The sequence below is a fragment of the Gigantopelta aegis genome, chromosome 9 (genome assembly GCF_016097555.1).
Source record: "Gigantopelta aegis isolate Gae_Host chromosome 9, Gae_host_genome, whole genome shotgun sequence".
NCBI classification, from domain to species: Eukaryota; Metazoa; Mollusca; class Gastropoda; order Neomphalida; family Peltospiridae; genus Gigantopelta; species Gigantopelta aegis.
This window is the reverse complement of record NC_054707.1, coordinates 68,438,095-68,557,936: the sequence shown is the minus strand read 5'-3', so window position 1 is coordinate 68,557,936 and position 119,842 is coordinate 68,438,095. Positions and strand designations below refer to the sequence as shown.

At 35.8% G+C, this 119,842-nt stretch overlaps 2 protein-coding genes across 2 annotated transcripts; both read right to left on the bottom strand.

The window, feature by feature from the left end:
- Positions 1–4,071: 4,071 nt before the first annotated feature.
- Positions 4,072–68,383, bottom strand: LOC121382240 (tyrosine-protein phosphatase non-receptor type 7-like). The gene is made up of 15 exons (XM_041511766.1): positions 68,295–68,383; positions 67,871–68,157; positions 37,082–37,204; positions 33,072–33,236; positions 31,650–31,757; positions 29,511–29,722; positions 23,033–23,119; positions 20,418–20,517; positions 18,364–18,442; positions 17,671–17,747; positions 14,976–15,113; positions 14,363–14,476; positions 11,389–11,555; positions 7,247–7,360; positions 4,072–6,641 (listed from the first exon to the last, which is right to left on the bottom strand). The coding sequence occupies exons 1-15, from the start codon at positions 68,362–68,364 to the stop codon at positions 6,515–6,517; spliced, it is 1,968 nt and encodes a 655-aa protein (XP_041367700.1). The 5' UTR covers positions 68,365–68,383; the 3' UTR covers positions 4,072–6,514.
- Positions 68,384–74,983: 6,600 nt separating this feature from the next.
- On the bottom strand, positions 74,984–117,018 carry LOC121380337 (CD81 antigen-like). Its single transcript, XM_041509118.1, has 7 exons — positions 116,887–117,018; positions 98,038–98,238; positions 95,021–95,095; positions 93,495–93,605; positions 91,529–91,741; positions 84,497–84,580; positions 74,984–83,665 (listed from the first exon to the last, which is right to left on the bottom strand). The coding sequence occupies exons 1-7, from the start codon at positions 116,941–116,943 to the stop codon at positions 83,507–83,509; spliced, it is 900 nt and encodes a 299-aa protein (XP_041365052.1). The 5' UTR covers positions 116,944–117,018; the 3' UTR covers positions 74,984–83,506.
- Positions 117,019–119,842: the final 2,824 nt, after the last annotated feature.

Below are 119,842 nucleotides of genomic sequence, written 5' to 3'. Positions count from 1 at the left end.
GTATTGCTTCCTTTGATGCACCAGAAACATGAGCAAATCTGTTTTCACATCAACAGACTGTTTGTTTAAACTCATTTAACTAACATGCCTATATCCAATAAAGGTTCAGGCACATTCATCCCACACCCAGTATCTGGCAGGGCTAGTGAATGAGCATGAGACAGACGCATATTTAAAGTAAAGGGAAAATTTTCAATAATTAATAAAAGGAATGGAACCTTCACCAGACTAGGAAATCTTGTGTTTTTAATGGAGTTTTTATTTATTTAAAACAAATTTATATTTGTTATAAATGATGTCCCTCAAACCTTAATTAGTTATGAAGAATTGGAAACTATATCCCCTATGTATCATTTTGTGTAAATTCTTAATAAAGGACTTTCAAATTAGACGGATTATTCAAAACTAATGAACTGTCAAATAGACCACAGATTACCTTTATTCCATTTTTACAATCTCTAGAAAAAAAAAATAACAGTAAAATTTAAAAGTCAAATTAATAAGAGTGCAATTAAAAGAAAGCCCATCTATTTTAGTATGGGTTGTCTATATGTTGTAGTAACCCATCATCTATATTTAGCAGTTGTTGTCGGCCTACAGGTACTTAACAAAGCAATATAATATTCTTTTGATCGATTGCTTGGCATTCATGTCGTGGATGTTGCCATCTCATCTGTGATCTTAAAACAATATCAGTAACTAGTCTTAGAATTTTAGAATAAATCTTTCAACAGAAAATATTTCTGGTATTTGTTCTTTTGCAGACATTGTTTGTAACAGTCATCTCAAGAAAATCAATCAACGAGGCTTGCTAAAATTCGTAAAATTAGCAACTTATTTAAACATGTCAGAAAAACCATTTCCAAAAGCACCTGACTATGGAAACTTTTAATTTTATACAAATGTATACTTTAGCTGTGCATTTCTGTAAACTTTTAAACGTTTATTACTGATTTAAAAAAAATTTTTTATAAAATGGATAAGTTCAGAATAAAAGGCACTGGAGCTGTAAGAAATTAAAGACTTTAAACATCACAATTTATCATACACTACATATCTCACGTACGTGTATGTGCACAATTTCATTAGGTACATACTTCCACAACCTGATAGAATAACAACAATAATGACGCAACACGATACAAGAATAATGTGATACAATACATATGTCTGTTCACTCAAAAGGACGTTATACACAGGTAAATCAACATGTATTTATTACACTTTCTTAGACAGAGAGCATAACACTGGAAAGGTCTTAAAATAGATGCAGCCAGGTTTAAAAAAACACACAATAAAGCAAATAATCAACAACTGACATACCTTTAATTTAAAACTTTTTTTACTTTATATTTAACCCTACAAAAGCAATATCAAATTAACAAGATGACAAATGAATACCTGATTAGACTACATTACACAGGGGTCGAAATTGGCTGAAATTCCTGCCAGATATTTGGTCCGATAAGATATAAATTCTCCCAGTGCTAATCACCTGTCGGACCAAACATGATCAACACAAACTATTGTGGAATATGAACATAAAATAATTGCTGGTTGACTGTGGCAACAGGCAAACATATATCCTGGCCCGTGGTGATGTTGACAATTGTCGAGGCGGCATTATTTAGACCCCTGTTATAGTTACAGTATGTAGGTGACAGGATAGTTAATCATCTTGGTAAATGGACAAGAATAAATGTTTACACTGCAGACAAATTTCGTGATAGACAGTGGAGGTTCTACAAAATGGAAATGTAACACGTGTTAAACAAACATGTAGATTCACAGATGGTAAATACAGTAGAATACAGGGTGGTCCTAGGAGTTGTATTGGAATGTCTAGCTGGGAAAATTAATGGCATTGTGAATCTATCTGTTGGTTTGTTTGTTATACTGTTATGTACAGTATGTGCAGAAAATAGATGTTAATGCATGGTAAATATAGAATGGTGCAGAGAAGTGTATTCCACTAAAGAAAGAAAATGCCAACCTGTGGTAAAACATGTTTTTCCATCCAGGGAAAATGTACATGAACAAAGATAACAGTTTGTAAAACACAACCATATATGATAATGGTAACATAATATACATTCAAAACTCATGATCATGTAATGCACAAACACCAAAATCAACAAAAATTAATATCATTGCCATGGAAATTAAAACAATATTTTGATCCCATGTATGTACATCTTAACACCAACAAAAACGGGTTCAATGAGCTATTTGGTGAAATGTATAGGATACACAGTACTACTAAAAGTGACATAATGACAGAACAAAAATATGCTGCACACAGTTTAAGCAGGTTTAAAGCAAGGAAACTACTGGCATCATTTCTTAGTAGCAAGGGGACCATCATATGCAGTTAGCTCTAGACAACCTGGTTATGTCCACTAAAGGAAACTACTGGCATCATTTCTTAGTAGCAAGGGGACCATCATATGCAGTTAGCTATAGAAAACCTGGTTATGTCCACTAAAGGAAACTACTGGCATCATTTCTTAGTAGCAAGGGGACCATCATATGCAGTTAGCTATAGAAAACCTGGTTATGTCCACTAAAAGAAACTACTGGCATCATTTCTTAGTAGCAAGGGGACCATCATATGCAGTTAGCTATAGAAAACCTGGTTATGTCCACTAAAGGAAACTACTGGCATCATTTCTTAGTAGCAAGGGGACCATCATATGCAGTTAGCTATAGACAACCTGGTTATGTCCCACTAAAGTAGCAAACCTCACTGGCTGGTTATGTCATAAAGGAAACTACTGGCATCATTTCTTAGTAGCAAGGGGACCATCATATGCAGTTAGCTCTAGACAACCTGGTTATGTCCACTAAAGGAAACTACTGGCATCATTTCTTAGTAGCAAGGGGACCATCATATGCAGTTAGTTATAGACAACCTGGTTATGTCCACTTACTAAAAACACCATCAAGACAGAACTTTTCACAGTGCTAGCAATGGAATCAATGTTCTGATTTTACAGTGTATTGGGTTAGCACTATTGAAAATGGCATTATACAGCTTAAAAAAAAAAAAAAAAAGTATGAGCACTATTAAAATTAGCATTACCAGTATATAACTTGAAACAAACACAAGTGACTCAAATGTTAACTGTATTTCTTAACTACATTAACATCTTATGAAACTATTTTTCCATATCACTGACCACAGTAAAACAGAATTAACTATAGTCCGTCCCACGGAGATAGCATTTCATTTTTTTTCATACCATGTATTTTACTACAAGTTATTTATTTCCGAGCCGACTGATTTGTAAATTGTACACACAAATTGTATTTCTTTGTTATTTCTAAAATACTTTTACTTTTCTTCTTACGACAAACCAAACTGAAATTATTTACAAGAAACATTTTAATAGAATGATAGGACATTATGACTGAATGACATCAATAGTTATTTCACTGTTTCTACAATATCTATTAATCTATTAAATACCCTATTGTTGAACATATAATCCAGTAAATCAGGATCAGGAACTGTATTAACGTGGTCATATAACCCAATGTTTTCAAGCACGCCCATCTCGGGCTTACCTTCTGACATCATCAGTGACCAAGTCTGGGACAGGAAGGAGAGGCTACGTTTGAGGTGGGTGGAATTTGGAATAAATTTAGAACTTAGGTCAAAGATCTAAAGCCAAAAAATGTGTTATATTCACTGATCCCTTTCAGTCATATTCTTGTACTAAAAATATGGAAATGTTTATCTTCAATAACAGACCTGTCAATGTTGAAAACTTCCAGCCTCATATTTACACAAACCGAAATTTAATCTTTCCACATTTGCTCACAACCTGTGTGTGCACAACCTCTGAATTCATTATATTTCCATCCTGGAGGGACAACAAACCTGTCACAAGCCAAATTCAACACTGTCATATAAAGTTGAAGGTTGTTTTGATTAATGACACCATTAGAGCACATTGATTTATTACTCATGGCTAATGGATGTTAAACATTTGGCTTTTTTGTCAAATAGTCTTAGAAAAGAAACCCACTACATTTTTTCATTAGTAGCAAAGGATCTTTTATATGCACCATCCCAGACAGGATAGCATATACCACAGCCTTTGTTACCCATGTTGTGGAGCACTGGTTGGAACGAGAAATAGCACAATAGGCCCACCTATCCCATACCGACTGCGCATCAAGCTAATGTGATAGGACAGTACATGACAGAAGTACCACTTCCACTGCTAGTAAATTATCTTTAACACTGTGCACATGAGCTAAACTTAACAGTGATATTATGACAGCACACACCACTTATCCTGCTAATTGATTATCCAACGTGATCATAATTTTTATTATATTATCCTACATATTAATGTCAACACAAAAATTACCTAGCAGTTTTGGCAGAAAAATATAAACACATATTATGATTTAGATTTATCTTGAAAAAGTACATGGAAATGAACTTGAATTCAGTATACTATTGTAAGATATACATGTAGAGATTAAGAACTGTGACGTAGTAAGATAGCAAGTAATAAAACACATACATTATTTACACAAGATGTCATTTCAGTTCAATGTGTTGGGACTAGACTAGCCAGTCCAACAGATTTCTTTAATACATATATTTTTTAAAAACTTCAATGACATTGTTATAATGTAGATAGTTTAGCATTCCTTTTGTTTTAAGTCCATTTTGGTTTTTTGAGTACAAACATGCAAATATTACCAATTGAAAACAAAAATCTTGATTATAATACTGCAGCAAGAAGTTATCCCTAATTGTTTACTGTTGCTCAGTTTAAAACCAATGTTAAAAAATAATGTAAACAATTTTGCTGCTGCATGGTTACATTTCTTACATTACAATGACTTTTGCTTTGCTCAACAAATTACACAAAAATTGTATAATAAATAACGATAATAATCATATTGCACATGTAAACATTAAAATTAAAATGTGTGACCATACAAGTATTGTAGAAAACAGTGTCATACAAAAAATATACATTTCACATCATCTTGCCAAGATTATAGTTTACCACCCAAGAATACACTGTCTTCAACAAGAATGTTTTCTACTCTCTCTTAGTGTACTGATAATACAATACCTCTAAATAGATGTTTAATATTAATCATATTACACATATAAGTATAATTTATCATGATCCCCCCCCCCCCAATTACTGTTAGATCGTATTCTAGTCTGTGATATTTCAATAAGTCAATCAATAAGCTACAAAGATTGGATTTTTTTTTAAAGATACCTAATCTTCATGATTCCAGATTCTCATTAAACATTAAAACACATGGTATACAAGATGAAACCTGCTGTCACCACATACCATACGCTCTTTGATTAACTGTCAGGGTTTTTTAATATATACATTTTGCCAAGAGTCAGACTGGTTACAAAGAACAGCCTTCAACATTCGAACAGTGGTGAACTGCTGGAATTTAAAAAAGTGCATTCTGTCAACTGATAAATTGATTGTATTACCTAGTGTACCTCAGGCAGATGGTTTACCCACTAAGCTACACATCAAGTCATATTTAGAAAAGATGACAAGACTGGCAGGTTAAGCTAATTAAACAATTATTTAACACTAGTATCCTGAGATCAAGTGATACTATGATGAAAATGTTCACAATTTATAACAAGGAATGTTTGCTTCACAACTCGCCAGCACAATCATATCTTTTATTCAGCAAGTTGTCATTTGTCATGTATTAATTACAGACACACCAATTTCACCTTTACCTCAGTGAAATAAAATGCATGCTGTATAAGCTTCTTTAATGTCATTATTGTTCAAGAGAATATATCTTAATTTTGTGTGAGAATTCATAACAATTTCAACTGTTCTTTTTATTTTATCCAGTATTTAAGCATTCTTACCATTAGTGTATCCAATAATATCTCTGTACTAGATAAAAACAAAATATATTATCTTAAATGCTGGTTAAACAATTCTCAATAAATTAATTTTTCTCGATTCTGAAAAGTATTTCAAGAACGTTTTATTCTTTTATTAAATTACCATTACATAATACAATTTACCTACCCAATGCACCAAACTGTGAAAATAAGTCCAGCTAACGATTGTCTCCATAGAAGGCAGGTGTGACCTCAAATGCGTATTAAGTGACATTCGGTAGAACAGTTCAACACATACACAATGAAACATGTGATGTCTTTGGTCCAATAAGTTCTCTTTTTTAAAAATGAAATTCCCCTAACACTCAATTAAGCTAATACCACTACTCAAGTTCAGGAAATTGCTCAACAAAGTCAGAACCTGCACACTGTTGTAGCTCAGCTTCCATAAAAATAATATTTTAAAATTAACATTATTATAGCTGCCTCGTTCCCACACACCAGTAGGTGTAGGCTATTACATTTCGAGCCATGTTGTAAATATTCCATTCCACTCTTCTTTTGCCATTCTGATGTTTAATCAGTTCCACCACAGGTCCTGTCCAGCTCCTGGAGATCTCCACTTTGTCAGAACGTCCGATGAGCCTAGTCTGTTAGGTATGCATCATCGAGCTGACTTTCTGTGGGGTAAACTTCCTCAAGCTCTCGTTCATACTCGCACAGTATCTGGTGAATGAACTCGTACTGTTCATGTGTCTGTATCATACCACCCCTGAAATATAAACACAGCACACTAATCATACCATTTCTAAACAAAAACTTAAAACAACACTGATCAAGTGACACTGTAAATACAATCATTCTTATATATAGATTATTATATGAGCAAGTTTCGTAAAATCAGTACAACACACACGTGAGTGTAATAATTATTATTGTTGTTTTCTTTATAAATAACAAGACCCAAATGAAAATATTTCAGCCACAACTAGAAGGAGACGTTGAAATGACATCATATTTCAAATGCACAGCTGAGTTGGGACTTGAGAAGCAATGTCGTGTTATGACGTCGCTTCTCAAAATTACATTATTACACTTCTTATTATATGTGTGCTTTGTATGATTATTATTAACTTGGTTATGTTGAACCATATGAATAATAAAAGCCAATACTTTGTTTCAGGATTGACAGAGAGCGATATAAATATCATTTGTCAACCTACCTGTCTAACCTCAAGATAAACACAATGCCTAGAACATTACTTACTTGCTAACCGTATGTTACATACAATGCCTAGCATATCACTTATCTGTAAAAACCTTATTCTAAACACTATTCCTAGCACACCTACAAGGCAAAACATTACCATCATTTACCTGTCTAACCTCATGCTACACACAATGCCTAGAACATCCACTGAATGTTCTTCTCTCAGCTGTCTCACACCAATGGAGGCCCCGACGAAGCAGCCTGTTCGCCCAATACCAGCACTGAAATAAAGAACAGGCATGACTTTAAATGTGAAAATTGAAAATGTGCGTAACCTATTTACAAGTTATGCCAAAATATTTCAGGTAACTCACTTCATTTTGCACCACCCATTAAACGACCCTGTAAATAATGTCCTAAATTTAATATATCAACAACAAATCAATTATCAAAACTAGACTTATGTAAATCACACTCGAAAAACATGATTGTTCGCACTATTTTCAGAGGCCTGAATATGCCTGGTCTGAGACACACAGAAACCTACTTCAACACCAGGATTGTTAGAGTGTTATTTGGAATCATTTCTAGGACAGAATGGCTCTCAAATGTCTAATAATTTATTGTCCCAACAAGTGTTTTTTTACTCTGTAGCTACCACAAATTCAAGTACATATACAGTCAACTCCACTTATTTGCACATCGGTTTATAGCATAATTCGGTTAATCGACTATTTTCACCCAACACGGAACCATTTGCCCTTATAACACTACAAAACATCCGGTTAATTGCACAGACTACAGGCTATATATCGGTTATTTGCACATAAAAATAACGATTTAAAAAAAAAAATTGTGCTGAATTTATGTCACAAATTACTGAGAAAGTCAATCAAACTTTGGCAAAACAACTCAAATAAATCTGTTTTGTTTGAGCTCACTGTGTGGTAAGCCGACTGTAATCGGTGTTTACAAAGTCGACGTGTGGCATGCAAATGAGATGGTGTGCACGTTACTACTGGTGAATCACAATACCCGACTACAAGATTTAAGAATGACATAATTAAGTTGAATAACCTAACACCTAATGTTTTGTTTGCAATATATTGCTGTTAATCAGAGGCCATCTCAATAACATGTAACTCTCCGACTATTATTTTTAGAAGTACCGCCTGTGCGCTTGTACGCATGCGCACTCAACTATTGAGGTCCTATTCGATTGACGTGTTCAGGGCAATCATTGTTCTGTATCAATTACGTTATGTCGAGAAGCCTTGTTAGTAATTAAAAGATTACAGATCAATCGTCCTAGGCGGTGATGTTTTTAATAAATGTGACCGAGAAAGGGTTGTTGTTCACTTATTCATTAGATGCAGTGTACGCTATGTCTGTTAAACGCAAAAGAAACGATTTATCACTTGCTGATAAATACGAAGCTGTTAAACTTTTAGATCAAAAAATTTCACAAGCAGAAATAGCCAAAAAAATGGGCTGTTCCCAGTCACAGGTATGCAGAATTGCTGGTAAACGAGAGGATATTCGCACACGATACGAGTGTAATAAAACAAACCCCGAACGAAAACGGCTACGATCTGGCAAAGCAGAGGATGTGGAGGGCGCCTTGTCAGAATGGTTCGATAGTGCCAGGTCCAGAGATATCCCTGTGTCCGGTCCCATTCTCGCAGAAAAAGCAAAGGATTTGGCGAAACATCTCCATAAAGAAGACTTTAACCCCACCAACGGATGGCTTAGTAGATGGAAAGAAAGACATAACATCGTCTACAAACGACTGCATGGAGAAAAGAAAGACGCAGACCTGGTAGCAGCAGACAAGTGGACACAGACCGTTCTCCCAGATATACTAAAGACATACGAAGCAGACGACATCTACAACGCTGACGAAACTGGACTGTACTACCGAGCATTACCTGACGGAACATTAACTGTAAAATCGGAGACAGTGAGTGGGAGCAAAAAGGCAATGGACAGGGTGACAGCAATGATAGCCTGCAACATGTCGGGAACTGACAAACGAAAACTTCTCGTCATTGGAAAGAGCAAACAGACGAGGTGTTTCAGAGGGAAAAAGAGTCTTCCAGTGAAGTACGAAAATAGCCAGAATGCCTGGATGACGTCGGCTATCTTCAACAAGTGGTTGGAGGATTTCAACAAAGATATGCGCCTTCAGCGACGACATGTGGTGTTACTAGTTGACAACTGTCCTGCCCATCCACCAAATGAAAAGCTGGGAAACGTAAAGCTGATGTTTTTGCCGCCGAGAACTACGTCTGTAATCCAGCCATGTGATCAGGGGATCATCAGAAACCTAAAAGGCCACTATAGAAGTCAGGTTGTTCACAAGATAATTGACGACATCGACGCCGATGACGAACTGAGCGCGAATGACATTGCTAAAAAGTTAACTTTGTTAGATGCCATCCATATGCTGAGAAAAGCCTGGAACAACGTCACGTCATCTACAATTGTAAACTGTTTTCGAAAAGGTGGCTTTTTCAAGCCAGATGTTCAGCAACCTGTAGAAAGTGACAACTCTGATGACACCAACTTCGCTGCACCGACTGGACTAACTAACAAGGCATTTCAACAATTCATCTCCCACGACGACACACTGGACTGCCATCAACCACAGACTGACGAATAAATCTGTGCAGCGTTCACACAACAGGATTCAACATCAACAACGGTAAACGAATCAGATGACAGCGACAACGACGATCACGACTACCTACTGCCCGTCACCAACGGTGAGGTGAAGACAATACTCGGCAGAGTGAGGCGCTTTTTAGAAGAGAATGGGTGTGAGGACTTTGACAGGTTGTACCAGTCAGAAGATTTGTGTGAAACAACATCGGCTGCAAACCGCCGTCAGTGAAAAATGACAGAGTTCATTAACTGGATTCCTTGACATTTCAAATGACACGGACATTGATGTAAATAAAATGTTATATGATTATGTTTGTTTTCTAAAATTAAATGCTACATGTGTATGTATTAAGTTTTTAACAGAATAAATGTCCATACTGATTTTATTTATTATTTGTTGTACTTAGTATTAATTGTACATATGTAATATGATGGGTTGGAATTTTACTAGGGTGAGCAAAGGGGTGGATGGGGGGCGAAACATGCTTCCCGGAAAATGTAGCAGAAACAAATTTACTGGTGGGGGAGGTCGTCAAAACAAACATAACAAAGACCGTCAGTCAATTGTGTTAGAACGGTCATGCATGCAATGCAGACTGCTGGAACTGATAACGACTCACTAGCCGAGCTTAACTTTAATTGCTTAACAATAGCAAAGGGGATCACAAATAATACCAAAGCTTGCCATATCTTTTGGGATGGAAAGAACACCATATCAGCAAATTCATACAAGTTCACGTAATTCTATGGTAAGGCGCATTCGGTCAATCAACAGCCCGGTAATTCCGGAAACTGACGTCATTTTGTAAACACGTGTACCGATGAAACGTGAACTTTTTGATGGTTCTGTTGTTTCAAGTTTATCTCATTAACTACATGGCTAATACACTTTGTTTACACTAGTGGATGGTCAGTATTTTTTTTTAATACACAAAGTTTGTTTTTAGAAAACGACGCCCAGTGACAGGCGTTGTTTTTTTGGGTTTTTTTAAAAATGATTTCTGGTCTGGCAGATTAAAACAAAAACGTCATGCTTATTATATATATTGATAGATATATATTTTTTTAAATTTATATATATCCAACTGCATGTGACATGTGTTAACTATAATAGTTCCGGTATGAAGTACCGCATTGTGCTAGACTGTCTCCCATGCCACTTTGTAGTTGGATGGCTGTTACAAAGTGAAAGTCGGTACTCTATCGGTTAATCGACTAACCCGGTTAATTGCACAAAATCGAGCAGCACCGAGGGTATGCAAATAAGCGGGTTTGACTGTATTTACTTTTATTTTCAGTTTCTATCTTTCTTATCTTTGAATAACATTATGCATGTAAATTGTAATATGTTTTAATATAAACATGTAGAAAATATTCTTTGGTATAGAAAAGAGCCTTGCTTGTTTCTTAGATTAAATAATGTTATAAGGATTATTCAATGACTAATTCTCATTAAATCTTTAAGTTAATTGCTACAGTAAAGCCATAAATGAAGGACTATGTCATAAGAACCCATCAAACCATCTACTGTAATTACTGTACATAATTTTAACTTTAATACAATTGATCCTTTTGAAAGTGGGAATGCCTACAATGAATACTGTTTTGTCACATCACAGAACCATTCTGCAAGTTCTGTACTAACCTGCAGTGGACTATGACTGGACCCTTTGGTGTGACACCATTATTTTTGTATCTGCGCAGATCAACCTCTTTGATAAGTTCTACCAGAACTCGAGGATTGTCCGGAGGTTTGTGGTCCGGCCATGATGTGTACCAGAAGTGAAGAATGCCGAGACATTCACCATGGCACTGAAACATAGAAACATATATATTTTTATGCTGAAAAAGAAATATCCCAGTACTGTGTTTTTCAGAGAAGTAAAACACAGAAATCAGCATGGATTTTATAGAACAGAAATAAAGAAACAATGTGGATTCTAGAATGCTGAAACACAGTAACATTAACCATAGCTTTCAACATAACATTCTAGAGAAATTAAACTTCTATACAGATTCTACTTCTAGAATGCTGATTCATAAACATAAATTCTACTTAAATAAAACAGAGAAACATGAACATGGACTCAAAAGAATTGAATCACCTTAAATTTTATTTTTAAAAGTTTGTTTGGTTTAACAACACCATTAGAGCACATTGATTAATTAATCATCAGCTACTGGATGTCAAACATTTGCTAATTCTGACACAGTCATCAGAGAAAACCCACTATATTTTTACATTAGTAGCAATGGATCTTTTATATGCACTTTCCCACAGACAGGAAAACACAAACATTTGTCCAGTTGTGGTGCACTTAAGTGCATAACAGGGCTCGAACTTAAGAATTTATCACCCACGGCATTTAAAAAAACAATTGCCGTCGGTGAAAGGGTCCACCGACGGCAATTTTGAGTATGCCGACAGCATTTTTTTAAAACTGAAAGGTTATTTTTCTGTATGTACATGTAGTCGTATTTCTAAAATGTATGTCAATAAACTTCAATAAACAAGAATTTATTACAAATGGAATCATGAACTACTAGCATAAGCTAACTTTTAACGGAACCTGGTGTTTTTGAAACAAAGTTGCCCAAGATTTGGGTGAATATGACATGAAAATTGTTCTATATGGATGACATTAAATTGTATACAGTGTTCTCGCTGGGTGAGAATTAAAGGATGGTGGACACGTGTCACCCCCCCCGCCCCACCCCACCCTGTCATTTAAAAAAACACCCCCCCCCCCCCCCCCCCCCCCCCAAAAAAAGAAAGAAAAAAAAGAGGAAACATTTGGTTATCATATATCATTGTGTGTTGGTGAACTTTCTGCAAATACCTATCCCTTATTTTGCCCCTCAGTATCTTGTACTGAAAAGTTGGTACGATGTACAAACTGCCTTATCTTTTATGCTCTATTAGTTAAAACATAGTTCAGTTAAAACGCAGTGTCAGTCTGACATTCGTTATTGTAAAGGCGGAGTATATATTAGTTGGCACCCATGATAAATAATTTTAATAATGAACACTACCACTTCCGTTGTTTTTATAAGCAGTAATACCCCACCTCCCCCCCCAAAAGGATTAAAATAATAATAATAATAATAATAATAATAATAAAATAAACGTTTCTAATGTTTAATTAAAAAAATTACTGAATAAACAAATGATAATAAGTAAAAATCATCAGTTACGACCAATTAAATCTGCAATTGAGAATAAAATATCAGACATGAATTAGTGGACACAAAAGACAGAATGACCGTTCCGATCACGTAACAAATTAGGTGCCAAATAAGTGGCTTTTCAGTCGGAGATTGCCGAAACGATAAGAATAAAATGTTTTCATTGCTAAAATAAAATATAACTTTTATTGTATGTATCAAACATAAAAATGGATACTGGTATGGAACACAACAGACGCTGTTAAAAATAGTGTTAAATTACGTTACGGTCACTGTCGTTAGCTACTGAAGTTTCTTGTCAGTTGCATTTTCGTACACAATGCACCTTGTTTCCTTTGATGTCCAGTGTGCAGATTGATCGATGTTTTTCAGTGTGAAACAAAGTGTGCATTTTGAAATTGCGGAGCTGGGTGCTGTAAATTATAACAGGATGCCGAAAAATAAAGAGGGCGCAGAAAAACAAATGGGGCTGCCAAACGTGAAAAGGGGCTGAATAACACGAAATCAAGGAGGCAAAATGCAGTGAGAACGTATATTATAGGCCTACAACAATAATACAGGGTACGCGCATGACTTGTTCCATCAAGTGGTACAAACCCATGAACTCCAACCAGGACCCAAACGCCTGTGTTAAATACTGTCAGATAACATCCATACACGTTTATATATAATGCCGTCGGTGAGGAGATTTACCGATGGCAGTAATTTTTATCCGGCGGCACAAAAGTGCCATCGGTGACGCCTCCAACCAACGACAGTTTATATGTCACCGACGGCAATTGTTGTCGTTGCCGCCATTAAGTTCGAGCCCTGCATAAGGTAGTAATGCCTTTAAGTTGATCTTAGTGCTAAGATCACTTTGTGGAACAGGGCCCTGGACAAACAGCCCAGATAACTGTCTGCCATGACAGCATCTCAAACTTTACAGGGACAGACCCTAGTTTCAACCCGTGAAAATTAACACTACCTTTAGTTAATCTACAAATCTGTAACATATTTGGATAAAGTTACAATCGAGTGAAATATGAGTCTGTGACTTTGAAATGGTAAAATACCCTGTAAAATAGACTAAAACTCAACTCCATAACTGTTACTTCTCAGACGCACGTGCGTTTTTAAAAATATGAGAAATGTATTTTGTGATATTAAAAACACCATGATGACCAAAAACACTTCCAATGTACGAAAATGGATAAGCTAAACAATAAAATCTAAGTAAAGTATGATTTCAGTTATCAAAAACGGCTCTTAATAGTAACAAAATGTGTCTTTGTGTTTAAAAACTAGGGTATGTCCCTTTGGTATGTATATGAGCATGAAAATCAAGTTTAAAAATGAATAAGTAAATAATGACAATATTAATAATAATATATGGACAGTAATCATATAGTACCTTATTTATAGATGCTGGTCTCTTAACACAGTTTACTTACTCGGAGTGTCAGATGACGTAGAATGTATCCATTTTTCTCAATAATTTTTTCAACAAACACTTCAATATCACCAAATATACCGTAACGCTCTGGAAGGTAGTTTTCACATTTGGGCTAAAAACAAAACAATAATGAAGTACAGTATTATTATGAAAGTAAACAATAAACAATGAATGCTCAACACCTCCTGTACAACATAGCAGATATTAGATGTCAGTCTGTTTCTATGGATACAAATGTTTGGAAAATGCATCAATATATTAATTTTGTCATAGTATCGATAGATGATGTCATATTGTTTTAAAGTTATATTAAAAGAAGAAAAAAATAATGTTAATTTTAATATTAGCACAAGGGTAAGATAGTAAAAAAAAAATACATCTCGAACCATCTGAAAATGTTTCTGTTCATATTTATAACAGCAATATTCTGTTAAAAGTATCATTGGTGTATGAGCTAAACTGTTATCTCAAGAAGATGGTTTTATGTGAACAGGTTATGTCCCAGTTACCGCCATGATGATATGGATATAAAATATATTTTTAAAATACCGTCATCTCAACTGCATCTTAGTCACTAAAAAAAATCAGCAATATATTCTAGAGAAATTTACCTTATTTTTCTCCTTTAATTTGGTAATCATCACAATAATGGGTGACTTTTCGTACCACACGAGACGCCAGAAGTCAACAATAGTGTGTGACATTGGGCCCTGTGTGGCAATATACGCATTCGGTTCCCCTTCATAGCCCTGAAAAACAAAAACAAACTTTAAGAGCCCCAAGTAGAAACTGACATCCTGTACTTGTACAATCATCAAACACGTCATTCGGTACTTGATACTTCGGGCTCGCGCTGTCGGTAGCCAAATTAGCCATTGGCTAATTTTTACAAAAAATGGCTAATAAAATTTGCAAGTGGCTAAAATTTTGGCTAATCCCTTTTCTATTTTCTGATGTGAACAAACAGTTACATAATCTATCCGACACCTCAAACATACCAATAATATTCCAATAATAATACCAACTATTCAATTAGCGTAATAGCGATCTCGTGACCAGTAATGAGAAACGGTGTCATCCAGAATACAGTGGAGGCCTAATGATGTCTGCTTATTTTAATAATCATGGTTATTAATTTTAACGGCATGCATTCAACATGTATGAAATTAACGTCTGGAAGATCTGTAACTTGTTATTTTAACTTTGTAAAGTCTTTGAACCAAAGTAATAAAAACAGACCGACAATGCGTGTCAATTTGAATATCCATGCCAGTTCTGGGCCGAAAGACATGTAGGCTATCCCAAGGGCCGAGTTCAGCCAGACCGAGCAAAAACAAATCATTCACTAGACTGGTTTGTGTGCTTCACGTTAAACCAAATGGACACGACGGACACCAATCAAATAGTTCGCGAACGTTAGGAAGAATGTTCGTTGGCTGAACTGCTCTCGGCGCGAATATATGTCACGCTTCAGAGTCAGCTAACACCCACGTTTCAAGAGACATTGTTGCGGACATTAAACAATACAATTACACAGAAGTAAATCTTGACGTAAATTTGTAGAAAAACAATAGTTGTTCGCATCAATGAATACCTAACTGCAGTTTCGTTTATTTCTTTGTTAATTTCGTACCCATGGTCGAGAGCGCGCATGCAGATCACGATCGCGGGAAATGAACATGCAGTATATATATATATATATACTGTGAAGTCAGCATTCTTAGCCTAGGTATTTTACAAGCAGAAGTCACAAGCATTTAACACGACGCTGAAATCAACAGCAACAACATTGTGCAAATTATGAAATTGTTAGGGGTGGGGAATTGATGGGTTACTTTGAAAAAAACAAGTAAAAAAGAAAAAGAAAAAGCAATTCAAACTAACAAAAAAGATTGCTATTTAAAGAAATAATGAGATCTATATTTTAAAAAAGCTCTCAAATTTTTATTTGGGGAAAAAAGAAAGAAAAAACAACACCCTCCATAAACATCCACCCACCCCCATATTTCTGTATGTCTGTTAATTTAATGTCATAGGCCTTAGAAGTGGGGGTGGGTGTACGGGGTACTGGCTTCCAACTGAAGATAATGCATTACCACCACCCCCCTGCTGAAAAATCGAAGTAATATATTAACTGCCCCTACCCCCATTACTGTCTTTGATTTTGATCAGGTAATACGGTTTTGTGGTATTCAGATTTATTCCAGTTTGTACACAATTAGCTGAAAAAGATGCATTTTCATATTCATATACAAATACTCTATACAGTACTGCGTAAAACAATTTTGGCTAAGGCATTTTCAATATGGCTAATAAAAATTCCATTTGGCTAATATTGTGGCTACAGGTATTTTTGATCCAGGGTGAGCCCCGATACTTATCATTTTTCATAAAAGGGGATTATAATGAACATATTCTACTTATTGTATTTGCATTAATTTAAGATGTCAGTGTATCACTTTAACAGTCATCTGTCAATAATGGAAATACTTTACTTACTCAGTTGTAAGTTGCACCAATATAGGATGTCTATAGTGTGTATACTACCAAATAAAATCCCATAGACGACATTAGTAACATATGTGGATAAAACTCCTACCTGCAGTGTATCAATCGACATAAACACTACCACCCCTCACCCTTAAAGTGAATCAGAAAAAACTGGGGGTCAAGCTGCTCATTTCTGAAATAACGGGTAGGGTCATGACTACCTTAGTTCTGCACCAAATTTGAGTACTTTTTTTAACAGGTCCCCAATACATGTTCCAAGCACAAGGCTACTTGACACGGTGGTACTAGATGAAATAAAATTGCATTCCTTTTTTGCCCAGATGAAACTTTTTTTTTTTACAACCAATCACAGGACTTCTCTATCAAAAGTTCGGTGCGCCTCAAACTTTGACCCAGCTAGAAGTTATTTGGTTTAGTACTACCTATAATGGGCATGGTCTACTTACTCGAAAAAAATTTGCATTTATATAGGATGACAGTTAAAGTTTGTTGTGTTTAATGACACCACTAGAGCACATTGATTTATTAATCATCGGCTACTGGATGTCAAACATTTGGTAATTTTGACATAGTCTTAGGGAGGAAACCCAGTACATTTTTCCATTAGCTGCAAGGGATATTTTATGTGAAACCCCACAGACAGGATAGCACATACCACAGTCTTTAATATACCAGTTGTGGTGCACTGGCTGAATGAGAAATGGTGCAATGGGCCTACTGATTATGATCCTAGATTGACCAAGCATCAAGTGAGCACTTTCCCACTCTCTATTAACAAGTACATGATCTACTTACTCGAATATAATTTGCATTAATATATGATGACAGTGGATCACTTTCTTCATCAGGCAAGATGACTCGGGAATGTTCATCTGAAACACAACCATCATAATTACTGAACTATGACAACAATAATAGCAATAATTTATACCAACATTTTGTTAACTTTAAAAAAAATATTTTTTATTAACAATTTAATAAAAAACAGACAACCTGAAAAATAAAGTGAGATTTGTACAAATAAATGGCCGCTAACTTGAAATAAAAAATCAATCAGGGATCAATTGTTGATTGTGACAGTTAATTCGATAATAAATTTGATCATTTTACCAACAATGAAAATCAACAAATATTGGGATATGAATAGTAGTTTGTTTAAAAAAAATAAAATAAAAATTCTGGTCAGAAAACCACCGTTACTGAGAATAATGAACATAAATCTTGGACAGCTGGCCACAAATGCCTAATTTTAATCAACATTAACTAATCTAAAAGATCATAAAAATTAGAAAAACTCACAAAAATAATACTTACTGAATCAAATATGAACTTTATTTTATGTATTTATTGAACATTTAAGTGAATATATATATGTGAGTAAAAATATAAACTTGTACCCACTCAATGTGGTTTTTGTCCAAAGTTAAAACAGTAGTCAAAATGTTAATTTGTATTGAGGTTTTGTTAATGATATGGCTATTAACCTACTTGGAATAATGGTCTTGTATCTGTTTTTCATTCCTGACCCTGCGACGGACACCTTTTCTGGATGGTTCATTGGGATCTCCTGTTAAAAGAAAGTATATTATAACCAAGTTACTGCTGTGTAACAAATCATCTGGACGTATTACCTCTTCAACCCATCCATTATAAACTTTTATAAACTTGGGTTCTTTTATACCATATACTCAATTCTGACTGGATGACATCATTTAAAAACTGAATGTTATCTCTTGATCAAATACAAATACAGAAAATGTTATCATTATGGGAAAACAAAATATCATTATGGAAAATTGATCAAGTCAAGCATGAAAGAAACTGATTTATGTTTTTAACTATATGAGTGAAGTTGTGACTGCTGTACCTTGATAAATTCACAAAAACGAGGAACAGTCACTAAGAGTTACTTTTTATGTATGTCATTTTTGTAGGTAAGAGTGGGCATAATTATAGTGTTTTTAACTGGGTGGCAGAGTAGTCATTCTGGTAGCCACTCAAAAACATTGTTGACAGAGCTAGCTCTGGCAGTTGCCAAATTCGTCAATTGCGAATTTTGAAAACAACTGGCAAATTATTTTTTTAATTTGGCAAAAGAATTTCAAGTATTAATTGATATTTAATTACAAAAATACATGTAACTGTTTATCTATAAAATTTGGAAGTTTAATATATAATTTGGCGAAGTTTTCTGTTGATCCAGAGCTAGCCCTGATTGGACAGAGTTGCTCTTGCACTGTCTGTGTGGACTGTGCTGGTTGCGATAGAAGCTTCCTAGTCAAGTCATCATTAAAATATAAACTGGATCCTTCTAGGTGTTTCTTTATCTAATCACATTCTAGATTACCCTATAATCAGTGGGCATACTGTTACCAAACACATCTGTGCCTGCATAATGCATACACAAGAAGAGACCTTAAAAGTGGTCTCAAAGTTACACGACAGCTTTCCACCAAAATTGTTTACTAGTTTTCTTTGAAATGCAAACATTGTATTTTCAACAATGACCTCATAAAAAATTAAAATCAAATAATGTAAGAATTTTTAGAGGATGATAGATGGTTGTTAAGGAGCACATTCCATAATGTTATGCTAGGTGGATGTTGCCAACATGTTTGTTGTCTTTGTGCAATTCATCCGTCTCAAGACAGACCTATCTATTGCAGTTAACTTGCCAGATTTGTCAATAGGTCAATTTTATAAAATTTGCTACATTATAAGACAGGAATTTAGTTGTACTGAACATAACCGTTTACATGATATTATATTATATTACAATTTCGATATTCCATGAGTTATTATGCAAAGATTGTAGGGAATCAATTAATTTCTAGTTATTTATCACAAATAAACACAACAACAGCAAAAAAATGGCACTTAAGAATATGATACTGCACCTTTAATACAGCCCCAAAATATCTATAACAGATGTGTGACACAACAGAAACAAAGAAAATATTCTAAAAATCTGACTGTAAAACTGTCTAAATCCTCTAAAGGAACTGAACTGGCCTAGAGGCATAGTGTTCAAGTCACTGGCCTTCAGGTTGGTAGGTACTGGGTTAAAATCCCAATAACACCTCCAACTCTTGATATTTTTAACATATCTTTAGGTATGTGTAAGGTCACTATATAAAACTTGTCTCTTACTAACTAACTAACTATTAGCCCACTATCCTGAACAGAAAGCCAGAAGCAGAGGTATGAGTCCAGAACAGCATGTTTAAACCGTAACTGGATACATGTATGAAAATCATGGGGGGGGGGGGGGGGGGAGGGGGAGAGAGAGAGAGAGAGAGAGAGAGAGGAAGAAGAGGTATTAAAAAAAATTAAACCATCCATATGAGCAGCCTTGAATGGAGAAATAGGAATGAATGAATGAATGAATGTTTAACGACACCCCAGCACGAAAAATACATTGGCTATTGGGCGTCAAACTATGGTAAATGCAAAAACAATTGTTTTATGATCAACAGCAATATAAAAATTCAACAGTTGTAAAAATAGGAAGCAGAGTGTACAAGCAGAGAACAGAACAATACCCAGAATTCTTCGTATAATGTAATCGGCATCTTTACTGCATTACGAAGATCCCTTCGGCTCAGTCGATTGCCCGCAGATAGAAGAAACTCCAACCCAGAACTGTAAATTCATTCAACAATACAATGTCAATTAATATAGATGATCTCTGCAAGACTTTACCATATACAAGTGCAGCTTGTTTGTAATATTAAAATGACACCCTATCTCACAGGAGATATGTGCCATTACAGCTTCCATTAAAAGTAGGATCACTTTGGTGTCTACTGATATATACTCTCCCAAATTTTTTTGCTTACACTGGAAAGTTGTATTTAATGGATCAATGGAAAACAGCAGAATGTTTACGTTACACACATTCACAGTTGACAGTTGTCGATGACATGACATTTTAAAAGTTAAAGTTCAAGGTCATAACAGTATGCAGTCAATATCTTGTCTGTCCAGAACTGCCCGACATCTCCTTCCTATGGAAGCAATAAGATTACGAATTACACCTTACGGAATGGTGGCCCACTCTGCCTGTAGCATCTGTGTTAACTGTGAAAGATTACGTATGTTTGTTGTGAATGTTGTTGTTGTTGTGTAGGTATGCTATTGTTAGTCAAGCTGTAAGTGGTCTTGCATCGTTTTGGAATACAACGTTGGTGTTATTCATAACTGGAACATGTTGCTGCAAAATTTCATATCGATATCTCTGTGCCGTTAAGTTGCCTTGGACGTGAAACAGTTTGGTTTGGCCAGTATGTGAAATTGCTGCCACATCATCACACTACCACCATCGAATCTCCACGCCCTGTATGCAGTTTGCAGCACAACGTTCACGATGACATCTGTATACTTGACATCTTCCATCAGCACAACGAAGCAAAAAACAAGACTCGTCACTAAACTATACACTTCTCCATCACAGTTGAGGCCATACTCTGTGGACTTGACACCACTGACATCATAGTCGACGATGTTGTGCAGTCAAAATGACACCTCTTACAGACCATCTGGCTCAAATACCTGCCTCACATAGTCGGTTCCGCACCGTCTGAGCCAATATCCAATGCAAACATGATATTGCGGAAGCATTAGAGGTTGCCGTGGTGTTCCTTTGCTATAGATGAATTACCAGTATGTAGCAATTCATGACTGGTACAGCATTATACATATGTATGATTGTCATATATATTGATAAAATCAAGCATTGTGTGTTTCTTTTTTGGGAGAGTATATATTCACAATGGGTTTATCCTTCTAAATTCTATATTTTATTATTCTTGATTAATATTTCTCTAAGATTTTTTGGGATGGGATTAAGCTCAGTCAGTTGAGTGCTCGCTTGAGGTGCTTGCATCGCAGGATCGAACTACCTCAGTGGATCCGTTCAACTGGTTGGGTTTTTTCCATGTTCCAACCAGTGCACTACAATTGGTCAAAGGCCGCGGTATGTGCATGTCTGTCTGTGGGAAAGTGCATATAAAAGACCCCTTGCTGCATTAAGAAAATGTAGCGGGTTTCCTCTATTGACTACAAGTCAGAATTACCAAATGTTTGACATCCAATTAATAAATAATTAATAAATCAATATGCTCTAGTGGTGTTTACTAAGAGTTTTGATATCCATTTTATAACATGCAAGTACAGGCATTGAAATAAGTACAGAAGGGTCGTTCAGGTTACCAAGAGGTTACAAATGTCACACGAAACTTGATAAGCTCTTTGTTCTCAAAACATAAACAATTGGGGGTTTTTTTATAACAAAAACACAACTTAAATTTTTGATCAGTCGTGTGTTGTTTAAATATAAATTACACATACAAGTGTGAGTGCAACAAGAACAGTGAAATGAATTAATAACAGTATCAGCTTGTTTGTGAAGGCATTATAATCGGAACAATAAACTTCATAAATGTGTCGTGACCTATAGGTTACCAGTCCCGTAATTTATGGTAGCCTGTGCATGGGTTCCCACACACTTCACCAGTGCTTAGTTCAATGCCTGCATGTATGTAGAATGAACCAATCAATGAAATATAATTTCATTCTCCATGTAGCAGATGACTTCTTGACTATAGATCAGTATTGCTGTTTTATTTATATTGTGACCAAGGTTTTTTCAAATATAAAATGCACATAATAGAACAAGTTTCTTATTTCTAAAACAAGTTTCTGAAAATATTGACAAAAAGCATGTTTAGTGGAAGGTGAGATGGGGTGTAGATACCCAACACATAAAAGTCATAATAACAAGAAAGATTAATTATACTAATCATGGATCACTCTGTGTTAAACATTCTGACCAGCAACTGTTGCTATTCATTTGAAAACAACCACTATATTTACCTCTTTTTTTCTGTATATTAATAGTTTCCCATTAAAAAAAAGCATTTAATGGAAAAAAGAAGACAATGCCTATTATACACAACAACAAAAACAAATAACACAGAAATTTTTATTTTAGCAAAGTCCAAAAAGTTGTAAATAATACACACTATCAAAAAGTCAACATTCTATTAAAAAATGGTTTTAAGGCTATAACATAATAAGCACCTAATTGAAATGTCAAAATTCCAGACTATGTATAAGTGTATAGACTAAAGTAATGAATATCCATGTTCCAACTTACGTTTCTTTCGGTGGAGTTCCAGTCCAGCAGAGTGTGTCTGGAGAAGGATTTAGGTCAATGGTCAGTGAAGCATTGGACCCGCGTCTGCTACACAACACAACCGAAACAAACAACAGGAATTAAACAACATTCAACACGCTCCATAAGTTTACAATAAGCTACTATCTTTTTTAAAAGGTGTGTCATGAAACTATTCCTTCGATAAACATAACTACATTACATGTTACATCTAAAATGTGCACAATGTAACTATGGAAACAGGACTACAACAGACTTAATAGATTTTTTGAATCAATTCATATTAGAGGGTGTCAAGATTGTATAGAGGGTCCCCTGACTTTATTTTGGGTTTCTTATGCATACCCCAGCCCATACAAATGTTATTAAAACCAAAATATAATAGTGAAACTAACAGTCTGTGCTTAACATATTGTCAAAAAAAACCAACACAATTACTTTTTGACAGAAACTCAAAAGTGGTGGCACAACCCTGCCAATAGAGTTTTAGATTTATTTATCAGAACTCACACTCATTGTACCTCATACATTTGACATGTCTCTAGGTCATGTGAATTCCAGATTGCATGGGCACTGTCTGCGACTTTACATGCAGAAGACCACTTGTAAATTTCTCATTTGTTCCATTATCAAATTTCATGCAGTAAATTTACATGTGATTAACAGTGAAGCAAGATATCCTGACTATTGAAAATCATATTCCCTTGAAACAATTTCACTTTTACTTCCATATTTTTTAACCAAAATTCGGTAAACACCATCTTTGATTACGCCATATGTCTACAAAAAAGCCTTAATCAACCAGTTACAAAACATGTGCTGGGAAAAAAAGCTGAAATTATTTTACGTGTTTTTGAGATTTAAAATTTTGTATGCCATATTATGCCATATAAAAAAACCCAGACACCTTCTAAAACAAGTATGGAGAAAACTTGAGTGTTTTTTCTTTTATAGATACATTACCTGTCCTCAAACAAGTGCACCTCCCCCCCACGCAAGTGGTCTGGTCCGAACATCCCAACAGCCAATGGGATGGCCTAAATTCTTCTACTGCATACTGCTCTCTAGTTCCGGTCACATGACTGTAACTTCCTTCTTTTTCCCTGAGCGCATTGCACGGAGAACAGGAAGCGGGGAGGCCCGGGCGGGATGAATCTTGAGGACAGGTAATGTATCTATAAAAGAGAAAACACTCAAGTTTTCTCCATTTCTATAGACATTACCTGTCCTCAAACAAGTGCAGCATTCAACAGATGGTGGTGGGTGCCGAGATCCGTAGATGCTTGTGATAACTCCCCAACCGGAAAGAGGCTGACTAGTGGAAGAATAAGGCCAACCTTGGTAAGCCCTCCTCCTAGGGATGCCCGTCACAGACCAATGCAGGTGATGTTAGTAACAACAACCAGAATGGTAGCATCCGTCAGCAGTGGCAGGTACGGCTCCTAGAACACATGGACCAGGAGGCGGAAGCCAAATCTCATGCTGGTTCTGACAGGGTGGGAAGACGTAGCCACCAGGGATGCAGGTGTTAGGTAACCCTCACGTATTGAAGTGTTATAGTTTTTCAATAACAAGCGACAACCTAATGAGGTGCATCCGTCAGAACATTGAACAGAACAAGCCCCCCGAGTGTTTTCTGTCTAGTACACCAAAGAACTGTTAGTTCAATAACGACAACAAATAACCACATGCAGTGCAGGGTAAAGGTTATCGAGACAAAAGTTCCGGCACCAGTGCGTGAACTGTGCAAAAGAACAAAAGTCTAAGCAATCCTCACCTGTCGATTCGGTGGACATCTCGGTATGCAGCCCAGAATCAGACAGACATCAACGGCGACAAGGACGGCTTGTATTCAACAGAGTCTGTGCAGCAACAACCGGACCCAGATGATGGAACCCCTCAACGTCTTCTGTGGAGACATCCCTCAGATAATAGTTGGCGAAGATGGAGTCCATAGCCCAGAAACAGCCAGTGATGATGTGTTGAATGGATGTGTTGCAGTGCAGGGACATCGTGGCAGCTAAGGCACGGAGTTCATGCGGATTGGAAGCAGACGGAGCAGGTAAACCCTCCTTCTGATAGACGGTCAGGATAGAAGACCGGATCCAGGTGGCCACCGTGTTCTTGGTAATATCCCTCAACCGACTCTGGTTACAGGAGAGGAAAAGTCTTTTGCGATGTTGTCGAAAAGATCTGGTCCTCTCGATGTACTGGTGCAGGGCTCTAACAGGGCACAACGCCAAGTCCTCAACGTCCGCCGGACCAACGATAGAGGAGAGGGCCTGCACAACATACGAGCGAGGCGCTTGGTCTGGTAACTGATTCTTTGCAACAAAGTTCATGAGTAACCCCAAGTTGACTGCACGCCGATCTCGGTGAAAACGTACCAAGTCTACATCAAGAGCATGAAGTTCTGAGACACGGGCAGCCGTGGCGAAACCGAGTAAAAACACCGTCTTCCGCGTCAAATCTTGCAGGGAAGAGGACTCGATCGGCTCATAAGGTGCGGTCGATAACGCTCGTAACACCAGATTCAGGTCCCATCTTGGTGGCCGAAACCAGTGTACTTGATCTTCAAGGCGAAACCCTTTGATCATCTTATGGATCAGATGATCCCAGTCTGGCAGCGGTAAAGGATGTGGATCGGCAAGACGTATTAGATCTGGATACCACATCCTGGATGGCCACATCGGAGCAATGAGTAACAGGCGACAATGGTACAGCTGAAACCTCTGCAGCACCCTTGGAAGGAGGATTGGTGGAGGAAAAGCGTACACGTCCATCTGTTCCCAGCTGATGGGTGGCTATGAAGGCCTGCATAGAGACACCGTCTAAGACGTTCGATCGGAGCTGCCACCACTGCAGGCTGGAGCATAGATTGTCCGGGAGTGAGATGATCAAGTCCAGATTGTTGAAACGAACAAACGGGTTGAGAAACATCTGCAAGCGCTGCAACTGGAGACGACCTCTGAGTGTCAAATCCTGGGCGGAAGTGAGGAGACCCAGGAGACTGCCAATCGCGGAAGGTCATTGGAGCGGTGAGGGCTATGGCAATCATGGTCTGGATCTTCTCCCAACGGTCTAAAGGAACTTGAACGAGGCCCAGGTCGGGTCGAAGCCAAGCGCCTATGAACTGTAGAGACTGCGTGGGAGCCAGTCGAGATTTCTCGATGTTGATAATCCAACCCAGCTGCTTGAGAAAGTCCATGATGAAGGCAACATGTGCAGTCAGCCCTGTCTTGCTGTGACACCTCATCAGGCAATCGTCGAGGTATGGGTAAAAGGATATACCTCTGCGATGCAGGAAGTGTGACATCGGAGTCGTGATTCTGGTGAACAGCCATGGCGCTATGGATATCCCAAAGGGCAGAACTGTCCATTCGTAATGCCGACCCTGTAGCACAAACCGCAGGTAGTGATGGAAATCGGCATGCATTGGAACGTGCAGGTAGGCGTCCTTGAGATCTAGCGAGGCAAGCCAATCCCCCGGCCTGATCACGGCTACGACATCTCGCAACGTTAACATCTTGAAGGTCGGAGGAGTAGACAGGTAGTGGTCGTTGAAGACCGCCAAGTTGTGAATCATTCGCAGGTCCGGAGAATCTTTCTTTGGTACGAGAAAGATGTCTGAGTAAAAGCCGGGTGTTAAGTGTGCTTCCGAAATGCTGTGAACGGCTCCCTTCTCCACCAGCTTGTTGACGGACTCCTGTAAAACCTTGACTTGCGCGACGGAATGCCGCGGTTCTCGAGGTGAAGTGGTCAATGGAGGGATGGCAGACAATTGCAGACGATACCCTGTCTTCAAGATCGACGTGACAAACGGATCTTGGCAAAGTGTCTGCCAGTTTCGCCAATAACGGCGAAGTCGACTTCCGACCATGGATCTTCCGACCGGTGTGGTACACACCGGAAGCGTCAAAACCGAATCGTTGTTCTGGTTCAAAATCAGGGGCGGGCGTAGGTTGAAGCAATCTGAGCAGTCCACGATCTGTTGGCTGGCGTCAACGTCGACCAGGCTTCCACTGGGTCCGAGCTGGCGGACCGGATGGTCGTCTGACCGGAAACCATCGAGAAGGTTGACCTCGAAAGGAACCTTTCCAGTGCTTAGATGGTGGTTGTGGTGTGAATGTAGACTTTCGCTTCGTGGATTCCAACGTCGAAATAAGTTGCAACGCTTTGACAGTTGCTGTCGACTGTTGGTCCTTATCATTGGCCTTCACCACCTCAGAAACCTTGCCTGCAAACAGCTTCGTTGCGGACCACGGTTGAGCTAACAGCTCCTTCTTATGCTGGAAATCCAAAGTGGATTTTTTCAGATAAGCCTGGCGACGGTATTGCATCAACATCGAGGACATCGAAGTCACCGAAGACATCAGGAAAGCTAGCATCTGCGCCGATTGCTGAAACAGCGTGTAGCACCGTGCATCTTTTGCCTGGGTGGCCATCGCAGCAAGGAAAACGTCCAAGTAAGATAACACAAACAAGCAACGTCTCTGGGCAGTATCCATGGCTTGTACTTGTTTGTCCGTCAAATCCACGGTTGACGACTTCCTAAGACGGTGAACATCTTCATCCAAAGACGGAGCTCCATCTGTAAAGGGCATGTCAAACACCGGATACATACGGTGACCCCAAGACGGGAAGGCGACGAAAGACGCTGTGTCTTTAAAAGTGCGGTCTAAATCTGTCGCCACCTTGGATACGAGTGTACCGGCTGCCAAGGAACGGATCACCACATCTTCCGGAGGGACATCAGTCACTATCATCGGTGTCGGTCCCTTCTTGGACGGCGTTGGTGGATGTGGCAAGGACGGCAACATGTCATAGACGGCCGCCAAGCAATCCCTCATATTCATATGGTCAGGAGAGTCAGGCTCATCAATGATGGAAACCGCTGTAGGCGCTGCATCTCCAAAGTCTCGAAGCACTCGAGCACAGGCTAATCGATCCGCCGAAACAGAAGTCACTGGTGAACCGGACCGTGGACGGTCCCATTGAGAACCCTCTGAAGCCTCAATAGAAGGTCTGCACTGCCGATCCACGGAACCCGTAGGAAGCCGTACAGGTCGTGGGGAACGGCTACGGGCCCGGCTCCGGTCCCGGCTCCGCTGCACCGAAGATGACTTCCCCGCTGAAGATCGGTGATCCTTGGAGGCCGTGGAACGTCTAACTGATTGAGTCGGCTTGTCAGAGGGCTGCGTAAGAACCGCAGGCCTGTCATCTGAAGTCTTGCGTCCTGGAGCCGCACCCCCCGAAGAGGGGACTTGAACCGGACCTGACCCCAAACCTGCCGGTTCTGGTAAGGCCGCCATCGACGCCATGGTCTCTTTCAGCATAGTGGGTAGCATTGAACGTAATACATCTGCTACGGAGTCCACAATTGACGGCGAAGATTCCACTTTCTTGGCTCTCGCCGACACCACCTTCAAGTAAGCCGCGAACTCGACAGTAGACAGGCCCGAACACAGGTCGCATCTCGAAGAGAGGCTACAAGGAACACGGCAACCCGGACATAAATCATGAGGGTCGCCGCCTGCAGTGAACTTTTTACAGCGTAAACACGCTTGTACCTGTCGCTGAACATTAACATCCGACATGATAATAAGTTTTCAATCTGTGAAAGAGAAAGAAAAAGAATCCATGACACAAACACAAAGCCGGTCAACAAAGACGCCATTTTGCAAATGGCGTCCGACACGACAACCGGCAATATAACAACATTTCATGTAATTAACACTTGGCAAGTCAAACGAAATACGCGAAAAAAACATACGAAAGCTAACGAATTAAGGTGAAAAACATTCCACCCAACACAAAGCCAGTCAATACAGACTCCATTTTGCAAATGGCGTCCAACACGACAACCGGCAATATAACAACATTTCATGTAATTAAACGCTTGGAAAGTCAAGCGAAATACGCGAAAAGAAACATACGAAAGCTAACGAAAATTAAGGTGAAAAACATTTCACCCAAACACGAATACAAAACCAAAGGTCTTATAAAAAAGTTGACTCCAAACAGAGCCAAGCAAAAGGACGTCCAGACCCTTTAGCGAAGAGAAAAAGAAGGAAGTTACAGTCATGTGACCGGAACTAGAGAGCAGTATGCAGTAGAAGAATTTAGGCCATCCCATTGGCTGTTGGGATGTTCGGACCAGACCACTTGCGTGGGGGGGGGGGGGGGGGGAGGTGCACTTGTTTGAGGACAGGTAATGTCTATAGAAAACTATTTGTCATCAGTGTTAAAAATGACTGTATGACACATATTTGAAACTATTTAGTTTGTGCTAGGCCAATAAATAATCTTTTTGGAAATCATACATTTTCAAGAGAGCTATAAGCCCTTGCCTGCCTCATATACATATAAATACAAATATTAAAAATGATGTGCTTGGATCTTGACACTACCTCTCAAGAATAAAAATATTAAAAATGATGTGCTTGGATCTTGACACTACCTCTCAAGAAGACCTTTAGCCTTGACCCTCGTCGGCTGAGTCTGGACGACCGGCATGGAGCTCTGAGCGATGAACACCGGACTGCTGTCTGGTTGTACAGTCAGCGGGTCCATCATCTCAGGTTTTAGCGTGGGATAAAATATCTGCTGATTTGTGATCTCATCTTCTTCCTTAGCCATTTTCTCTTCCATGCGACAACAGCACAGATATAACTACAATGATCGAACAAACATCTATGAACAATCTAAAATACAGTTATAAAAAATAAAACACTTATAGAGATTATTATATGAGCTTGTGTATCATACTGATTTTACGAAATGAGTGTCAGAATTATTTTGTATTGCCCGAGCAAGAGTGAGGGCAATACATAAATCCTGACACGACTCGTAAAATCAGTATGACACACACGTGAGTGTGATAATTTCTTTATTATGCATATTATTGTTGTAATTTTTTTATGAATAACAAAGACCTTCTCAAAATGTTTGAACCACAACTAGAAGACGACGACGAAATGACGTCATATTTCACATGTACAGTCTGGGCTAGGACTGGGGAAGCAATGTCATGTTATGACGTTGCTTCCCAAAATTACGTCATTACATATTATGTGAGCTTCCTATGATTATTATTAACCTGATTATGTTGAACCATGTGGATAATAATACATTATATCATATTACATTAAGGCTACTACATGCCAAATCGTGCAATATCCAGGTACTCCAATATGTCACCTCTTGAATTTGGTTCCATATCTTCTAGAAGATACACAAATCTCAAACCTGCTACCCTAATTTTGGACTTGGCTTATCTCTATTTGTTACAAAAGTGATGAGCCTCCAATTTTGGATTATGAGAAACTTAATTACTTATTTATAGCTTGAATTGTTTACTGCATGTAGAATGTCATTACAATGTTTGTGATACTTAAAGACAAAAGCAAATTAAAAAGAACAGTATTATGGAATAACCTTCAAAAATATGGGAGTTACTCAGTTAGATAAAAAAGAAAAAAAAGAGGTTATTGAAATCAATACAGTATACCACTGGACAAAAGATGCATTTCAGCTTACACACAAGGTCAATAATTTTGTACCATATAGTTTGAGTCATACCAAAGTTCAAGCTGTTTATGAATTTGACATAAAAAGTTTAAACTATTTGTTAATGCATGAAAAACAAACACAAAAAAAAAATCTGCAAAGAAAAACATCATGAATCTGGTTTGATGTCATACTGCAAAAGATTTACATGCATTGATTTACTGTACAGAATTTGTGTATCAATAATGGTTTCTTCACACATTTTATAGATTTCTGAATAAAAATAATAACTGGCTAATACATAGAGGTTATTACCAGAGTGTTTTTCGGTATCGTCAATATCATATATTAGGAATAAAAATTGTATTATGCGAGCCTCTGGCGAGCATAATACAATTTTTATTCCTAATATATGATACTGACGATACCGAAATACATGAGGGTAATAATCTCTTTATCATATAAGCTCAAGCTTAATACATGTTTTTGTAAACTGTACACGCAACTTTAATTCCAGTCCGCCATTACTAGATATTCAAATGACGTAAGAATATGTGGCACGGTGTATTTTTTAATGGAAATGACGTCAAACTCGAATGAGGTCATTTAGGATGTCCTTACATCAAAATAAAGTTATGCCTAACGTTTTTTGTTTTCTGAATGCTGGACAGCTTTCAGTGTCAAATTGCCATTGAAATGTTTTTATTTGATGACTATGAATGCATATGTCAATCATGGAGTGCCACCCAAGTACGTTTGCTTAAATGTCAATAAACCTAGTGCCGAGACCTCGACTAATTTACATCTAATTTGCAAAGTTATCAAATTATTAAAGTATGTGATCTGAAAAATATCACATACTTTGATTGCACTGAAAATGTAAGATACTATATGATAAATTAGGATATCAGCTTTATTAACTTCACCACAGTGTTTTCTTTATTCTTACCGTCACAGGATAAAGCCAATAATCCTATGTCATTAACTCATTACTCTCAAATTAACATATGTATCACACAATATTAAATGTAGTCTTTGAACCATCTGGTTAATAATAAAAATCAATACAAATGAGCTAATCACAACTTACAATCAATATCAACAATAATAGAACAACTAGACAGATTGCTGCAGTCACATAGGGGAAAAACGGCTGTGTCCACAATGGAATAGTGTAGGTTTTTATGTAGATTCCATGCTGGAACAGAAAATATACATACTGTTAATATAATAGGTTCTGAATTAGTCCTGAATCATCTGCAGTAAGTCTTGTAAATTGTCAACAAGTTTAGCTGCACACACAAGACAGCATGCTTGCTTAGAGGAAGGAAATGGTTTATTTAACAATGCACTCAACACATTTTATTTACGGTTATATGGTGTCGGATATATGGTTACGGATCACACAGATATTGAGGGAGAAAACCTGCTGTTGCCACTTCATTGGCTACTCTTTCAATTAGCAGCAAGGGATCGTTTATATCCACCATCATACAGACAGGATAATAAATACCACAGCCTTTGATATACCAGTTGTGGTGCACTGGCTGGAGCGAGAAATAGCTCAATGAGCCCACAGATGGGGCATGCTTGTTTAGAGACATGGGTCTATTCTGAGCAGTGAGCTTCATTATATAATTATTATGTTAATCTGGGTCTGTTTCAATGCAGTCCCACAGATGACCACGAGGTGAGCTTAGGTGGAAGGTAACAAAATATAATTTACAGAATGATCAATACATCATTGAAACATAATCTGTTAAGAACTATGCACGTGAATTTAAAATCAAAATTCACTTTAAAGTGGCAAGAGAGCTATTTGTTATAGTCAACAATAGACAAAAATAGTATTTTTAATCAGTTATATATGGAAAAGGAAAATATGTATATTGGTGGCAATCTATAGTCCGTCCCATCCTCCTATAAAAATGTATTTTTTTGGGTAATTAATTTCAATTTTGTTTGACATAAGAAGAAAAGTAAAAGTGTTTTGGAAATAATCACACAAAAAAACTATTTTTGTGTCCAATTTAGAAAACAATTGACTCAGAAATAAATAACTTGTAGTAAATTCCATAGTATAAAAAAGGCGTCCTGTGGGACAGACTATAGATGTTTGTTTCTTTCTAGTCTCATCATTCTCAGAAATATATCTTTACAGACTATGTAGCTACAACTAGGAGCAGTAGACTTGGTGACACAATTTTACTTATGCCCCTACACTGCCCAAGCCCCCAAGACCTCTTAGCCCAATCACACTACTGTCATTTTATCAACAGTACAACTCTACCACTAACTCATTCATCTTTTTTTTATAATCTGATGATCCATATCCAAAAATAAAATAAAATAAATAAATGCAGCAGATGTATCTGGGGCCTAATTCACAAAGGTCTCTTAGGCTCTGCTAGACAACAAAGTAGCCTCTTTGCAAGTCTTTTAGCACTGCACTGCAAGATCGCAAAGTTACGAGAGTTTAGTGAATTAGGCCCATGTTTTCAAACATACGTACATCTACCATGATGTTTGTGACGTTAAGCTCTGGTGCCTGCAGCTGCACTGACTTGAGGAGTTGCGGTTGCAGTACATCCCGAGCTGGGATCAGGTCCGAAGCGTGGATGATGCTACCAGTCATTCCACTCTTCAGGAAGTACAAGCCAATCACATTACCAGCAAGCTGCAAAATAATGTACACACATATATTAGTATATCGCACACATATTAGTGTAATATTACATGTAGATATGGTATTACAATGAAACCTCTCAAAACCGGATCCTTTGTAAACCAGAATTCCCTCAACACCAGACGTTTTTTATGGTCGCTTTTTAAATATCTGTACATAAGAGAACATCTCTAAACCGAATACCTCTTAAAACTTTTTACTTAGTCCTGACAGTGTCTGGTTTAGAGGAGTTTCACTGTATATAGATATGATACAGATATATGAAGGAGGCAAGAGGCAAAATTCTCTTTTCATGAATATTTAACCCGACCTTTAGCTTATCACAATAACCCTTATTACAGTGGACTGGTCCGAACAAATCTTCAGTCACTGTTTTGAAAAATGCTCCATTAAACATAGCTCACACTGGAAATAATTGTGTTAGCCAATTGTCTAATTGTAAACAAACTTTTATTAGTTAAATACTGAATGTGGTAGTCACATTCTACATGTATTAAAATTAGCAGAACTTTGGCTAATTTGGCTAAGTACTGGTAGGTGAGCCCTGTTCAATCTACCTGCACCCATGAACAGCAGTAAGAAATCTTTTATATGTTATACACACATGTACGACCACATACATGTATATCACACATTTTAAAATGCCAGCTATAAAGCACTGGCTGTAAGGAGAAAATAACACAAGACACACAATCAATGATGTGTATTTTTCTGTTAAATATTCATTCATTCTGTTCACCAAGACGGGGTTCTGATCCACACAATCACATCCTGCACACCATGAAGATATAGAGGATAAGAAATGAGTTACCAGTTATTATCAAATGTATGTTCTGAGGGAAACATTTTCAGTTAAAATTATTTCACGAGGGACATAACTTTCATAATAACTGGTACAGTTTGTTATTCTATTTATTATCCCAGCTATTTTTTTCTCTAAAAGCCTTTATTTTCGACACACATGCATGTACATGACGTAGAAACGATGTCAACCCCTTTACACACTGTTCTGGTTATTGCAATAGCTTTGTATTTTAATCACCATCACAGATATGTTTCAAAAACAAAAGTTCTCTTTATTCTGCCACAAAATTAATTGCATTAAAATGACATTTTGTTATAAATTTAACCACAAAAACAGAGAGCCATAAACGCACTCTTTATGACGTCATTTTGTGTGTTTGCCAAATCATGATGACATCATTTTTTTTTATTTTTTTTTTTATTGTCCCAGATCACAAACATAGCAGTGTCAGGGATGAGAGCCCCAAATCACTGCTGTACATATAATAAATATATAACACATATATCCATACACAAACAGATACGTACACACGTACCCGGATGTCCTCTGATACATACACATATGTACATACATAGATTCACACATACATACACATACATATATGCAAAAAGGCATCAATGTAAGTGAGTACAAGAGTAGTAAATATACATACATGTAACTGGTTTAATCTGGGATATTATAAAGAGAAGAGAAAGGATAAAAAAGAGGAGAAAGAAGTAGAAGACGAGATAAGGTTATACGTGAGGTGTATGTTTATTTTTGCTTGTTTTCCGCTATCTCCAAACAAGCCATAGACAAGAACAAATTTAAGTTAATATCATATATTTCATTTAATCGTTATCCTTAAATAAATTGGCCCATTGAGCCCATGGTTTATTAAACATTTCGTATTTGCAATTTTGATATAAAATATATCTTTCTATTTCAAACTTTTGCTTCAACAGATTTTTAACAACTTTGATTTCTAAATATTTTTTTTGTATCTTAGTTCCATAAACATAATATTTTATGTTAATAATTAACCAGTTAAGGAAGTTAGATTTTTTGTTATTAATAATACCAAAGATAACATTATAAATATTGAAATTAATTATAATACCAGTCTGAGTCAATATCCAGTGTTGAACTGCAACCCATAAGTTGTGAACTTTATTGCATTCGAAAAGTAGATGTGGTGTGGTTTCTGGATGGTTGTTACAAAAGCTACACATGTTTGATTCAACATAGTGAATAATATATAAGAAAGTGTTCGTAGCTAAGATTCGGTGAACTAGTCTATATTGAAACCATATTAATGTTGAATCCTGAGTGCTCTGAAAAGGAAGTACATAATATTCTGCCCATTCACTTGATGAAAAGATAAAACCTTGATTTGTGTATTTAGCTTGCGATTTTGGAGTTATGGATTTAGAGTTTAATAAGTTGTACATATCCTTACATCCTCTTTGTCTTTTTAATAAAAGATTACGTTTAAATGGAAGAATTGGGTTATTAACCATTTTAAATTTATCATTCAAATCATCTAAACTATATATGTATGTTTTTACTGCATATCCTTACATCCTCTTTGTCTTTTTAATAAAAGATTAAGTTTAAATGGAAGAACTGGGTTATTAACCATTTTAAATTTATCTTTCAAATCATCTAAACTATATATGTACGTTTTTACTGCATTTGTTAACGAAGCATAGCTAATGAAATTGGTGGATATATTGTAAAACATTTTATGAACTGATCATATTTTAAAATATCACCTTTTTCGTCAATAAGGTCGTTTATAAAAACAATTCCTTTTTCAAAATAATTTTTATATAGAAATGGCTTACAATCAATGAGTATTCTATCATTCAGCCAAATATTAATACATAAAATATCATCTACGGTTTGAGGATTAAGTTCTTTCTGTTTTTAGCCAGCTAAGTAGGGTATCTCTCCAAAATCTATTTGCAATATTTTTATAATTTTTTTGTTAAATAATAGTCTCCGTATTTTAATATCTCCTTTGTTGTTATACCAGTAACCAAATTAAATAGGTTTACCCATTGTGAATTACTTATAAATAATCTTTGTAGCCATGAGCATTTCAAGGCAGTCATAAAATTGTTTAAGTTTATAATTTTAAGACCTCCAGCTTTATAGTTTTGAGTTATTAAATCACGTTTTAATTTTTCAGGCTTATTCTGCCATATAAATTTTAAAAATAATGTATTTAAGTTTTATAAGATCGTTTCTCCAGGATTAGGTAATGATATTAAAAGATGTGTTATTTTAGGTATTATTAAAGTTTTAAGAACAACTATTTTTCCTAAAACTGTTAGTTTTCTAATAGACCACAATTTCATGAAGTTTTGCATTTCTTTTATTTTAGATTCATAATTAACTGCAGTAATATTTTCCAAATTTACTGAAAAATTAATACCAAGTAAATTGAATTGTGTTGCGCCCCAGTCCAATTTCCATCTTGTATAGTGGTAAATGATGACATCATATTTAATATTAACAAGGCCATTGGTTTGTAAGTGTCAAATTGTCCAATAGTATTGTACGTTACACCAATGCAGAATATTTTTCACTGAGAAACTATGGAAAATATTTTCCCTGTTATGAGTGACCACTGGTGTAATAAAACATGTTATTACAATCTCACATGATAAAGGTGTGTATAGATGTATGCTTAGATCCAAGAAAAAAAGTAAACTCTCAAGGGAATATATATATTGTTTTAATGTACCGGGGTATTTTATACAAAATTATTTGGAGGTAAAATCTAGTTTCAGTCACTACAAACATTAAGACAAAACACTTTCAAAATATTAAAACACACAGATATTCTAAGCACTTTCAAAATATCAAAACACACAAAGATATTCCAAATAAGAAATGTAATTCATATGTATTACTAATTGTTAAAAAGGCTCCAATAGCTGAAAATGTGTTAAAATGGCAGCAAGACTCCAGACATTTTGTTTAAGAAAATCTTATATAGAACCATCACTTAATAAACATGAAAGATGTTAATTTTAAAACTCACACTTATTTTGTCAACTCTGATGTTCCTCACTGGCCACTTCAGGACATATGCAAAGGCATTTCTTAACTCACTCACTACATCATCTATCGAGCGGTTTGGAGCCTTCATGGAAATTCCTAGAGTCTGAAATGAAAATGTTTTATATAAGATACAGTTCATAAATAATGTTTTAATCACATATTTAATTAACCTCCATTAAAAAAAAACTTCATTTCCATGACTGAGTTGAAGAAAGTTAATATAATTTTTATGTAAAACTAATATCTTTCAGTTTAACTTCAAAAACATAAAAGTAAACTACATAAATGTTATATACATACATTTATCCTATAACTTACCCATGATATCCATGTCATAAATCCATGTGATAATGTACTTTATTAACCCGGTTAATAATGGTATGCAAATTTGCAAGGTCTCTAGGTAATGTGTTGCTGTGGATGGGTCATTTGCTTACAAGCCAACAAGACCTGTGTACCTGAGCGTAACGTTTTCAAAGATTTGTTTAAAATGTGTGATGTCAAACTAATCTGTGTTAATCGTGATGACGTCATATTATCAATGGCGACAACTTTAGTACTTTGATTTACTAAAGAATTAATTAAAATGTTATTTTTGAAGTGTTATAGGATAAATAGAATTACCAATTAACATAGACTCGGTTGATATTTTCCATATTGAAAAATACTCGTGACGAATTCTCTATGTACAATGTATGTATACCTAATTGTGTCGAGCAAGGTAACTTCTAGTGACTACAATTTGTGAATGCCTGTGGGTCCTTTGAATATGAAACCAGTCGATAATTTGATATAGAAATAGATTAACGATGTGCCACCCAGACACTTTCATGTTTGTACACATTACATTAGTTATGGTGTCGTAATGGAAAATGTTGACCATATCTCTGAATTAAGACATGTCAAAGTCAGTGCTACATTATTGTATCTAACATTACTTAATAAAATATAAATATGTGTAAATTTATTTAATTTAAAGATACACATGTGTTTATAGATATAATAAAAGATAAAAGAGTGATTTCTGCATTTAGATTTCTTTTGGTATTTTGATTTCAAACCTGAGAATAAAAGCCTAAAATACCGGTACTGATTGTGGTATGGTGTTGAACATACGAGTCTACATGCAGCAACACACATGCGACTGTGTTAACACAAGTTTTCCGATATGTGCATCAGTATACTGTAGTCAGGTGTGCTAAATAAATACTTAAAAGACCTACATGTAGCTATACTTTATGTATAATATAGATCACCTTAATGGTGACCTAATTAAAACACATTAACTACTTATCGTAATTGGTTTCTAGATGCGGTACTCCTGTTATCACTAAAGCTCAATTATCATAAAAGTAGTTAATATTGGTACTGGTTGATTTGCACGTGTACCTACTTTTCTTTTGCTTCATACTAATTGATCCAACAGACCACTTAACATACACTGTGTGTACACATAACTCCAGTATAACAAAATAGTTCTTAGATCAAAAGTGAACAAGATTCAACTATATATATGGACGAGACATTACAAAATTTGCTAACCGGCCTCGGTCGTGTCATGGTTAAGCCATCGAACATAAGGCTGGTAGGTACTGGGTTCATTGCCCGATACCGGCTCCTTCCCAGTGCAAGTTTTAACAACTCAGTGGGTAGATGTAAGACCACTACACCCTCTTCTCTCTCACTAACCAACTAACAACTAACCCACCGTCCTGGACAGACAGCCCTATAGCTGAGGTGTGTGTGCCCAGGAGAGCATGCTTGAACCTTAATTGGATATAATCACAAAAATAAGTTGAAGTGAATGAAAATGTTTGCTTCAGACAATCCATTTCAAGAAACTAGGGCAGGAGGTACATGAATTGTCAACTACATAGAATAAACAGTTTTGTAGACATCTGTAATCACCCACAAAATATTTTTGAATGTACATTGATAGCAATTAAATTATCATACTTTCAACAACAATTTTTTTTTATTAGGAGCGGGGTTTAGCTCAGTCAGTTGAATGCTCGCTTGAGGTGCTTGTGTGGCAGGATCGAACCACCTTGGTGGATCCATTCAACTGATTGGGTTTTTTCTCATTTCTGTGCTTTCCAGTCTGTGGGAAAGTGCATATAAAAAATCCCTTGCTGCATTAGAAAAAATGTAGCGGGTTTCCTCTGATGACTACGAGTCAGAATTATCAAATGTTTGACATCCAATAACCGATGATTAATTAATCAATGTGCTCCAGTTAAACAAAACAAACTTCTTCTTCAAAACATTAATTTTTGCTTTGTAAACAAATTATTTTCTTGTGGAATATCACCAATATTTATGAAATATTTTGTACCAGTTGGTAAAACATTTCATTTGATAATCACAGTGTTTGTTGGGTGGGTTTTTTGTTTGTTTGTTGTTGTTTTGGGGGTTGTTTTTTGTTTGTTGGGGGGGGGGGGGGGGTTACTTAATAGAACTAAAGCATGTTTTTTTTTACTATAGCATTTAATTTTTAAATCATCACATTTTTAAAAAATATAAAATAGGTTGTACCAGTTGGTAAATCACTCAATTTGATTACAGATTATTTTACTAGTAAATTATTTAATTTGAATAAAGGTATTTTTACTGCTAAATTATTTAATTTGAATTATCATCCAGTTTTATTAAGCAATATTTTGTAACACTTCATAAATCAATTACCTACCTGGATTACCGTACAAAATATATATTTTCTACTGGTAAGTACTGTACATGCATATATATGTATATCACTGAATTTGATTACAAGCTACTTTCTGTTAAATAATTCAATATATTTGGTACTAGCTAAGCTGGTAAACCGCTAAATATTCATAATTACAAATTATTTTCTATTAGTTAATTACAAACATTTTTAACTGCTGGAGATTCCTTTCACTACAACACAAAAATCAATAACTAATTTTGCAGCCAAAACTTTACTATGTTATTGTTGGAAACAGACTGAGACAGAATGGGTTTATAATTTCACACACCACATACAGGTACATGTAGTTACAAGATTCTATCAGGCTGTTTGCAAGAAACTAATTTGAGGGAACGTAATAAAAACCAAACAGACCATAAGTGCCAATACCAGGCGGTTAAGGATTTGAAATGTTTTGAGATTGGACTGCATTTCATGCAATTTGACAAATTTTAAGCAGCAGTTATCTTACTGTCATCTATTGAATGATTGTAAAATATACTATTAATTTTTAAGATTTTAGGGGACATAATTTTACCTCTTTATTCTCTGGTAGAAACTGTCTACACAAAACGTATGTGCAAACTTGCAAATTATTGTACATAAAATTGGGTTTAGTACAGCAAATCACAAAATTTCAGTTGTAATATTTAATTCATGTTAAAATTTGTCACATTCAACTTTAATTTATATTAGCAAATATAACCAAAAAGGTTTATTAAAAAATTACATAAACACAACTCTTTAAAAAGCCTTTAGTTTATTTGGATAACTAAAATTTGAATTTGACTACAAATTTTTTAATGAAATTAAAAAAATTGTTAATGATGTTTGCTATCCATTAAAACCTGATTATGTATTACAGTGTATATCAATATTAAATTATTTCATGAAAATTAATCATATGGTTTTCTTGAGAAAATGTCAGACTGGTAAACACTGTGATATATGTTATGTTGTGAGAAGGACATATAATACAGACAGGATTAAGGATGCATGAAGGATTGACACGGATACACTCACAGACTGATAACAAAGTCTGTAATCCTCTTGTCACCGTCTGTTCAACAGAAGTGCGCAGAGTTAAAAACATAATGTCAACAAGTGCTCAAAGCAAACCAAGCCGATAAAGTACAAAGCTGATACTAGTATAATGTCAACAGCAGACATTTCCCGATACACAACACAAGAAATTGGTGAAAACAAAAATATGTCTGGAAAGAGCAACTACATGAAAGCTTTACAATATTTCATATATATATTTTAAAAAAAAACATTGTACAGTGTATATTACTAGATCTTTTTAAGACTATTAAGCAGGTTTCTTAAGACAGATGCCTGCTTAATATAGGTGACTATTTTTGTGCATGTTTATCTACAAGTATAATAATAAAATTATACAATATTGATTACCATCCCTCTCTCCCTCCAATCTACCACACTAATGGTGGTTTGAGTTAAGCAAAACCATTATATTTTTTAAGGATGTGCCTGTGCACCCACGCAGCCAGCTGATTAGACTAATTGGAGGAGTCGTCGTAGTCAGCCTGCAGCTGAAATCTATGTCGCGTGTTTCACGTCATCAGTGCTTGCTTCGTGTCTGACATTGTCTCAACCCATTCACGAGACCAAGCCCACGGCAAAGGTGCTTCACGAAAACAAATGACGTACATGTATGCACGACATCGGTCTTGCTGATCATACAGGCTGGCTGTAGCCAGTTTATATACTTATCAAAGCTATTAATGTTTAGTGCGGCGGCAGTAACATTATCATGTTCTCATGTTAATCAATATGTACATTAGGTTGAAATCATCATCATCATCATCATCACCACTAACCAGAGCTTATTACTGTAAGAAACATTCCATCCCTTGTCGGATGCATACACAAGGTCATATCTTAAAAAAAATAAAAATAATAAACACCTGTTTGCTCTAACATAACACATAATTTGCTGGTTTGGTTTAGTATACTAGTATATTTCTCAAACAGGCCTTGTGTTTTAAGGCAGACAATTGTCCGCGTCTGCTACAGCCCACATAAAGTGCCCACCAGGTGGGCTACAAACTTCCTGCCTGTTCCAAAACAACGTTTTAAATTTGCCTACTTAGCTACATGAGAAGACAGCACTTTCATGACTTCACCAGTGTTATACATGTAGTTAGACATTCTGTAAACATTATATTCATGTGCTCTCAAACTTATTTCAACTGTTACAAAGTTTTCATTTCTTGTATTTTTTCCAACAACATTTTATTGTAATAAAATATTATAAGCATTACATGTATATCATGTAGTGAAAATCTTTTTAAAGGCTAAGCTTGTTGACCAATCTCAACTGTTAAATATTAACCAAAATACATATTTGTCAAATCACAATGTTAAAATCAAAGTATTTAGGGCTTTTTTAAAAATCCTTAACCTACCTAAAAGTTAACAAGAGCACTGTAGTATTTTATAAAATTAACGTTCTCTATTTATCCATCCTGAACTTACTTATTTTAAATTTATACTCAAGATAAAAGATCTAAGTGTAATTTCAACATGCAGAAGAAGTTATAGCATAAAATAAGAAATATCAAATGAACAGGTTTTAAAATACAGAAACAACCACTAAAATTAGCAATGCCGTGGAAAGTACTGTGTAATTTTTAATTCCCAACAGCACTTTTTTGCTTTGGATTCTTTTATTACATTTTTTTTTCCCCATGGCAGGCAAGATTTTTGTATTTTTGTTTGTTTTTGTTTTTTGTGGGGTTGCCGTGGAAATTTTCTTAATTGCAGGTTGCAGAAAACTGAGTCAACATACTTCTAAGGAGGCCCACCAAAAATAAATTGTCCTGTCAGCTAAAAAGCTGATTTAGGTGGGCTGTTTTTAACCCACCTGCATATTTTAAATCACAAGGCCTGGTTATATAAATCAAGGGATGGTCTGGTTAGGGTGATCACAGCAGCCACATTGCGGCTACAAGTATGATAAAAGTAGCTACACTGTGGCTATGAGGGTTACGGCTGTAGCTAGTTGATTAGAAATTTTTGCATAATTAATGCAATAATATCAAAATTATAATGTGCTGCCATTCGGTATAAGCAGTGGGGTTTTTTTTACGATCTATGAGTATACAAGAGTAGGCCTACTGGTAAAGTACATGATATGCCCATCAAAAGTAAGTCGCTGTGACCTAGTTATGGTACGGAACACACCACCATCCAAAGTTGTACCTGCATGCAAGGTTTGATGATCCTTTATGAAATGAAATGATAAGGAATATACGGCCTGGACAGGAATTTCCTTTAATATGCAGTAATGTGTGAAAAGTACCTAGTTATGGTATGCAACATACTGCCATCCTAAGTTGCACTTGCATGTTAGGTTTGATGATCCTATATAATTGATATAAAAAGATACATGTATGTTCCGGAAACAAAATGGAGATAGGGACATACAGACAATGCAATACCATAATACAACTCGTCAAAGACATGCATATATAAAAATGTAAATCACATAGAAAATCAATGTCACTTAACCTTCAAAACAGCAGCCTGTTATGTTGCAATGCGGAAATACCATTCAAATTCAAACTGACAATAATATCACATGTTAATCTGTCAGTCAGCCTATTATGGATTTTTTAATAATATAATATTACTTCTTTTCTACTTCTGAATGAAATTATTTGGTTTTAATTTCTATGGGCATATACATGTAACTTAAAGGATTATCTTTAAATTTTCCACAAAAAAATTAATACATAACTTTGAGACTTGCTCTTCACCCTCAAAATAAAGTACACATTTGTTTTGTCAAATACAGAGTTTTTTGCTTGAAATATTATTCTATATGTGCATCTGTGTGTGTAATCCCATCTCCCAATGTTTACTGAAGCTCAGCTGTTGTGAAAAGGCTTTTTTATGCCATCACATACAATGTATAGAAATACCATACAATCTGAATATTCATAATCGTCATATAAAGCCCAGATAACGCAGTGAACATAGTTTTCCCCTTTTTTTCCCCTAGGAATATTACTGTTAAATAGATTAATGCATATTATTGCACCATGATCTGACCTACTGCATACATGTAAACATTTTGACATTTTCTTTGCATGCCTACATGTACAGGGAAAGGTTAAGCATTAATCACCTTTGATCGCCTGTACTATTTCAAAAGCAGGGCATAACATTTGAATTTTTCAGACAACCGATACGTTGTTCATGTTGTTTTAGTGTTTACACGAACCATTTGCTTCAGTAGTTCAGATAAAAATGAAAAGGTTAATGGCCAACGATAATTAATCAAACGAGAATCTAAGATGAGTGGTTTTCGTAGCTTTTCTCCATCAAATTTCCTATCATAAATACGAAAATACATGTATACTGTTTGTGTACTAGGACCAACTTAAAAGCTGCCAGGCAAAAATAAAAATTAAGTTTGTTTGTCCTAACCGACCAACCCACGAAAATCGATCCTGTGTCAAAATCATTTTTGACCTCTTTTGGGGAAGATTTTTTTTTAATTTTAAAAAAATATTTAACCAATTTCAATTTAGGCTTAAACTAGTATAATATTGATCAGTAGATGATATTTGTCAAACATTTTAAAATCTCTATATAATTTAACTAAAATTTATTAAGGTCAGTTTCGATTCATTGGAAATTAGAAATTCTGTAAAATGCTATTCATATTAACAAGAACATGATTTTCTCACAACGGTGACATGTGATCTAACACACTGCGGTGCATGTTCATAATACATGGCACATGCTCTTGTGACAGGCAAAATGGGTTTTAAACTAAATCAATCAGTCACAAAGTTAATATTAGCAGTGGTTTTGTCCTACACTAGGTACAGTTGCTAGAATTTGTTATTAATAGACCTGATTCAGTCAGAAAGAAGCTATACAAGTGTTGAAGTCTGCAAAGAATTCATAATCAGCCGACTTATTACTTGGATAACAATTGTCGTTTATAAATACATTGTATTGATATGCTTTAGAAAACCGAATGCTTATGTTCACTAAAACAGGTTCACCCTTGATACATCTAGGTCAGGGATTTCCCACTGTACAGAGTTTTCAAAAAACATTGAGATATTGGCCAACAACACACGTTTGTTTGGATTTTCTGACAAGCGATTACAGCCTTTGCAAGAACGATCTGTCATTTATGTTGATATTGGTTTTGCATAACAGACGAGCGACAAAACCGTGCGTGCCAAATTTTATGCACTGCAAACATCAGTAAATTTATTCATGAAATTGTATCTGTTTAGTTGTCACTATATGTACATGTACATATTTGATTAATTATTTACTAATACCCTCACTACATTTTGAAATGATTATGAATGGAAATATACATGATATTACCTACAAGACTTCATTAAAAATACATGTCGCCACTGTAGCTCATTCAGCACTGGTCTGCATGAACAGGAAATATTCAAATGAGTCCACTAAGTAGTATCGATCTGGTAATCCATGATACCTCATGTGGAAACCTCATCACTGCATGAGGTACATCTTACTTCACTCAGAAGACGACTGGCATATTCATACATAGGTCTGATATTAAATGTCACTATTTTAATATTCATTTGCGCAACACCAACAATGCTTTTCCAACATCATTCTCATTGTGCAAGTACCACATCATAAATACATCTACCCTGTACATGTATATTTTATGACCGGTGCATTATTGCAACAGAAATAGCTGTCAATAGCTTCATCACCTGTTTGGTTTTGTTTACAAATTGCACAAATATTACACAAATACAGCTTTTGCATGTAGGTCAGTATAAATTATAATATAATAACTGGTATACGTAATACATTCACACGTCATGTTACTTCAAATATTAGATATTCAGACAAAACAAACACATTTGTCTCTAGGGAATCCATGCCTCGGAGGATTCTATCCCAGAATGTTAACTTGTACATACATGCAACCAATTAGTGCACCACATTGTAGGTATAAGCTACATGCACAATAGTGATATACACATTCATGAGCTCACAGAAAGGTTTTAGTAGATTTAAAAAAAAAAAAAAAAAAAAAACAATTTCATAAACAAGCCTCGGTGATACAGTGGTTAAGCCATCAGACTTAAGGTTGGTACATAGATCTCAGTACTGGCTCCCATATCGAGTGAGTTCCTACAGCTCAATAGGATTGTGAAATGCAACTAAACATCAGACCTGTCAACCCTCCCGGATTCTGCGGCAGACTCCCGGTATTTGATCAAGTCTCCCGCGGGAAAAACGTTTCTCCTGGGAAATCATTATTTTCTAAGCATACAAAAAATTCAAGCTACCGTGGCTGTGTATTGACATTCAGTGTTGCCATATGTAAAACTATCCAATTTAGTCCTAATAATACCTCTGACTCGTAAAATGTCTTCCCACTGGATTACATAACAAAAGTTCTATGGCTGGAAGTGCCAGAGTAGACAGCGAACGCATGCATCAATACACACGATGTCAAAAATCACGTGTCAAAGAAAGACGACAGAAAGACCAATTAGCTGTATAAACAATACTTGTATCAATTAGATTTGTAGGTTTGTGCAGTAAAATGTTAGTAACAAGAGTATACTTCAAGGGATTATTTTCCTACGATTAATAGATCTTGTGTTTGACATAACGTTACTCACGGAAATAGGTAAAATTCCGGTATATTTTACACGGTGTCAGTAATGAGCTTTTACGTATGATTAGTAGAAATACAATGTTTATTGCATGGTTATGGTGATTTTAAATAAGTACCACACCACTGTACCTTATTGTAGTAAAAACTGAATATTAATTTATAAGATTTAGGCCTATATAAATTTGTCTTGGGTCTACTTTTCACGAAACACAAATAAGTGTAATACCGTAAATGTACTAATTAATGTTTAAATTTGTTAGTGTTAAGATTTTTGGATAAAAGAGTTATTTTTAAAAATATGTATTAAATTATAATAATATTTTAAAATAATTAAAACAAAATTTAATATATATACTCTTCAAAAAAAGAAACGCAAAAGGGTACAAATGGGTTATAACTCCGATTTTATGTTTCCTACCGGTTCATGCTTTGTGAATATAAGGTCATTGCATGTCCCAAACACATTCCCACGGTTACATTCGATAAAACGCAGCTACTGTACAATAAAGTTCCAAAATGTGAATATTCGTAAAAATGCAGCCACGTGCAAACCATGTCACCACTGCACGTGCGTTGTCTGCACGTGCAACATGAACACCGACAGTATAAAAGTGCAGGGTGTTCGCTTGCCTGGCCTCTGTATCTGGCCGACAGTTGACAATCCAGGACATGCCACGTCTCAGTGAACCGCAGAGAAACAATGCCATCGGCCGACTAGACGCAGGCGAATCCAGAACGGCCGTTGCCAGGGCATTCCATGTGTCCCCAAGCACCATCTCCAGACTGTGGGACCGTTACCAGCAACATGAATCAACACGTGACCTCCCTAGATCCGGTCGACCACGGGTCACTACCCCCGGGCAGGACCGCTACATCCGGGTACGCCACCTTCGGGAACGATTGACTACTGCCACCTCCACAGCCGCAGCAATACCAGGTTTGCGCAGGATATCCGACCAGACCGTACGGAACCGCCTACGTGAGGTAGGAATTCGTGCCAGACGTCCAGTTCGAGGTGTCATCTTAACACCACAACACCGTCGACTCCGACTGCAGTGGTGCCAGATTCATCGACAATGGCCTCAACTGCGATGGAGACAGGTGTGGTTCAGTGACGAGTCCTGATTTCTGCTCCGACGTCATGATGGAAGATGTCGCGTGTATAGGCGTCGTGGTGAACATTATGCGGCAAACTGCGTGCAGGAAGTGGACAGATTCGGCGGGGGTAGTGTCATGGTGTGGGCAGCCATCTCACACACTGGCAGAACTGACCTGGTCCACGTGCAGGGCAACCTGAATGCACAGGGCTACATTGACCAGATCCTCCGGCCACACATCGTTCCAGTTATGGCCAACGCCAACGCAGTGTTCCAACATGACAACGCCAGGCCTCACACAGCACGTCTCACAACGGCTTTCCTACAGAACAACAACATTAATGTCCTTCCTTGGCCATTTGTATCACCGGATTTGAACCCAATTGAGCATCTATGGGACGAGTTGGACCGACGCCTCCGACAGCGACAACCACAGCCCCAGACCCTGCCCGAGCTGGCAGCAGCCTTGCAGGCCGAGTGGGCCACCATCCCCCGGGACGTCATCCGTACTCTGGTTGCTTCAATGGGCAGGCGGTGCCAGGCAGTTGTCAACACACGCGGAGGCCACACCCGGTATTGACTCCAGATGACTTTGACCTTGGTGGTGTGTCCTATCACTTACTCACAATGGACTAGAGTGAATTGTGAACAATCCTGCAACATTTGGTAATTATCGGACTCGCCATTCAATAATTAAATCAATTCTCCAAATGTTACGACAATGTGGTTTTGCGTTTCTTCTTTTGAAGAGTATATATATAATTTTTTATTTTTTTATTATTATTATTTTTTTAATGCCAATAACTAAGGTTGACAAGTATACATGACATTATGTAGTGTTCATATAACTTATTGTAATACTTTTTAAAAAGTTGTGTTAAATTGTGTGCAGTTAAAAAATCAGTTTTTTGACAAAATCTCCTGCTTTTTCAACACACACCTCCTGCTTTCTCTTGACTAAAGGTTGACAGGTCTGCTAAACATACTGATCTCTCATTAACCACTAACAATTAAAAATTACATCAGAAATTTTATGATATGAAAGATGACATCAAAACAAATTTCAGTTGTACCAAACATATATTTAAATACAAATTTGTACAAACCTATAAAAAAAAAGAAAAAAAAAAGAAGTTTTTTCAAAGTAAAAATGAAAAAAAGGTTTGTTTAACAAAACCCTTGAAAATATAAATGTTTCATAACACCTTAGCACTGTGGTTATTTGGTATCATTTTGACACTCTGTGTCACCTCACACCTCTAGTCCATTCCAACTGAAAAGCAGCAATGCGATTCTTTTTTTACAATGTTGTTTCTCACATGCAAAAAAGCACATACATTCAGTGTTTCTGCCAGAAAGAAATGTTTGGGTATGGTGCTATGGAACTGAATGCAACAGGGAATATGGGAGACCTTCCCCAGAAAGAAAATGGGTTAAAGGAAACATGCCACATGACCTATATTTGGCACCAACCATGTAAAATTAATTATAAATTGAATCACCTAAAAAAAAAAAAAAAAAAATTAAAATTAATTACTTAAAATTGCCCTGTAAAACCCAGATATGAGCTCTTAGTGGAAATTGCCGATCTTTAATGAGCAGGGCGATCACGTTGTCCGTGGCATCAGTCACGCGTCACTTGATCTGAAGCCTTACACTTAAGTATTAGTCGGTACCACTCACAAAGAATCTAAGACTTGCAGAGCTTACCAAAAAAAATTAGTGTTCATTCGCAAAACATTTTGCCATATCAATTTGAGCCATTGGTAAATGAAGAAAGACACATATTTACTTACAACAGTCATACTGAAGAAGAAACAGATAGTGAGCCAGAGGGTGGAGAAATCGATGGTACCAGACCAGACCAGTCGACCTATTTACAGCCCGCAGCCCAAAAGTAACCCAGAGACAAAAACAGAATCCGGATGTTGTTGTTGTTTGTTTTGGTTTTGTTTGTTTTTTTAAAGATTTATTGCCCCCAGAACATAGGCAGTGAACAGGTTGGGGAGCCGTGGTCACTGCCTTACGAAGTACATATTTAAACAATAGTATCTTTAGTAGAAACAAAATATGCTATTTAAATATGTTAATGCTTTCTATATTTATAAGACGGAAAGGGCGAAAGAGAGAGAGAGAGAGAGAGAGAGAGAGAGAGAGAGAGAGAGAGGGAGGGAGGGAGGGAGGGAGGGAGGGAGGGAGGGAGGGAGGGAAAGAAAGAAATGTTTTATTTAACGACGCACTCAAAACATTTTATTTACGGTTATATGGCATCAGACCACACAGAGTTTGAGAGGAAACCTGCTGTCACCACTACATGGGCTACTCTTTCCGATTAGCAGCAAGGGATCTTTTATTTGTGCTTCCCATAGGCAGGATAGCACAAACCATGGCCTTTGTTGAACCAGTTATGGATCACTGGTCGGTGCAAGTGGTTTACATCTACCTATTGAGCCTTGCGGAGCACTCACTCAGGTTTTGGAGTCGGTATCTGGATTAAAAATCCCATGCCTCGACTGGGATCCGAACCCAGTACCTACCAGCCTGTAGACCAATGGCCTAACCATGATGCCACCGAGGCCAGTACAGGGATGGAGGGTGCAACAACAGTAGATAAGTGTAAAGAAGTTGTGGGGATATTGAGAGAGTATTATATAGAGAATGACATTTTAATTAGTACTTTATTTCCATGTGAACTTCCAAAGCATTATTTTTAATTAAAACTTTCTTTCAAAGAGTGTTTAATAGGGTGTCCATTGCTTATGAAATGCTTCATAGTTGCAGTTTTTGTAATAAATATATTTTTCTATTTCAAAATTATTTTGTAGAATATTTTTCACGGCATTGACATGTAAATTTCTTTTTTGTATTTTCATACTGTAAATATAATATTTTATGTTGATAATCAGCCAATTTACAAAATTACCTTTTTCGTTGTTGATCATAACTATGTCTCTGCTTAGAGTAATATTAATTTCAGTTTCATTTCTTATCCATTCTTCTATTGCTTCCCACAGAGAATGTACCAAACTACATTCAAATAATAGGTGTTGTATGGTTTCAGGTGATTTGTTAGTTGTAAGAATTCTGTGTATGGTTTTATACTGAAACCAAGATAACGTTGTGCTTTTGACAGATCTAAAGGGTAGAATGTAATATTTTTTCCAGTCATATATATCATAGATATATCCTTCTTTAGAATATTTTATTTGTGATTTTGGAATGGTGGTTTGAGCGTTCAGTAAATCATATATATGTTTGCAACCTTTCTGATCTTTGAACAAAACCTTTAAGTTATATGGAAGAACAGGATTTTGTAATGCTATAAAAACGTCACCCAGATGTTAATGCTGATGTGTATATTGGTCATATTTAGCACAAAGATACAACCTCGGTATGATGTATTTAAATGTAAAAAAATAAATGTAGGAAAAATATTTTTTAAAGAAAAAAAAAATAATAATTCATGTAACGAAATCTGTATTTACCGTCAGCAGAAGGAAACATCTCAATTAAGTCATTAAATATCGCAAATACAAATATATATACACGTATATATATATATTTTTTTTTTTTGTAACCCACTTTTTTGTTACATATTTAAATACATAACGCTTAGGTGTATGTTTGTGCCAGATGTGAACAATATATGCCTCTGCATTAACATACGGGTTCTGTTTTGGTCTTCAGGACGTTTTCGTGACGTACTCTGCCCGAAAATGAAAAACGTTATTTAAATGTATTTTTGATTCTACACTTTTTTCATACTGAGATGTTTCCTCATGCCAAATCCCAGGTTTGTACATGCCATATTTAATGACTTAATTGACGTTTCCTTCTTCGGACAGTGAATACAGATTTCGTTATGTACAGTACAAACAATTTTTTTCTCTTTATAAAATATTTTTCCTACATTTATTTTTTTAACATATCATGCTGAGGTGTATCTTTGTGCCAGATATGAACAATGTACACCTCGACATTAACATCCAGGTTCTGTTTTTGTCTCCGGGTAACTTTCGGGCTCCAGGCTTTAAATAGGCTGACCCCAAAGTACTATGTGGCGGTGGTTTTCAATCTTTTCTTTTTGCAATAAAATACCCACGGCTTTCTTCGGATACAATTCTTTGGAAAACAGAGAAGAAAAAAAATCCAGACGTTTATTTTTACACCCAAAGGAAGCGCAGTACAGCATTGTTGGGCTCTGAAAAGATCATAAGCCCCCTACTCCATATATATAACAGTTAAAAGCAATGGAAGAGTACAGCGTGACTGATGTCACTTCCGTTTTTTTCAGAAAGCTCACCGATAAATATGCATAAATCGTACTTTGATACCGAATGGTGTAATTTCTACATTTTTAAGACAATTACACATATTTTATTGTTATAAACTTATTTGTATATTATTTTTATATCATTTTGCTTTTAAAATGAGCTATAATATGGTCTCGTGACATGTTTCCTTTAAGTTAGGGTTAAGAAAATCATACAGTAATGATAAGAGTAATTAATTTTTTCAAAAAGGTTAACTTTGAAAAAATATATATTAAACTTATGGCGCCATACCCATTTTACCCTCTGGCAGAAACCCTGACATTTGTACCATGGTCTTTGGTAGCCTATCAGTCCTGGAATACTACCTGGAATAGGGTAAATCATTTGGTTCCACTGAGGAAGATCGATTGTTTGACCAATTGAAGCTACATACAATCCTTAATGACAACTCTGAATATCTTAAATTACAGCCAATAGCTGGAACCTGTAGTTACACCTTTAGAGAATAAAGGACAAAAGACAGAATCTTCTAGAACTCTTCACCATGTACACAGAGACACTAAGCACTCCCTGAAATATTAAAAGATACTAATCCAAACTTTGATAAAAATGCAAGTTTTATTAATTATTCTCAGAAAGGCCTTCCATCTAGAGGATGCTGATTTTTTAAGGCTATGTAGGCTACCTAAACACACCAATTTTAGCTTTAACCATTCTGCGATTAGCAGACTTAAGAAAACTTTGACAGATACATGATGTAACCCCAAAAGTATATTTCAAATGGAATCTTTGACAGGTATCTAACCCACGAGTAGGGCGTCTAGCTGTCCAGTGTAACTGTCCAAAATCAGACACAATAACTCGGAATGCCATCACGAAGAGTCATATCCTTTCTTAAGAGATCAACACAATTTGGCATGGTGTACATGTATGGCATGTCATTGGAATATCACAATGTGGAAGAAGATCATTGGTTGGATGAAATCCAATTCTTGCTGCACATCATAAATGCGGGTGTGGAGGCAAAGAAAGACAGTGTATACACCCCAAAGATGTCATTAATATTTAATTTAAATGTTCATCAGGTATAGAATTACAAAAAAAAAAATACATGATTCCTGGGTGACAGAATGTTAGTTTTTTTATACATAATTTGTGCATGTTAATAACCTTGTGATTTGGTTTTGATATACATCTGTACAGAGATACCTTTACTTTAAAAAGGGAGTTTGTAGCCATTTTAAACGGTTTTCAGTAAATAAGATATTTTTACATTAAAATTTACTTACCGTATATGCAAAAATGTTCGTGAATAAAATATACTGCGAAAATCGCAAACATGTTGACAGCACTGCGAATTTGTTACGCGCAAACTTATTTCCAATTTGGTATAATTTTCATGGATACAAAAGACAAGCAGTCAGAGGTACCTGTTAAATTTATACCGAGTTTCATATGCACTTTGTCTTTACCGCCAAATTATCCACAAGGTCACGTGGTTCTGTAAACCTGCATGTCATGTGGATTTGATCTTAGTGACACAAGTAATCTTAGTTTTGTTTGTTTTCTTTGTAACTGTGAATGGAAGTCTGTGGGTACCATTAATAATTAAAAGTTATTTCTTCTGATATTTGTGTTTTTTAATTTTCTGTATCGCATGTGCATGTTCCATCGATAACATGTCTTATCAGACATACATACAACATTGACGTCTTGCTGACAGCATGGTATCATGTCCAGGTGTGTGCGTGAAATTGTCATTGAAAAGAGTTTGGCAAATGAAATATGGGTAATTTTGATTTTATTATCGGGGGACACAGTCGCGAAAGTAACCCGATAGCGAATTATTTTATTCTAAAAATATTTGCATATATACGCTACATTTTTTTGCCTAGAATATGAATATCTCTATAACCAATGCATTTCTGGAACTTGTAATACTTTGTAGTATCTCAATTTATAGATTTTTGTCAAAAATAAAATGTACACATGTACAAATTTATTATTTCTTCTAACTAAAGATCATTCCAAATGTATTTATAATTTTCCCTATAATACTTTATATATTTAAAACACGTTAAGGGTAAGTAGGTTTTTTGAAAATCAGGAAAAGGCAAGATATATGTTTATTTTTTTGAGGGAACAAATGAAAGTCTTGCTATAGGGCTAAGGGCTCAAAATTCAGGATAGTTCCTTTAATTCTGACTACTGCAGGCAAGATATCTCGCCCAACATCACGCCAATCGACATACCGGTACTGTACACTGTATACAGTACATTCTCAGGGCTCTTGCTGTCGTTTGCTAAAGTCACCAATTGCGAAAAATAAAAAAAATAAAAAAGAATTTTCGGTTTGGCGAAAAAATTTGTGAAAGATTTTTTTCCATCTCGATTTTTAGAACCAAACATTTTCAACCAGTTTTGTTTAGTTGATCCGCCTCACGGTGTGAATAAGTGCTATCTGCATGTCCACATGGCCAGTCTACTATTCAGTAGTGTACTGCCAGCTGCTTGTCGTAAAGCTAGAAAACTCTATTAAATAAAATGAAATACTGTTTAAGACATGTGGCATTTTTTATATTAAATGTTTGATTACTAGTGACAAGTTTTACTTTTTATTAGTCATGTTTTGTCGTACCGGTTAATGTTGTTAATATGGGTCATGTGGTTAAGTTTATTTCCACGAAGTGGGTGCATTGATGAGCAATACATATATTGTTTCTCTCTTATATACAATCATTATTAGTTAAAACTTTCTATGTTTACAGATTATATTTCAAACATATTAAATGGTGAAATTATAATTCATTTGTGCTATATCTACTGATATAATACTAGCGCCGACATGATACATCCCTCCGCCCCTTACACAGAATTAGAAAACTCTCGAAACCAGCATGATAATGAAAGAGCCTTTTTTCCCACTTGTGAAAGACTGTCGCACGCCAGTGTTTTGATAGCAATAACATAGACGTTTCCTTTGTCTTTATTTTGGGTGACTGGCTATAATCTTGAGTTGGACACCATGATAATTATGAACAGTATTCACTTATAAATCATACGCACTGGCGTAGGAAATGGAGGGCACTTTTCAGATATTTTGCTTTATATTTGCTTTATAATAGTGTAAAAGTGTGTAAATATAAAAGGAGGGTAGTTACAAAACGAGGTCATGGGGTAGGGTATGATCAAGAGTTACGCACTTTAATTTTTTTTTCTTCTTCATAAATTAAAACAGCCAGTCTGGCCATTTTGTTTCTTAAAAATATGATTTTTAAAATTATATATACAATAATACATCTATTTATTACCAAAGAGATTAAAAATACATGCCTATAGGCCTGTGGCATTGGAACAATATCTGGAGGGGTAGCACAGTGTCTGGTGGGACTAGAGTTTTATCTTTATATAAAGCAGAAAAGATAAAGATAACTAAAATAAGAACAGGTAAATCTAATGTTTATAAATTTATAAAGTTGGTAAAATTAATGCCTGTGACAGGAAAAGAAGGAAGTTGTTAGAAGACAATTGTTAAATAACTTTAGAGGGGTGAGTCTTGTCATCATTACAAAACATAATGGGGGCAGGGTTACAAACAATAAGAGTCAGATCTTACGTTATGTAATTGTTGAACAACTCCATAATTGGACATTTGGGCAATTCCACGGTAACGGAATTACGAGTTGGAGAGATATTTCAGGCATTAAACTCAGCTAGTCCACATAAGAAAAATTATCATAATGATGTAACTATGTAATACACTAGTACTGCACTAGTGCTTGTCATGGACAGAACTGAGACTCTCTACTGCAAGGTGTAGTGCATGAGTACTTAATTAAAGTTTGGTAACGGAATTACGTAAAAACGGACACCATTTTTACGGGCACCGCAAAACATCAACAAACTCTGTGAAGTATGATGAAATAATTATTTATCTTCATGATGGAATGATGACCTAATGACTTGTGATTAACAAAATAGAAATTATATTACAAATTATCTTTTCATAATTTTAAAGTACAACATTGAATGCCGGTAACGGAATTACACAGTTCGTAACGGAATTACCGCTCTGAATTTACTGTTGAAAAACCATATTTATTTACTTTAAATTTGATTTGCAAATATGTTGCATAATTTTATAAGTTAAATAATAATTCAGTATACTTGTTTTAAGCATTCATATTAATATTTCAAATGATAACTAGTTTCAATATCGGTAACATGTACACGTGCATGTATATTATGAGTGGAGATTTAAACTAGCACTAAACTGTGTACATATTACATAGTAAATGTTTAAAATGTTTGACAGCAATTGAAAAAAATTATTGAACAGTGACATTGTTAATAACAAAGAGAATTACACCAGGTCAAAGGAACACAGGCCAATTAAAATTATATAGACTGACCGTCAAACATCTAGATTGTATTACGATAAGTGAAAGATATTATGCCTAATAATAAAATTCCTCATCTATCTGAGGTTATGGTAACATACATGACAACATTCAAAACACCAGTATTTTCTTCTTTGGCCAACCAAACATGCCATCTTCAGACCTGTCAACCCTCCCGGATTCCGCGGGAGTCTCCCGGTATTTGATCAAATCTCCTTTCTCCTGTGCGGGAGACAGTTTCTCCTGTTAAATGACATTTTTGTAAGCATAAAAAAAAATCGATCCTCTTTTGTCAAAATAACAGAAGGGAAGTAACTCTGCCTTTTTTTTTCATTCGGAAAAAGTCGACTACTTTCGGTTTCCGAGAATGTAACAGGCCGAATTGCCCCGACTGTTTAACCTTTGCCGAAGTGAGAATTGTGGGATAGCCTATTTATATTGTTAAAAAAGCACATGGAGTTTATAAAATGATGTGTTATTATAATGTTTGTTGTCATCGTAATGGCTACGAAGCGTGTTGCCGCTAATTAAACAGGCTGTGTATTGACATTCAGTGTTGCCATATAAAAAAAAAAAAACTATCCAATTTAGTTCTAATAACACCTCTGAATTGTAAAATGTCTTTCCACTGGATTACATAATGCAACTATGACAAATCTGAACTGCCAGACTCCCGAGTTGACAGCGATACACACGATGCATGTTAAAATCACATGTCACAGCAAGACAACGAAAAGACCAATTAGCTGTATAAACATACTTGTGTCAGTTAATTTTGTATGTTTGTGCGGTAAAATGTTGGTTATAAGGGTACACTTCAAGAAATTATTTTTGTACAATTAAAAAATGTTGTGTTTGACATTGACATAAAGTTACTCACGGAAATGGGTATAATTCCGGTATATTTCACACGATGTCCGTAATGAGGTTTTACTTATGATTAATGAAAATACAATGTTTATTGCATCATTATAATGATTTTAAATCAGTACCACGCCACCGTTCCTCATTATAGTAAAAACTGAATATTAATTTATAAGATTTATATAAATTTGTCTTTGGTACTTAGGTACACTAACCACAAATGATAATGTAACGCAACCTGTAAGGCTGTAAGTGTAATACCGTAAATGTACTAATTAAATTATTTTTTTCTTGTTCATGTTCTTAACATTTTTGGATAAAATATTATTATTTTTTTAAATATGTATTAAATCATAATATTTAAACTTAAAAAAAAAAAAAAAAAAAATTATAATAATTTTTTTTTTTTTTTTTTTTAATGCCAAGATCTAAAGTTAAGAAGTATATATGACATTATAAAGTATTCATATAACTTATTGTAATAATGTTTTTTTTTAAATCTTGCGATTTTGGGTTAAATTGTGTGAATTTAAAAAATCTCCTGCTTTTTGACCAAATCTCCTGCTTTTTCAACACACACCTCCTGCTTTCTCTTGACTAAAGGTTGACAGGTCTGCATCTTTCCATTTTAAGAATTTTACTCAGATTCGATTTCCTTGTAAACACAGGATTAACACTATAAAACGGTTGCTTTCTTTTTGCCCATTATATACATTTAAAAGCATAATGTTGGTAATTAGAATGATACTTTCCATTTTCTGCATATCCTGTAATTTAAATATAAATTATTAAATACATGTACAGTCAATAAATGCCTTTGGATAAAGTAACATTAAAGTTTGCTTCAAGTAGATATGTTATGTTACATTTCCACTTTCTGTCCCCTATATATGTTTAAAGATATATGTACAGGGCTTGAAATAGCGGCCTGTAAAAAGTGAAAAGAAGTCTATTTTTAAATCTTGCAAGTGAAATAACCATTCACCTGCTAAAATTAACTCAAAATCGCGTCATTTTTCAAAAAACAGATGTACATACGATCATCTCATCTTCTATTTAGCTGAGGCCGAGCTCATAATTCTGTCACATTTTAATTTTATAATGCTCTAAACTACACATCAGAGGTCCTAATTTTCCACACATTGTCCCAAACCCTACATTCACGTTGTGCTTTCTTATTTACAGCAGGCCATTTTTGTTTCGGAACAGGCCATATTTCTTTTGGCCTGCTATTTAAAATAAAAAAATAATGGCAGGCCATATTTTACTTCATATTTTGAGCCCCAATATAATTCTAGTAGGTTTCGATTATAACTTGAATTTTGTCATGGATATTGCAGATGTTTAGTCAGCATAATGAAGCTTTTAAGTAGTACTGTTTGGTTAAAGTTGATCAGATTTCCTTAATTTCTATATTGTTAATGGATGACATTTATATTTGCTATGGGTGTTCTGCAAATGCATTTGGAGCTACTACTAGTACTATTACCATATGGATTTTTAAAAAAGATTTTGTATATCTTCCTATTGTTACATCACTTGATGTATTGGTGTATATGGATAAGAGTGTAGCATTTTAGTACTATGTAGGTTTATATTAAAGTGTTTCTTGACAATATATACCAAAGATGGTAATGGAATTACAAATCTATGGTAACGGAATTACTTATGTTTACAGCTATATAATTTTACTAATAATGTATGAATTTGAAAGTAAATGTGTCTGATTATGTTCATTAACATATACTCAGAGACACATCCATTTATTTTACAATATTTTACTTATCAGATTTGGATTCTCCAGACATTTTTACATTAAAAACAATCTTAATATATAAGGAATAACATGATTTGATTTTTTCACTCCATGTCCACTTTAGCGTGGAATTGCCCATTTATAAACTCCTTTTGTCATTTTCAAATTATTTTTATGTCTCATCATATTTAAAAAAAAATTGTAATAAAAACAAAAGGGCATTGGGTCCTGTTCTGGACCTCCATTATTCCAGCATTTTGCACGCATATCTCGAAAGATACTGAATGATATAAGTTGTTAGGCTATTAAATATGCAAACATTATGTACCGGTACTTACATTTCACACTTTTGGTGCAAAAATATATGTATAGTGTATATCTTAGTCTGGTGAATCTTTTAGGGAACATATATACTGAACAAAATAAGAAACTTCCGCTAACTTTGCTTGAACATAACTTGATGAAAACAAACCGGGGGAATAATTGTTATATATGCGTTTAAAGAGTGTTCCATGATGCATTGTTTGGTGCAAAAATCATGGCCTTAGGTTAACAGAAACTGGGAGAAATTTTGACCAAGTGTGGTAGGGGTTAAAAAAACAACAACACCCACTTAATAACGGGTATGACCACCTCTTGAATTGACCACTGCAGTGCATCACAGGTGCATAGAATTGACTAAAGTGTTGATTTCTGCCTGTGGAATATTGTTCCATTCCTGAATGAGCGCTTGACGAAGTTCGTTGACGTTAGCGGGTGGGTTGGGACGACGCCTCAGTCGTCCGTCCAGACTATCCCAGACATGCTCGATGGGGTTGAGATCAGGACTTTTAGCGGGCCAGTCATCAATGAAATCAATGTTATCTATCCTAAGAAAATTTACAGTGTCTCTAGCTGTATGAGAGGTGGCATTATCATGCTGAAAAATCGAGATGTTGGCGTTGTTATGGAACAGAGGAATGACGTGATGAGTGAGAATGACATCGCAGTAACGTTGAGCATTTAAATTGCCATCAATGACGACTAGTGGTGAACGATAACCATGGGCAATGGCTGCTCAGACCATGACACAACCCCCACCCCCGAAACGATCTCGTTCAAGAACACAACAGTCAGCATAGCGTTCATTTCTCCTACGGTAGACACGCACCCTGCCATCACCACGTTGTAAAGAAAATCTGGATTCATCCGAAAAAAGAACAGTATTCCAGCGTCACCGTATCCAACGAGTGTGTACACGTGCCCAATTAAGACGATGACATTGCGTTAAAACGCATCCGACATAAGGACGTCGTAAACTGTTCTCCCGCAGACGATTACGAACAGTTTGCCCACTGATTCGGTTACTATGAAGCCCAGGTGTGTTAGCAGCAGTAGCAGTGGCAGTTTGGAATCGATTGCGCAAATGCGTGTTCATGATATAGCGGTCTTAACCACGCGTTGTAACACGCAGATGTCCACGATGTGGCAAGTTGTTGGTGCTTCCTGTCGTTCAAAATCTTACGCGAAGATTTCGTATCACTCGACCAGAACTCCCAACATGCCTTGCAACGTCTTCTGTCGACATGCCAGCAAATTATTGGGTATTCTTGGCATACTAAAAATGCTACAATGTAAAAAACTTTAATTTTTTTACAAATTTTGAAGCGTTTTCGTTCACTTGACAACAATATCAGTAAGACAAGTAAAACAAATTGACCTAATACTACACGGGACATGTCGAACCATGCATGCACGTGCAAATTGAATTTCACGTTGTCGACAATTAACAGTGCAAAAATAATCGATAAAATTCATGAATCCTGATAATACAGCTAATAGTACCTATATAATTTCATTACACAATGAATTCTTTAACACAACAAATACTATATGTACAAATCGGAAGTTTCTTTTTTTGTTCAGTATATATTGGATCAAAATTCACTTGGTTCTTTCAAATTACAGAGAAACATACAATTCATTATCTGTTGCCTACAATAAGTAAAACTGCCTTTTTTGTAATATATATCACTCATGGTGCACTGACTTCAATGAGCCCATCAACGGGGATCAACCCTAGACTGACTGCACATCATATGAGTGCTTTACCACTGGGCTACAGCCAGCCCAAGACATTAGCAGCATTTTGTTATTAGATTACAAAATATAAACTGAATAATAAGTACATTTTAGCATATACTATATTATCATAAAGAATGAGATTTAAAAAAAAAATCTTTTGACTGAAATGCAAATATGTTACTGGCGAATATATATTTAGATTGGCAAAAGAAAATGAAGAAAGGCAAAAAATTTGGCGAACAAAAATAGCAACCCAAGGCTAGTCTCGATTCCCCAATTCATATTCCTCGCTGTTTTGCATACGACATTGACCGGAAATAAAAATACAATACAGGATACAGATTACTGGACAGTATGGCAGCTTTAGTTTTTCATTTTTCAATGGAAAATACCTGGGAATTTAGAGTTAAAAAGGTGGTATTCGGCAAGTATTTTCACTTGACAACAATGGTGGCATGATGCTGTCATTTTAAGGAATTGATAGCTGATTGTGACAGCTAATTTGATAATAAATTTGATCATTTTACCAGCAATGAAAATCAGCAAATATTGGGATATGAATCATAGTTCGTTTTTAAAAAAACCCATTCTGGTCATTAAAACAGTTATTGGGAATGATGGACATAAATACTGGACATCTGGTCAAAAATGTCTTTTTAGATTTTTTTGCCTAATTTTAATCAACATTAACTGATCTAAAATATCACATAAATTAAAAAAAACCAAGAAAATAATACCAGTACTTACAGATTCAAATAAGAACTTTATTTTATATATTTAAAAAAACAAAATTAAGGGAATATATGGAAGTAAAAGTTATAAACTTGTACCCACTCAACATGGTTTTTGTCAAAAATTAATCCAGTAGTTTGAGGGTTAACAGATACCTGGCTTGTCAAAATAAAACTTGAGCAATGAGCACATTGTATTGGCTGTTCTGACATCTGCATAGATTTATCTTTTATAGTACAATGTGAACTCTCCACAGATTACCTTGTAGTGTTACTGTGTCATTTCTGTACGGTAACCTTGCTCCATTTTCAGTAAGCTTGGAAGTGAATCAGCCAGTACAGATTACCAGTAACTAGTGTAATGACAAGTGCAAGTTGAAGAGATGATGAAGAGGTGATGACATTCAGACACAACAAGCACTTGCCTTCAGGCCTTTTACTTGTGACCCAGCACCTTGGCAATAAGTACTGCAGTGACATGCTGAAATTGCCATGGTAACAAAAGAAAGATTTCCTGAACCCCATCTCAAGTGAGCTTAAGGAAGGAAAAGAATATTTGTTAAATGACACCAGTGCATTGTTTACCCAGTGGTCATACATACATACTTGCATATTACTTGCAGGTACATGTAGATACATACATGTGTATAAAGAGTTCATTTCCAAAATGCTATCCATTTTTGTCATTTTAAATATAGTTTTTTTTATGAACATTCATTTGAGTATTTTTTATAAAATTATTATTTGACAGTTACACACTTCTGTCAGCCCTAGAGTATTTGTTGAATAGCCCATATAAAATGGTCAAGTTTATTATTTTTGGGGGGATATGGACATGCAAACTGACATTATTTTAATATTTGTGTGGAAGAATATGTATGGGAGTGTATGGGAGTGTATTGATGGAGATGCAAGGACCATGAAAGGTTTATGTAGTAATGAACAATTGATTGAGTGGTGTATCGCATTTTGCTGCAAAGCAACTGTAGTACATATAGCTTTTTAAAACAAAGTACACTATATAATATATAAATATAGTAATTGTGACATATCTAATGTATAAAATGAGAGGAAACCTGCTGCCACAGGGTCTATTCCTTCAACTCAGCTGCAAAGGGTTTTTTATAATACTTTCTCACACAGGATATATATAATATTAGTGAAACCCCTCAAAACTGGACCCTTAGTAAATGGTCCCATGGTTTACCCATTTTTTAACATTAAAATTTACCACTCTAAATCGGAAACCATTCTGAACTAATCAGGCCTATATCAATCATTATGGCACTGTTAATATCACCTCAGCTAATTATGAACAGAAAGTTAATGCAATATACACATGATCGAATTACCTGTTTCAGTTACTGTTTAATGGGTAGATACCATACTTTTTATGCGGTCCCTTGGTTATCCGGTTTAGAGTGGTTTCATTGAACATATATACATAAAATGTACACACGTGTACAATAACATGTACATTTACAGCCAAAAGACTGAGTTCTTCCTTACAACACATATATGTATTGTTCTTTAACCTTTTCTTGACATCCATAAGAAGTCTATGTATTGTATATACTGGTGTATTATTAAGCATTCATTGTTTTGCTCATTTCTGTCATGCACAGCATATTTTCATGACTGGAATTAATAGCCCTTCAAATTCGGACAATTTAACGACAGCAGTCAAGGTCTGCTGCGAACTAATTTTACCACAGCATTGCGACGGCAATATAAAAAAAGGGTGCATACTGCAAACAAATGTTTATAAATGAAGAGAAAACAGACACCAAGCTCTATTGTGACAGAGAACTATTGCAAAAACAGCTCACTTCATCCAACAGATTGGACTACTATAGTGTAGCTTATGAACAAGAAGAACAGGGCTCATCAATGCAGAAGTTTTATTTCACTTGCTGCTGGCTAGTAAATAACATATATTCACTAGCCAAATCTTTCCATCCACTCACTAGTTTTACCTATAATCTGTCCCATCCTACAAAAATGCGTTTTTTTTGTCAATAATTTTAGTTTTGTTTGATGTAAGAATAAACACAAAAGTATTTTGGAAATAACAAAAAATTACTATTTTTGTGTCCAATTTAAAAAAAAAATTGGCTCAGAAATAAATAACTTGTGGTAGATTCCATAGCCTGAAAAAAGGTGTTTCCTGTGAGATGGACTATAATATATAATTTGATAAAATAAATGTATGGCAATGTCCTCGGGGGGGCGGGGGAGGGGGGCTGACAGATTGAGGGTGCAAAGCAAAGTTTCTTGGGGGTTCTGGGGCATGCTTCCACATAAATTTTTTAAAACAAGACGTCTTGAAATGCAATTTCCTGCATTCTACAAGTAAAATTCATCACTGCCTTAAAATTTACAACTAATAATATTTTTTATTCAGAATTATTGGCCCCTACCCTGCTCTGCCATGCTCAGTTAAAAGGAATATGGAAATACACTATGTGAATACTGATGCTGTTGCTCCAATATTTATTTGTTTGGGTTTGTGGGGTTTTTTTTGGGGGAGGGGGATTTTGTACAATGTACAATTCAGTCATATTCTGCTCCATATCTGTGCTAATAATTAAAAGAATGTACACAACATGAAGTCTAATGAATACTAGCTACTGTATAGTAATCTTTTAATGCATCAAAGATACAAATGGACATTAGCTGTCCAACTGACTTTACCCTATCGCTGGATAAACTTCCTGTACATAATATCATACTGTGCATGCTCAGGCTAAAGCTAAAAATAAATGCATCTATAACGAATTCAGACGATCCAAGAGTTTGGCCAAGTAATATAGGAAGTAAACATGATTTGTTTCGAAATCCTGTTAAATACTAATTACTAAGATATTAATTCATAACTGATGATTTCATATGCATGTTCAAATTGTTTATGCTTACTAGGCCCAATATTCCGTATGAATCAGTTGGCGAAGTACTACTTTTTAATAAACAGTTGCCTGTGAACAAAAGTTATTCGCAAATGTGAGTGTTTTACTCGTTGTGTAGAGCCCTGAAGAAGACTGCCTTCTTTGTTGTTATCTTAAGCCAAATTGGATTTATTAAAGGTCCAGGCTCCGTATTCATAAATATACTTAAGTCAAAGTATGATACTTACATACATATTTTAAGTATGTCGATAAATATCATACAATGACTTAAGTACGTTACTGAATACGGAGCCAGGCTCATAGCACATTATTAATACACAGTATATATATATATATATATATATATATAAATACATAAAGATTACATTATTAAAAATAAAACACAAAAATACCACCCCAATTATTCATAAACTGACTTTTTGTAAAACGCTTGGGGAAAAACCCCACTAATCCAGTTGATCTGTATCGCATCAGACCTGTGACGCAGCATGCGGCAGATTCCACTCATGTTGTTAGTAGGATAACATAACAACTGCACATAATGACTTTTTTAAAAACAGCTGATTCTAAATGGACGCTAGTTTTGACATCTTGGTCTTATCAAATTTGTTAATCTATTCTAATGGTACCTCGATTGGTGATGAAGAAGGATAAAATCTGTTAGGGGTGCTTCCCTATCAATTTGAGTGGGAACACAACAACAATACGGCGAGCCAAATGACTACAGTGCTGTCTGGTGTATTGGCGTACCGGATCATTCCTAGACCATTTTCTATGGGAACACTGTGAAATAAAATGTGTCTCTTACCAATGAAGCAGTGCATAATCTGTAATACAGTTACAAATTGTTTTATGTCTGTAGTAAATAAACATTTTAAAATTGTGCATAAATGTAGGCACCCCCTTGTATCCAAAATGATTTGCATGTCCGATGTTTCGGCGCAATAGATGTGGATTGGTGACCCAACTATTTATATTTATTTTAATATGATATATTTAAACAATTTTAAAGTACCTTTTATATCTTTTATCTTCTAAAACTTAAACTTAATATTTTGTCTAGAATTATGAAAAACAAAATATACCGACCTGTAAACAGTGTTGTCTGCTTGTTATAGAATTTTGAAAAGAGGACAAGGTTCATGGACCAGTTTATATGTTGATGTGGCAAATCATTTTAATAATATCAGGGTTTTATTTCTAAAATTTGACTTCACACCCATGGCTTTGAGTTTGGGAATTTTAGCGTTGTTTTACAAACTTTGGGGAATTTTCAGTTTCATTTATATAAATAAAACATCTTAATAAGACTAATACTATACATATATACTTGTATTTATTCAATTCAATATCTACTCTTATGTATTGTTTTCAAAATACGCCTTTATATAATAATAAAAAATTAGAATTATTTACACTGATTGGGAATTTTTTACTCCAAAATTGGGAATAAAAAACAATAGTGGTAGAAATTAGGAAATATTTTCACTGGCCTGGGGGACTAGTAGTTGAGGACAGTTACTAGTTCCCAGGAAAAAATCACTAGCACCTCCCCCCCACCCACCCCCCACCCACTTCATTATTGAAGCAGTTTGAGAAGACGAAATCTGTATGGTAACTATACACAGCAACTAAAATAAGCGTAACATACAAAAACGAACAGTGTTTTCACAGGTTCACCCCTGCGCGTGCTGTAACCTCACTGTGGTGCAGGGGTGTAACATTCTCTTTGAGAATGGCCAATACAGCACACATTGAAATTTTGAGTAAAAGTCAGTATCTATCTGTGATATTTGTATTTTTGTACAGTTCTTTACACTGTTTTTATTTAAGTCTTGAATTTTTATATTGATGTTGATCATCACCGTATTTGTTTGCATTACCATAGTTTGACATCCAATAGCCGATGTATTTTTCGTGCTGGGGTGTCATTAAACATTTATTCATTCATTCACAGGTTCAGTTCAAGTATAACACGCTATACCTAATACACTCAGATGTCCACTGGTAAACTCTTAACTCTCCACTCGAGACATTTGGAAGCAGCTAGTTAAAACTCGATTGATGCCAACATGATCTATTACAATGTGTTTAATTAAAGACTGTATTTATTACCGATGAAACGAATACAAAACACCAACACACACAAGCACACAAATAAAAAACATTTTCCCTTCCAAACATGCCTCATCTATAATCGGAACATTACGACAATTTTCAGAATTCTCAAACAAAAACCGGAAAGTTCCGACCAAACGAAACTGCGATACTTTTGACTTTGTCGATCTGTCATGGCAATTTATTTTGATGAAATACATCTACAGTTTGTATATTTAACAGGTTTCATTGGCAAAATAGTTTGACTGTCCGCATCATGAATCTGGGTCACAACTGCCCAGTATTACTCGCCCGGGGGACTAGCGCCATTTAAATTGTACTTGCCCCAGGGATTTCTACTCACCTGGGGCAAGGGGGCGAGCGTCAGCTTCTATTCCTGCAATATATCTTTTGAGGACTGGTGGGGCAGAGCTTCTATATCATGGTAGCCCCACTCCCATGGCTAGTGATATTCAATGTTAGGCTAGTAAACAGTATTGCCATGCCCAATGTCTGAAAACAGTTGTCAAATACTGCAATTAAGTATATTTTATTTTCATATGAATATGTTCCCCACCACCATCTTAGTGTTTTTAAGCTTTACATCTCTCTCTTTAGGTGACATATCCGATTATTACATTAATAAAATTGCATTAATTTAGAGTAAAGTAGAGCTAGTTAATTTTTACTCATGGCTAGTTAATTTTTTAAATCACTGATCTCATGGATAGTTGCTTTTGTAAAAATTCTAGAAGCCTTGGTGCCGATTATCAGTTTAGAAAAATAGGTGATAAAACCCTGAATATAGCTAATTTTGAATTTGAATGATGTCAGTATTCTAATGACGTTACTTTGCATATCCTTACAATAACTATAAACTGAATACATGACGTTTCCATTTTAAGAACCCTGGAAAAAATCCAATGCAAAATTGCTATTGAAATTTTTTTGTTTGAAGAAAATCTTGTGATTAAAAAATTGTACCTTTTACAAAATATGGTTTTCATGTGAAATTATGGTAAAACATGTTATGTTTATTGTGTACGAAGCCAAAACAAGGATACGAAGAGTGACTGTTGTCGACCTTAGTGCAGGATGATTTATCAGTCACATACATGCCATGATTATTGTTATGTACAAAATTAATATGCTAAAAAAAAAAGGGAAAAAAAAAAGGGAAAAAAAAAAGGATAAGCATTACATTACCACAACTGTGATATACTCTGATGGAATGGCTGTTGTGATTGCAAGACTTGAACTTGTTCTCGGCACCGCTCTTTTTTTAACCATTTTCTTCTCTTCATCATGATCACCATCAAGTTGTCTGCTATGCAGGCCAACGTTGGCTCGGTCGGAGATACGTGAAACCGTGTCATCATTCAGGTGAAATGGATGGATTTGTTGGGTCAACTGTCGTATACTGTTTGGTCTGCGTAAATTCACGGTTTTGGATGCTGTGGTATAGTGGAGAGAGCGAGCGCCACCGTTTCCAACTGAAATGACAGATGTCAGATGTCTCGATAAATGATGATGTCACCAAAACGACACCTTGGTGCCATTAAACGAGAAAGAAATATAATGTCAAAATAATTGCGATATATGTATATCTGAGAAGGATACATGATCTCACCTGTAAATACTAGCCCTAGAAAGATTAAACAAATGAAACTTGGTAAATTTGCAGGAACAACCGATTCCATCTTATCCTGAAGACCGCCATGCGCGCGCCACGAAATTGTGTGACTACGCATAAGAAATTAGACCCATATATATTTACAAACTACAGTTTATATATTCTTTATTTAGACATTTAAAACACTATATAGGCATGTTCTATCATGGAAACAAACTGTGAGAGTTCCGTTTGGAGTTTTTTTTTTTTTAAATAAGGAAATTATTTGTGATATTCGTGCGCGAAGTGAACAGCCGTCTTGTCGATGGTAAACACTGGAATAAGTAGGGACAAATAAATTGTTGTTGTTAGATATTACAGTGCATTCTCGTGCTTCAATTTTTAAAATATAGTTCTGTACATTGTGCTTTGTGGTACCCTGCTGTTACAAATTGTGAATAAAGCATAGCGTACAACCCAGGCAGTAGATGAATGAAATCCGTGCTTCTTTCGTACATTTCGGGGGCTCAAACAGGGTTTCTATTAGTATTAAAGCGGGCATCGCCAGTTACCTTCATACAATATAATATAAAATAAGAAATACATGTTTTTGTTTATTAGATAGCGTGCAGGATTAGTCTATATAGCAGGCCCGAAGGAATGGGGTGGGCACAACCTCTAGTGGGAGCACAAGCTATATTTTTCGCTTTATTTATATTCAAAGGCAAAACTTATTGTAAAATGGGGGGGGGGGGGAAGAAGTTTGCTTTATTTAAGGACACCACTAGAGCACATAGATTTTGTTTATCTTATCATCGGCTATTGGATGTCAAACATATGGTCATTCTGACACTGTTTTTAAGAGGAAACCCGCTGTCGCCACATAGGCTACTCTTTTACGACAGGCAGCAAGGGATCTTTTATTTGCGCTTCCCACAGGCAGGATAGCACAAACCATGGCCTTTGTTGAACCAGTTATGGATCACTGGTCGATGCAAGTGGTTTACACCTATCCATTGAGCCTCGCGGAGCCCTCACTCAGGGTTTGGAGTTGGTATCTGGATTAAAGATCCCATGCCTCGACTGGGTTAACCCAGTACCTACCAGCCTGTAGACCGATGACCTAACCACGACACCATCGAGGCCGATTTGTGACATGGATTGTTTGAAGTAATAAATTTGTGAATGGATTTATAGACGTAAACCAGATAAAATGTGCATGAAACAGCTCAAAGAAAAAAAAAGAAATGTTTTATTTAACGACGCACTCAACACATTGTATTTACGGTTATATGGCGTCAGAATATGGTTAAGGATATTGAGAGAGGAAACCCGCTGTCACCACTTCATGGGCTATTTTCGATAAGCAGCAAGGGATCTTTTATATGCACCATCCCACAGACAGGGTAGTACATACCACAGCCTTTGATATACCAGTCGTGATGCACTGGCTGGAACGAGAAATAGCCCAAAGGCCCCCCCCCCCCCCCCAACCGATCGTGCATCGAGCGAGCGCTTTACCACTGGGCTACGTCTCGTCCCTTAGCTCAAAGAAATGCAACCAAGCAGTTGTTGCACCGATTGCATGCTTTTTGCAAGAAACATGGAATATTCAGGAGAAATGCTGTCCAGTGTTCACCATAAAAGGCCAGACATTCAGTCGCAAATCATTGCCACTCTGTGCAGCCTTCAGAAGTCAGAAAAACACCATTAGTGAACTGTTTGATGCAATTGTATCATGCCACGCCTCAATGAAAATGACAGATGGCGAGTCATAGGGATGCTTGAATCTGGGACCTCGCAGCGTGACGTCGCACATCAATTCAACATCCACAGAAACACCATATGGCACTTATGGCAACGATATCAACAGAACAACCAGGTCAGGGACCGTCCCCGTAGAGGCTGACCACCCATGACAACCCCTCGCCAAGACACATGGATCCGAACCACGCATCTGCGAAACAGGTTCCAGCCAGCAACCCTCGCAGCCCGTACCATCCCTTTCTCCAGCGTTTAGTGGTCTCAATGAGACGACGGTGCCAGGCCTGTATCAATGCTCAAGGTGGACATACTTGCTACTGACTGTGTGAACTTCGCTCTGGACCCCCTCTAGTGATGTGGCTCATTTGCATATGGCAGGTGCCAAAGTATGTCAAAGTATTGGGCGCCGAGTGTGCAGGAATTTATGCAAGTGGGGCCCAGTGCTACAGTGTGGGGATGGGGTCTATACTATGTCGAGTGATGTTTCTAGGAATGGTTAAGTCAAAAACAGAAAATTCGTTTGAGCAGGGCGGTTCGACCCCTGAAACATCTATTTCAACTGGTTATAGGCCGAATAAATAAAATGTATTATTAATAATTAAAATGTAGGCCTACAGGCTCTACACAATCGAGATTGTTTCTTTGTTCTGTTTAATGACACTACTAGAGCATATTGATTAATTAATCATCGGCTATTGGATATCAAACATTTGGTAATTATGACTCGTGGGGCGGGACGTAGCCCAGCGCTAAAGCGTCCGCTTGATGCACGGTCGGTCTGTGATCGATCTCCGTCGGTGGGCCCATTGAGCTATTTCTCATTCCAGCCAGTGCACCACGACTGGTATATCAAAGGCCATGGCATGTACTACCCTGTCTGTGGGATGGTGCATATAAAAAGCTCCCTTGCTTCTAATCGAAATGAGTAGCCCGTGAAGTGGCGACAGCGGGTTTCCTCTCATTATCTGTGTGGTCCTTGACCATATGTCTGACGCCATATAACCGTAAATAAAATGTGTTGAGTGCGTCGTTAAATAAAACATTTTCTTATGACTCGTAGTCATCAGAGGAAATGCTACAGTTTTTCAAATACAGCAAGGGATCTTTTATATGCACTTTCCCACAGACAGGAAAGCACATACCACGGCCTATGACCAGTTGTGGTGCACTGGCTGGTATTTTACGCTGCCTTGTGTTAGCAGATTTAAAGTTACAAACTCGATCGGGGGCGGGATTTAGCTCAGTCGGTTGAGTGCTCACTTGAGTTTGTTGCGTCGCAGATTCGAACCACCTTGGTGAATCCATTCAAGTGTTGAGTTTTTCTCATTCCAACCAATGCACCAAAACTGGACAAAGGCCGTGGTATGTGCTATATATTATCTGTGAAAAAGTGCATATAAAAGATCCCTTGCTGCTAATGGAAACATGTAGCGGGTTTCTTCTGATGACTACGCGTCAGAAATGTTTGACACCCAATAAATAGTATGTGTTCTAGTGGTGTCGTTAAACAAAACAAACTTTTAAAGTAAAATAGCATTATACATCTTAATTCCAGCGCTAAACTTGGATGGCAAATCATGCCATTGTACTGTATTCCACACATGTATTTGATTTTTGTTTCTCCCCATGTCTCATAGCCCTACAATGTAACCGCCGACAAGCATATTAATTGTCCTAAACTTGAAATAAAAACACAAAAACATTTTTACAAACTCATAGATGAATTTCCCACATTTCAATAAATGAACAGCTATGAAAAATGCTACTATATTATCAACTGCCCTACTGCCCATCTTGTAACAATAGCACATCGACATAGATACAGCTAGAAATAGTTTGTTGGCTAAAGCACGTATTAAATAATATGTGGCAAGTTGTTGTAGCATTTATAATAATAAATTATTTTATTTTGTTTAATGTATATATTTACTCGTTCATTATTCTTATCATTAGCTTTATTATTGCTGGGTCAACAGACTGTTTATATGTATATCATAATTATACGTATACATCATAATATGTAAGACAGTAATAAAGCACTTTGTATTGTATTGTATGCCTATTGTATTGTATTGTATTGTATTGTAAAAAATATAATTAAATAGAGAATAATACATGAGTGGCCGTTAGATACCATTTATCTCACAACGAGTTGTTTTAAAATATATCTAACGAGCGAAAGCGAATTTGATACGTTTTTAAACAACGAGTTGCGAGATAAATGGTATGTAAATGTATTGTTCTATTTCTTACATATGTTCAAAAACCTGGTTTTAAGCAAATTTTAACATCGTTTTTGTCCAAAAGTTATTTACAGCCGTTGCACTTGTAGCTAACTTACACGTCACAGACACATGATTGCCAGGTTAACTATACGTCACAGTGTAATCTATGTGTTGTTTTTCATTGGATGCATGGCACTGGTGACCTGATCATCACCTAGGGGCAGCCAGTCGTATGTCTTGAAATTCTTAACACACATACATGTGTAAACAACCCATGTGATATCAAATATAACGTATGATGTTGTCACCAACGGGTGTAAGAAATGAGTCTCTTTCCTTGCACGGATACTCCTGTGAACGGATTCGAGTCTTGCTAGACTGGGCCCGTACTGGAGTACTCGTGGAGACCGTACCTTGCACTGTAATAAGTGACAAAGGTGGTAGCCCCCATTGTCGTTGAATTTATGAAATTCATCTTTGTATGGGCGGAACATAGATCAATAGTAAAGCGCTCGCTTGATGCGCGGTCGGTTTGGGATCGATTCCCATCTGTGGGCCCATTGGGTTGCTTCTCGTTCAAGCCAGTGCACCACGACTGGTATATCAAAGACCGTGGTATGTTCTATCCTGTCTGTGGGATGGTGCATATAAAAGATCTCTTGCTACTAATGGAAGGAATGTAATGAGTTTCCTCTCTAAGACTATATATCAAAATTGCCAAATGTTTGACATCCAATAGCCGATGATTAATAAATAAATGTGCTCTAGTGATGTCGTAAAACAAAAAACACCTTTTTTCACATTTGTACACAATACTGAGCACGACATGTGTACGATATGTGGACCTGAGCTCAAAAGGATCCTTGCGAAGTGCGGCATCGGGTAAGTCCGTCGGCAGTACAAATCAGAAGATGAGTAGCTGTCAGAACAATTAAACACTAATAAAACGACCCTGCTTACTGTAATTATAGATTTTATTTTTATTTATTTATTTTAATTTTTATTAACATTATTATTATTATTATTATTGACTTAATTATACATTAATACTTTTAGGACATTTGCTTAAACAGACCTACCAGTTTTTGGCAAATGTGTTTCTCGTTATTCTAAATGAAATTGGTCTAATCAACGTCTGAGACCTTAAAAAAAAGAAATTTGTTTTGTTTAACGACACCTCTAGAGTGCACTGATTCATTAAAGATTTCCTATTGGATGTCAAACATTTGGTGATTTTGACTGTTAATGGAAAATGTATATTAGGTTTTCTCTAAAGATCACGTGTCGGAATTAGCAAATATTTGACGTCCAATAACCGATATCTTACTAAGCAAAATCCCTGTGACGGCTGCTTAACCTCCCTTAATCAACCTCCTACTAAATAATAATAGGGCTAAAATAAAGAGTTTCTGTACTATTTGTATTTTTGAATGCTCGTTCTAAATTAGCGACAAAGTTTTAAATTAAATGGATTATATATTTTATATTAATTATTATTTTTGGAACTGCGCAAATAAAAACTAATTATATAATATCCGTATTCCCCATTGGCTTAATTTCAAAATTGTCCTAAGTAATTTCTGTCCCGGATTGGGCCCCTGACCTCCAGAGACCGAACCCGGGGTGGACATGCTCGAAGCCTTAGTGGTATAGGAGCATGGAAAAGTCTTCACTCACACCCCCACCCCCCCCCCCCCCCAATAACCGATACCAAACGGCTATATAGAATCGCAGATGAATTATTATGCGGTTTTATTAGGTTAGTTAAGTTAATTACAAGTGCAATGGCTGTAAATAGTTCTTTCAGTCTGAAAAGTTGTTTGAATTTGCTTAAAACCTAGTTTTTGAGGATATAGAATACTACTACTACAAGTGTTATTCATTTTAAAAACAACGTATCCAATTCGCTTTCGCGCGTTATTAGATACATTTTAAAACTCGTTGCAAGATAAACGGCCACTCATGTAATATCCTCTACGAATATTATGGGAGGTAAACTAAGTTTGGGTTACAAACATTAGGGCAATCAGAAACACACAGAACTGGTATTCTAAAAGAGAGAGAGAGAGAGAGAGAGAGAGGGAGTCAACTGCAAGAAATTTCATTTTTCCCACTATATAGCCTTCCAACTCATGTTCATCTGCATATACCTAAACATTTTCCACAAAGTTATAAGAATCTACTCTTTATTATGACCCAGACACACACACATACACCCACCTTGTCATGTCAATACGCTTTATCCCTAAAACTTAACTTTATTAATCTAATCTACTAATTTCCTGAGTAATTTCATATATCATTATGGCAACAATAACACGCAATTTATATTCCACAAATTAAGTCTCATTTCTGGGGAAGTTATTATCGAGAGATTTATTTACATGCCAAATCAATTCTAGTATAACAAACTTAAGGTAGGCAAGAAGTTTTTATAGCAGGGGTTCGGAGCCTTATTAGAGTCCTCCAGTGCACGGTACCCATCTGGCCTAGCTAACCGATTACATCCTAGAGTAACCTTGTACACATAACCTGCTCAAATCGACAGTATCATGTTGTTCCGGTGTTTGAATGTGTTTTATTGGTGTTTTACTTTGTTTTTCAATAAAATCGAGTTCCATAATAAAATAGCTCCGGAGAATGGTTTTGGTGTCTTGACAAACCACTGTAATGGAAGTACTAAAACAACAGGCGATGAAATAATCAAGTGACCAAGAATAAAGGTTGTATAGCTTTATTGCCACATGTAATATACATTCAGATTAAAACATCTGTAGTGAAGGTAAGAAACCGACAACAAAAGCTTGCATACGACATTCAGCAGGTAAATGAGTGGTATACTGAAACTAAACACTTCAGGAATAAGTGGTTGTTTTTATTTCCCAGTCATTTTATTTCTTAAAACATTAAAACACCTGTTAGTATGAAAAGTGTTAAATGGATATAGGAAATGGCATGGATCTAAATCACTAATGTTGTATCCTCTACAATCAAAGATAAAGCTTGTTTTAGAATCAAAAACATGTTCCTTGAACATAAATTACATATCTTCTAGAATCATAAATATATGACAACAAATTTGTTCTAGAATCTAGAGATCACATTTAAAAATAAATAAAAAAGCAACATGTTCTCTAGAACTATTGACAAATGCTCAAGAATCAAGACTTGTTCTTCAATCATGTCCATGGTTCAAAAATAAAATGTCCATATTAAATGGCATCAACCAATGCATTTCAGAATCACTAACACAAACAAGATCCAAAATCATGGATATCAGTAAAAATCAAGTTTGACTGAATGTGGAGTTTAAAAACTGACCGTAATCATCCCTCTTGCATATCGAAGAAAGAAAAACATGTTTATGCAGACATCTGAAGAATGCATTTCTCAAAGTGCATGTAATGAAACACCAGTCAAGATCCAATTGCTGAAGTATTATATTTCAAATAAAAAACACCCAGAAAATACATGTTAGGTTACATTATTTTTTTATTATTAACAACATAATAATAACTGTTAAAAGTTCGAGATCAACAGTGAAAATAACAAGCATTCTGAGAGTACTGCTAAATCAATACATGTCCACTACTGGGCCTAAGAAATCTCCTATTTTCATGGGCCATAAATCTGTCAAAAATGGGCCAATCCTCATGAAAGTCAAACTTGATCTGTAACTCTATATGTTGTTCTGTGTAGACTTTGGTAATAAATGTATATTTGTATGTTGTTTTCTGTAAATATGTGTATCTGCTTTTATTACTAGTCCCCTGCCGGTTTAACCAGATAGGACTATAGGTTTCCTGTCTGCCTGTTTCACATAAAGTTTTTCAGACTTCTCTCTCTTAAAAATTCAGCTTAATATCTTGAGGCATTACAAAAAAAAGAGAGAAGTCTGAAAAACTTTATGTGAAACAGGCAGACAGGAAACCTATAGTCCTCTCTGGTTAAACCGGCAGGGGACTAATAATGAAAGCAGATACACATATTTACAAATATACATTTATTACCAAAGTCTACACAGAACAACATTTATTGTGCATGCCATGCAGGCCAAAGACCAAGTCCATGAACCCCCTCTCGCAAAAGAAAATAAATAGCTATCCTCTCCACCCCCAAGTTCATTAACCTGTCGAGTACCGGTACATTTCTTTCCATTTCCTATGATTTTCACAGCTCATGGTGGAGAAGAAAACCCCACATCTACAACAAATGAATGGTGTCAAACACCCACAACTAAAATTATCCTCAAACCGTTTTAAAGAAAATAAGTCACAAACTGGCAATTTTACAATACTACAACAAAAAATGAAGTGGCAAGTTACGAGGCAAGCAAGACTTGAATTTACTTTTGTTGGAAACCAAGAGGCTGGCCTTGTGCTTATAAACCTTTAAAGTTGACTTGAGGTTTTAATAAAATCTGGAGACCTTAACGCCATGGCAATACCATACAAAACAGTTAGCTATAAAGATGCTTCAGAACTACTTGGTTGTAAAAAAAAAAAAAAAAAAAAAAACCCACGCACCAGACAAACAAAAAAACCCCATAAATTAATGGTGATGATACTTTTATGTTGCATCAAGGTAGCTCATGCTATCCACTGAGAGTGAAGAGACACAATCTTGTTTTGCATTTGTACAGTACTTATTTAAAACTAAAAACTAAACTGATCTCTGAAAAAACTGAAAATCATATACCATACTCAATATAGATAATTTAAAGCATGTCAACTTTGTAAAGACTATTTGTTGCCCCCCCCCACCCCCCCAAAAAAAAACCCCAACCCCTCCCCCAAACAACAACAACAACCTGAAAACAACAAACCAAAAAACTCCACAAAATGAAATCTGACAAAAAGCTAAACGTTCACATGCCTGTATTAGAGGATGGAGAGATTGCACTTATAAAGGAACAAAATCCACCAGTTGAAATGAGAAATATAAATACATAGTATTCCACGAACACGGTTTTCATTTATGTTTTATCAAAAGTTTTACATACAGTACAGAAGCATAAACATTTGATGAAAAACATTAATTAACATTAAGTTTTACATACATATTCTTAAGTGTCTAAAGTATTCTATTAATCATCTAATACTGGAATGCTACTGCTGAAAGAAAACTCAACTAATATTGCACAGCGACAACCCAACAATGAATGGAACCAACAATGAATGGAACCGTCAAAATAGCCTATAGTAACACAATACAATGAAAAGGCCACAATGACTTGCATGTAAGCTGAGGTGTCCACAGAACAATTGTTTTTTGTGAAGACGAGGAAAAAAAGATATACATAGATACCTGGTTTATTATTTTTATCGTATTCAGGCCACCATAATGAATTTTTATTATTTGATACAATTCTTAAATGTCGGACTGAAAGCTTCAATATTCCATTAAGCTAATACAAGTAAAGTGCAAATGTGAAATGCCAGGGATTGAGGGTGTGGGGAAAGATCGAGGTATTCCATTTCTTGCACTTGCTATGGGTGACTAAGCATGTACATAACAGTGAAATTAAAATTATATAATGTGGCAAAATACTGTCCTGAGTGATAAATTTCTAGTGTTTTAATAAAAAATAATCTTAATATAAACAATAGTGTTGCCCTGACAATATGCAGTGTCTGAATCAAATGTTAACTGGTAACAGTTTTAATAGATTACACCTTTATTATTTGACTTAGTAAAGTGAAAAAACATCTTCTCTCCATCAGTCCCTCTGGTAATAGTTTGATAATCAACATTCATGTTTTTAACTAACAAAACAACCACCATACAATCTATCTATCTTACGCCTTATATATTAAACTCTAGATTTTCATCCACATATTTTTTTCAAAATGGGGGCAGGGTGGTTGACATTTTATCTTATATTTCAGGACACTGGAAATACCACACACTGAGCAAAAAATTAGTTTTTTTGTGCAAATACCCCACCCCATGTTTAATCTTTATTCTCGGATGGGTGGTTATAAAAATCTAGAATTGATTTATAAATGCCTTAAGACTAGACTTATACAAAGATCTGTATTTTTTAATATGATATACCTCTACAGAAAGCAACACCAACATTTAAATATACATGTACTTCAATCCCAACATATTACTTCACATGTATGAGACAAAATGCCATAGGCTACATACAAAAAACTTCAAGTCAATAAAACTTGACAAACACTTAACGGGATACTCAAATAATCTACCTGTAACATACATATAACTATTCGCAATACCAAATAACAAATGGTGGGAACATAGCTATCATGTAGCTTGACTACAAATCCTGCACTTTGGGATGTCTCTATGTAAAAATCACTGCATTACATAAATTACATCAGTGAGGTTGTTTTGGAAAGTCCTTGCTGTCAGTAACAAACAAGTTAAAACTAAAAAAATACCCAAATTCTTCATTAATCATAAAAATGGATGTTCTGAATAAACCTTGAATCTAAATCAACTGTCATTTGATGTTCTGAATAAAGCTTGGGTCTAAATCAACCGTCATTTGAATCTCTACCAACCACTAGCTGAAGGACAAGATGTAACCAGTAATTCCATTGGCCGACAGCTCTGCATTAATAGTAGCCCTGATCAGGGGAGGGGGTGGGGAGGTGTTGAAGCATTCCCCAAATTCAGTGTTTAATGGATGAATATAATGAATTTATTTCTGTTTAATGGAAGAGGTATATTTTGTTAAACTGTACGTTTCTGAAGACGATTGTCATATAATACAGTGCATGTAACACTGAAGTTACCTCTTTACAAAATTGAACCCCCTCTGTAAAAAAATCCTGCATCCACCTTTTAATATTACACAAAGAGAAATTCCAAAGTAGGATTGCAGCATTAAACAATCCTTCACTACCTTTAATGGTTAATTTACAAATACCTTTAAAGCAGAAATTTTGAGTATGTCCTTTACATACAAATACTCAGTGTAAATGTTTTCAGTTCCAATGGCATGCCATATTTAGATTTAAAAATACAGTGCTAGCCATTAAATGTCGTTAAGATTTTCTCACTACACTATAACAAAGACTATGTTGCTCTAAAGCAATTTATAATATTAGTTTGTAATAAAAAATAATTGATTAAAAAGTAGTCGTGTTTGTGTTTTGCATTGGAAAACATTTCGTATGAAGATGAGATATTGCAGCTTTAAACAGCCAAAGCATGAAACTATTTAATACAATATTAAAATATACAGAGACTGGTCTGCATTCCCAATGTAGAAGCTAGTTGAACATCCAGTCCCAGTCATGTGTGAGCCAGCACGTAAATGTACATATTTCCCATCTCAAATGTTAATGACAAACAGCAAGTTTTTTAAACCTTCAAAAACAAGTGTGACAAACTGGTCCCATATTTTCCAAGCAGTTTTAGTGTTACGATATCGTAAAACCATCATAGACTATGATGTACATGTAATTATGATGTTGTTGAGACATCATAGCCTATGATGGTTTTATGATTTGTAGCCCTAAGATAGCATTGAAAGTCTGTATCCAGAATTTTAGCAGTTATTACTATTCATGACATGTTATCCACACACAAAAAATCATTCCACTGTGTACTTAATATTATACACTATTTTTTGTTAAGTGCACTATTTTAAATAATAAGTGATTTCTGCTAGGTCATTTTTTGCCAGTAGATTTACTACAACTGTATTTTAACAGTTTCATGACCAGAAATTCTTATTTTTTTAATGGAAAATACAATGGACATAATTAAAACATCGTAACACCATTTTTAGGATGATTTGTATAGTAAATAAACTAGGCATACGCATAACAAATAGGCAACAATTCTGGAGTTATAAAATTGAGCCAATGTTTTTTTATTTTGTATACAACTGCATGAAATACAGGAACCTGCAGATTTCAGGTTTGAGAGAAAATACATATATAAAAATATTTCATACAGCTACCACAACTAACATGCTTTCGCATTTACAATGAAATATATCTGATCAACACTCAACTAATTTTAGTAAGAGTATTCCACAACAAAAATAATTTAACTGTATCAAGTTGTCAATTCTAAATAAATGTGTTCTTAAAAATTGTATCCACCATATACAAATGAGTAAATATGCTCAATAAATCTAGAGTATAAAAAATGCTAGGCAATTTTAATCAACTCTATTTACAGAATTAATTATAAATGACTGAATACACAGTATATATAACATATAAATTACTAAAATATCAGATTACAGTAAGATACACATGTATAGTATGTCATAAAATTAAAAATATTCAATCATGTTCTTTCACAAATGTACTTTACTGTTAAACTAAATGAGAAAAACATTAGCATGTTCAATGTCAAGCTTTGATCTCTCTACAAGATGAGCTATGAAACTTTAATGCAAAAAACTTGATGGCATGTTTACAAGAACAGATAAAAATAGTAAATCATTAACAACATAGAAAGTTGTGTCCAAAATGACGTACACATTATTTGTAGTTAAATCTGTAGCTTACATCAGTGCAAGAATTATTTATATACCGATGGAAATAAATAAGGGAATGCTGGTAGCAGTCAAATATTCACTGCTACTTAAACATGTGTCCACTCTAGTAGTGAATTACATTTGGTCTAAGTACCATAAGTTCCTTTTTCCCCCCCATCAGTATATATATATATATATATATATATATATACACACACACACAGTGTCAAACTGGATTATTTCGACATCAGTTACTTTGTAAGCCTAGGATATCCCATGATAGAATTTTCACCAAATACTATTTTGATCTCAATTCAACATTATCTTGAGTTATTCGGTCCCTTCAACATCAAGGTAACAATATTTCACTGCATACATATTTTAATCTACATCCTGATGATAAAAATGATTCTGAGATACGATGAGACTTACTCGGGTACTTTCAGTACAGAAGATAATACCTTGGTCATCACCACTGATATTTTAAAAGCATAATTGATCAATTTGATAACAATATCGGATGAAAAAGAAGGAAAAAAGGTTATTTGCTCTTGCCACAATGTTTAGACAAGAACACAAACGGTATGAGCAACTACGTCCATATTTGAGTATAATGATAAATAACCATGCATCGCATTACATGGACTGATTTTAAAAGAGACCATGATTAAAAATGTCCAAATACAAAATATTCAGATGTGTATATTGTCTTATAAAAAGTTACAAAAATTAACTATATGTTTAGTTTCTCAAGAAAGATGAAAATACAGTATGAGAAATGTAATACTTCTCAAGACTATTTACTAAAACACAACCCACTTACTGGTCACACATTAAAAATATAATATTCGTACACAATGAAGAAACAATGATAAATAACTCTGTACAAAATAATACAATTAAAGCTCTACATAGATTACAAAACACGGAAAGTAAACATGTAAATGAAGGATTATTTATGTAATTTTCATTAAAACAATTTCAAACTTATTGGCATTAAAAATGATCGATGAAATCAACAAAATATATAAATATCAACAATAAAGAATCATACAACAGAGTGAAAATTATTGTTAAATATGATCACCAGTTTAAAACGAGGTTCCTTTTAGCGATCTTAAATTAGTGACAAAAAATAATACAAATACGCCCTTTCCATAATTTGTACACCAACAATACCGCAAAGCAATTCTTTTTGAAAAACAAAAGCTGATGTTTTTAGTTTGTAGTCTGATTAAATATCCATTTATTCAAAAAAAAAACACACGCACATTTTAAAACAGTGTGCAGACTTTATAATAATATGCTGCCTGTTTGTGTTCTGCTGGTATGATATAAAAAAGACCCAACATAATTTGAAATGATTTATTTCAATTTGACAATGGAGATGCTTGTAAATATGATGTTCACCTATAGGAAGACAGCCACTCTCTAGCACGATGAAACTAGTGATAACATGTTACACCAGTGAGGATATTATATTTTAAATTGATTAGATTCAATTAAAAAAAAATCATCAAAGTTGCATTAAAATTTGCAGACCCTAGTTTCAGTTTGTGAAAATGGACACTAAGTTTGGTTATTTACAAATGTGTTACATATTTGGAGTGAAACAAGTCTGTGGTGTTAAAACGGAGAAATGCCCATTGAAAATAAGACTAGAGTTCGTTTCCATAGCCTTTACTTCTCAGAGGTACATGCTTTTTGAAAATATGAAAAATCACATTTCATGGTATTAGAAACATCTGGATGACCATAAGCAATGAAACAGATAATCTAAACAATAAAATCTACCTAATATCTTATTTCAATTATGAAAAACAGCTCTAATAGTTAAAAAAAATGCTGTAATGTTTAAAAACTAGGGTCTGTCACTTTAAAAACACACTCATGTATCTTTCAGTAGACTACTGAATTACTGCAATTATTCTTCTATTCAAATAAATAGAATGTAGTTTAAATCACACATTAACCACATAAGCAACACCAATTGATAGCACCCCCATACCACCCACCACCACAACATCATATGCCTAAATTATTAACATCAAGTTGTTAATCCATCTTTTGAATAATATTGAAGAACAATGTAAAAGTGTTTGGGAAATTAGAATAAACTTGTTTAAATGCAGGGTGAAAGCAATAAAGGGAGACAATAAAGTAATTTTTATTTTGATCTTCAATCAAGGGCAGATAACTGGTGTGCTTTCAGTGGTGGCGAGATTGAACTGAAGAAGCAGAAATGATCAAATGCCACACATACCACATGTTTTATGATTACTGGATACAAAACATTATTCATCAGTAGTAAACAATTTCTAACTTCATGTATTGGTAAAAACAACTGTTTTGCTTATTGATGTAATCAACTCTGTTTTGCTTATTGATGTAAACAACTCTGTTTTATCTGTTTTGCCTATAGGTACAAAAAGCTGTTTTGCCTATCGGTAGAAACAGCTCTGTTTTGCCTATTGGTTGAAACAGGTCTGTTAACTTATTGGTAAAAACAGGTCTGCTTTGTCTATTGCTTTAAACAGCTCTGTTTTGTGTATCGGTAAAAACAGCTGTCTTACTAAACAGCTCTGCTTTGACTATAGGCGGAAACAGCTCTGTTTGACTACAGGTAGAAACAGCTCTGTTTGACTACAGGTAGAAACAGCTCTGTTTGACTGCAGGTAGAAACAGCTCTGTTTGACTACAGGTAGAAACAGCTCTGTTTGACTGCAGGTAGAAACAGCTCTGTTTGACTACAGGTAGAAACAGCTCTGGTTTGCCTATCGGTAGTAGCTTCCATGTCCACTGTAATCTCCTCTTGATGGGTAGGGCGATTTCTCCTGATTGTGTGCCATGTCGTACACCACATCCTCTGGCGGTGGGACGTATCTGTTGTTTAGTATGTGAATCAGACCCGACGTCAGACCCAGAGTCAGAATCTGAAAAATGAAAACATCCATTAAAAATACCACACTTTCTGTGTATTCTTTCCTATCTACCATTTACTCCTTTTTTCTTTCTTTTTTAAAACATCTTTTAATTCTTTTAATTGGGGAATTAAAAACCACCAAAATAAATCTAAGTCACCGTACTTGTAAAATTAAAAAGCTACTGCAAATAGAGCATTTGTTTTTTATCATTTACTTCTTAGAGATACATGTATGTAACCAAAAGTTTTTTTAAAGTTTGTTTTGTTTAACGTAACCCCTGTAATTAAGAAAATGTCCATGGCAAAAAAACCCCAACTGTCATTGAAAACCCCCCACCTGAATATAGTCCTAGGTAAAAAAATGCTGTGGAGAATTAAAAACTCCACGGCAATCTTTATGGCAGGGGTTGTTAACAATACCACTATATTGGCTGTTAGTAATTCTGATACATAGTGTTGAAGGAAACCTGCTACATTTTCTCAGTAGTAGCAAGGGATCTTTTATATGCACCATTCTACAGACAGGATAGCACATACCACAACCTTTGATATACCTAGACTGACGATGGATCTAGCAATCGCTTTACCACTGGTCTACGTCCCGGTCCAGATGGGCAACAAAACAAACACAAATATCAAGTTCCTTTAAATTACTACAGCTACTATAATTGCAACACACATTTACATTTCATTTATGTTAAAATGACCAAGAATGATGTGTACCTTGTAATCCAGCTACTTGGGGAGGCTTAGAATGTGAAGCACCTTCAGGTTTGAATGAGTATTCTTGAGGTAATTGTCTTAAAATGAAGCAAACAAAAGTAAAATGCTGTCAACTTACCTCTAAAATGAACATGGCTATTACAACTCCTGTTATAGCCAGAACATATTTTCCAAAAAATTCAGTCAGAGCTTCTCGACAGTTCTGAAAAAAGAGATATATAAAGTGGAAGTCTTTGCCCGTTTCTGTCATTGTTAAAGTACTTGGAAGATTAATTTCTGTACAGCCTTGTGTACAGGCTGGAACAAGAAATAGCCCAATGGGCCCACCTATAGAGATCACTTACACAAAGGTTCTTACACTCTTAAATTTCAGAACATTTAAAACAATTTCCAGGACATTTTTCCCCCCCTGGTCATGAAATGTTCAATCAAAGAATGTTCTTATAGCAGTTTGTTATCTGAATTTCGACAGTTTTTGAGGACAACATAAGTAAAGATGCGAAAAAAAATAAACCACTGAATTTTTGGCTTAAATTTGCAGCACATTTCCAGAACACAAAATTAAAAACCTTTTCCAGGCCTAGATTTTAAAATCACAAAATTCAAGGACATTCCAGGATTTCCAGGATGCATAAGAACCCTGTTGATCACTAGTCTACATTGCGCCCCTAATGTCTAAAGAAGCTCAAGGCAGTGTTTTAGTGGGATCATGATGACACATATTTTTTCACTATGTACCTTTTGTAAATGCTTATGGAATCATCAAAATGTTTTTCAATGTCAGTGGAGAAAATGGAAAAGTAGAACAAGGGTGTCTACATTTGTACTAGTTCATGTTTGTGCATTTTCGGTTGATAATGATTCTATCTTGAGAAAACATAGGAGTAAATGGACGGCACATTTAGAAACAGCAAGATAATGTGAAGTTCAAATGCTGTCTACAGATTTTTAAGCTAACTTAGTGCTACAATATTGTAAAACTGCCATAGCTTATGATGGTGTGTGGGTTTTTTTGTTTTTGTTTGTTTATATATATATATATATATATATATTTTTTAAATAAATGTTTATTGCCCCAGAAAAACAATAGATAATGACAGGGTTGGGGCCCCGAATCATTACCGTACATATCAATTATACACATAATATACCATAGGAGCAACGAGAGAAAGCTGAAATAAGTATTTCCTCCAAACCAGCAACATTGTAAAACAAACAACCATAGTCTTTTTTATATATAAAAACAAAGGCTGGCCGTTTAAATATTTTCCAAAAATCTTAACCAACATTCCCAGTTTTCGTCGAATTCTTTATGTAAACAATTCTTGTAATACATATATTTTTCTAATAATAGCTTATCTTCAATATAATGTTTGAATCCAGTTTTATTGAGTGTGGTGGTCTGTAATTTAGTTTTGTAAATATAATACTTTACATTTATAATTAACCAATTTACGAAATTGTTTTCCTTATTTATATCACCAAATAAAATCAGAGTTTTGTCAAACTGGAAGTCTGCACCTGTTTGTTGCAACCATTGTTCTATAAGATTCCAGAGTTCGACGACTTTGGGGCAAGCATAAAACAAGTGATCTGATGTTTCTGGCTGACGATGACAGAAATTGCAGAGATTTGAATCAACATATTTTATTTTATCTAAGAAAGTATTCGTTGCTGTAATTCTATACTACCGACAAAAAATAAGGGAACGGGTGAAATTATAGTGAATGTTTTATTTCGATTAACGTCTGGAAAACCAATTTGGGGCGTGTATATCAATATCTGGTGTGTCCACCATTTTGGGCGATGCATGCTCGACACCTTGATGGCATACTGTTGATTAATGTACGTATGGTTGCCCTGGGTATTGCCCGCCATTCATTCTGAAGGGCTACCGCAAGCTGGGCCACGTTGGCGGGTGCTGGGTCCCTGGCGTACACTCTCCGCCCAAGAACGTCCCACAGGTGCTCTATAGGGGACATATCGGGGGACTTAGCAGGCAGTCGATTGTCGGTATGCCTTGTTGTCGTAGGTAATCGGTGACTATCCGAGCACGATGTGGTCTTGCATTGTCGTCTTGAAATTCAAAATTTCTGCCAATATTTCTCGCCACTGGAACAACAGGACACAAAATTTGGTCCAGATATCTCTGGCCAGTCAAAGTTCCATTAACAATAATCAAATCTGTTCGGCTTTCATGTGTGATCCCTCCCCACACCATGACACTACCACCCCCATACCGATCATGGTCTAGAATTGTAGCCCGGGCATATCTCTTGCCGCTACGTCGCCAACAACGTTTTCTGCCATCTGTGAATCTCAGGCAGAACCTCGATTCGTCTGTAAACATGGTGTAACGCCATTGTCGCACAGTCCGTCCCTGGTGTTGCCTAGCCCACCGTAATCGTTGCCGCCTATGGTGAGCTGTTAAGGTCACACCCTTCAGAGGACGCCTCGCTTTCAGGCGGGCTTTGTAGTCTGTTCTTGACGGTCGATGTTGAAATTCACTGTTGATAGCAGCAGCTGATTTGAATCTATTGCGTAGAGCAATTAATGTTATGGTACGATTTTGTCGAGGTGTCGTCTTTTTAGGCCTGCCACGCCCAGATCTCGTTGCAACCCCGCCAGTTTGACGGTACTTATCCCACAATCTAGAAATTACACTTTTTGATTTACCAAACATTCGGGCAACTTGGCATATTGACGTACCGCCCTCTATCGTACCGACAATTCGCCATTTCGTCTCTTCATTAAGGTATCGTTTTGGGACAATTTTCACACATGTGATTACCTCACTTGCATCAGTGTTTGTGAGTTCCACGATAAGCACATACACATGATATTCTGTGTGCACGTGCATCACATGCTGTTCATGCATGATGTGAAATTTCATTTTGATCAGATGAAGCGTTCAGATGCAACGTCACTGCATTGTAACAGTGCATGTCAACGATAGTTACATTTACATCAGTCGTTCCCTTATTTTTTGTCGGTAGTATATGTAGGATTTGGTATTAGAACCATAACAGTGTTGGGTCTTTCAAAATCTTAAATGGTAGGCTATAATACTTCGCCCACTCTGAAGGGGAAAAAGCAAATCCTTCAGCAGAGTATTTAATCTGCGAAGTAGAAAGAATATTCGTGTCGTTGAGTACTAGTAGTTTATAGATTTCTTTATTTCCAGATTTATTTTTCAAAAAGGGTTTTATTTTAATTGGTAAAATGGGATGCTTTGGAACACCAACTGTTTGGATGTCAAAAGTAGTTTTCTTGCGTATAAAAACTTGTATAGCCTTTAATAAAGAAACAAATTCTAGAAAATTTTATTTGATGTTATAAATACTTTAAGCTGAAAGTGTCATAATCTATAAACTGTCCTTGGTTATTAAGTACCGTATTTGACCGGAAATAAGCCCATGTCTTTGAATAAGCCCCCCTCCGTTTTGATAGCATTTAAGAAATTAGGCCCTCATTCGTAAATAAGCCCACCCCCAACTTCGCCACCTTATAAATAACATGAAATTGCAAGTTTGCTCAAAGTTCATTTAAAAGGTCATACCTCTTGCAGATAATTAAACACAAATGTAACACAATATTTTACCACCAGTGAGATTTAGCAGTCTAACAATAACAGTGTGTAACATTGTTTTCAATTTCATGCCTGCAGTATTTCTCTGAAGTATCCAAGCCCAAGTATGAACTAAAAACCAATGTCTATTTTTACCACCACACTGGGTCCGCAGTTAATGCTAATTAAGCAAATACCTTATTCTGATTGGCTAAGAAAAATGACCTTAGATTGATAATTCTTTGTAGTGTAAGCTGGCTGCCTGTCAGAAACGTGTGTATACGTTATTGAGTTTGTTGTTAATTGCTGTTGTTTTAAGTCTTCTCAGCATTAAATTTTGGATGTAAATAAACACCACTGGTAAGTAATTGTAACATAGAAGGTGTGTTTCTGATAATTAGATACTAGTAAAAAAACCCACAATTTAATTAATAAACAATTATTATTATTAATAACAAATGGAACACTAATTAATAGATGAGCTACAGAACGTTTTTTGTTTTCTTCCTAGTTCATTTAAGTATTATTTATTTTAATTATTATTATTAAAAAAAAATTCAACAAAACTGGCCCCTTGTCTGGGAATAAGCCCACCCCATGCTAAGCTCACAATGAGTTGTCTTGGCCCCCTGGGCTTATTTCCGGTCAAATACGGTAAGTCTTGTATAAATAAAATTCCTTTTTTGATGTAATTTCTATATACTGCAGGCTTTTTATCTATAATAATTTTTATTATTATACCCAATGTTTGAACATAGAATGTCTTCTGTATTGACGAATGTTTGTTTAAGTTGCAGTAAAATCCAATTATTTAGTACATCTTTCCAAAGTAAGTTTTTTTTATTTGTCTTGTCTTTAACTGAATAAAGTGATCCCCATAAATTATTAAATCTTTCATTGTTAAACCAGTCAAAGAATAGAAGAGAGTTGCCCATTTTGAATTCGATATCAAAAGTCTTCTAATCCAGGTCAGTTTTAATGCTATTGCAAAATTTGTAATATCTACCATTTTGATACCTCCATATTTATAATCTTGCACTAAAACTGCTCTTTTAATTCTAGCTGGTTTGTTTTGCCATATAAAATTGAAAAACATAGTATCTATTTGTTTTAATAACTTCTCTGGGGGGTTGGGTAGTGAAATTAATAAATTAGTGATTTGGGGGATTACTAGTGTTTTCACTACAGTGATTCTACCCAAAACTGTTATTTTCCATGTTAAACATTGATTTATCAAATTTTTCATTTCCAAAATTTTAGATTCGTAATTTTGAGCAACCATCTGTTCCATATTCAGCATGAATGTTACTCCTAATAATGTGAACTGATCAGCACCCCAAGCTAGCTACCACTTTTCTGGATGGAAAACCTCTTTTGAAAACTTTTTACTTCCTATCCAAATATGTGATTTTGAATAATTTATTTTCAAGCCTAGTAGAAGATGGAGGAGGCGACCTAAGACTACGCAGGGGGGCCTAACTTGGAGGCTCAACTGCCAGGGGCGGCCCCACCTGTTCCTAAGAGGAGGACGAGACCGACAGGGGTGGTACAGGGTGATCTACCGGGGACGGTTCATTCTGCGCTGCCACCCCCACCTACTCGACCGAAGCACTTGCCAGGAGCGACCTAGGTGGGGCCAAAGCTATCAGCTCCACTGAGTGGCGGCCCCTCCTGTCGACGTACCAACGCAGATGGACACGGGACACGTGGTCATTAGTGACCCCCCAGCGAGTCCACCAGCGCCTCCGGCAGTTGTTGCTGACCCAGCGGCGGTCCAGCGGAGTTCAAGAGGAGGAAGGTGTCGGCGGCCACCATACCAGACATCCGACCAACCCGACTGGATTCTCGTCTGTGACAAGCTGTCATTGAGGACTTCACCGACAGCACGCATCTCAAGGGTCCCTGGAGTGACGAACATTGGCGCCAACTTCCAACCGGACAAGTAAAGTACCAGCTACAAGGAGCCTTACACTCGGACCAACTTTATGTGACGGCACAGCAGGACGGACTGTACAGGCAGGGACTCCTGAAACCATCGATGTCCAACGCGACCATTCACCACATTTTGAAGATGGTACTGTGGGACATCTATCCAGGAGCCATTGACATAAACATCGCCATGTTGACTGAAGGACTCCCCAACTTCAGGCCTGAGCAGTCCATCACTTCGCCATGAGTCCTGCGGCACCAACCTTAACTAGGACAGGTAACCTCCTTTTTTGGGCTTAGATGGACTTTAAATTTTTTGGCCGTGGCTCAAAATTCTTATGTTTATTTTTTTTTATAAATAGTCACGCACTTTACTTTGGCGCCCGTTCAATTGCTCAAATCACCTTAAAACCTTTTAGGCCGAGCAGTCAAATATATTTTTGAATTTAATTTCTTAGTCCGGACATGATTGGGGTGCAGATTATTCTCCGTAGACTTAGGCTTTTTAGACTTTACTAAAAAAAACTTTGAGGACTTCACCGACAGCACGCATCTCAAGGGTCCCTGGAGTGATGAACATTGGTGCCAACTTCCAACCGGACAAGGGAAGTACCAGCTACAAGGAGCCTTACACTAGGACCAACTTTATGTGACGGCACAGCAGGAACTCCTGAAACCATCGATGTCCAACACGACCATTCACCGCATTTTGAAGATGGTACTGTGGGACATCTATCCAGGAGCCATCGACAGAAACATCGCCATGTTGATTGAAGGACTCCCCAACTTCAGGCCTGAGCAGTCCATCACTTCGCCATGAGTCCTGCGGCGCCAACCTTAACTAGGACAGGTAACCTCCTTTTTTGGGCTTAGTTGGACTTTAAATGTTTATTTTTTTAATAAACAGTCCAACGCACTTTACTTTGGCGCCCGTTCAATTGCTCAAATCACCTTAAAACCTTTTAGGCCGAGCAGTCAAATATATTTTTGAATTTAATTTCTTAGTCCGGACATGATTGGGGTGCATATTATTCTCCATAGACTTAGACTTTTTCGACTTTACTAAAAAAAAATATTCCAAATTCTACCCACTTCAAATTTACCCACCCCACCCCCCTCCCGTCCCGGACTTAGTCACTGACGAAAGTCAGAGATTAAGTCCGTGATAGGTGTGCGTGAAGCCTTCGTGGCATATATGCATGTAAATACTTTACCGACCGATCAAGCCAGAAACATCAGCATACATATCTAGTATTGTTAAAGTACTGTCCAGGGACTTGGGAGATCCGTCTAACATTAAGGTAGTATTATCTGCGTATTGAGATAAAAAATATTCTTCCCCAGTTATACTTATCCCTTTAATATCATTAGAGTTTCTAATTAGTGTTGCTAAAATTTCTGCACAGATGATAAAAATATATGGCGAGAGTGGATCACCGTGCCGACAACCTCTTTCTAATTTAAAACTCTCGGACAAAAAACTATTTTGTAATATATGCGACACTGAATTATTATAAAGAGTTCTGATCCAATTTTTAATTGAACTTTTAAAGTTAAATATATCCAGGGTTTGTGCTTATGATGGTTTTAGGATATCTTAATGCTAAGACAGCTCATAAAATATGGGCAATGATCACTTATCGTCAGTGTTACCTTCTTATTGAGCCTGGGGTTGAGCTGGTCCTCCTTGGTGGATGTGGTGTCGTATATGCTACATGTCTTCTTGAACCGGTCAGGACTGTTTTGATGTCTCTCATAATCGGAGCAGCAAGAAAATGGAGTCATTTTATCACGCTTATCAGGGTCTGTCTCACGCCATGCTGATGTTTGGTAGTCAAAATAACTGGCGCCGCCACAACACTTCAGCTGAAAAAAAAGAAATATAACAAAAACATAAAGAACTTCCCATTAAACTTGTCCAATTAAAATTGAAAACAAGAACAAAATAATAATAATATATAATAATAACAACACTAGGCCCTTGGAGCCTCAATTGCTCATCTAGTATTAAACTATGACTTGTGACAATACATCACTTTGGCCCAGAGTTTAAGTAGGGGTGTGGTCAGGAACACCTGACCTGATTAATCGGTTAGCCATGCCTAGCTCAAGAACAAACAACTTTTGTTTTGTTTACATTTCAAGGACAAACCATATGCATCTGTTGCTCTTAGGACGGTGGCTAGCATCAAATGTGTGATGGCTGCTGGTTATCTACAGCACTATGTTCCATCGTTAAGTCTCAGTGTTGGGTAGGAACATGGTTGATGAGCAGTTCATTCATTAAATATGGGTAAAACAAATGTTCAACATCAAATTCAGATGAGACCCGTAAAAAGGTCCATACCAAAGTTTCAGACTGCTTGTCTTCTGACAAGGAGTCCATGAAATCAAAACCCAATGTGAAAAAATCTAGTGTTACCACTGATGATGGGGCTTTGAATAAATTATCCCCTTTTGCCATTCAAAAGGCAAATGTTCCTTTGGCTGTTGAAAAAACCCCAACAACAATGGGCTGTTGGTTGAATGTTTAAATGAAAACACTCAACTTGTCTTCTCAAGTGGAGATCTGGGGAGTTGGTAAGGAAGAAATATGCCAAAATGTATGCTGACAGGGTGCTACTGCAGTGAGGATAAAGGTTCATCGAAACGATGATTTGTTACCAACTAATACATTGTACTTCTATCCTCACTTTTAACATCCCTACCCTTCATCAATATGTTAAAGCTGTTTTGTGGTGAATATAGTAACAACTTGTGTCTGTTGTTGCACGGTCGGGATTTAGCTCAGTCGGTTGAGTGCTCACTTGAGGATCGAATCACCTCAGGGGATCCATTTAGTCGATTGGTTTTTTCTCGCTCCAATCTGTGCACAACAACAGGTCAAAGGTCGTGATATGTGCTTTCCTGTCTGTGGGAATGTGCATATAAAAGATTCCTTGCTGCATTAGGAAAAATGTAGCAGGTTTCCTCTGATGACTACGTGTCAGAATTACCAAATGTTTGACATCCAATAGCCGATCATTATGTAATCAATGTGTTCCGGTGGTGTCGTTAAACAAAACAAACTTTCACTGTTGTTGCAATCATAATCAGTCTCATGTTGAAAAATATATGTCATGCATTCATTGTGGTCACATGATCTGATACAAAATATGGATCAAATGATTATGTAATGTAATAATAACAAAAAACATCCATTTCTGTATTCATTCTGCATATAACCGGCCTTGGTGGCGTCATGGTTAGGCCATCGGTCAACAGGCTGGTAGGTACTGGGTTCGGATCACAGTCGAGGCATGGGATTTTTAATCCAGATACCGACTCCAAACCCTGAGTGAGTGCTCCGCAAGGCTCAGTGGGTAGGTGTAAATCACTTGCACCGACCAGTGATCCATAACTGGCTCAACAAAGGCTATGGTTTATGCTATCCTGTCTGTGGGAAGCGCAAATAAAAGATCCCTTGCTGCCAATCAGAAAGAGTAGCCCATGAAGTGGCGACAGCAGGTTTTCTCTTAAAATCTGTGTGGTCCTTAACCATATAACCGTAAATAAAATGTGTTGAGTGCGTCGTTAAATAAAACATTTCTTTCTTTCATTCTGCAAAAAACCTGCTCACCTCTAGTTGCATAAGGTCCACAACATATGTCACTCGGTCAAGTTCAAGTCCTTTATATCTTTGCTGTATAAAATGTGTCACGATTTTCCCTCGGGAAATAGATTCCTCCAGCTAAAATAAATGAACAGATAACTATGATTTCACAAACATGCAGATAATACTACCTTATTAAATCTAAACACAGGGGTTCTAGAACTGTTTTTTACATTTTACTTGCCATAGGGCCAGTAGATTCTAAAATACACTGGCCTTGGTGAAAAATGCACTTACCCAATTTTAACTGTTGATAAAACAAAAAAACCCCAGTAAATTAATACTGAGATCATGTTTAATCAATCTGTCAATTTACACAACATATAGGCTCAATGTAAATAATTTTCATCAGTTTAGAACAAAATTTCCACTAAAACTACCTAAGTTATAAAAAATAATCCATGTTACCTATTACGACAATTAACACCATTAAAAACAAATGAATATTTTATCACTTATAAATGAGTAGTTATTTACTTATGAATGGGAACTCACCCTCCAAAAAACCCCAAGAAGAAACCTTTATAAAGTGTACATACATTAGTTTACGGCTTACAACCCTCCCACACCAAATCAGTAATTTGGTCAATGTAGGTACTTTGTTAAATTTATCTATTTCATAATATTCTGTTCTTAAACTTTTACTTCTTTTTTTTTACTTTTTTTTGGGGGGGGGGGGGGGGGGGGGGGGGTGGGTAATTAATGTGATATTTTATTAGACATTTAATGTTTTGCAAATGTAACTAGTGACATGCAACCTTTAAAACGAATAAAAGATTGGTTACCATTTTGCATAGTACGCTTGCATTGTACTACTATTAGTATTAGAGTAACAAATCTTAGGGTTCCAGTGTAAAAACCCAAAATGGTGGCAAATTATGAACTTTTGATTTTCCAGTGTATACACTTTATAACTTGAATAAAGTTACATTGTATATTAATGTCATGGACGGGTCAACTATTTCTTAGTAAAATGTTGCATGTGATAGCAAATTGAAAGAAGTGACTTGTAGATGTTTTTTTTGTTTTCGTACGATGGTAGCATTGTAGATTTTTGTTTTTGATCACTTACCATCAAGATCGCACAAAGTAATTTTTAGTGGCCTGAATCCAAAAAAAACCCTGGCCTTGGGCATCGGGCCACCGTATTCTAAAACCTCTGCTAAACAGGTAACTATATAAATCTAATGCATGGTCTAAACAGGCATAAAAGAGGAAAATATTGCATTAGAACTATTTGTTATTTTATTTACCCATGATTCATTAAAAATTTCAATCCTGAAATGCAAGGTCTGTCCAAATATTTCATTAGAGCTATTTGTTACCAACTGGGTTTTTTTATTTACCCATTATTCACTGAAAATTTCACTTGGACAAGATCTACTGCTTGTCAGTGGCCTCAGGGTATGTTACCTAAATTAATGTTTTTATTATTACAATCATTTAATGACATAATATCATGCATGCAAGTAAAGAAAAACATGGAACTGTACCTCTACTCTGTAGTAAAATCCATACGCTACAGCACCAATAGTCAAGACAGTAGTCAGACATAAGGCAATCAAATACTGTAACAAAACAGACATCATATACAAGTTATGTTAAAGAACTCATGAATACATAAACGTCCAAATCAAAATTATATCCAAGCATGACTGGTATATCAAAGGCTGTGGTATGTACTACCCAGTCTGTGGGATGGTGCATATAAAAGATACCTTGCTGCTAATCGAAACAGAGTAGCCCTTGAAGTGGCAACAGGGGTTTCCTCTCTCAATATCTGTGTGGTCCTTAACCGTATGTCTGATGCCATATAATCGTAAATAAAATGTGTTGAGTGTGTCATTAAATAAAACATTTCTTTCTTTTGCTTATTACATGTATATAAACAGTTAAAAACCTGATAAAATGTAAGCATTTCAATGACCTACATACAAAGAGGTACCGGTATAATAAGTGTCAACAAGTTGCCTATTAAGTATTATAGATGAAAAATTATAATTTTGACAATTATAATAGTTTATACAGTCAATTTGAAACAAAAACCTGAGATATGTTAAGAATCATAAATGTCAGGTGTAATGATGCAGTCAAGCTGTCTTGAACTTGCAATTATATACATGTTGTATGTAGTCTGTTTGAAATTATCATATTTTTCCATGTGACTTCTATCAAAATAGTACATGTATTTGTTGTATCATCTATAAAAAGCCAAATTTTACTGTTTACTATGCGTCTTATTTGTATATAACAGATCATCATAATGCTAAGTACATTTCTCAGGTTTTCAGTCTTGTGATTTCCATTAATCATATGTAGATGTAATGAGCATGGCTGTATATAATTTTGATTTACCAGTAATAATAATTTAGTGATAATAGTACATATAGTGCAGGGTGCAATTTGTTTTTAAAATTTTGATTAGCAGTTTTTCCTACTGGATGGAGAATTGATTAGCAACTATTGGAATTTGATTAGCACTTTAATAAAATGAGTAAACATGAATAAAACACATTCTTTTCAATAAAATTGCATATTTCTTATACATGTATCTGTATTGTGGGCTGCTTACCCCAAAATAAAACAAGTACAGAACAGTACATGTGAAGGGTCATCACTGTCACTTGTTTACAAGGCCGTATCCTCCGGAGGTCAAGGGGGGCAGTTGCCTCCCCCTGCACACACCCAGAGAATCTCACTTTGTCAGGGTTTAATTTTTATAGTACAACATATTTCTGAATAATATTTGTCAATGGTTATGCTAAGCAGCTTGGTCATCTAACTTGTTCAAAGTGATTTTTTAGTCTTTCCTGAATTAATTTGTATGTCTGATCCAAAGTGCGATTGAAGCCCGAGAAAAATTCCTCATTTGGCTGATAATTCCAACGTATTCGGTGTTAATTTTTGTTATGAAAATTGACAATTCTTAAACGATATATATACGTATTTTACCGGAACATTATTTGCCGAGGCAATTTGAAATTAAAAACGCCAAACTGTTAATTAATCGATAATAACGTATGTATACGCAAACATTTTCGTGGCTAAAATAATTCGCGATCAAGCTTTCATTTTACATTTTCACGATAGTTTTTGCCAATAATAAAATAAAAACGACCAATATCAACTGAACTCCTTTCAATGACAGTTTCACGTACAATATAATTATACTGGAGACATTCTCGCCATGCGGTCCGTGTGTCGTTAGTCTTGTCCGCATGTATGTCTGATAATACATGATGCAGAAAACTTGAAAAATCACAAACTAGACCAAATACTATTTATTAGTAGTATTCATAGGTTGTATTTAGGTATACAAATAACGAAAGCCACAAGTATGTATCGAATATAAGAATAATCAGTGTAAAAACAACAAACTGAAATTTCGTAGTCACGAGATACCAGACGTGAGTTCAGCCAGCTGTTTGTCTCTAATTTTTGTCAGACTGTTTTTTACGCAACAAGTTAAACAGAACGACCACTTCGACAACCGGTCAAAATAATAACCTTCTCGCGTGTGTTAGTATTTCAAATAGAAAATACTGTCGGAATACGCGAAGGATGTTTGACGTTTTAACGAGAACAGTGACGTAACGTACTAGTTGCTACATCATCGTGGTAACCTAATTTGCAAGCAGCTATGACCTTGTACACTGAACTTGTAGCCTACCGTGCACGCAAATATATTATGTTAACTGTTGGCGAATCCTGAAGGTATTACTTGCAAAGAAACTGATTGAAATGATGTTACGACTAAGACGCACTTTTTTGTCCTTTTGCATTGAAAGTATTAGTACTAGTATTTAAAAAAAAAAAAAAAATGATTTGTAGAAAAATAAAATGTATCATTAATGCATAAAATTTTATAATAATTAAAAATTAGAGAAGAAAATAATTGTAATAATATTAATATTTTGTATATGCATTAAATTCATTAAACTATTTAATTAACTTTTTTTTATGTGCAACTGATAAACAGGGACATGAATTGAATCAATGAAATATTGTTTTGTGTTTCAGTTATAGGAGGGCTGCCGCTCTCCAGCATGACATTTTAGTAAAACTGTTTCATCAGGATTATTACAACCAAGGCCTCATGAGGCTTTCATAAATTGTTATGGTAGACAGAATCTACCTCTTGATATACATGTACTAGATGACTGACCATTATAGATAGTTTCATGCGATTGAGTACATAATATATAAATTGCACAATTATGTTTCTCTGATACCCGACATGCTTTACTGTTTGCACCAATGGTAAACACACGCACACACATATAAAAACATGGCTCCAAAATGTATTATTTGATGACTAAAAAAAATAGTAGTGTCATCTGGCGCACAAAGTTAACATAGATGGCTGCTATACAGTATATCTAAAATAAAATAAACTATTAACATTACAAATCAAACATCAAACAGAGCAACTCTTAACAGTATATAGAACATACATATTTAAAAACAAATATTACAGATGAAGGTAAGCATTCTTACTGCATGTACTTACCAGCACTAAGGCCCACTTGACGACGCACGCGGTGCCCACGATGCCGATGATGACGAAGACGACGATGAGTAGACTGAGAGCCAGACAGATGTAGAGCAGAATGAGGTACCGGTTCAGCTCATTGTCCACTTCCAGGTACTCGTTCGACCAGAAGTCAAGACGCAGCCACAGCAGCACGCCAAATATACACGCTCCTATCAGCTGAAACACAAAAACAGTTCACACTGTACTAACAAAACAGAAGTCAAGACACAGCCACAGCAGCACACTGAATATACACACTCCTATTAGCTGTAACACAAAAACAGTTCAGGCTGTACTAACAAAACAGAAGTCAAGACCCAGCCACAGCAGCACACTGAATATACACACTCCTATCAGTTGTAACACAAAAACAGTTCACAGTGTACTAACAAAAGTCAAATCACAGCCACAGCAGCACGCTGAATATACACGCTCTTATCAGCTGAAACACAAAAACAGTTCACAGTGTACAAACAAAACAGAAGTCAAGTCACAGCAGCACGCTGAATATACACGCTCTTATCAGCTGAAACACAAAAACAGTTCACAGTGTACTAACAAAACAGAAGTCAAATCACAGACAAAACATGAGGTGAAAAAGAAAAAAAGAGAGAGAAATGATTAATTGCTCCCCTAATTTTGATTAAGGGGAGACATTTACAGGGTTTGACTAATCCACTAGCCCTTGGTCCTGGCTAGTGAATTTACGTTCTGGGCTAGTGAAAATTATCAGCTGTATTAATTACTAGCAAAATCTACTGTGAGGCTTGTAACTTTCCCACACATACTGTTGTACACTGTTTTTTAAGATATTATCATACCGATACCATATAAATTCACCAGCTAAGGGGAAATAGAAATTACTTGCCACTGGGAGTGAAAACAATAGATCCCCTGTACATACATAAAAACCCATATATGGTATTCAAGAGCATGATATCAGGCAGACATACATGTATACACTATAGAACCACAACAACAGTATACACAAAGTCCTGTTCCTGAGTATATATGTATAAACTGTAGAAACACAACCACTTATTAGTACTTACAGCCATTTTATCTGATAGCTAGCTACATACATGCACCTCTACTGACTAACTATAGTCCATCCTACAGAGAACGCCTTTTTTTCACACTATGGAATTTACTACAAGTTATTTATTTCAAAACAGACTGATTTGTAAATTGCACACACAAAAATAATATAATTTTGTTATTTCCAAAACACTTTTATTTTTCTTCTTATATCAAACCAAACTGAAATTATTTACCAAGTTTTTTTTGAGAGAATTTAAAACAACTGGATAGTTTCATACTATTTTTCTGAATATAAAATGTATTCTATCATATTCAAGGACGTTTGAAGAATATGTGCCACCTATATTTGAGTCACTTTGACCAATTCTATTATTCTATGCTCAATTTTTATCACAAAATGCGAGTGATCATTTGGTTCCTCTCCACACTAACGTGGAATTTTTTCTAGCTCAGCGGCAAATTTTCCACCTCAGAATAAAAATGTTTAATCAATTTTATTTAAAACTTCATGTGATTGCTACCTAGCACCATTCCAGGAAAGTGACCTTCAGCTTTCCTTGATTTTTACTCATGCCAAAGACTGACACTTGGAACTGCTGATTGCTAGTTAAATTTAAGTGCTAGTAAGAAATGAATGAGAGAGAGTGAGTGAATGAATGAATGAATTTGCCCATCCAATGGATGTTGAACTACAACAAAGAGAGATCCATTCACTCATTACACCTACCATGCACTGAGCTACATCCGACCCACCACCTACCCCAAAGGGTCTACCAAGCCAGATCAATCCTATTACCCAATGCACTTAAGAACAGTGCTCTACCCTGGGCAAATCACATACCTTTCTTTTCAAAAGGAAAGGAATTTTTGTTTAACTACACCTCAGTACATTTTAAACTATGGCTATTTGGTTTCTAACATATTTCTTTGACACTTTGAGGAAACCCACTATATACTTCTATAGGCTACTCCAAGACATTTAGCAACGGATCTTTTGAATGTTTTTTGTCAGTACAATATACATGTAATGTACACATTGCTGTTTATACATGTGTATGTATATGTACATGCTTACTGTAAGAACCATCTGCATGCTGGTATTAATTGAGACAAAACATGAAGAGAAGACAATTCACCGACACTGTAATCATGTTACTTTCTTAATGTTACTGTTTTATCCTGCCCTACATGTACATGCAGGTCACTGAATTCATCCCTCATGGATCTAGCTACACAAATTGTAAAGAATTTTGTTAATACTATTTTTTAAAGAGAAATGAATAATTCAGTAAAAATTATTGACAGTCGAGGCTCGGTACATGCCTGAAGAAAACCCCGAGTGCTGCCAGCTTGTACTGGTTGCTGCACTGTGGCTCTGACAGACTTCTCCATGAGCTGTAATGGTGTCGATGGATTTGTGGCAGTGTGTTTGTTGTGTACGTAAATCAATATATCATGGCTCAATTACCAAGTTTGTGGTAATTGTGCTCACTTTGGCCAACAGCACTAATGTAATCTGCTCAAACCCCATGGTTTAAGGATCTGCTGTTTTCTCCATTAGCGAGTTGGCCCGTGTTGGTAAATGTTAGCCAGGTTATGTGCATGTAATATACTAATCACCTTTAACCTGATGTTATCCATGGACATTACAAGACTGAAATGTCATGTACTGTAATTCAAATCTGTAATCTAGCCTCACAATATTATAGCATCATTTAATTGCCTGTATTTTACAGCACTGCATGCAAATACAAACACAACTATAGATTTAATAAATGTGTGTGTTATAAAAACATATTACAATCTCAACCCCTGTACTTAAAAAATAAAGACTTATTTTTTTACTTAGTTTCACACCATGTACATGTACTGTGGTGATAAAACAATTTTACAGTAAAAAGTAGGTTATTTTTACTAACTAGTAAATAAATACATTATTTCACTGACATTTTCATATATTTCACTAAACAAAATCTAATAAACATGTACTACATGTAAACGTTATCTAATAAACATGTACTCATGTATAAATTAACTATATTTGCTCAAAATATGTCATGGTGTGTGTGGACACGTTCACTGTGTTAAAATAGTGAATACAAACAATTAACAATTTGTGTGAAGAATAAACCTGCCACAAACTGACAGTAAAGAAAGCACTGACACAGCAGCCTGAAAGACGATATCGAGAGCTTAAGACGTTTGAGATGTTTACCCTGGAAACAGATCAATGAAAACACAAGGTGGGACAATCCGGAGATTACATCACAGACCTGATACTGAGCTCTACCTTGAGATCATGTACACACTGAATCAGGTAATCCCAATACACACCAGTTAATCCCAACACACACGGCCGACCTCTCATTAACATCATCATAACACAGTAACAAATCTTCTACCTGTAACACTACATTTTCACAGAAGAAGCTCAAAAGAAAATGGACCATGAACTATGGGTCCAGGTCTTTTGCCCCCCCCCCCCCCCCGGACATTTGCCCCTAGGACATTTGCCCTTTTGCTTAATGAAAATCCGGTCATTTGCCCCCCCCCCACCTTCAATTTTTTTTTTTATTGTGTAAATTATTCAATATTTTTCTTAAATATTGCAACTGAGATACATGAAGGCATGAATATGTATGTGGCTTCCTTCCATTTATTATGGAAATAAATTAACGAATTACGAAAAATATTTCTAGAATCACACACACGCACCTATCATTGACAGTGAGCTTTGTTTACAATAACATCAAATATCTGAAAATCATCTAATCTACTTGATAGTCATGGCCTCCAAAACTATGGCTTTGATCAAAAGACTAAATGTGGCATTGTGTATATAGGCAGAATAGGATGCATTTAATAATCTCACATCTGATTAATCTATGATTACAAAATTCCCTATAGAACTTGGGAGTCCCAGTCAAATATTAAAAAAACTCACTAAACTCTTCAACTTAGAATCACACACACACACACACACACACACACACACACACACACACACACACACACACATCATTACCAGTGAGCTTTGTTTATAATAACATCAAATATCTGTTTTCTTAATTACCACTGATGTTAATTAACAGTTCCGATCGGTATTGTTAAGTGAAAATCATTTAATCTACTTGATAGTCATGGCCTCCAAAACTACAGCTTTGATCAAAAGACTAAATGTGGCATTGTGTATATAGGCAGAATAGGATTAGGTGTGATTAATAAGCATGAAAGGATGCATTTAATAATCTTATTAATCTAGGATGACAAAATTCCCTATATAACTTGGGGTCCCAGTCAGATATTAAAAAATCACTAATCTCTTCAACATGGAAATGATAACTAGTAATAGAGGTTGTCCAAAGCTTTGCTATGAAGGACATTCTTACACCAACAAAGGAACCAACAAGACCACTCTTCGCTGGGAGTGTAGCCAGCACCGAACACGTTCATGCAAGGGAGCAGTTGTCACTGATCTGCAGGTAAATATCATGACTTCTTTCCAAATAATGTATATTTGGATTGAACATAGGGTAAATACATTTGTTTTTGGGTGTGTATTTTACCACTGAATCTTATATTCTTTTCTGCTATTTCAGGTTGAGAATGTACTCTGTGTGGCCAACCACAGCCATGATGCTGTGATTGATCGGTGTAAGGAGCTTGGGCATCAACCTGATCCGACCTCCATCATCACAGACTTCGAGAAGGCAGCCATCAATGCAGTGAGCACAACTCTTGGTGACCATGTACACACACAGGCATGCTTCTACCATTTGACTCAAGCTACCTGGCGGAAGATCCAAAACCTGGGTCTGACTACGCTGTATAGATCCAACGAGGACGTGCAACATTTTGTTGGCATGTTGGATGGGCTGGCATTCCTTCCACTCGACGATGTTCCGGAAGGCATGTTGTATCTCCGTGATAACATACCCGCGGGGGTGGAGCCCTTTTGTGGATTACTTTGACCAGACCTATGTAACAGGATCATTCCGTCGCATCCAGCAGCCCCCCAGCAATGATGGCATTGTTAGGCCCCTTTGCATGCGTCGCATCCCTCCAATGTACAGACCAATCCTGTGGAATGTACATGAGGTGATTATGAATGGTGGCTCCCGAACAAACAATATGTGTGGAGCATGGAATCGGGGGTTCAGTACCCTTGTGGGCCATGCTCATCCCACAATATGGACTAATTGAATGTCTGCGCAAGGACTTTTCCACTGTAGAGGGAACACTGCGACTGAGTGATATTAGCCAGCCCCCCAAGAAGAGAGTACGTCGCCATACCAAACAGCTACAGGAGCGGTTGGTCACCATGTGTAACCAGTATGTTGCTGGTGACAAGTGTCTGCAAACCACACTGAAGGGCATAGGCCATTGTATCAAACTGAAGTGAAAACCATCCTGAAGGGCATAGGCCATTGTGAAAAAGTGCTTTGTAATTATGTCATGTAGTATTGAATAAAATATTGTTTTATTGAATATATTTTAATGTTGTTTCGTATTAAAAGGGGCAAATGTCCGGGGAGGCAAATGTCCTAGGGGCAAATGACCACAAGCCATGAACTACAACTGCTTGTTAATAAACACACCATGAAGCTGAATCTGGTGATTGCAAGTACACGTATACATTCCCTGCAATTGCCCATGACAATCCCGTGGAGTTTTTAATTCTCCACGGCACCTTTTTGCTTTGGACTATATATTTTTCAATAATAAACTTTGCTGTGAACATTTTCTTAATCGCAGGGGTTGGATATGTACATGCAAATTTCATAACAAATTTGCCACATTTTTTTTTTCAAGTACTATATTTGTACATGTAGCCTGTATGATGATTTTGTTTCTAAGTTAAAAACAACCCCACACTCTTGCATTGTGGTTAATGAAAAGCTATTAGATGTTTATAGTTCTTTCCAGCCTCCATGAACATTGTTTTTTTGCAAATAATTTCAGTATGGTCTGAAGTAAGAAGAAAAGTAAACATGTTTTGGAAATAACCCCCCACCCCACTATTTTTGTGTGTAGTTTAGAAACAATCTGCTCAGCAATAAATAACTTGTAGTAAATATCATAGCAAGAGAACGATGTTCCCTGATATGAAGGACTATAGTTACAAGTACAATGATACAATTAAAATGTAAGACAAAATTTGTTTTGTTCAATAACACCATTAGAGCACTTTGATTTATTAATCATCAGCTACATGTATTGGATATCAAACATTTGGTAATTTTGACATATATATATAGCAGTGTTCGAGATTAACGGTATCCCGATATCCCGGGGATACCAGACTTCAATAACCCAGTATCCCACCGGGATACCATATAATGTTGTTGATTTGTTTAACCCTGCATTTTTAGTTTTTGCTGAAAAAATGAAAGTCATCATTTACTGGTGAAGTTAAGTAACAGTGTCGTCCAACTTTGTTATGATGTTATTTATGAATTTCATTTAAGTAGGATACTAAATTCTCAGGTGGGATACCAGATTTTGAAATGTTACTATCCAACTGGGATACTGCCCAAAATATTTAATCTCGAGCACTGTATAGTCTTAAAGAGTGGAAACCTGCTATATTTTTCCATTAGTAGCAAGGGATCTTTTATATGCACCATCCCATAGACAGGATAGCACATACCACAGCCTTTAATATACCAGTTGTGATGCACTGGCTGGAACGAGAAATAGCCCAATGGGCCCAGCAAAGGGGATCGATCTCAAACCAACTGCATGTCAATCGAGCGCTTTATCACTGGGCTATGTCCCGCACCTAAAATGTATGAAACAATTACAAAGCCCTACACTTCATGTACCACAAGCTTGATGGCAACATACATATATATAAGATCCCTTGCTGTTACTTTAAACGAATAATCCATGGCATGGTGCAAGTCCTCTCTAATCATCACATGTTAGACACTATATAAGTTTATAACCATTCTTTCTTTGTTTCCATTGCTCATACACTTGTTATACATGAGGGATGGCTATTTGGAAACTGTTTGAAAAGCAGCATATTATTTAACTTTAAAAACAAACAAAAAATAAACATAATGTATTACACACTACTAAAACATGACAAAATATTGCTATACATAATCTACATTACTATATGGGTCTGTATGGATGGGGGGAGGGAGAAGAGACATACACACACACCAAAAAAAAAAAATCTCCAGATGTACCTTTTAGAAATAAAATTCAACTTCTTATTTTCAGGTTATCTGAATTATTTTGAATGTGTGAAAGACAATGGCTATGTACAACTGATTTTTGCTCAACTTTTGAAAACCAGATGATTCTGTACCAACAAACCAGAGCGTGTTTACGATGACTTGTCAATATTGACTCAATCAGGTAATGTCGACTCGCACATCTGACAGACCATGTTAGCTATTGTCAGTTCAGCCTTAAAACCAAACATATATGTCCTGTATAATCAGCTTTAAGATAATGATTATAATTCTTGTATTACCAGTACAGCATAAACTATCACATGTACATGTCAGGAAACATTTTGTTTTAAAAATCTTGATTTCTAGTCAATTAATATTTATTTACCAATTAATATTTATTTACCAACTACTGTTTACTGTATTAAAATTGTGTAGTGATCTCTGAAACTTGCGTAGCAAATCGTGATGCGATACTGAAGAAAATGTTCCCTGCATGTACATTAGAACAATGGTTTAGACAATGATTAGAACTCTTGTATTACCGGTATATCATAAACAATCACATGGACAGGTACTTTAAAACACTGTTTAGACAATGATAAGACCACCTTGTACTATCACAAAGATGGGTACATTTAAACAACGATTTAGATAATGAATAGAACTCTTGTATTACTGGTACATCATAAACAATCACATGGACAGGTACGTTAAAACACTGTTTAGACAATGATAAGACCACCATGTACCATCACAAAGATGGGTACATTTAAACAACGATTTAGATAATGACTAGAATTCTTGTATTACCGGTACATCATAAACAATCACATAGACAGGTACATTAAAACACTGTTTAGACAATGATAAGACCACCTTGTACCATCACAAAGATGGGTACATTTAAACAACGATTTAGATATTGACTAGAACTCTTGTATTACCGGTACATCATAAACAATCACATGGACAGGTACATTAAAACACTGTTTAGACAATGATCACAAAGACGGGTACATTTGGTGATCACATCCATTGTGCAAGCATCATTACAATTTGAAATTGAAAACAAATCAAGTGTGGTAGAACTGATGGTACTGAAATTTGAGGTTCGGTATCAGTATTTTTGCGGTGATTTACGTCGGTATTTGGTACTGACACAGTACCAATATCGAGCAGTATTTTCATTATTATCGGCTTTAAATGCATGCGACGTAGGGTAAATCGAAAGAAAAACAATGAAAATAAAGTTATAAAAAATATATAAACATGTACTGAATGATAATAAGCTTATACATTAATTTATTTTAGCAACAGAAGCATTTTAAACATCGACGATCAGACTAGTTAGGCCTTTGCATGTACAGATAAATTTATCATTTATTGTTCGAAGAAAAATCTAAACACCGCATTCATTTTTCAGTTTGTCAAATTTATTATTATATAAACTATGCCATAACCCCATGGGTAATTACAACTGGCTTGGAATAGGAATTATTACATTTTTAAAGAATAGTGTGAACTAGACAGTGTTTATATACGAAGTGGCTATATATACGACGACCGTGTATATGGCCTCCGCTAACGAGAGCTGCCTATAAACACAGCAAAAATGTATATATAGGCAGTAAATAAGTATTTGATTGATCCATATTGCCAAATCACTTGGAACAAGAGGAATACATACTAAGTACAAACAGGAGAATGGGGGTTGAATATGAATCTAGAAGACCCTTTTGTGTACGTTTTCCATAGACACCTACCCAGTGTTTCTGCCGGAAATAATTTTTTGGGTATGGCACTATGAAATTAAACATTTACAATGTGTTTGCTGAATGCAACAGCAGTCGATAGGGGGTATGGGGGGCCTCCCCCAGAAATAATATGGGTTAGGGTTATGAAAATCACACAGTAATAACTTAAAATATTTAAATCTGCAATAAAATTTGGGTATGGCGCCATACCCATTTTACCCTGCTACCGTATATGAATAGAGTAATATTGCCCCTGCAGTACTATAATAATAATAATAATAAATATTATTACAATATATGAATGAATGAATACATATAAATAAATAAAATTATCTACTTCTGAGATTATCTGAAAAAGAAAATTAATACACACCAACTACAGACAGTACACAAACTAACAGTGGGGGCTTGTAACTGGAAAGAGTCGGAAGGAAATGTGTTATCCATTTTGGAACCGTCAATGTGCCATTATTGTTACAGATAAGCATAATTATTAACTATGATTCGGTAACAGTACTAACAGTTTAGCTAGTTTCGCAGATCGATACGGTTAGTGACTTAAATATGGTGGCATTCTCAGAAGTATTACTATTATTATTATTTTAAATTATATATTAGCCACGAAATATATTCCATATAGCAGGCATTTTAATCGTAAACAACTGAAAGCAAATTGATAGTGCGTCACCAACTACACTCGAAGTGGTGACCAATCACTATCCGTATAGTAATAGTATAGTTGAGAAACCTCTCTATAATATTTTTAAATACCTGCAAATATCTATATATATATATTTACGTTCTAAATTTGATAACTGCAAATTAGGTGTACATAATGAGGTCAATGAGGTAAATTTTATTGACACGACATTGTAATCAACGTAATAGCAAACAAATAGACAAGGCTTCATTTTCTAGTAATGCAGGACATTATGTTGTGTATTGGTCGGGACGTAGCCCAGTGCTCGCTCAATGCGCGGTCGGTGTGAGATCGATCCCAGTCGGTGGTTCCACCGCGCTATTTCTCGTTCCAGCCAGTACACCACGACTGGTATATCAAAGACCGTGGTATGTACTACCCTGTCTGTGGGATTGTGCATATAAAAGATCCCTTGCTGCTAAATCGAAAAGAGTAGTCCATGAAGTGGCGACAGCGGGTTTCCTCTTTTAATATCTGTATGGTCCTTAAACATATGTCTGATGCCATATTACTGTAAATAAAATGTGTTGAGTGCGTCGTTAAATAAAGCGTTTCTTTCTTTTTTTATGTTGTGTATTAAGCAAAAATTATTGTGCCACAATGTTTTTTGTCTGTGCAGGCACATACCCATCTCCTTGTCAAAACAATTTTTTTTTTGTGATACATTTTTCGGGGAATTTGTCCGTCTGTCATTTGTCTTGACCCCTCACCGTAAACTTCGCTTGCCTCCATGTAGACCCCATCCCCAAGCTAAAATCCCTGCACACACGTCTGCAGTGGTACTGTGCATGGAGCTCCGTAAAAAACCAACAACAAACAAATTAAACCTCACTCCTCCCCACCCCCACACCCCCCCCCCCCCAAAAAAAAATCGCTTGCTGAATCCCCTGCTTAAGCAAATTTTGTTTTCTGTTTTTTTCTTTCTCGATAATTGTCCGGCGGAGCGTGTCACCCATATAAATGTTACTCACCTCAGTTAGACACCCCTTGCTAAAATTCCTGCACACGTGCCCGCAGTGGTCGTGTATACAATAGCTCCATAACCCCCCCCAATAATAAAAACAATAAAAAATTAAAATAAAGCAAAAATAAATAAAAATAAAACAAATACTACTAATAAACAAAAATCCTGAGTTTATGTTCCAACTATTATTTTATTTCAGCATATTCGCAGGGTTTTTGTTGTTGTTTGTTTTTTTTGTCAAGAAATAATATATTTTAAATTATTTTAAAGTATCTATAGCGGCTGTACACGTTATATACAATTCAAAGGTACTTTACACGGCTATCATATATATAGCCTCATCAATACTCCCAATTTCAGACTCCCAATAAAAGTTACAATTTTTTTTAAATGAAGCTGCTCACAGGTTGTCATGAGATTCCCTCAATCATGGTTCGATTAAAATGGTTTGGGTGATACAATAGCAAGGTTTGGTATTCCAAATTAATGTAATTGTCATTTATAATCCATATTTAGAGAAATAAGGCCCACTAAATCTGTGATTGAGCGCCTTTAAGGGTCACTTGCTAATTTCATCTAAATAAAATTAAATTCCATAGACAAGGCCTGTGTCTGGTTTATACCCAACCCATTTTGCATTTGTTAGATATAAATTGTTAGTGCTTTACTAATGGCATAAAACATTTTTCAATACCAAAATTTTGGTATTTTGAAATTTGCTTGCTACAGTAAATTGGTATTGACATGATACCGATACCGAACGGTATATACACTATCATATCAGGGTTCATACACTTCAAACATTTTCATTTCCAGGACTTTTAAACAAAATAATTTCAGAACATTTTAACGACACCCGAGTAAACTGTTTATTCAGTGGTTGTTATGTCTCAAACATAAGCTACACCTAATCTAGATATATCACATGGATGTTAAAGTTGTAAAAATACATAAATTAAAAGATATTGTAGTGTGCAGATGTTTTTGACTGTGCGTGTGCATGCACCTATGTCTCAATGTTGGACCTCACAGCAAAATACTCCATAGCCATAATACATATCTAACCACATTGTGGATATGTTTTTTAAGGCATTCAATTATTTTTGGTCAAGATCCACTTATTTTTAGTCACGATTCAGAATTATATAACTTTATAGAGATGAGGCTTTTTGATTGCACCAAAGTCGAGGCGATAAACATTGTGCCCAAAATATATATGCCCAAATTGAGTATAAACAATGTTATAACTTATATGTTAACCTCAAAAATATCTTTAGTCAATAACACTAACATATTAAGCTTAATTTAACTGCTATAACTTGAAATGCATTTCAGCAACATCTTTACCACCTGTTAATAACATTACTATACTAACAAGATCCAAGAGTGCTCAGAACAGACAAAAAACCCCAGTTGTGCCCAAATTAATGAGATCTAAAACCCTGATAGTGATAGAATAATAATCCATCAAAGTATTTGAAAATTGATTAGCAACTACTGTTTAATATTTTAAAATTGTGTAGTGAATTCTGAAACTTGCGGCGCGATACTGAACAAAATAAAATGTTTTCTGGTCGTTATATAAAAATAAATAAATAAATAAATAAAATTTTATGTTTAATTTACATTATCCAGATTTAAACACTCACTCAGTGTTTCTGCCAGAAAGAAATTTTTGGGTATGGTGCTAGGGAATTGAATGCAACCAGTCAACAGGGAGTATGGGGGGTCTCTCCCAGAAAGAAAATGGGTTACGTTTTGGATTAGGGTTAAGAAAATCATACAGTAATGACAAGAGTAATTAATTTTGTCAAAATATAAACTTTTAAAACTAAAAATCTGCCAAAAAAAATGTGGGTACAACGCCATATCAGTGGTTGCAAAACAAGGTGTCGCGTGTCGCATGCGACGTTTACTACCCTACTACCCACGAATACAGTGTCCATTACTTCTCATTGCCTTTGTTTTTAAAATATATTTTGTTGTGATTCATGTGCACAGTAGACCCAGTGATTTTCCGCGATTTACATTTGGAAACGGAATTACGATTTTCCGCAAAGTTAAAAAAATTAATACTATTTTACTATTGCCACACGCTGTAAAACTGACGATTGACCAGTACTACTGGCAAACGCTAGACTGGATTATGCGCTTCACGGTAAACCAAATGGTCACATTGGGAACCAATCAAATACTTCTCGAACGTTAGCTGGCTGAACTTGGGGTTGGTTTACTGCTTAGTCTGTTGCGCCTGCGCAGATGGGACAGGTTTTTTTTCCAGGAGTAAATTTAGCCAGAAGGTTGTCGCTAACGCTTGTCTTGGAAGACAGATTTTTATGCTATACATTAAACTGAATGACCATTTCAGGAACCACCAGTCAAAATATGTTTGCAAATGTTTAGCAAAAAAACCAAAAACTGGCTGGCTAATCGTTGCACTGTAAATTTCCGCTGTGTCACGCGCACACTTCAATTTGCAGACGACGTTAGACTGTCAAAGAGATGATAAAATAAATGTTTACATTTTGTGAACTGAACCCTAAGCCTCGTTGAATAAAACAGTGCACTTATTGTTGGACAATCATGCTTTAGGCCTATGTAGTTATTATCATTGTAGCCTTTGCTCCTGATGTGATTTTCGCTACCAATATGTAGGCTTACTTTGATTTAATGAGGAATAGCGACGCATGTCGACACCAGTCACTGAGTCAATTTTCGGACCCTTTAATTTGTCACAACTTATGTTAGTTCAATTGTTAATTACATATTGTAGTCTGAAACGGAAATAAAACGGAATTTACAAAAACAAGAAACAAAAAATAGCTTCTTTTTTTTATTTTTTAAACGGAAAACCACTGAATCATACTTGTTCTATTCTTGGGCCAACAATTTCACCAACTATAGTATATACATTACAAGTGGACCACATTGCACACTTCTGTGGTAACAGACTCCGGCCCGTAGAGCACCCCCCCGTGTTCCCCCATTACTGAGTGTCTGTAGCTCTCGATAAACCCCCAACTCCTACTCTGTCAGTTCCAACGCCTACTAGTACTTCGTTTTGCAACCGCTGCATATCCATTTTACCCTCTGGCTATATATATATATATATATATATATATATATATATATATACTTACTGCAATACTTTTTTAAAACGTGTGTTAAATCGAGTGCATTTAAAAAATCTCCTGCTTTTTGACAAAATCTCCTGCTTGTTCAACACACACCTCCTGCTTTCTATTGACTAAAGGTTTACAGGTCTGGTCAGTACTTATATAATACCTTAAATTGTCAATTATTTGTGGGTTTTTTAAAAGTATCTTATTGAATTAAAAAACCCAAAATTAATTAATAAAATTGTTATTTATTTAGTGAATTGGTCTCTTCTGGACTTCTGACACAAGGTTACTGTCTGGGACTTCATCATGCATTTGTCTGCTAATGTCTCGCTATACAGATGCAATGCAGATAAAAGCTACACAGATGCATTGCAGACAAAGACAGTGTTTCTGCCAGATAAATTGTTTTGGATACATATCATGATATGGCACAATGGAATTGAATGCAACCACAGTCAACAGGGGGTATGGGGGGCCTCCCTAAGAAAGAAAATGGGTTAAGTTTAGCATTACGGTTAAGAAATCTATTATCATTACAGTAATGATAAAAGTAATTAATTTTATCAGAAAGTTAACTTCAAACAATAAAATCTGCAAACACATTTGGGTGTGGCACCATACCCGTTTGAAAGAGAATACTCGTTTAATGATAGAATTGATGTAAATATGTTGGGGTTACTGTTGGTTTTCATGTGTACATAATAAAAATAAAAAAAGTTATTAAAGGTAAAATTAGCCATCTGTACTAGACTGTAGGGTCTGGATACCAAAGAACACGACAACAGGTACATGTAATTCAAACCCTCCTTGTGTTCTTGCCATCCTAACCGATTGTGTAATCGTTGATGTCAACCAATTATAAAATATGATATTACAACCATTCCCAACATTAATGTTTAGGAGAATTTTTTTTTTAAACAAATGTATTATTGTCAATGTAGCGTCTTTTAATTTATGTGATCATGGACCCCCGAAAAAAAAAATATATCACAGAATTTAGTTTACAACTGAAAGGGAATTTCTGATTTTTAGATTTGTTTATTTTCTGGTATTGTTTCTTTTTAACATACTTCCGTATAAACATTTATTATATATTTTAAATTATATATATATATATGTTATATTTAATATTATTTATATAAAAAAAACCTTGCAACATTTTCTAATGCCAATACATACTGGAATCTGATGTACTAGTTAGTATGATGTACAGTTGGTTGCTGTACATACAGATACATGTACACATCTGTACCATAACGTGAACTTATTTCAGTTATGAAAATATAGCAAAATAATTAAAATGTTCTTTGCGTCTATACACTTTACAGGCAATCTGATTGGTCCAGAGGTGCTTACTTTTTTTCTTTCATATCTCAATGAACCGAAAAAAATTAAGCCACGGCTACTACCCACCCCCACTGACTCGCACTATTTTAGTGCCTCAAGCCAGATTATTCAGGCAACCATATTTAGATATTTTGAAAAAAACACACGTGAAAGATACAAAAGCAATAAAAAAATATATATATGATAAATTAATTATGGAAAAAGTTATAGCAGAGTAGACATGTATACACACTGATTAAAAAACCAAAACAAACCTCTTTGCTAATCATGACATGAGACTCAGTCGGTGGTCAAAGAAATGTAAGAAACTTCACGGCTGTAACTTACTTGTAAACGTTGTTCTACAGCTGTTGGCGAAAATTAAATGGTTCCCCCGATAGCACAAATGTTACTAAAAAACATGAATTGGACAATTCCTTCCAATATAACTAAATGATCCGTAAAAATGCACAGAGCAGCTAGAGGAAATGGCGTCACTTATCACAATTACGTCATTTACCAAATGATGTCATTTAAAAAAATCACCTGATTCAAATAATAGTGAATGAACGTTTGCATTCTCACGCGACCTAAGTATCAATGAAGTTTACACAAACAATACTACAGGTGTATTTAAAGCTAAACAAAATAAATTCAGTTATGTATTGTTAAAGTATGCATATATACATTTAATTATACGATCTGACCATAATTATTTTTTCGGTTCATATTTGGAAACGTAACAACATAATGAACATTTGTAAAATGTAAGGCATTTTCAATATAGTAATTCATATGGGAGAATGTCACATTATTTGTAACAAAAACTTAAATCATCACTCAAGTGACATTAATTTGAAACTTTATTAATAAAAAACCCCATGAGTACAGGGCTAAGTCTGGCGGTTGCCAAATTCATCAATTGCGACAACAAACAACAACTGGCGAATTTTATTTTAATTTGACAAAATAATTTCATGAAATAATTGATATTTTGTTATAAAACAACTGGGTTTCTGCAGTTTTTGAAGTTTAGTAGACAATTTGGCGAAATGTTTTGCTGACCCAGAGCCAGCCCTGCAATTACCACCCCCCCCCCCAAAAACACAGAATTTGCCAAAATGAGAAAAAGGACTGGCCAAAATGTGAAACGGAAAGTCATCACCTCTTATTACTGATTTGACTTGTACTGTTTTTACATGATGCTACTGGATAAAGTTATTGTTTGATTTGTTTAACAACACCACTAAAGCACATTGACTTATTAATCATCAGATATTGGATGTAAAACATATATGGTAAATTTTACTCATCTAGTCTTAAGAGGAAACCTTCTACATTTTTTCCTTAGCAGCAACGGATCTTTTAACAGGGAACATTTTGTTTTCAAAATCATGACTAGAGATATTTCTAGTCAATTAAAAATTGATTAGCAAGTTCTACTGTTTAATGTGATCTCTGAAACTTGCATAATGATCACCAAATAACCATGTGTGATAAATCATTATTACTATGGTTCTTTTCAGAGGTATAATTAAGTTTAATACCAGGTGAGCAATTCAGGCCTGAGGGCCTGTTGTTATATAATCAATTTTAGCATGTTGTTTGTTCAGTTAATCACTGACAAAACAATTGCATAACATCATCAAATGAATTTTTTCTTTTTGTGCACGTACAACCTGAGTCTTAAGCTTATTTTCATTGAGACATAATTAATGTTCTGCTATTGTTGTCAACGGTGTGTACCGTTTTATGGCAAATATTGAAACATTTTTTACAGTGTGTTAGTGACGGTTAGACCTAATAAAAAATATGTGTTTCCCGACCTACCCTAATATTTATGTAGCAACCCTGAATTTTTTTGAAGCAAAAACAAAATCCAAAAAAATCATGATCTCTGATGTTTTTGCTATCAACAAACTAGATCTGAAACACCTTGACTAATTACGGTTTCTCAGTTTGATTCGATATTAAAAAAAAGAGAGAAAAAAATTCTTACCTACCTACCCTCTTTTTTTTTTTCAAGAATGAAACATGAAACACAGATGTATATCTATATTTTTAGATCTTACATGTATACTACTACTAGTAAATGTGTCTATATTTCAGACTACCATTCTGAATCCTTACTTTTGAACAAATTGTGAATGCATAACTGACTAAAATGTTCCAACCCAAAACTAAAATATTCTTGTCTTCCAAGTTCTAACAATTAGTAACATACATGTAGATCTGTTCATCACAGGATGGGACTAGAGAATGCACCACTATCGACACTGAATCAAAAGGGTCCTAAAACCATTGAAAGGTCCTCCGGTAGGTATTGTAAGAGGGAAATTAACATACAATGAACGAAAGGTGAAAATTGTTCAGTACATGTATCCAATTAAAAAAGGAAATGCCAAAGTGACCAAATTTGTTTCAAGTGCACATGTATGTACATACTGAAAAATATTTCAGAAAGTACTGTAAGAAAACATGAAATATGTCTACTTAAAAGTGAAAAAGGTTAATCCAGCAGGTGGAATTGTCAAGATTTTACTGGGGACAGTTATCAACGCTTTCTAACCATCAGAGACCAATCTATATAAATTCTGCACAATCTGTGTTTACAAAATGGTAGTCAGACTCAAAGATTCCTGTTTTTCCTGTAGTGTGTATTAGTGATTAATAATAATATGTGGGAAAAAACACGTTATCAGGAAGCTTCAATATTATCGATTATATAGAGATAAACAAAATATAGGAACAGTGTAAAACATCTAGGAAAGTTGTATTAGAGTGGGAACCTTCGACTATTCTTTGATAGGCAGAGATTGTGCAGAATTTATATAGATCGGACTCTGACTGTTAGAGAGCATTGACAACAGGCCATAGGTCTGTCTAGCCCTCTTATCGTCAGAGTAGTACTCGGGCTAGTGTCAGTATTCAATGTATTATTCCCGTATCGAACTAGCTAGCTGGTGGTCAAAACAAGTTGAAATTATTGGAATTGAAAACAAAAACCAAATCAGTTGTTTTAGATGGTTAATTGCCCCCTCCCCCCTAGATGCTGTTCCAGCAGATAAAATAGAGATATCATCTAAATTTAAATCTTATTGATCAATATAATACAGAAAACTGTGATTGATCCCTACTTAAGAAAAACAAACAAACTGGGATTGGCTGTCGATTACCCAGCATTTTAGATTTTTGATGTGTTCAAAGTAAACTGACAATGACAGGGTAAGTGAAATTAACAAAGTCCCATTTTCATTGTGGCTAGGTGTACAGGTGAATTACAGTCGCTTCATCTCTGGAAATGGCGTTTTATTAATTCTAACATTACACATTTGTTATTTTTTATTAAACTGTCTGTATGTGTTGGTGGTCCAGGTATGCTTCTTTCGAACACATATTGAGTCAATTGACATAACTTCATAAGACTCATATTTGACCTGACTGTACCTTTAATTCTGGTTAAAACTGTTAAAGGGATACAATATTAATTTAATAAAGCAAAGCCCTGATCCTATTTTCTAAAAACAAATCTCAACAAAAACCAATAACAAAAAAGTGATAATTATAATGAGATCAATATTAACAAAGAGGAAATGACACACTGTCACAGAGTCTGACCTGCTGTTCAGCCAGATTTGCTCCCCAGCCAAAACACACAAACAAGGGGGAAAATAAAGTACGAATTACACAAATTAAATAACAATTTATAAATTAAGAGCATAATACTCACCCACAATAACACCGAGAACAGTACAAGAAAGCATTTCACCATGAAAAACTGCCTCATTTTGATGAATTCTTGATATCCGTCATCGATTCATGATTCTCTACAACTTGTTTTCTGTCTCACTTTTTCTCCATAGAGGGCGCTCGCCACTGCGGTGGTATTTTCCTCCAAAAAACCACAAAGCACTTGAATTAAGTAAGCGAGTGCTGTCAAAGATCTAATCAGACATATTTTATGCACATTTTTCTAAAACTATATATATTTTTTAATTTATTTATTTGTATCTACGAAGACGCAGTCCTTGGTGCACCTGTGGAGAGGTGGTTTAATAGGAAGACAGGATCTAGCGTTTTATTATTGAAATTAATGTGTATAGTGGGGCAGATAAGTGAAAAATCGTTCTCTTTGTGATAAAAGCATCAGTTTTGACATGTGCAACGCTCTTGAGACACGAAATAGAAAAACACCTCGTTAGCCACTTAACAATTTAAAATGGTCGCCGTTTTACGCACACAAAAATGTCGTAACCAGCACAAAAGTTGATCCTGTGGACCGATTTGGATGATTTTTTGTATCAAACCACATGTTCTTTAACATGCTGAAATAAACAATGCAACTTTAAAATATCCCAGAAGCTACTTTTGTTTGTTTCTTGTAGATTATATTAAAAATGTATACCAAAAATGAAAAGAGAGGAGAAATCTCCACTTATCAGCAAAATTGTATTAATCACTGATTACCTTACAATTGGAATAGTAATGCCAATATGTAATAAAAATCAGTTCATCATAATCGTCAGTTCTATAATTAGAATATTGGCATCATTTGCTGTTCGGCGGCATCGACACCTGCAGCTGTGCAGGACCTATCATACAAAGTTAATACAAATTGCTCGAGCATCTTCAGGTCACAGTCCTCCACTGTCGATGGGTATTTGATAATCTTGGCAAAGACATCAACGGCCTATGGACACCTCCCAGGTCTACCATACAGTCTTCTTTCCCTTTTCACGAAGGCACAGATGACATCACAACCAATGAAAGCACGGAAGAAAAGAATCCCTTTGGTCTTCTCTGGACCTACTGAGGAATTGATGACATGCACAGGAATCCACCTCAAGGTGTGCCCTTGGCCGAAGACAACTCACAGCTGCTGCTGGTCAATCTTCTGTAAGGAAAAGAAAGAAATGTTTTATTTAACGACGTACTCAACACATTTTATTTACGGTTATATGGCGTCAAACATATGGTTATAGACCACACAGATAATGAGAGAGGAAACCCGCTGTCGCCACTTGATGGGCTACTCTTTTTGATTAGCAGCAAGGGATCTTGTATATGCACCATCCCACAGACAGGGTAGTAGATATCCTAAATCGACCGCGCATTAAGCGAACGCTTTACCACTGGGTTACGTCCCGCCCCACTTCATGAATAAGAAACCTTCTCCTCCACAAGTTCAAGGCTTGGCTATGCATGTCGTCGACGTTCTTAGATCACAACTCACTCTGGAGTACGAATGGCTAGTTCTCGTTCCAACTAATGCACCACAACTGGACAACGGTGACACATATGTTCTGGTTATATTAATTAGTGTATTGCTATCCTTACAGAAGATAGGGGCGGGACGTAGCCCAGTGGTACAGCGCTCGCTCGATGCGCAGTCGGTCTGGGATCGATCCCCGTCGGTGGGCACATTGGGCTATTTCTCGTTCCAGCCAGTGCACCACGACTGGTATATCAAAGGCCGTGTTATGTACTATCCTGTCGTTGGGATGGTGCATATAAAAGATCCCTTGCTGCTAATCAAAAAGAGTAGCCCATGAAGTGGCGACAGCTGGTTTCCTCTCTCAATACCTTTGTGGTCCTTAACCATATGTCTGACGCCATATAACAGTAAATAAAATGTGTTGAGTGCATCGTTAAATAAAAAAACATTTCTTTCTTTCCGTATTCATGAATTATACTGGGCGGACGTTAGTGAAAGACCTGGAGAGTTTCTTGGTCTAGCTCTGCTCAGGTTGTATTGGTTGACGCGTTTCTCCTTCATTATCAGATGTTGGTTGCTGGAATACCAAAATACTGGTACCATGACAAGATATCACTGTAGTCGCATTTCGGTTGTTATATTACTGATATGCACATTCTGTAATGGATAATTTTCTGGAATCTACACTTCCGAATGTATTCTCCAACTTAATCCATTATTCATTAAAAAAAAAAATACGTGACTGCTAAATTAACTTCTATTTCATCTTTTATTTAATGAAAATATTGATTAAAATGACAAAACAAATATTTACAAAACTAATAACCAAAAACGGTAGAATACTTTTGTACCTAACCTGAACGATTCGGTCAAGAAAACATCAGCTGTGGATAGCGTGATGCACGTAGGCTAAAGCGTTGTATTTGTTTACAACGTAGAAGTCCTGTCAGTAGTGAGTTCGAATCTCTCTGATTTCCAATTGCACTGTATTACAGGTGTTGATTCTTGAAAAGTAATCTTCACCTTGAACAATAGTGTGACATCGTAGAATATTCTGTAAATAAATGTTTTGTAAAATTATGTTGTTGGTTGTTTGTTTGTTTGTTTTTTGTTTTTTGAGGTGGTTGGGTTTTGTTGGGGGTTTTTTGGTTTGTTTCTGTACACATTTGATGCGTGGATCTTTCTAACAAATGACTCTCTCTCTCTCTCTCTCTCTCTCTCTCTCTCTCTCTCTCTCTCTCTCTCTCTCTCTCTCTCTCTCTCTCTTTAATTATTTAACAGCACCATTAGAACACAGACAGGACAGCACATGCAACGACCTTTGACCCACCAGTCGTAAACAAAGTGTCGCATCTGCCATATGTAAGATACATAATAACAATGGGAATGTGCATATAACAGATCCCTTGAGGTTTTCTACGAAAGTCAAAATTTTAAAAACAACTCATTTTGAGATAAATAAAAGTGAATA

Coding starts and splice junctions, on each gene's coding strand:
- LOC121382240 (XM_041511766.1), bottom strand. CDS start 68,364: ATGGAATCGGTTGTTCCTGCAAATTTACCAAGTTTCATTTGTTTAATC. Junction 68,158..68,294: donor TCTAGGGCTAGTATTTACAG/GTGAGATCATGT, acceptor CTGTCATTTCAG/TTGGAAACGGTGGCGCTCGC. Junction 18,443..20,417: donor CATTATACGAAGAATTCTGG/GTATTGTTCTGT, acceptor TTCTTTTAACAG/GAGATCCCAATGAACCATCC.
- LOC121380337 (XM_041509118.1), bottom strand. CDS start 116,943: ATGAGGCAGTTTTTCATGGTGAAATGCTTTCTTGTACTGTTCTCGGTG. Junction 93,606..95,020: donor GATTTTACTACAGAGTAGAG/GTACAGTTCCAT, acceptor CATTTATTTTAG/CTGGAGGAATCTATTTCCCG. Junction 91,742..93,494: donor TGGACCTTATGCAACTAGAG/GTGAGCAGGTTT, acceptor CTTTTTTTTCAG/CTGAAGTGTTGTGGCGGCGC.